General features: G+C 45.5%; 2 protein-coding genes and 1 pseudogene across 2 annotated transcripts; 2 read left to right on the forward strand and 1 right to left on the reverse strand.

The window, feature by feature from the left end:
* Positions 1-25,452: 25,452 nt before the first annotated feature.
* On the reverse strand, positions 25,453-26,756 carry LOC144806096 (uncharacterized; annotated as a pseudogene).
* Positions 26,757-37,113: 10,357 nt separating this feature from the next.
* On the forward strand, positions 37,114-67,411 carry LOC144806102 (uncharacterized). The gene is made up of 5 exons (XM_078672539.1): positions 37,114-37,322; positions 41,138-41,249; positions 55,682-56,932; positions 57,874-58,146; positions 67,361-67,411. Exons 1-5 carry the CDS (start codon positions 37,114-37,116, stop codon positions 67,409-67,411), a joined length of 1,896 nt encoding a protein of 631 aa, XP_078528665.1.
* LOC144806093 (uncharacterized) lies at positions 44,628-107,316 on the forward strand. The gene is made up of 3 exons (XM_078672529.1): positions 44,628-44,709; positions 86,602-86,666; positions 104,607-107,316. Exon 3 carries the CDS (start codon positions 105,320-105,322, stop codon positions 107,255-107,257), a length of 1,938 nt encoding a protein of 645 aa, XP_078528655.1. The 5' UTR covers positions 44,628-44,709; positions 86,602-86,666; positions 104,607-105,319; the 3' UTR covers positions 107,258-107,316.
* Positions 107,317-144,179: the final 36,863 nt, after the last annotated feature.

Here is a 144,179-nt window from a genome sequence, read left to right on the forward strand (position 1 = left end):
CCTTAAGTCGGGGATTCTGGCATCTGGGTGATACCAGGAATAGGTATAATTGCATTGAGCAATTAAGTAGTGTAACTGAAAGTTAGGGACTTCAAAGCCTCCCCTAGGGTATGGCATGGTCGTGACCTCCCAGCAGACTCTTGGACACCTGCCTTCCAGGCTAGCCGTATAAGGTACATGTTAATCGATTTGAAGAAACGGTTCGGCAGCGTGATAGGAAGATTGTTAAATAGGTATAAGAATTTGGGCAAGACCACCATTTTTATTCAATGCTATTCTCCCCGCTAAGGAAAGTGGAAGGCGAAGCCATCTCTCCACCTGCTGCTCTGAGTTGCTAATCACCGTTTTATAGTTCAACAATAGAAGTTTGTCAGTAAGTAATTGTATGTTGATCCCCAGATATTTGACCGACTCAGAGCACTAGGCAATGGATATTTGCACTCCCAACTGACCGTGTCCGAGATGAGAGGAAATATGACCTATTTATGCCAATTGATACACAGGCCAAAGTAGCCACCAAATCGAATGATCTCTCTGATCAAAGGAGCCAAGTTATTTTGAGGGTCTGTGGAAAAGTAAATTCTGCCATGTTCTGTGTCCCTACGTGTTCCCCATCTTATGTTATGTGTGCATGATTAATATGCATATGTATTCCCCATGTTTGATTAAAGACGCAATTACAGTTGCGTCCATCTCTAGTATGCCAGTTTCCAGTTCTCGTGAAAGCTACGAGTATCAGGCCTATGTAAAGTTACGTTGCCACGTTTCTCAGTGTGCACGTTATTTCATTGAAAAGTCCCCGTTTCTAGGCCTCAAAAGGGCCCGGACACCAGATTCAACTCCTGTCTCCTGAGCCCTCGCTGAGGAGTGATACAGCCCCCACCTGTATTCCTGACCCCTCACTTACTTCCTGCCTCACAGTGCCCGGTTCAGCCTGGCTCTGCCTGCTAGTCTGCCAAGAGTATGTTATGATTCTAGTTATCAGTTCAGCCCTCCTTCTCTGCATTCCTAAACTACTGAATCGCATCAATAGTTTCCGTCATCGTCTAGCCCTTACGTCTCCATGTAAGAGAAATACTGTATTTATGGTCATTTAATATTCTTCAACACGCACTACATGTAGAATAATGCATGCACCAGTCTTAGTGTCTGTTAGCCTTTACCCCGATAACTTTTGGATTCTATCAACATGTTCTCTAGACATCAGATACTAGATAGTGTTTAGGTACATGTCGCCCTGACTCTCCAGACTTCAGTCTCTGCTTCTAGCGCAGAAGTCATAGCCCCCAGCTTCTCCTAGTAACACGTCATTGTCAGTTTGCGCGCACCATTAGGTTAGAGGTCCCGGCTCCTTAGGTAGCCCCCTCCATGTTTCTGCCCCATTTATGACATATTCTGTTACGTTCACATCACATGTCTATGTATACGCCTCCTGTTACACCCACTTTCACCCTTATCTTTCGCGACTGCTATTGACCACACCCACTGCTCCGCCTATTGTATGTATTGTAGTGCAACTGTTTTAGTATATATGCTTGTGTACTGTTATTAAAGTTAGCGCGCGCTCATCCCAGATCCAGCCCCGGCAGCTGCCGGGCTCTGCCATCCTATTCCTGTGCAGGTTGTCCTGTTCCTGTCCTTTATGCTGTATTAAACCTGCAAACTCCTACTACCTCGAATCTTGACTCTTATTTATTGAGCTATCTGTTATTGCTATGTCCAGTCAAACCTAGATCCGGTATTATTTATTTATATACCACGTAATGGCGCCCGAACAGGTACTTGCCCTTTCCCCACGCGCCGGTGAAGCCACGCAAGCCCCCTGATCCTCTGCAGCCGTGACGGAACCATACCGTGCACCGGCAGATATTTCTGCTTCAAGTATCCCTCAGGCCCACGGAGGAGACGGAGGTTGCGGTCCAGCATCCAGACGAGGCGGTGGAGGAACGCGGCGAGTCCCGACCAGAGCCCAAGCCGAGAGTCCAAGGTCCGAGGTATCCGGAGGCCCACCCGTAACAGAAGTCCGAAGTTCGTCCGTCCGGCGTCGAAGCAGTCCAGTCCAGTCCGAGGCCTTCCGTTCTTGCTGCCCGGTGAGTACCGTTGCTGGGGTAGTATCTAGACAGGGTCAATCTAATTGACTCTGGTCCGTGGGTTTGGTGGTACACAGACCCAAAACGAAGTGTCCACTCCGGTGGATGCGGGTCCTGACGTGTCTCTTTATGAGACCGGTAAGTTTCGTACTGTTTTAGCAGTGCATCTAGTTTCTGTTCTAGTCAGTTCTGTTCTCGAGAAGATTCATGTATTCTGTTTTCAGTATTCCAGGTAGTATTCTGTTCGACCTGTTATTTTATATGTTCTTCATGTATTTTTAATGTCGTGGTATGAAAGTGGTGTAATTATCGTGCTCATTGTGTATTGTATTGTGTCTAGATTACAGTCCAGTCATGCCTTTGTTTTCCAAACTACAGCAGTTAAAAACTAGAAAAGGTCTGTTAGAAGAAGCAGTTCCTGTCCCGCCTAGGGACAGTCCAGGTCATTTTATGTATCAGAAGCATGGCATAAGTGCCATATTATATCTAGATTTATGGGTGGAGTACACCAAACAGTTAGAAGAAAAGTACAGATGGCCCGTATCGGGTACATGGGATGCCGAGTGCATCATGCGAGTAGAAGAAGCATTATGGAAAAAGAAAGCCAGACAGTCACAGAAAGATGCCATCGAGTTATGGCGCAAAGAATCTCATAAAAGAACCGAAAAAGAAATCAGAAAGTCAGAATTAAGTAGAGAATCCTTAGAACGAGCCCAAGAAAGGGAATTAATCGAGATAGGTGAACGAGTTAAAACCGAACAGTCAGACAGACAGAGGAATGCCCTCATTAAGGGTATGTATCCTCTTCTTGCCGAGGGCTTGCCAAAAGCGACCCCGGAGGCATCCAGTAATTTTCCGCCACCATTAGTTCCGACCAAGCTACATCACAAACCGACCGCAGCTGATATTTTCATCTCGTCCTACTTGGACGACACAGTCCCAGAATATGCAAATCCTGTTCCGTCAGTCCCTGTAAATCATGCAATTCCTGCTCCTCCAGACACCGGAGTACCTGCCACGGTACCCCCGGTCCAGCCCATAGTACAACTTCCCGCCACATCAGCCACTCTGCCAGCACGAAGAATATCAGTCGACGATTCTAGTCTAGGGGCTGCAGGAGGAGGTCCTCCTGGTACCCCGCCACCACACCAACGTGTAACGTTAGTCGAGTTACATGAACGTGCGTTACAGCGTACGCCCAAATATAAGTCCGTTGCAGATATCCGACGAGCTCTTACTGAATGCCGCTATGATCCAGTTGCAGGTGATGATAGTACAGTTATATATTCCATCGTGTAAGACGGGTGACCGGGTATTTGGACACCCTACCGAATATGAAAGAAGATCTAGACAGAATATATCGTTTCATCCGTACAGGGGATGATCCAGAAAGTATTGGCGAAGCCATGTCTCAAAGGAAAGCTGAGATCCAGCTCATGATATTAAAGTTTCTGATTAATTGTTTAATAAGGGAACAAGATTATCCGTCCAAAGATCCGGCCGAAATGAGAATCCTGACAAGGTGGAGTGATAATATAGCCGAGGGTAAGCACAGAACTATCAGTAGTATAGAGAGTATGTACAAGAGAATTCGTAAGGAAATAATAAAGTTACACGAACAACGTAAAGCAGCACAAGTAAGCGAGAAAGAGAATGACTCTTCTACTGAAGAGGTAGACGACGAGAATCCCGCCAGAATAGCGTATGTAGGAAAATCTAGATTTCCAGACCGCCATTTACGCCTAGAACACAAGTCAGTTTTTCATCACCCAGCACCAGAACAAGGTTCTCTAGAACAAGTATTTCAAGCTACCGATCACATTCTGAAATCACGAATCGGTTATAGTGAGTTAAGTACTATGCATGAACAAGAACTAGCCCGATCAGCAGTCCGATGGATTACTGATTCTACCACTTTTCCAGACGAAATAGTGGCACAAATGTTTCTGAAACTGCCCCCAGCCGAGCAGCGACTGGTGGGTATGTATATGATCCAGCACCTCATTACTCTGTATGAGGGTCAACATTCTGATCCAGGTCCGTTACATGATGTCCTGAACGAGTTACTCCAGTATAGATGGAAAGGTTTAGGTACCGATTTAATTAGTGTCATTCTAGAACAGCGCCACAAATATAGAACGTTCCTGAAACCGCATTTTGTTCATGTCTCACCTCCAGAAAGTAAACCGTTTTACATAGATAGACAGAATCCGTTACGAGAAGTACACCCAGTCAGGACAGCAGATGGTGAAATGCAACGAGTATTTGTTTACACTCCGATTACAAAGATGGAACTCTTAGAGATGAAGAAATTAATTCCCTGTCATGACAAAGATCCAGCAGGGTTCCACCGAGAATTAAAAGACATGCTCCGTATGGGAGAATACACGTATCCAGATATTATTAAAATGCTAAAGGTCCTGTTGCCCGCAGGGGTATACGAGAAACTCAAGGAAAAAGAATGGGAGGTGGGAGAGAAAAAGATCGATTGGGCAGTTCTAGAAGCTGAAGATAAGATACGAGTACCAGGTACCGGTCTTGGAGAGAAATGTAAAGAATTACCTGAATTGTTAATACAAGTTTTGCCCAGGTTATTAGCCACTAAAAAAGAAGACTGGGATGCAATCTCAGCCTGTAAACAGAAACAAGACGAAGACACTAGTGATTTTTATTCTAGATTTGAGAAATGCTTTATTATAAACAGTGGCTTGAAGACGAGTAGCGAGTCGTACCCTCATCTTTTTGTTACTAAATTAGTCGAGAATTCAAGTCCACAAGTTAAGAATCGAGTTTTGAAAGTCGAAAGTACATGGCAAGCTAGTACCCCGTCCCAGATGTTACAGATGCTCCAGTATCATCAGAATAGAATCAGAGAAGAGCAAGAACACGAGAGAAAACGTATGAAAGACACGAAAATGAAAGTACTAGTTGCACAATCTGTTCCTCAAGACAGTCAGAAGAGGGGTCCGAATCAAGCCAGTCATCCTGCAGCTCCCGTTAAAGGGACCTGCAATTATTGTAAACAGCCAGGTCATTTCATAAACGAGTGTGCAGTTCTGAAACACAATATAGCTACTGGTAAAACTAAAGAAAGACCACGTCCGCCTAGACAAGAACAAGTTTCACAGACTTCTCAGCCACAGAATGCACAACAGACAGTTCCAGCACCGCAGCCTATTGCTGCAACACAGCATGTTACACAGCAGATGTACCAGTATGCACAGTCTGAGTATCCAGAGTATCAGCAGTACTCATGAAACAGCCTAGAGAGGGAGGTAGGCTTGCCTCTCATCGAGATTCCTGTAGATCAAGAAGGTCCCTATGTTCATAGTCAAGTACTAGGGAAAGACAGAAAGTTTCTGATTGATACAGGGGCAAGTAGGACGACCATCAGTCACGCCGAAGTTCCAGGGGCTCCGCTCTCAGGCTCTAGAAATGTTTCCCTTGGATTTTCAGGAAAGCCTATTGTAAACGAGATATCTAAGCCAGTTACTCTAGAAGTAGGTCCATTGTCCCGCACTACTGATCTGTTACTTACGAAGTCATGTCCAGAAAATCTGTTAGGTATTAGGACACTGAAAGAATTAGGTGCAGTTATTTGCTGCTCCCCAGAGGGAATACGTTTGTTTTTACGTGACTTCAAGGGTCACTATGTATTACGAGATTTTGATCCAAGATTGTCTAATGTTCCGCAGCATCTATGGGCGCAAGGTCCAACTGATGTAGGTTATATGCAAATCACACCCCATCGTGTGACTCTCAAACCAGGTATAGTCCTGCCACGAATCAGACAGTATAGATTGCCACCTGAGGCTGTAGCAGCCTTATCCAAAATTATTGACGAGCTCATGGCTCAAGGAGTAGTTGTAGAAACTGACTCCAATGTATGTAATTCTCCGATCATTCCAGTCATGAAACGTACTGATCCAAATGCACCCCCAGTATATCGATTAGTGATTGACCTTCGAGAACTCAATAAATGTATTATTCCCCAGTACCCAGTTGTTCCAGATATTTCTTCCCTATTGACAGCCATTGATTCCGAAGCTACATTTTTCACAGTCATAGACCTCAAAAACGCATTTTTCAGTGTTCCCATTCATCCAGACAGCCAGTACCTTTTCGGATTTTGTTTAAATGGAAGGAGCTATATGTTCACACGAGCTCCTCAAGGTTTCACAGAAAGTCCTAGCATTTACAGTCAAGCACTTAAGAGACAACTAGACAACATTCACATGCCAACAGACACTGCCCTGCTCCAGTATGTCGATGATCTACTGATTACAGCCCGTTCTGAACGTGCTTGCGAGCGAGCATCACTTACAGTCTTGTATTTCCTTGCCGAGATGGGGCACAAGGTGTCCCCTTCAAAGCTTCAATTCTGTGTCCAGCAAGTGATCTACTTAGGCCACTTACTGTCCAAGTGGGGTAGACAGTTGACACCCGACCGTATCCAGTTAATAGCGAGTCTTCCTCAGCCCAAGACCCAGAAGGAGGTACGTGCTTTTATCGGCCTTACTTCTTATTGCAGACAATGGATTCCTCAGTATGCATTTCTAGCTAAGCCACTAATACAGTTAACGACACAGGAGGCAGCCGTATCGACTGTCCTCCCTTGGACATCTGAACATACACTTAGTTTCAATGAGTTGAAGAAAGCCTTATGCCAAGCTCCAGTTCTAGCTACACCGAACTACAGTAAGCCTTTTACACTTTTCGTCACAGAACGTGATGGTACAGCATTATCTGTTCTTACACAAGATCAAGCAGGACAGTACAAGCCCTGTGCTTATTTTTCGAGCACATTAGATCCTGTAGCCCAGGCTCTGCCTGCGTGCCTCAAGTCAGTTGCAGCCACAGCACTAGCTATCAGACAAAGTGATTCCATAGTATTAGGACATTCCTTGACAGTACAAGTTCCACACTCACTCTGTGGAAGTTCTTTTAAATCGAACACAGACTCAGCACTTGACAATTGCACGTTTAACAGGTTATGAACTGACACTGTTCCAGCCACACATAGAAATCAGACGCTGCAACGTTCTAAATCCTGCTACACTATTACCGTCAGTTAATTCGAATCCTGCCACACATGACTGTGTGGAAGTAGTTAACACCATGACAAAGCCAAGACAAGATCTGACAGATATTCCATTACCAGATCCCGACCTGACACTTTATGTGGATGGTTCATGTATGAGAACAAGTACAGGAGAACTAGTAGCCGCGTATGCAGTGACTACTGACACTGAAGTTATAGAAACACACCGTATTGACACCCTGTCTGCTCAAGCAGCAGAGCTAGTTGCTCTGACACAAGCCTGCATACACGCCAAGAACCTGAAAGTTAATGTTTACACAGATTCACGCTACGCATTCGGAGTTGTACACGACTTTGGAGTGCTCTGGCAGGAGAGAGGTTTCATTACTTCTCATGGAACCAAGATTCAGCATGGTCTCCTTATTCAAGCTCTGTTAGATGCCATACATTTACCGACATCTATTGCTATCATGAAGTGCAAAGCACATACGAAAGTTACTGACATTATTTCTCAAGGTAATGATCTAGCAGATCGCACAGCCAAGCTTACAGCACAGACTCCAGACATTTCAGTTAATCCGACACAGACTCCAGCTCCGACTACCTGTATGATAGTTAAGGACCCTACTCAAGATGTCATAGATATCCAGTTACATGCTACTCCCGATGAAATCAAGAAATGGTCCGAACAAGGAGGGGTCCAGACAGATCAGGGATGGGTAACGAAGGGTAAAGCCACATGGTTTCTCCCCGACTCTATGGTTCAAGTCATTATCAATACCGCACATAGTCCAGCCCATTTAGGAGAAAAAGCTATGTTAGACAGTATCCAGAACATTTGGTTCAACAAGCATTTACGAGCTGCAGCCAAGCAGAAAGTCCGTACCTGTATGATATGTTGCCAGTTTAATCCAGGTAAAAGTGTCCCGGTGGAACAAGGTGGATTCCAGCCCCCTGACCACCCTTTTGAAGTCCTCCAGATGGATTATATTCAGATGGAGCGATGTCGAGGTTTCAAGTATGTCCTTGTAGTTGTATGCGCTTTGTCCAGGTGGACAGAGGCATATCCAGTTCCAGATTACACAGCCGCGACCACTGCCAAGCAGTTGGTTCGTGAATTCTTCCCCCGTTACGGACTCCCTAGGGTCGTATATTCTGATAACGGCCAGCCATTTTCATCTGAATTGATGAAACACGTTTCCCTGTTGTTAGGATACCAGTGGAAGTTCAATTGTGTACGCCATCCAGAAGCAGCCGGTCTAGTAGAGAGACATAACCAGACCCTAAAAATCCGTATCGCCAAAGTTTGTAAAGAGAAAGGTGTGGACTGGCTAGTAGCTCTGCCAGTCGCTCTGTTTTATATGCGCATGGTCGCACATTCCAGATCAGGTCTGTCCCCGTACGAGGTCGTATTCGGCCGCCCCCCTAATATGTGGGGTACACCTAGACCCCGAAGTATTACCGATGTTTCAAGTAATATGCTGACAGATCACCTAGCTTCCTTGATGTCTGCCCTACACTCTTGTCGTTCACAGGTTGCCGCCGCATTTCCAGACAATACCGAGGTGGCACCGCATGAAATCGTTCCCGGAAATCTGGTTCTTGTAAGGAACTTTGATCGTTCAAGTCCGCTGGAGCCTCGCTGGAAGGAGCCAAAACAGGTCCTCCTGGCCACCCGTACTGCCGTCAAGCTGGAAGGCAGGAAGGGCTGGGTCCACCTGTCTCACGTGAAAAAGTTTTATGGACTAAAGACTGTTTCCAAGAACATTTCCGAGGATTTTAAGGATTGCCAAAGTACTATTCTTAAGGACTGTCCCGCAAAAGACAATGATACAAATCCCTCCCTGTTAGAGAAAACTCTGCGACAGGAGTATAAGCTAAAATTAAGGTCTAGTAAAATAAGTCAGCCACTTTGATTGTCTAAGTCCTCCCCTAGGTGAATCGGTTAGACCGGTTTCTGACATGTATAAAATAGACCCCCATAGTGAGAGAGTTAGTCAAAACTCAATCCGATGTATCGTTTTTCTAAGTTTCATATTGTTTTTCAGCCTCATGATTACCTGCACAGGTTATGCATTTTATTTGTGTTTTCCAGTTTCTCATGTAAATAAGTCTTCTATTGTTACAGTAGAGCACACGTTTAGTGATCTGCCTCCTCATGAACTATCTTATCGTCTTGCTATGCGTAATAATTCCTTTATCCGCATGTTACATTATTCACACCAGACCAGCAATGCCACTAATTGTTGGGTGTGTGGTCGACTCCCCCCTTTCCAGACACCGAAGGGAGTTCTGCCACTGTTTCCTTATCCATTTTCACATAATGGTTCGTGTGGAGCATGGTCCACGTTAACGTCATCCTCAACAGATATGTCTTTTCTTAACAGTACATGTTTTCCAGACAAGCAAGGTCTTCCCCACAGAACAGGGTTAGATCTAGAAAATGAAGTTTATAATTTAGGTAATTATTCTTCGAATTTCATGGTCCTGAATGTTCAGTCTGATACTACTCCAGACTTCCCTGCTATGTCAGTATTACCAGTCAAAGGCGAATTATGTGTCCAAAAGAATGGTTCCGTACATGTAGGACATAGTGATTGTACTACTATTGTCAAGTATAGTGACAGTGGGAAATCGATTTTCAAAGCTTCACGTCATTCTTATTTTGTTTGTGGTCAGACCGCATATGTTCGTCTGCCCCTCGATTGGGAGGGAACCTGTTACATTGCCTTCCTTCTGCCACCAGTTTTTCTAGCCCCACCTGACTATCATAGGAATTCCCACCTAGTACATACTAGACACAAGAGAGACCTCCCGATTGTCGATTATACTGAAACTGCTCTAGAACAATACATAGATATCAATAAAGGTGTCTTCCCCTACTTAGGTACTGTCGTGAACAGTAAACTGATACGTAGATTAACCAGAACACTTGAAGCAGTAGTGATTGAGACTACCTCCGCTCTAGGTAACTTAACCGAAGAGCAATCTTTTATGAGAATTGTCGTGCTCCAGAATCGTCTCGTCCTTGACGTCATACTGACCGATAGGGGCGGGGCATGTAGAGTCATCGGATCTAGTTGCTGCATTTTCATTCCTAATAACGCGCCGTCTGTTTATTCAGCTATAACCAGACTCCATAAAATTGCCCATCTGTTACACCAAAATCCAGGCACCTGGACATGGTCCGGTTGGTTCTGGAATATAATTTCCGCCTGGGGATGGAAAGTGTTGTCCTTTCTAGGTATTGCAGTAGCGATCATATTCAGTTGCTGCCTCTGTATACAATGTGGCCCTGCGATTTGCGGCATTTGTGCTACCTCTTGTATTCCTAGTCCCGAGTCCCGTTCTAAATCCAGTTCCAAGACAATTCGAGACGAGCAAATGATACTGTATGAAATGATAGATGGTATCATGAATATTGATGTCTCCTGATGGAAACGTAGTGACAAGGAGGGAATGTGGAAAAGTAAATTCTGCCATGTTCTGTGTCCCTACGTGTTCCCCATCTTATGTTATGTGTGCATGATTAATATGCATATGTATTCCCCATGTTTGATTAAAGACGCAATTACAGTTGCGTCCATCTCTAGTATGCCAGTTTCCAGTTCTCGTGAAAGCTACGAGTATCAGGCCTATGTAAAGTTACGTTGCCACGTTTCTCAGTGTGCACGTTATTTCATTGAAAAGTCCCCGTTTCTAGGCCTTAAAAGGGCCCGGACACCAGATTCAACTCCTGTCTCCTGAGCCCTCGCTGAGGAGTGATACAGCCCCCACCTGTATTCCTGACCCTTCACTTACTTCCTGCCTCACAGTGCCCGGTTCAGCCTGGCTCTGCCTGCTAGTCTGCCAAGAGTATGTTATGATTCTAGTTATCAGTTCAGCCCTCCTTCTCTGCATTCCTAAACTACTGAATCGCATCAATAGTTTCCGTCATCGTCTAGCCCTTACGTCTCCATGTAAGAGAAATACTGTATTTATGGTCATTTAATATTCTTCAACACGCACTACATGTAGAATAATGCATGCACCAGTCTTAGTGTCTGTTAGCCTTTACCCCGATAACTTTTGGATTCTATCAACATGTTCTCTAGACATCAGATACTAGATAGTGTTTAGGTACATGTCGCCCTGACTCTCCAGACTTCAATCTCTGCTTCTAGCGCAGAAGTCATAGCCCCCAGCTTCTCCTAGTAACACGTCATTGTCAGTTTGCGCGCACCATTAGGTTAGAGGTCCCGGCTCCTTAGGTAGCCCCCTCCATGTTTCCGCCCCATTTATGACATATTCTGTTACGTTCACATCACATGTCTATGTATACGCCTCCTGTTACACCCACTTTCACCCTTATCTTTCGCGACTGCTATTGACCACACCCACTGCTCCGCCTATTGTATTGTAGTGCAACTGTTTTAGTATATATGCTTGTGTACTGTTATTAAAGTTAGCGCGCGCTCATCCCAGATCCAGCCCCGGCAGCTGCCGGGCTCTGCCATCCTATTCCTGTGCAGGTTGTCCTGTTCCTGTCCTTTATGCTGTATTAAACCTGCAAACTCCTACTACCTCAAATCTTGACTCTTATTTATTGAGCTATCTGTTATTGATATGTCCAGTCAAACCTAGATCCGGTATTATTTATTTATATACCACAGGTCCCTTACATACACTATAACGTCATCTGTGTATAGTGACACCAATAGCGGTCCAGTGTAAACTGGAGCCCCCTGTAAAGGTAGCGTTCCTGGAAATGTCTAACAAGGGAATCCATTGCCAAAATGAAAAGTAATGGAGACTGTGCCTGCCTGAGGAGGTACTCAGAAGGTCCCAAAAGTCATACCAATTGCATTGCAAATGCTTGTTTTTCTTGTAACATCATTAGTTTGAGCACGAAACGCTAATTAGGCGAAATTTCCCTTAGAAAAGTAGTGTGCATAACTACGATTCGTGCCTTCCTACTAACGGACTGATACTCTGCCCCTCGTTCTTAAATGTCTGCTCTTTATCGTTTTCAATGCCACAAAGAGCCCTGCATTTAGGATGAAACTAAAGCAGCATTATGAGGCGCGCACAGGATTGTGGGTATGTAGATTGCTGGTGACGCGATGACCCTTTCTCTCGAGCATCCTGACCTCTAGTGACAAGAAGGGGTGTTGCACCTCCTGCAGGTGCACGTTTACGCAAGGCGCCTCGTTCTGCGTCACATGATCCTGTGATGTCTTCCGATGGAAGCAGCCGGAGCCTCCTCTCCTCACATGAAGCTCACATTTCAACCAATCACGGAGTTTCTTGTACAGAAACCCTCTAAAAATTGGTGCGATTTCCGCTTCTCACGGCCCCTCGGAGTGCGCGTGACCCGCGGAGTGTTTTAACGCAACAATTTGGAGTAAACATTAGATTTCTTCGCGTAACCCCGATACAAAATATCACTTCCTACTAGTAGGGTGACTTTACAGCGGTGACGTGTCAGTCACTCTCATGAATACCTGTGAGTGCACACCTACAGGCGCTCCTTCTCCTATTAAACAGAGGCCTGTGTCGCCTGTACTGATTAATCGGGTGTTTGCCACAGAGGCTGCTGGGTATGCAAATGACTGTGGCTGGCCACACCCCCTCCATTGCCAGCAAGGCTCCTGCAGCAGCCCCATGGAGACTTGTGCTCTGGATCCAGGCTGTGAAGAGTCTCAAAATCCAGCAATAAAGGGAATGTGTGAAGCTAATTTAATAGTGACAAAAAGTGACACTAGAAGTCCCACCAGAAGTAATCCTGCTGAAATACACAAAACAAGCATTGGCATAGCCAATAGGTCTTGCCTTTGGGAACTAATAAGTGTTACGGCAGAGATATTGAGGGGCATATTATCAAGGGATTTATCTCTGTTTTTTTGGCTTTAAAAGCCAAGAAAGCGGAGATAAAATGTTCTCCCTATTACCTAGCTGTCGCTAACACCAGTTAGCGACAGCTAGTAGGAGATAGCGACCATCTTGGGCCCCGCTTTGCATGTCAGAGAAATTTATCACTAATGACATGCAAAGTGTGCGTGCCAAGATGTTAGCGACTGGAAACAGTCGCTAACATCGCTATCTCCTATTAGCAAGTTTTGGAGATATTTGCGCTAAGCGTGAATATCTCCAAAAGCTAACACCTGCCCTGAGCAGTTCTTAGCCATGTTATCCAATGGGAGGTGGATAACATGGCTAAGAGAATTGCTTGGTAATGCATGAATATCGCTGACTTTTCAGCAATATTCATGCATTTCCGCCGATTTTTATCGCTTAGGAGATAAACCTTGATAATATCAAGGCTCCTAAGCGATAAAAGTCGTCGCTACATGGCAAAAAAATGATTGCCGCTAAGCCAACATAGCGATAATTATCGCTAGTTGTTGGTAATATGCCCCTGAGTTTGTGTTTGTTTTTAAGCTGTGTTGTGCAGAAGTCTGCAGTAGGCTGAAATTTTATAATAAAGAAGTGTGAGAAGCATTTTTGTTAGTTTAGTTATGATACAAAATGACGATGATAAAAACTATTAATTAGAAGTAATGATTTGTGGGTTTTTTCATGTTTGAATGCTGTCAACTTGTATCTGCCTGTTCTAATCGTTGCTTTTTATGGTGTTTATTGTTAAAGGGGTGGGTATAAATAACAGGAGAGTGAAGGTTAGTTAGTTAGCTAGTGAGAGTGATAGATTTAGTGAGTTAATTAGTGAGAGAGTTAGTTAGTGAGAGTGAGAGAGTTAGCGAGTGACTTAGTGAGAGAGAGTTATTGAGTTAGTGAGAGAGAGTGAGATTTAGTTAGTGAGAGTGAGAGAGTTAGCGAGTGAGTTATTGAGAGTTATGATCACCAATTATAAGTGAAGTTGAAATGTCAGAATTTCATTGCTCCGGTTTACTCCACCCAGGAGTAAAGAAACAAACAACAAATCTGGATTGGACCTAACAAGCCTTGGCAACAGCACCCACGCAAGATGACGACATGACGTGATTGGCTTCGGTTCAGACCAGCAAGATCTGAGGAACTCACCCTTCGGAGGGGAGTCAGGGCACATCTGGGGCAACCAGGGAAGCCGTAGGCACAAAGTAGATTCCTTCAGGGGGACCCACTAGCCAACGGACTAGGGATCATAAAGGCACCTTAAGCGGAAATGCTGAAAGCGGGCCCACGGAACATTCGTAGAGTGTAGGCCCACAATCTTCGAGATAAAAGGTGCTCAGGGCTTGGACTACAAGTAGCCCAATGCACAACTTAAGGAAAGCTCGGGAAGTAGATGTATTAGCAAATGTGCAGGATGTCCAGGAGTTCCGGTCCCATGTCTCTTGTGATAGCTACAGGTCTCAGCTTTGCTGGGGACTCGTGTCAGCCTCGGCAATGTCTGGAAGTCTGTGTCCTGTGTCGCAGATTCTTCGGGATCCGTGAGGAGTCTTGAAAATGCAGACTGGCAAGATGCTTCTTTGGTGACTGTTTCAACAGGGGAGTCACTCCTTGACCCCAAGGGAGATTTCTTCCATCTTCCAGTCGATATGGAATGTCGAAGGTCAAAGATTTATGTTTCAGAGTTTCGTCCAGGGTAATCTAAAGTCTCAGTGACTGGGTTCCTATACTTATACTAAGTTTAGGGGTTGGACTAACTCTGGGGTCCCACCCATGGGATGACCCTGGGAGGGGGTGGTTATACCCCTTCCCCTTTGTCCAGTTTCACGCCAGAGCTGGGGCTGAGTGCCCCAGCAACCGGTTTGAACTGGGAAATGCATGGGCCACCTTGTGTGCCCCAGGCAGTGTCTGAAAAGCATTCACTGAATGCAACCCACCCAACCTCAATACACTAAAGCCTGTCTGGGGAGGTGCAGGCACCTCCCTAGACAGGAAACCTATTGTTCAAGCCTCCCCTGCCGGAGTTTCATCCAGCAGCAGGAGGTCAGACTCGTGTCTGTGGCAGCAGGATCCATTTTGTGACGCTGAGGCTCTTTTGAACATTTACCGGGTATACCAGTGTGTACATGTCTTTTCCCTCTAGAAGGGTGGAATTCTACCCCTGACGCCAGAACTGGTGGGGGTTGGAGTAGGATTCCAAAGTGTTTGACACCAAACACAACATGTTTTGATGCAGCCAAACCAAAGTTAGCATTTACTGCGAGGTTATAATGCACTTAAGAGTATATAGTATGGCTGTATCATAGAACAGCTATAAGGAAGGGTTTCCGAAAGCTGCAGAGGGGCTCAGCTCATGCTAGGGCACCCTCTCACACAAAACCAAGCACTCTGCCTTCAGGATTTTCGAGGCCCACCATAGGAGTGGCTTATAGGTGTATATGTGTGCAATAAATCCTTTGGATTTGACCCCCGTGAGTGCAGTCTTCTGTTTGTGTGATTTTCATATATATACATATATAAGTTAAAAGTTCCAAACTATCAGCCAGGTCCGCAATCACCGGAACACCAACACAGCAAAGAACACGAAGACCCAGAAATCAGGTGAGTTTGTTAATTTAATACCACCTTCGCCAGGATAACGTTTCGGCCTGCACAGAGGCCTTGGTCACATGACGCCATGGAGAGCGGGGCAAAATTTAAAGTGCAAGTGCAAACATTTTAAGACATTTGATTGGACAGCAGCGTGAAAAAGAAAACAACATAGAAGACATACTTGTCATGGCACTTATTGGGATAATCCCAATAAACGAACACATCATTCCAAAAAATATATATATATAACATGCCTAGTAAATTATATCCGAATTGACTTTCATAATCAACAAATGTGTAATTTGAAAAATCATTCCATAATATTTACAAGATGAATGCAAGTAAAAAGTCTGCGGATATAATATTGATATAGGTATACTATATCTAAGTAAGGGGTGCTTACACCACCTTACCCAGGCTGCAAGTGCAGACCTGTGGTGCCATTATTAAAGGCTTCCCAGGGGTGGCATAACACATGCTTCAGCCCCTGGTAGGCCTCTGGGGTACCTATACCCTTGGTACCTAAGGTATCTATACTAGGGACTCATAAGGGTAACCAAGTAACCAATCTGGAGTGTACCTAAAACGTGTAACCAATTTAGAGAGAGAACAGCTAGGCAAACTATCAACCACCACGTATTACAAACCCACGGCAAGAAATTCACTACTGGCCTTTGAAAGTTTCCACCCACGACCACTAAGGGAGGACCTGCCCTATGGCCAATTTCTACGCATAAGGCGCAATTGCAGCAATAAGGAGGACTACAACACACAGGCCACAGACCCTTCCCACGACTACAACAACGAGGCTATCCAAGAAGGATCATCGACAGGACCAAGAAACAGGCAAAAAAACAAAATAGAGATGCCCTCCTGGAAACACCGACCCATCAAGAAACAATAACACCATTGACCTGTGTCACTACGTACAACCCTATCTCCAATTCAGTGGGTAAAATCATCAAGAAAAACTGGAGAATCATCAACACGGGCAAACGAGACTGGGACCTGCCCCTCTTTGCCTACAAAAAATCGAACAGCCTACGGGATCGACTCATCTCTACACGGCCTAGAACCACGGAAACCACCCCCAACCCTATACTACATTTAGTATGGAACCTCCCCAAAGTCACAGGTCACTACCCCTGTGGCGATTGCAGCATTTGCCATCTCACGACACAGTTCTTCGATCCTGCTGACACGGGGAAACATCATTAAGGCTATTTCCTGCATTTTGGCTTCAGGTTCAGTGGGTGGAGGGAAGATCTATTTAATTTCGTCATTGTTTTAAAAATACCCTGAATAACCGTGAACACCTACCTGACTTATTATACACTCTTGCACCCCGGTCCACCGCAGCCCTGTGGCTGATTGTTGTGGAGGGCATAGACAAGAGCAAAGACTGGAACCACTCACTTCCGGGAGCGCGCCATTTTGGTCGGCGCTCTAGTTGCTGCACGCCACATTTTCCTATTTAAAGCTTAGAGATGGCGCGGGCATACTGTTTGTGCAGTTCTCCGATCCTGCTGACATGGGGAAACATCGTTAAGGCTATTTCCTGCATTTTGGCTTCAGGTTCAGTGGGTGGAGGGAAGATCTATTTTATTTTGTCATTGTTTTAAAAATAGCGTGAATAATTCTGAACACCTACCTGACTTATTACACACTCTTGCGCCCCTGTCCACCACAGCCCTGTGGCTGATTGATGTGGAGGGCATAGACAAGAGCAAAGACCGGAACCACTCACTTCCGGGAGCGTGACATTTTGGTCGGTGCTCTAGTTGATAGACCCCCCTACCAACTATTTAAATCCAATATGGCGCGGAAGCGCCGGCGGCGTGCCAAAGGCGCCCCAAAGGCAAGCCCGTCTGCGCCCGTCCGCGCCAGTAGGTCGCCTCTCGCCAGAAACGCTGGCCAAAATCTGCCAGGTAGCTGTCTTTACTCCAGAGAGGTTTTATTAAATCTGCGTCCTCCATCTCACCATTGTAGCATTCCCCCACTTCATCCCCTGAGTGGCCCGTTATGCTGTCCGTGTGGCACTTTTGTACTTTCTAAACCTATGCCTTTATCTGTTTCTGCTGTCATACTCCCTCAACATCGGCTAAATATACTACAGTTAAATGTAAGGTCATTAGCTAAACACCATGCGGAAATATCTGACCGTATCATCGATGAAACTCCTGATTTTTTCTTTCTGACTGAGACTTGGCGGAGTGATGATATGACGGCCACAGCGAATCTGGCGCTACCCCCTGAATACTCGATTTCTTTGGTGAATAGAGCGACTAGGGGAGGTGGTATCGCTGTGATCACCAGGTCTAGCTACTCCTGTCTTTTTGATAAAGTTAATATGGAGCGAGGTGAATGTGCTCACTTTAGTATCTCTGTGAGCACTCATTTTACCCTTTCCGGTCTATTAATATATAGGCCTCCCGGACCTGCCTCCGGTTTTAACAATGCTCTCTTAGAGCCAGTTGGAGCATTTGCCGTGGAATCGGCTAATTTTAGCATTTTTGGTGATCTTAACCTCCACTTTGATCTGGACCAGGATCAGACTATTCGCACTATGCTTGCCGATTTAGCCGCTTTTCAGCTCCATCAAATATTTTAAAGCCCTACTCATAAAGGAGGTCATCTGTTAGACCCCATATTTACAAACATTGAGATGGCCACTGTGATTACCCCTACTCCTATGGCCTGGTCCGACCATCTCCTAGTTGAAATGACCATTCCCACACCTGCATCTTCACACAACAATACTCAACGTTCGGTATTTAAAAGACTGTGGCGCAAGTTTCGACTTGAAGATTTCCAAGCACTCTTAGGAACGGACCCTTTAGGCCCTTTTAGTAATTGTCGAGACAGGATATGATTAATTCTGTGCCTGGATCACCCGGGCACTTGACACTCTTATACCGGCAACCTGGATTAAGGGTCGCACACAGGATTCTAACCCCTGGTATAGTGACACCTGACTTCCCTGAAGAAGACATGCAAAAGGTATGAGCGCAAGTGGAGGAAAATCTATGCTCCCGAAAAAAAGCTTACTATCTAGTCGAACTTAAAACATATCATAGAGCTGTATGCAGGGCTCGAGCGGAGTACTATGCTTCTGAGATTAAGTTGAGCTCCAACCCCCGCTAAAGTCATCTTCAAAATTCTCAAAGATCTCAGTGCCCAAAAATCTCCAGCGCCTATTCCCACGTCAGAATCCCAATGTGAAGAATTGGCGTCCTTCTTCGTGGAGAAAATACGGGCTATTTATCAATCTTTTCCTTCCATGACTATGCCCGGTCCATCTCCTTTCATTAGACCAGCCTTAGCCTCTAATCTGACGGCTATTCCTGAGATTTCCCGGGACGAATTTAGCACATTGACTGTGAAAATTAAGTTGGGCTCTCCGGCTGATCCACTCAAACCTGCTCAGTTCAGAGAATCCTCTCTGCCCTGTATGGCCCCGCTACACCAGCTGATTAATGCCTCTTTCTCATCCGCCATTGTTCCGGTGAAATGGAAACAGGCGTGGGTCTCTCCCATCCTTAAAAAACCTAATTTAGACCCTATGAAGCCTGAAAATTTCAGGCCTATCTCTCTTCTTCCTGGATAGCGAAGGTGGCAGAATCACATGTTAATTCTATACTTACCAACGTTCTGAGCTCCAATAACATTCTGGATGAAACACAACATGGTTTCCGCGCTGGTCATAGTACCGAGACCGCTCTCTTGGCCATGACGGAACACTTGTGATCTATCCTTGACCATGGTCAAATGGCGGCACTGATCCTGTTAGATCTCAGTGCCGCCTTTGACACTGTTTCCAAGATTCTGCTCCACCGGCTTGAGGAGGCAGGGATCACTGATATGGCCCTTGCCTGGTTCAGATCTTTTCTGACCGAGAGGTCATTTCGTGTTTCCACCCCTCCTTTCCTATCTCAGGCACATCCTATTGAGCAGGGCGTCCCTCAAGGCTCGGCATTGAGCCCCATATTATTTAATCTTTATGTTCAGCCGCTAGCTGCTGTCGCCAAATAATGGGACCTCGCCATCGTCCTATATGCTGACGACACACAGCTAGTGGTTGCCCTAATGGAAGGATCGGCCCCAAATGTCTCCGGGTTTAAAAGCGGCCTGACTGCCGTGGCAGACTGGATGACATCTAACTGTCTGCAACTAAATGCAAATAAGACAGAGGATTCTACTGGTTGGAAAAAACGTAGACCTATGGGGTGATCACTGGTGGCCCAATGCTCTGGGTAAAGCCCCAGAACCCAAAACAGAAGTCAAAAACTTGGGGGTCTGGCTGGATTCCTCCCTTAATTTTTGCTTGCAGACCAAAAAAGAGTCGCTGCTACATGCTTTGGCATTCTACAAGGTCTAAGACCTATTTTAAAGTTCTTTGACTCATTTACAAGGCAGCTGATAGTCAAGTTCACGGTTCTTTCCCGATTGGACTACGCCTGTTCCCTGCTGCTGGGAGCCAATTGAGCAGAGATCTCTCGGATACAGCGCACACAAAATGCGGCTGCTAGAGCCTTAGTAGGCCTTCCCCGATTCTGCTCCATCTCTGATACCATCCGGAGGCTTCATTGGCTCCCTATGGCTCAGCGAATTCAGTTTATGACTCTATGCCTGTCTTTCAAAATCTTAAAACTTGCGACTCCTAAAATGCTCTTCAACCTTTTGACCCCGTATGTTCCAACTTGCGTATTACGCTCTGCAGGTCAACATCTGGTCAGGGTATCCCGGATTAAGCGCTGCCGAGCGGGAGGACGCTCCTTCCGCTACTTAGCAGCAAAATTGTGGAACTCATTACCAGCCCACATACGAGAACGGGAAGGCCTGTTGGACTTCAGAAAGGCAATCAAAACCCATCTCTTTCCCCTAAACTAAGCTTTTCTGGAATTATGCCCTGCTGAATCTCATCGGAGTCAGTTATCTATCTGCTACAAAGCGCCGGGACGCCCCTTTGCTGGGGCAGCTGAGCACTACATAAGCTATTTTAACATAACATACCAAAACCCTCAGTCTGGAAACGGGTAAAACATGGCACCAACGCAAGCACACGAACTGCAATTCTACCAACCTAGTGTAGTTGATTGAGTCCCCATGCCAGCTCCGATACATGGGGATGACCACGAGAAAAGTACGCACCGGAATCACTGAAAACAGAAGTACGGTTCGGTGCAAGAAGACTATCAGCAAACTCACAGAGCACTTCTTAAGGCCACCAATGACCTTAGATGGACAGTCATCGAGCAGACCCCTGTCCACTCTACAGACAACGAGAAGCACCTACTGTCCAAAGAACAACGCTGGATCTACAGATTGTCAACCCACACGGAGGGTTTGAATGATAATATTCCGTGGAACAGCCTCAGTAGATAAGGCGTCCCCCCTGTCAATACCTGACACATCACACTCTCCCAGTGCCATCTCACCAACAGCGCCCTTGCTGGGCCTGGAATGCCCCTGCCCTGCCACATGTTCCAATGCCAAACGTCCACAGTGAGACGTACTGGATCTAACACCTAGGTTGTGACCAACTCACTCACAGTTCCTTCTTAGAATGCGCTAACCCAACACTCTGTGAGACAACACTAGATCTCGCCCAAAGATGCCCCCCGAACCTTACTCCACCGACAGGGCACTGAGCCTCCACGGCCCGACTTACTACACCGTGCCAGGGTATACACCCATACGGGACCATCACGACCCCGCAATGTCCCTTCCAAGGAGAGAGCGTGAAACACCACAGGTGTAATCCCCCCGCGCATCCCCATGAGCCCCCACACAGTGGATTCATCACCTCCCTTCATGGGAGAACCAATATGCATCAATATCACTGCATACTAGCGCCCGTTACCATCTTTGTCCCGCCTAGCTGCTGCAATATGCATAAATAGAGAGGGCGTCCCTCCATTACAGTGCACAAATGGAGCGCGACTGCCCCAATATGGATTAGCACTCTCCTACATGACTGCACACTTGCACGTGCATATAAACGATCTAGGCTTTTGTAATCCTGCCTAGCAGCGCCAATGAGAAAAATTTGAAAAAGCGCTACATACACCAGCATGCACACCTTTCTTCTATTTTTCTTCTATTTCCTCTACTGCGGGTCTTTCTTCTCAAGAAGTGGAGAAGTGAGGCTCACTGGTTAGAAGCGGCATACCCTGAAGCAGAGGTCGGCCCAGGACCAGGGTTCAATTCCCGACGCGGCAGGGTCTTGGGTCAATGTCCGCGGACTCGATAATTCTCGCCTAGGTGCCTACGCTAACCATGGGTCCCACTCTGCAGCTTGCTTAATCTCCACAACGGCCCTAGCAGCGCCGGCGATGCCTGGCTTCACCTTGTGGGTGCCCTCTCACAGGGAAAGCCAGGACGGGTTCCCCAGCAGTATACAGCGCCAGGACGCCCCGAGTGATGGGGTAACAGTGCGCTTTACAAGTATACATACATACATACATTTCCTCTACAACAGGCACCTCCTCAAGACAACAGGAAGCTGAACACGCCCGCTACAAGTGCCCAGGCCAGAACATCTGACACTGCTAACAAGCAACACCTGGCACTTTCTCCTGGTATTTAAGCGCTCTCCACACTGAAGCTCATTTCTCACGGAGCCTCTGCCCGGACAACAGGTTCATTGCGGGCCCAGCGACATCGCGCAGTAAGTACCTGAGCTCGACTTTGTTAACGGTACAGCCACCATTCATGCCAAGCCCTCGAGAAAGTATGGAGAAGGGAACCAACAATGGACAACATGACCACCCTCAAGCTCGCCACCCGGAAACACCACCAACTGATCCGCGCCACCAAGAAAAATGCATACAAGGACCGGTTGGACAACAACGCACACAACTGCAAGGAACTCTTCAACATCGTGAAAGAGCTCTCCAACCCCAACGCCGGAAACAACGACATCACCCCGTCGCAAGACCTCTGCAACTCCCTCGCCTCCTACTTCCACAACAAGATCGCGGACATACACAACAGCTTCAGCATCCAACCGACGCACGCCACGACCGCAGCAACGCCACCCACCACCACCCTCTGCGCCTGGACTCCGATCAGCACCGAAGACACCATCCGCACAATGAACTCCGTCCACTCCGGATCTCCGACCGACCCCTGCCCCCACCACGTCTTCAACAAGGCCGACGCTGTTATCGCACCCCACCTGCGGGACATTATCAACACCTCCTTCGACACCGCCACCTTCCCGGAGAGCTGGAAGCACGCAGAACTCAGCGCTCTACTCAAGAAACCTACAGCGGACCCCACCAAACTCAAGAATTACCTTCCCATCTCGCTCCTCCCGTTCCCAGCCAAAGTCATCGAAAAGACCGTCAATAAACAGCTGGCCGCCTTCCTCGAGACGAATGGATCCCTCGACCCCTCACAGTCTGGCTTCCGAGCCAACCACAGCACCGAGACCGCCCTCATCACTGCCACCGATGACATCCGAGCCCTGATGGACAACGGAGAAACAGCGGCCCTCATCCTCCTAGACCTCTCCGCGGCATTCAACACTGTCTGCCACCGCACCCTAGTGCAGCGCCTCGGCAACATCGGAATCCAGGAGAAGGCGCTGGAATGGATCACCTCCTTCCTCGACGGAAGAACACAGAGAGTCCGCCTACCACCGTACAAGTCAGAGGCCACCGAAGTCATCTGCGGCGTCCCTCAAGGATCCTCGTTGAGTCCCACCCTCTTCAACGTCTACATGAGCCCCCTCGCAGCCATCGCACGCCAACACAACCTCAACATAATCTCCTACGCCAACGACACCCAGCTGATCCTCTCCCTGACCAACGACCCCGCCGCCGCCAGAGCCAACCTGCACGAAGGGATGAGAGATGTAGCCGAGTGGATGACGACCAGCCGCCTGAAACTGAACTCAGACAAGACGGAGGTCCTCATCCTGGGCTCCTTGCCCTCCGCCTGGGACAACTCCTGGTGGCCCCCCGCCCTGGGCTCCGCACCCAAACCGACGGACCACGCTCGCAACCTGGGCTTCATCCTGGACTCTTCCCTCTCCATGACCAGACAAGTCAACGCCGTCTACTCGTCATGCTTCAACATCCTGCGCATGCTACGGAAGATCTTCCGATGGATCCCCACCGAGACCAGGAAGACTGTCACCCAGGCCCTCGTCACCAGCTGACTGGACTACGGCAACGCCCTCTACGCCGGAACCACCGCCAAGCTCCAGAAGAGACTCCAGCGGATCCAGAACGCTTCAGCCAGACTCATCCTCGACATCCCACGAACCAGCCACATCTCTGGACATCTGAGAGACCTACACTGGCTCCCCGTCAACAAAAGAATCACCTTCCGGCTCCTCACCCACGCACACAAAGCCCTACACGACCAAGGCCCGAGCTACCTCAACAACCGAGTCAACTTCTACGCTCCCAAGCGCCACCTCAGATCCACCAGCCACGCCCTCGCCGCCGTCCCACGCATCCGAAGAGCGACAACAGGAGGAAGGTCCTTCTCCTACCTGGCCGCCAAGACCTGGAACTCCCTCCCGACCGACCTGCGCCTGACCCAAGACCACCTCTCCTTCAGGAAGAAGCTCAAGACCTGGCTGTTCGAGCAGTAACGGCACCCCCCTCCTAGCGCCTTGAGACCCTACGGGTGAGTAGTGCGCTCTATAAATGTCTTGATTGATTGATTGATTGATGCTGCCCCCGGCCGTGTTTGTGTGTGCATCCTTTTACCGTTACCTTGTTGGGTCCAGACTACCCCCCTCCCCAACAGCCTTTTTCCTTTTCTTCCCCCAATTTATAATGCTCATGGTCCTGGCCCCCGGCTGAGCTCCATGCTGAGTTGTTCGCTAAAATCTGGTGTAAGCAACTCCCCTTTTAATGTTTTATTCCTTCACCACTGTTTACTTTGGTTACGGTACTTAGGATTAATTTCACATACATTAACGCATATTGTGAGATCGGCCACACTTTCACTACCCGCCACTGACGCCAACACAACCGCCTTGTCTGTGGTCACCTCTAGGCACCCAGCGCGGCCTCACTGAATGCTTTTAGCCTGCTACAAGGAGCCTTTACTTAAATGTTATGTCTGTTTTCTTTACCCCCACAGGTACAACTCGAGAGGAAACACCTCTTGCACATATAAGCACCATAGTGTGTGTGTTACACACAGGGCACTGACAAACTCATACAAACCCCTGTAATACCCTACACATATAAGGTCCTGAAGAAAGCCAGTAGAAGAAAATGCCTGGCTGAAACTAGTTGATCGCACAGGACGTCGGAGGCCTGAAGCCCACCGTGCACGTCCAAAAGCCTTTGTTTTTATTGACTGCCTGGGGCCCACCATTAAAACAGTCTTTGGGACCCCTAGGACAGCATTTTAAACCTCACTCAGAGAACACTCACAGCACCCTCACAAACAAAAAAAACCCGCTCCGCAGTAACCTGGCGTCGAATCGGGTGGCGATGATGAAGCATGCCACCAACTAGGTTGGTGGGTGAGGGCCTTCATAAAACGGTTTTCCACATACAAACACTTTAAATCAGAGCTAGTTCTAATGGATTACTACAGTCAGATTTCCAATTATTAAAACAGAAACCTCATGTATTCAAGATAAAATAACAATTATTTAAAAAAAAAATATTTTTTTGCAAAGACTTTTATTAAGTACTTAAAAGTTTGCGATACATAGTTTTCAAGGAAGTGGTACCTCCCCCTTAGGGAAGGCAGTCCACTTTAACTTTTTAATCAATGTATTTAAACATTTTACGAGTCGTCAGTTTGAGGTTCAAGAATGTCTGCAGATAGCGTTTGCAGTTTTTAATGGGGCCACTTTAAAGAGTCTAGTGGGGTAGGGAGGTGTTACAGTTCTTCCCCTTCCTCACTTTTCTGCTTGTCCGTGGCTGCATAGTCTCTAAGCAGGCTGAGCACCATCCTGCGGCGCCCTTCTCGGTTCACCACCTCTCCATTGGTCACCAGGCGGGTCCTGGCGAACAGGAGAATGTCTTTAATACAGCAAAGGAGCCTCCAGCACCCCTGGATAGCTTCCTCTGTGTGTGTCCCTGGAAACAGCCCGTACATCATGGACTGTTCAGTAATGTTCTCGTAGGGGATGAGGGCTAGCAGTTCTTGGCGTAAGACAGCCCGTAGTCTCTGGGCAAAGGGGCAGGCCCAGAAGAGATGGTGTGCAGATTCCTCTGCGGGGCATCCCCTTGGACAGTTACTGTGCGGGCACAGGCCTCTGCTGTGCATGAAGGACCTTACTGGCAGGCCCCCCTTCACAGACATCCATGCTATGTCCTTGTGTCTGTTGGTCAGACTTGGGGAGGATACATTCCCCCACACGTGCGCTGCCGTTGCTGGGGCAGGTCGCATACTGGTTCGGTGGTGTCCCTGGTCCTGATCAGTTTGCGGATTGTCCTGGGCTTCCAAAGGCAAGGAGTGACACAGTTCAGCCCAAATTCACCCACAAACTTTTCCACCTCCCTGTAGTACCATGGAAGGTCCCAGTTGAAAGTTACTGCATTTTCCCTCTTATCCCATCCCAGCCGTCTCCACACCGGGAGGAGGAAAAAGCGGAAGACTTTGTAGGCAGAGTGGTCCTTGTTCATATTTAACAGAGTTATTCGGATGCAGCCACACACAAAGAAAGCCCTGAGGATTGTTGGGATGTCGGGGACTGCCTTCCCCCCTTTGCGGTGCTCCTTGTGCATGACCGACCGTTTCACCCTGTCCATCTTTGAGTGCCAGACGAAGTGGAACACCATGCTGTTTATGGCCTGTGCTACGTTGGCCAGGAGTGGCCAGGCCTGTGTCACATGTTGCAGCACGGGCAGGGCGTCGTTCCTGAGCACCAGAGCCTTCCCCTTAATGCTCAGGTTTCTCAGGCTCCAGAGACCCAGTTTCTGCTTCACCTTGGCCAGGTGTTCGTTCCAGCTCTTCGCTGCTGCCCCATGTCCTCCAAACCAGACGCCGAGGATCTTCATCAGTCCTGCCTCGATGGGGAAGGGGAGAGGCTCGTTGCAGAGGTCCCATCGCCCGAAGAGTTTGGCCTGCGACTTGTCCACGTTGATTCACGCCCCTGATGCCTTTCCGAAGTCTGTGCACGCCTCCAGCAGGGATTTGGCTGATTCTCCATCCGCGCAGAAGAGGGTGACATCGTCCATGTACAGCGAACACTTGACCTCCTTCTTCGCATCGACGGGTGTCTGGATCCCTCTGATGTTTTAGTTCTTCCTGATGTACTCGGCAAGAAGTTCTATAACCGAAACAAACAGAGGTGGGGAGAGCGGGCAGCCTTGTCTTACCCCGGACCTGATAGGAAAGGGGTCTGTTTTACAACCATTTACAATGACTGAACTGAAGATGTCTTTATACATTACTTTAACGTAACCGCAGAAGCGCTCCCCCAGCCCAAACCCGGGCAGAACCCTCTCCATGAACTCATGGGAGACGCGGTTGAATGCCTTCTCCTGATCTAGACAGACCAGTGCAGCCCGGATCTTGCGGTCCGTGATGTACTGGATCGTGTCCCTTATCAGTGCCAGGCTATTTGCGCCCCTGCGCCCCGGGACCCCACAGGTCTGGTCTGGGTGTACTAACTCTCCCATGGCGCCCTTCAGTCTGTTCACTAGTGTCTTTGCAAGGATCTTGTAGTCTACATTCAGGAGAGAGATGGGACACCAGTTCTTTAGGTCACATCTCTCCCCCTTATGTTTATACAAGAGAGCAATCATTCCTTCCCTCAGAGTGCGGGACATGATTCCCTCCCTCTCCATCTCCTCATACACCTGCAGGAGATCCGGTCCCACTAGGTCCCACAGTGAAGCATAGAACTCGACTAGGAGACCGTCACTACCCGGTGTCTTTCCTGGCTTGAAGGATTTCACTGCAAGGTGCAGCTCGTCCAAAGTCAGGGGGGCATTAAGGGCTTCTATCACTGTTGGGGAAACTTTTCTGCCTGGTCTCCCTCTGACCTCTTCTCTGAGACGTGAACCGCAGAGTCAATCCACTACAATATGACTTAGAATGGTCACTTGACGGCGCAATCACGATAAAAATATACCTTCCTACTAATAGGGTGATTTTACACCGGTGATGTGTCAGTCACTCTCATGAATGCCTCTGTCTGCACACCTACAGGCGCTTCTTCTCCTATTAAACAGAGGCCTGTGTCACCTGTAGTGATGAATCGGGTGTTTGCCGCAGAGGCTTCTGGGTATGCAAATGACGGTGCCTGGGCATGCCCCCTCCAGTGGCAGCAAGGCTCCTGCAGCAAGCAGCCCCATGGTGACTTGTGCTCTGGATCCAGGGGGTGAAGAGTCTCAAAATCCAGTAATAATCACACAGGCAACATTTCAGGACAGGGAGGGGGAGATTTAAAATAGAAAATCAGGAGAATAAAAATCCCCATTGACTTCTGTTGTAGAAAAGGCAATTTCAGGCAAGAGAGGGATAAAATAAAGGCATTTGTAGCTTGAAAAAACGGTAGCCTCCCACCTGAATCGGGTCTATTGGCATGTATGAATAATGACTAAAGGCTCCGTGGGGTTAGGGTACTTCCACAATATACTCGTTTGCATACGTGCCAACAGGCCCGATTCACACAGGACAGTCCCGACTTTTGAAGCCAAAAAGGCAGTCTCCGCCTGACATGGCAGCGTCTTCAATGCAAGTCAATGGGGAAATGCATCTACCCTTCCAAGTACCACGCATCAGGAGTGAGACTAACACATTTTACTGCTGGTGTCCGCATCAATAGACTAAAATGCATTAGTCATGCAATTATAGCGCTCGGGGAACACTGCAGGAGCCGTGCTCGAGGAACTCAGCTGCGCAGCCCTGAGCGATCGCACTGGTATGCGCTGTGCTAGTAGAGCATGCTTTCTCACTTGTTGTAATGTTTACACACTGCAGTGCCTCCTAATGAAGGAACTCCGGGGCCCTGTAGAGAATCAATCAATCAATCGATCAGAGGGCAGGTGTCTCTGTCAGTAAATATTCCAGACATGGATCCTGGAGGCAGCACCTTGTCTGTTGTTCGTTCCCGGCACCGCACCCGCCACACTGTGACCTCGCACGGGCTGATTAACCAGAGTCAGACACCTCCAGGCAGCAGCTTTATTTTAAGTTGCAGCAACAGCACATTAAACCCAGAAATCACCGGCCTTCACCCGCGCCCAAATGAAGTCTACCTGCTGTGGGTTTCAGATTGCTATGAGCAAAATTTTAATAAATTCAGTGTAGTTATGAGTGACATTTCAACGGCTATGAGTGACAATTACTCAAAAGCAAAATCAAGCAATGAAGACGAGGGAATCGTATAAATATCAGAAGTTACACCCATTTGAGCAACAAGAAACTCTAAAAAGATCTTTAAACTGCTGCTAAGCAGCAGAAATGGAAGGTCATTATTCATACATGCCAATAGAACCTATTCAGGCGGGAGAGTACCGATTTTTCAAGCCAAAAATGCCTTTATTTTAGCTGTCTCCTGCCTGAAATTGAATTTTCTACAACAGAAGTCAATGGGGGATTCTCATTCTCCTGATTTTCTATTTTAAATCTCCCCCTCCCTGTCCTGAAATGTTGGCCTGTGTGATTATTACTGGATTTTGAGACTCTTCACAGCCTGGATCCAGAGCACAAGTCACCATGGGGCTGTCACTGGAGGGGGCGTGGCCAGCCACTGACATTTGCATACCCAGAAGCCTCTGCGGCAAACACCCGATTCATCAGTACAGCCGACACAGGCGTTTGTTTAATAATAGAAGGAGTATCTGTAGCTGTGCACACAGAGGCATTCATGAGAATGACTGGCACGTCACTGGTGTAAAGTCACCCTACCAGTAGGAAGTTACATTTTCATGGTGATTGCGCGGACAGCACACCTCTCCATCTTTCAAATATATTCTTTGCTCCTTGGTTCAGCCCCCCCACTCTCCAGGGGGAGGGGGACAGTGGCCGGACCGGGGGTCTCAGTGGAGGCCTCCCCCGGGAAGCAGAGCCCGGGCACCAATAAAGGATTGGCTGGAGATAAGGAAGGAGAAAGAGCGGGCCCACCAGAGAATGGGCTGGGCGAGGTGAGGTGGGGAGAGGAGTGGGCTTGGGGGGTTATAATATGGGGGGTGTAGGAGAGACTGAGTGGGAGAAGGGCACTGGGCAGCGGGGGAGGGGCTGTGTGGCGGTGGCTGGGAGTACGGAGAGCGAGGCGCAAGGAGAGGGATAGATGGTGCAATGTAAGTAAATGTTAAGAGCGGGCGGGGGGCAGGCCTGGGCTATTCTGGGGGTTGGTTTCTGGGTGGACAAATGCAAGGCTCATTGCGGCTGGAATGGGGTGCTGTTCAAGGGGCTCGTGCCGCGCGCGGGCAAGGACATCGCAGTGTTTCCAAATAATGGTGACAAAGGCATCGCGCACAGAGATGGTCGAATAGGCGTCTTGTGGGACAGTGGCGTGCGTCGGAATGGGGCAGGGTTGCCATGGTGCTCAGGCAATAATAATAACAGCAGAGGGGGTGAGGCCGAGCGCATGAGAGTAGGTGTGAAGTCTGGGAGAGGCGGGCCTCGAGACTTGTGCGCAGGGAGTGGCGCTCGGTAAAGGGTGCCTGCTTGTAAAGTGTTCGGGGCGCAGGGGAGGTTCGTGGATGCGTGGTTGGGGTCCGGAGCACGAGGGTGGGTTGGCAGGACAGTGGGGAGGGGTGTTCGGTGGAGGGGCAGGTGAGGGCTTGTGGGCAGAACTGCCGACACGGGGTGAGGTCGTTGGGTGCCGCGCAGACAGTGGCCTTCAACAATAAGGGAAGAAAATAAATAACGGCAAGGAGGGCTCGATGTCAGGGGGGCCAGGAGTAAGGGTGTGCTCTGCCACAGTGCGGGTGGGTACGGTTGCGCCTGGGGCCGTGATTCAAGGACAAGAAAGGGGTGGGTGGGGATGCAGGCCAGGTGGGGTAAATGTAAATGCCGGTTGGGCATGCGAGACATGGAGGGTGTCAGGTTTACTGGAGGTGTGCGTGTTGAGAGGTACTCATTTGTAGGCGGGGGCAGCTCTCGAATAAGTGGGGGCTCTGTTTTGGAAGGGAGGGCTCGGGAGGTGACAAGAGGTGGATGGGCGCCGGGCGGGCGGCGGTGGGGTCCCGGACTGCGGGGGTCAAGGGAAGTAATGCTGGGGGGCGGGTTGGAAAGACGGATCGGTAGACGTAAGTCAGGGGGGAAGGTCTACGTCTAGACGTTAAGTGCGGTTTAAAGGGATCAGGATGGTCTTGGTTGCGGTTACACGGGGAGGGAACATCATTCGAGTAGGAGGGCGATGTCAACTCTTAAATATAATAACCGGAAGGTAGATAAGGAAGGTGCGGAGTGACTATGGGATGCGCAAGAACGTACATGCTGGGATATCGAAAAGGGGCGCTAAGCGGATAGCCATGGAGGAGGCATAATGGGGGTCGGATTGCGGGGTAAAGGAGGGATGAATGGGGTTGGGGGGAGGGGGCCGTCCAGGAGAAAGAATGTAGAGAGATAGGGTTATGGGCGCGGGCGAGAGACGTACAGTTAGGTGCCATTCGGAGAATAGGCCTCCGATGCAAAGGGAGCGGAATTAAGAAGAGCTACACATGTGTAGCATCAGCATGTCGTTTGCTTGGCACTCGTGGCGGATAGGCACTAAAGGTATACTGCAGGAATTAGGCATAGATTGTGTAGCACGGAACTTGGTGGCCTTTGGAGGGTCCTAGCTGTAATGTGTCGGGTCAAGGCCCAGACACGTGGTGAAATAAGATAATTAATGGACACGGACACTGGCAAGCTGTTAGCCAGAAAGACCCCAAGCGGTCTTCCACCTTGTTTATTTATACCCCGGTGCAAACCCGCCCCGGGGGATGCGTGGATGCGTGCGTGTGTGTGCAACAGTGTATGGGAGAGCCCGTGTGGCTCTCTACACTAGCGGAGTGAACGAGAAAAAGTTTCACTTTGCCATGAAGGGATAACGATATGAAATTCAGGTGGGTTTGGGCTTGGGGGGGTTTGGGGGAGGGTGCAAAAGGAACAGGGGGCGGGGGAACGGTAAGGGCGCCACAAGGTGGGGGCGGGATGGGGCTCCAACGCAGGCAGACAGGGAAGACACAGCGTAGAGGGTTAGTGACAGGAGGGAGGGAATCAGCAAAGGAAAGGAATTTGTAAGATGAGGAGAGCAGGGGGGCCCGCCGATGGTAAGGGCTGGCGAATTGGGGGGGGGGAGGGGCAGAGCCTGCTCCACTAGGCATGGCAGGGAGCGGCAGATAAGGGGGGTGGGGGAGGAGAGGGTGAAGGGTGCAGGGAGCTTGGAGAAGTGGCGGCCAGGAGTAATCGAATAAGGAGGCAAAGGTCAGCACAACAGGGATACGTATGGCTACAGAATAAGTCGAGAGAGTGAAGGTCCCAGTCCTGGCATCGGCGGGGAAGAGCGCGATGAGCGAAAGTTAAAATCCGAAGCATTGTTTCCAGGAAGAGTGTGTGGGGGCATTTAGGACAATGGCACGAGCAATGTGCCCACGGGGGCGGGGGAACATAGATCGGCAGTTAACCCCTTCAACTCTGAGTTACGCCTCTCGTACGCTCATGACGAGCTGAGCTCGTCATGAACCGCGGGTTTTAGAAAAACTCAGCGCACGGCGGTAAAACGCTTAGCGCGCATGAGGTTAAAGTGAGCATAATAGTGGATAGAGAAGGGAGGGAAGCAAGGCACACCGCTGGCGGCCTCAACGCTTCATTGCTCTACTAGGGTCTCGTTCCGACACAAGCGAGGACTGGGGCCCAGGTGGTGTAATGTCTAAAGGATCCTTCAGAGTTGGCAGTATAGGAAAGGTCGGTACGGAGGGCGTGTGCACCCTATGTGTAACGTGGATGTGCTGGTGAAATACAACGCGACTGTGCAAATTGAACGAAACTCCTTACGAATTAATAAACTATCTAAGACCGTTCACTCTATACCCTTCACATGTCGGATGGTGTTCAACGCGTGCTGCTGGACACAACTGATACACTGGCTGCCGATAGTATTTTGTGTTTACTTTTGGATACATTATTGCTGTAGATCCTCAGTAACATTTGTTATGGTGTCTTAAGAGTTGATGTTCGGGTTTGAATGCTCTTTGTAGCATTAGATACAGTTCATGCATTTCAATTTAAAAATGGTATTCACCATGGGATCCAAAAGTTAATAATGGGGTTATGTTATCTAGTTATATAAATGCCAAACTTCAGCAGATGTTACATTTTATGTTTCTGGGCTGTGATGTTAGAAAGGTGATTCAGTCACTGGGGGTCACCGACGTCAGCGAGTCCCTGTCTGTGAAACACACTCAGACCCCAGGGGGCCCCAGGGGCTGGTCTGAAAGTTCAGGGGCTGGTCCTTGTAATAGGATCCGTTTAAAGGCCGAAGTTGACTAGAGGGATGTCCCCTCTGACCCATCAGAGCTCTTACATGCTGTGGGTGTCACAAATATGATAATAGGAGGAGACTGGGTTGAAATGCTGAGCCGTTGTCATACCTTTGCCCCTCGACCACCATCGTCTCAACGTCAGTCCCACCTCCTCTATAAAAGAGGCCTGGCAGGAATGCAGTCTGAGGGGTCAGAGGGAAATCAGAGGTTACAGGGCCATAGTTGTATCAAGGAGGGGTGTTTGCCTCCAAGCCCTGGGGCCTCCGTACTCTGGGCCCCCAAATTAGGGACCAGGCCCCCCTTTAACACCTGACTCAGAATAACAAGACAAGGCAGCCGAAAGCTGACATGTATGAAAGGAACACAGGAGGGTATTAAACTGCACCCTGACCCCATTAGTGTACACTTTTACATGTATGAAAGGAACACAGGAGGACATGAAACTGCACCCTGACCCTATTAGTGCACACTGTTACATGTATGAAAGGAACACAGGAGGATATTAAACTGCACCCTGACCCCATTAGTGCACACTTTTACATGTATGAAAGGAACACAGGAGGACATTAAACTGCACCCTGACCCCATCAATGCACACTTTTACATGTATGAAAGGAACACAGGAGGACATTAAACTGCACCCTGACCCCATCAGTGCACACTTTTACATGTATGAAAGGAACACAGGAGGATATTAAACTGCACCCTGACCCCATCAGTGCACACTTTTACATGTATGAAAGGAACACAGGAGGATATTAAACTGCACCCTGACCCCATCAGTGCACACTTTTACATGTATGATAGGAACACAGGAGGACATTAAACTGCACCCTGACCCCATCAGTGCACACTTTTACATGTATGAAAGGAACACAGGAGGGCATGAAATTGCACCCTGACCCCATCAGTGTACACTTTTACATGTATGAAAGGAACACAGGAGGACATTAAACTGCACCCTGACCCCATCAGTGCACACTTTTACATGTATGAAAGGAACACAGGAGGATATTAAACTGCACCCTGACCCCATCAGTGCACACTTTTACATGTATGAAAGGAACACAGGAGGATATGAAACTGCACCCTGACCCTATCAGTGCACACTTTTACATGTATGAAAGGAACACAGGAGGGTATTAAACCGCACCCTGACCCCATTAGTGCACATTGTTACATGTATGAAAGGAACACAGGAGGATATGAAACTGCACCCTGACCCTATTAGTGCACACTTTTACATGTATGAAAGGAACACAAGAGGGCATGAAACTGCACCCTGACCCTATTAGTGCACACTTTTACATGTATGAAAGGAACACAGGAGGATATTAAACTGCACCCTGACCCTATCAGTGCACACTTTTACAAGTATGAAAGGAGCACAGGAGGACATTAAACTGCACCCTGACCCCATTAGTGCACACTTTTACATGTATGAAAGGAACACAGGATGATATTAAACTGCACCCTGACCCCATCAGTGCACACTTTTACATGTATGAAAGGAACACAGGAGGATATGAAACTGCACCCTGACCCTATTAGTGCACGCTTTTACATGTATGAAAGGAACACAGGAGGATATTAAACTGCACCCTGACCCCATCAGTGCACACTTTTACATGTATGAAAGGAACACAGAGGATATGAAACTGCACCCTGACCCCATCAGTGCACACTTTTACATGTATGAAAGGAACACAAGAGTATATTAAACTGCACCCTGACCCCATCAGTGCACACTTTTACATGTATGAAAGGAACACAGGAGGATATGAAACTGCACCCTGACCCCATCAGTGCACACTTTTACATGTATGAAAGGAACACAGGAGGATATTAAACTGCACCCTGACCCCATCAGTGCACACTTTTACATGTATGAAATGAACACAGGAGGATATGAAACTGCACCCTGACCCTATTAGTGCACACTTTTACATGTATGAAAGGAACACAGGAGGACATGAAACTGCACCCTGACCCTATTAGTGCACACTTTTACATGTATGAAAGGAACACAGGAGGATATGAAACTGCACCCTGACCCTATTAGTGCACACTTTTACATGTATGAAAGGAACACAGGAGAACATTAAACTGCACCCTGACCCCATTAGTGCACCCTTTTACATGTATGAAAGGAACACAGGAGGATATGAAACTGCACCCTGACCCCATTAGTGCACACTGTTACATGTATGAAAGGAACACAGGAGGATATGAAACTGCACCCTGCCCCCATCAGTGCACACTTTTACATGTATGAAAGGAACATAGGAGGACATTAAACTGCACCCTGACCCCATTAGTGCACACTTTTACATGTATGAAAGGAACACAGGAGGATATGAAACTGCACCCTGACCCCATCAGTGCACACTTTTACATGTATGAAAGGAACACAGGAGGATATTAAACTGCACCCTGACCCCATCAGTGCACACTTTTACATGTATGAAATGAACACAGGAGGATATGAAACTGCACCCTGACCCTATTAGTGCACACTTTTACATGTATGAAAGGAACACAGGAGGACATGAAACTGCACCCTGACCCTATTAGTGCACACTTTTACATGTATGAAAGGAACACAGGAGGATATGAAACTGCACCCTGACCCTATTAGTGCACACTTTTACATGTATGAAAGGAACACAGGAGAACATTAAACTGCACCCTGACCCCATTAGTGCACCCTTTTACATGTATGAAAGGAACACAGGAGGATATGAAACTGCACCCTGACCCCATTAGTGCACACTTTTACATGTATGAAAGGAACACAGGAGGATATGACACTGCACCCTGACCCCATCAGTGCACACTTTTACATGTATGAAAGGAACACGGGAGGATATGAAACTGCACCCTGACCCCATTAGTGCACACTTTTACATGTATGAAAGGAACACAGGAGGATATGACACTGCACCCTGACCCCATCAGTGCACACTTTTACATGTATGAAAGGAACACAGGAGGATATGACACTGCACCCTGACCCCATCAGTGCACACTTTTACACCCGGTGTAAATATGGGTGCATAGTTTGATGCATAACTTGTTTACATTGGGCATGAATAAATATGGAAACATTTGCATGTATGAGTGTTTCATCTGCCTCCCCAGGCTGCAGTCGGATTCTACCTATTTTAAAAGTGTTCTCCATTCGATTCTTTTAAATTGAAATGATGTCAAAAAGGAAGAACACAACAGAGAATGCTACAAATGGGGGTTTATTGTTTTTAACATCAGAAATTCAAGTCACGGTGGGGTGGGGGCTAATACTGCACAGAAATAGGAAAATGCAAACAGGGCTGTTTGGGGGATCGGGGTGGATATGCGTGAGATGCGGACACACGCCTCGGTTTCACCGCGGGGCCATTATCACTCATCAAGGTAGGCAAAGATGCTCGCGGAGACTGTCACTGGAGGGGTCGGGGCCAGCCACAGTCATTTGCATACCCAGAAGCCTCTGCGGCAAACAACCAATTCATCACTGCAGATGACACAGGCGTTTGTTTAATAGTTTAAGGAGCGCCTGTAGTTGTGCACACACTGGTATTCATTAGGGGTGACTGACACGTCACCGGTGTAAAGTCGCCCTACTAGTAGTAAGTGATATTTTTTATCTCTATTGCGCGAATACATCATAAAGTCATTCACGAGTTGAAATAAATTTTTATTTCTGAACATTTCGCGGGTCACGCGCACTCTGAGGGGCCGTGAGAAGCGGAATCGCTCCAATTTTTGGAGGGTTTCTGTACGAGAAACTCCGTGATTGGTTGAAATAAGAGTTTACTGGGGCGGTCGGGCCTTTTCTGCTGCCGAGGAGAGAAGGCTCCCGCAGGCTCCACCGGGAGGCGTCACAGGGTCACATGACGCAGAACGAGGCGCCGAGCGTGAACGCGCAAAGTAGCTGGAGCTGCAACGCTCCCTCCTGTCGCAAGAGGTCGGGATGCTCCGGAGGAACCTTCAGCGCGTCACCATTAATCTGCATACCCACAATCCTGTGCGCGCCTCATAATGCTGCTTAACTTTCGGAGAGGAGGAAGGAGCGGAAGCTGGAAGGCGGCAGGGGCTGTGGAACCTTTCTGACATGAAGCTGGATGAGCGGTGCGTGATGTTCTACGCCATGAGCAGCTCTCCCGCGGACAACGCTGGCTCCCTCTACAAGAAAAGTGAAAGAAACTCTGCCTGCTACAAGCGCTGGCTCGCCTTTAAGGGCAGTGTGTTACTTTACTTTGATGACAAGGAAAGCAAAGATCCTGCGGGTGACACAGTCTTGGAGGGCTGCCCCGTTGAGCGGTGCGAGGCTACTGGAGAGTCCGCCTTTGCGACCGCGGCCCTACGTCCAGGCAGCTCACAGCCAGGCTGTCATGGAGGCCTGGGTTAACCCCTTCTGTGCGGCCGCGGAACGAGACGAACCCCAGCCGTCATCCGCACACGAGCGCCGTGGAGCGTGACGGCTGGGGTTCGTCACCAGCATGGAAGGGGTCAAGGCAATCTCCCGGGCTAACTTGGACTAACAGCTGGAGGAGTTGCAGCAAACCCTTACTACAGGCTTGTCACTCCATGGCACCAAGGAGAAAGATAAACTAGCTTGGCCCGGGTGCTGAAGGGTGTGCGTATGAGGAAGACATGGCAGCGCCCTGCAAATGACAGCGCTGCCCTTGTACCTGCAGCAACACCACACATGGATGCCTAGGACTGCCTCAAGCCGCTGCCTGGCTTCCTCTTTGCAGCAGCCTGGCACAGCTGCTCTCCAGCAAACAGTATTCCAATCTCTGCTCATTCTATTACAGGACCGGAGGCTTCGGATTATGCTTCTATTTCTTATATTTGCTACTCACAGTAGCCAATGAAAAACGTTTTCTATGTAAATAAAACTACATTTCCAATGATGCTTGTACATACATCACATCCTGTATAGCCCAATAAGAGCTGTTGTACCCTGTGTCTCCTCCTCTTTCTTTGCTGCTCACGCAGACAGTTAAGTGCTCTGAACATAAAGTTATGATTGTAATTGATAGTTGAATTATCTTGATGATGTGTCGATTATGTTTGCGCTTATATCGCGCTATGTTGCATACTGGTGTTTGGTATGTGTATTGGCTGTCTAGGAGCCATTATGTTTTTCCTTGTAAAATGCTTTGCTTTCTCGATTGGCGCTTGCTGGCGCCATTGTTTTCAGGCTATTGTCGGCTTCGGAAGCTTCCGCCGGGAGCGGTGTGATTTCGTGGGGGAACTCCCACTGAAGCATTGTATGTGGTTACCTGGGAACCCCTCCGGCACGTTTTCACTTTCTCGATTGCCGCTGGTGATTGAGAGGGTTCCCGCTGGGAGCGCCGTAAGGACGATGTGCTCCCTCCCGGGGCAGAGTTGAGGCTTACACCGACGGCCCGTTCGGGTTTCATTTCGTTTCACTCCCCTCTGCCTCTGAGTGCCGCGCTGCGTTTATGGGCCATTTAGAACTTTAGTGTGCGAGCGCCGCCATGTATTATTATTAACAGCGGTTTTTTCGGCAGTGTACATTCAGCGCGGGTGGTCTAATCAGGCGTAGTCCCGCTGACCTCACAACCGCGCTGCACTCGGTAGCCTTCCCCCATTGACAGAGTCCACAGACCCTCTCAGACTCACGTGCCTATTGGTTTGCACTGAGTCCATGTGGCCTAAGGGCAAGCATTTTGACTATTATCCAAGAGGTTCAGGGTTCGATTCCAGGTTCTTCAGGTTGTGTTTTTCACAATTACAAAATTATTTTTAAATTACAATTAAGATTGGTATTAATCGGATGAATGTTTTCGGTGGTTGTACTGTAATGGTTTGTGTGCATGTGCTAGCGCTATTGGTTTCACCCACCAGAGTCCACAATGCGATCTCCCGCGGGAGTGGAATTGTCACGCAGAGGATATCTGCGACATGCCTGTTGGACCTGCGTTTGATTTTCATGACAAGGCCTGGCTTGGCCGCACACTGAATCGAACGCTCCTTCAAGAGCTGCGATACTGCGCTGGCGTCACAACGCTACGAAATGAGTCACGGTGGTTTGTGTATAGGTTTTTTGGCTCAGAGATTTGGTGTTTCCATGATTATGACTGCTGACTTAACAATATTTCTGTCACTTCCTTAGGGTTGTTCTGATCATTGCGCGGTCTCGCGCATTCTCCGCCAAAGGCTTTCCCTAGTAGCCGAGAGCGGTTATGGAGTCGTAAAGCTCCGGTGTGCGTAACCCACTTGAGCTTCATTTGGGCGATTTGGCCTACGCACGTCGCACGCGTCCCCTGGTTGTTTCGAGGTCACATTGCCTCGTGCTTTACATGAGCAGATGTCCTGGTAGCCTCCAGGCGATAACAATAGGCTGGCCCTCGGAGTGCGCACACGCTCCTTGTATTTTTTGATGACTCCGACGCCCACTGGGCTGATATAATGACTACAGCTTTGCTGAGGAGCCGTTTACATTATTCTTTTCTCTGTTTTAGTGTGCACAGGGTTGGCTCCCCCTCTACTCCTCCATTGTGCGGTGCTTTGCACTACTATATATTGAATACGGATATCCCTTGAAGGTGATTGGTGGGATGTATATTGGAGGATGACAACTAATTGATCGGAGCGCATGAGTCTCCTGAACTAATTATGTTGACAATCAGGTTCTCCAAGTTCTTGTGTGGTCAACAGGGCCCCAGGTTTGACATTCCCTGACTCAGGGTTACAGGGCTTGATTGACGCCCGTCATTGTTCTTCTGCCACAAATCCTTGAACATGATTTTGTTTTATTCTATTTTATTTTATTTTAATTTTATTTTTATTCTTATTTTATTTTGTATTTCCTTCGGCGTGCGACGGGACCTAGACTAGAAAGGGATTATTTAGACTAGACAGGCTGCAAATCAATATCCTAGTCGTAGTCATCCACAATCGACAATAGGCGTCGGTAGGACGCCTCTCGCGCCAGCTCTTCCCAGAGTCGCAAATCCTTCAAGGTTGGGCATTCGGTCATCCGTTCCAGGTAGGCCTTTTGTGACAGATCTCTCTGGGACAGATTTGTTATTAGTTGCATCTATAATGGGTAGACTTATATTGCTGGCATATGTTCCCATCATGTTCTGCAGTTTCTTCCATATGGCGTTCAGGAGAGCATCTAGTGGTCTCCTCCTTCCCTTCATTGGCAGTTGTTTCGATGGCGGTTCTGATGGTTGATGCTGGGTATGTTATCCCAAGCTCTCAGCCCTCTAGGTCTCCACGAGTACCACGTCATTTGACTTTTCGAGTTAGTGGTATATATACGTAGGGATAGATCTATCTTAACACAGTCACAGGCCTTAGCCTTCACACTTCCAGACATCGGATTAGGATGTGCTGGACAAGTCAGGTTATATCCTTCATACAATTGTGGCTCTTAGATTAGGTTTCCAGGTTTATCTGATTCCTACGCAACTCAGTTGTTGTACGACCCAAACTACAGTGCTAGAAATATATTTCCGATGGTATCAGTGCAAGAGTTCCATGGGGTGAGTGCCAAAGTGGCGGTGCGTTGGGCACCGTCAAATAAACAGTTTTTTCGATCTTTCTGTTATTCGGGTTCTTTATCGTGCAGGCCTCTTGAGGTTTACTAATCAGCATGCGCAATATCTCGACTGCGGGAACTATCAGCGGGTATAGGCATATAGGGCACCTTCTTAGTGGACTTGTTCCAGGATTCAGGCCATTCTGCCAAAATTCTCAGATTTAGGTTACTGCGGAATTCCTCCCATAGCATACAGGACAGTAAAGGACTGGAACCTTGGGTACCTTCAGATGGCTGGGGGTGGCTTCTCTTCCGAGAGACAGTCAGTAATTGTAAGCCCTTCGAGTTCTTCCTCACAGATCCTTTTGGGGCAGGAGTGATTTGTCAGTTACAGTCGTTATAGTTGGACGTCTGTTCCATCTGAAAAGAATGTAGGTCTGATCCCACGAAAGTCGAGGGAAAGGATTTTGTTTCCTCCGATTCAGAGTATTCCGGCGACTGGGGTTGCAATTTTCGCGCATGGAGGTCTCCATTTTGTATTCCAATGCTCCTTGGTTCGGCGGCGGCCGGCTCGGTCCCCTGCCTTTCCTTACAATTTTCCTTTTTTCGAATGCAGCGATACTCATGTAGAGCGAGGCAAAGGTTTCATGATTCACCAGGGAGCTACGGCTCGCAGGTTACTCGTTGCCTTTAGTAAGCACGGGTCTGGGTTTGCACATGGCAATGTGGTAAGTACAGTTTTTCCCAAGGTGGTATGTATTCCAGCTTTGCCCAGTACCTACAATGCTTTCCACGTTTTCTAACGCACTGAGGGCGTCCATTTCGTATTTCTGGGTCCTTCCACTCACGCAATATGGTTAGACAATGGAGGGTCACTTTTTTGGTATGTACACCATGTGGCAGTTTTGTGAGGACTGATTTCTCTAGTTTGTGAATTATTTACCAATAATGTACAGGGTATTCTGTAGCTTTCACCTTTTAGCGGCCATTTTGCCAGTTTTTCTAAGGTTCTCTCTCGGCCCAGGGCAAGTTGCTGCACTTGCGTCGGGTCCTTTTTTTTTTTTTTTTTTTAGTTCCTTTTTGGTGGGGGAAAAATCCCAGCCCGGAATAATTCTAGTGATTTTTCTTTTGATTAATAGACACATAATAGTATGTCGACCGGACATTAAATATGGTCAGGCTGTGTTACGAGGCATTACACCTCTAGATGTTCCTACGGCGAGGCAAGCCGCGTTTTACAGGTACAGTATCTACTCTAAGAAGTTTGCTCTGTAAACTATGTCTGGAATGCATGTGGACAGTGCTTGGTCACACGAATTCGAAATAATGCATTTTTTGGGTGTTTTCTTCCCATTCCTTAAGGATTACAACAGTGATTCTCGGATCTACTATCTGAGGTTTTCACGTATAATTGTTCATATTACTGTTGATGATTATTGACATTTCATATGTGGGTCCGAGGCTATTATAGCCGATGGTTGAGGGCATTTTTTGCCGGAATGGGTGTTCAGAATCAATGGTGATACGCAGTCTGTTCAAGAACCATACATATCATTCGTCTTTTGATGATTCTCATTGTTTAACAAGTTTCAATTCTAATGATTGATTTTCTCAGAATGTATTTAAACAGTATATTATGTACCGGTGGGAGATTTAAGACTGTAGTTGTGTGGATAAGCGTTGAACTAGCATAATCCGAAGCCTCCGGTCCTGTAATAGAATCAAAAATTAGCTAGCATTCGCGCCAAGAATTTTCAATTCTATTAAGGACACGGAGGCGAGGATTATCCCACCCGGTTTATTACAGTATTGTAATAATTACCCACCCGCATGTACTTGATACTCTGTATCAGCAGAAGTTACGGGTTTTCCTGTCTCATTCCTTTCAGCTTCGAGTAACGAAGAAGGAGCAGGTGTTCTTCTGGCTTACAAGACGTAAACTTTCCAGCTTGAAGAGGGTTCTTCCAGCTTCGAGTAAAAAAGGAAGGAGCAGGTGTTCTTCTGGCTTAAAAGACATAATCTTTCCAGTTTGAAGATGGTTCTTCCATGTTGAAAGATGTTTATTGGGACTCATATTCTGTGGATTGGACTGGATTTATTAATGTGTGGACTATATAAGTTCGAGCAAAGAAAGAGGAGGAGACACAGGGTACAGCAGCTCTTACTGGGCTATACAGGATGTGATGTATGTACAAGCATCATGGGAAATGTAGTTTTATTTGCATACAAAACGTTTTTCATTGGCTGCTGTGAGTAGCAAATATAAGAAAGAGAAGCATAATCCTCGCCTCCGTGTCCTTAATAGAATTGAAAATTCTTGGCGCGAATGCTAGCTAATTTTTGATTCCTACAAGCAAAAACCCGATTCCTCGTGTGTTTCAGCTGACAGGGCTCGGTATTGTGTAAAGTGCTGATTCTTCCAACAAAGTAGCGATGCAGGGGCTCTGGAAGGGGTGAAAAACTAACAAAGCGTCATTAACAAGGGAATCGTCTTTTAAAGACCTGCGAAGTACTGGGGGGGGGGAGCTGTTTCAACCCAGGCTGCCACAGAGGGGTGGGGGGTGCATGTACTGCCAACAACCTGCCAGACCAGTGCCCAATACTTGCATCACCCTCTCTGCCTGCCATTATGCTTAATGTTTCTAAAAGGTAAGAAAAAAACGTGCGTTTCAAATGTCCGATCCTGCAGCAGCCACTTCCAATCTCCTGAAATGTTGGCATGTATGGTGTTAAACTCGAGGTTGGAGGTTGTTTTCCTTCATTTGTTCCCCTGTGAAAGGGATCCAAAAGAGAAAGAAACACTTTTGCTGGAATTTTCGTCTAGTTCTCTAATTGGAGCTTTGTTTCATTCTGTTTGGATCCGAGCTCTTCTTGGGGGGGGGGGGGCTCTGCCTCGTTTCCTGGGGGGCGAGGGGGGCTCTGCCTCGTTTCCTGGGGGGGTTCTGCCTGGGGGGGGGGCTCTGCCTCGTTTCCTGGGGGGCTCTGCCTCGTTTCCTGGGGGGGGGGGCTCTGCCTGGGGGGGGGGGCTCTGCCTCGTTTCCTGGGGGGCGAGGGGGGCTTTACATGAGGCCCGGTCACTTCACACCCGGTCACCTTCACTTGTTCCAGACCCGGGCGATGGAGTGATTCGCCCAGGGTCACAGGTCTGAGCCGACGCCGGGACTCGACCCAAAGACGGCAGCTCGGGCCGCTACGCCACATCGTCTTTGGTTTGTGTCTCTCACGTGAAGTGCAGGGTGTGGATTTCTGGCGAGAAAGTCTATTTACCTTTTGAGTGTTTTATGCTCATTTAAGTGAAAATACTCGGTTTTATCGTCCGGCGACCAGGACAGTCTGCGTATGTGCGGAGGGGCGGTGTCCAGCCACTTCCGGTCTTTCAGCAGTCTGCGCATGTGCGGAGGAGCGGTGTCCACCCACTTCCGGCTTCTTAGCAGTCTGCGCATGTGCGGAGGAGCGGTGTCCAGTCACTTCCGGTGTCTCGGCAGTCTGCGCATGTGTCGTGTTCGACCGACCTGGGCGACGTTCATTGTGAGAAGGAGGACGTCAGGATCAGCAACAGCAGAGTCAGCAGCAGCGGATCCCGCTTCACTTCTGGTCAATTCTCGTGCACGGCCCAATCAAGGTGAAACTCGTTTTCCGGGTCAAGGGCTACAGAGTCAGCATAAACAGCACGTGCTGATACCTTCCGACTTCTTTACGGGTCGGCTGACTGCAGAGGCAGGAGGACCCTCCCAGGGTGTCTGTGCAGCTAGCTTCAGCTCCAGCCGCACCTCAGACTCCAAACCTGCCCCCCCTCAGGCCCCAAACCTGCCCCCCCCTCAGACTCCAAACCTGCCCCCCTCGGACCCCAGATCTGCCCCTGCCCCCCCCCTCAAACCCCAAACCTGCCCCCCAGACTCCAAACCTGCCCCCCCTCAGACTCCAAACCTGCCCCCCATCAGACCCCAAACCTGCCCCCCCTCAGACTCCAAACCTGCCCCCCTCGGACCCCAGATCTGCCCCTGCCCCCCCCTCAAACCCCAAACCTGCCCCCCTCAGACTCCAAACCTGCCCCCCCTCAGACTCCAAATCTGCCCCCCACCCCCCTTCCAGAGAGCCTACTATATAAAACATCTGTGCATACTGTGCTTCTTTTTACTGCTCTCTGGGGAATCCTGCATGTTACTTTGCCTTTCACTGCTCACAAAGGTATTTAACGCTTAATCTTTAAATTTGCGCACACTGCATGACTTTCAATACTGTATGAGAAATCTATGTGAACTGGACTACGTATTACTACACTCTGAGACATCTTTGCACACTGGACTGCTTTTTACTGCACTACAAGCAGCATTCACAAAGCAAATATGGATGAATTCTACACTGCTGTTTTAATACGCTATGAGAACTCTCTTCACCCTGCTCTGCACTATGAGAAAACCTTTTCTTATACACTATTAGAAATGTGTGCCCACTGTATTGCTTTTTACAACACTATGTGAAATCTGTGCACATTGTACGTGTTTTTACTTAACCAGAAGAAATATGTGCACATTGCATTGCTTTTCATGGCACTGCAAGGGATATTTACAGCGTAAAGAGGTAATCTGTGCACAGGGTACTGCTTTTACCACACTATAAGAAATCTCTGTGCAATGTACTGCTTTTTACCACACAATGAGAAATCTTTGCACACTGTACTACTTTTACTACACTATGAGGACTATGTTCACAATGGACTGCTTTGTACTGCACTACAGGGGGGCATGCACAGTGAAAATGTGTACACTGCACTGTTGTTTACTGCACTAGGAGAGATGCATTATCACTGCACTGCTTTATACTGCACTGTGAGAAATCTTTGCCACCACACTTCTTCACCTGCACATTTGAGGGAAATTTAAATTCTCATTGTTGCTGATTTATTTTATACCATGAGAGGTTGGACTCGCACACCCATCGACGCACAGGCCGCGCCTGGGTGTGTCTGGCCAGAAAGAGACACTTCCGCCTTCTACTCTGACAAGGAGAGTGTCCACTTCTCCTGCTTTGCCGTGGTCAGCAGCCCCTCCTTTCTTCCTCTTCTTCCCTCTCTCTGTCTCGCTCTTCCTCACTTGCTGAATGAAAGCGTGACTTCATGACATGGCTCTTACCCTCTCTTTTCCTTCATTTGTTCCCCTGTGAAAGATATCCAAAAGAGAAAGAAACACTTTTGCTGGAATTGTAGTCTTGTTCTCAATTTTTTCTATTCCAAAGTGCAGCCTTGGGATGAAGAGAAAACAAACATTTACAATGCAATGGTCTCGGCATTATTAAAGGTAGAGCTATTGGCATTGTTCATGACATTTTTTTTCATTTTTAAAAAAAAAACATAAATAAATGGTATTGTCATTTACAATGGCAATAGGTGAGCATTAGAGAGTAGTAGAGAGTATTCGCGGACACAGAGCCACACACACAGAAAGCCACACACACACACAGCCCCCTCACAGAGCCCCACCCCCCCCACACTCACAGAGCCCCCCCCACACACACAGAGCCCCCCCCCACACACACAGAGCCCCCCCCACACACACAGAGCCCCCAAACCACACACACACAGAAACCCCCTCCCACACACACACACAGAGCCAGACACACACACACACAGAGCCCACCACACACACAGAGCCCCCCACACACACAGAGCCCCCAACCACACACACACACACATAACCCCCCCCACACACACACACACAGCCCACTACACACACACACACACAGCCCACTACACACACACACAGAGCCCCCCCACACACACACAGAGCCCACACACACAGAGCCCCCCCCACACACACACACACAGAGCCCCCCACGCACACACAGAGCCCGACACACACACAGAGCCACACACACAGAGCCCCCCAACACACACACACAGCCCCCCCGCACACCCCCACAGAGAACTCCCCCCACACACACACAGAGCCCCCCCACACACACAGAGCCCCCCACACACACAGAGCCCCCCCTCACACACAGAGCCCCCCAACACACACACACAGAGCCCCCCCCCCCACACACACAGAGCCCCCCACACACACAGAGCCCCCCCTCACACACAGAGCCCCCCAACACACACACACAGAGCCCCCCCCCACACACACACAGAGCCCCCCTCACAGCCCCACACACACAGCGCCCCACACACACAAATGAAGGATTAGAAGTAAAAATATATTTTAAAAAAACAGTGCAGTGGCACACATGGAGGGTGAGTTTAAAAAAAAACAAAATCGTGAAGCACACATTAACGGGTCGCATGCAAGACTGTTTCTATGAGGTACAAATAGAGCACTGTGTCAGAAGTCAAGATGCTACTCTTCTGAGCTAGAAGGTGTCTCTAACTACAGCATGTGCTCAGACAGACTGAGCCAAAAAGACATCTCTATATGGGTGGTCTTCAAGTTTTTTATGCTTTGTCAATAGAGGGCAGGACCAGATTAGCATATTGTGCATTTGTTATCTCATATCAAAGGCATCTGCTCAACAGTGTGACTGTGTAAAGATAATGGCATGTTTTATCTGGGCTAGGAATACAAACCAACCAAAGGTGTCAGGTTAGAAGAAAAATATTTGTTTAAACTAAATATGCTTGTGTTTAGCTTTTCCACTTCTTTCTTAATAAAATAAATGACCCCTGCTCAACTGGAAGTTAATTTGTGTTTAAGGCATCTGACTCTGGCTTCAAAATCTGCCAATACTTTGATTTTAAATAATGGATGCCTATTATCCAAGCAGGCTTGCGAGTCCTAGAAAAATTAGAACTCTTTAATATAGTCAAGTCAAGTCAAGTCAAAGGATTTATACAGCGCACTACATACCCAGAGGGTCTCAAGGCGCTTAAGGAGGGGTGGGGAGTTACTTGTCAAATATCCACGTTTTAAGTTGCTTTCTGAATGCTAGGTGGTTCTGGGTAAGGCGAAGGTAAGTGGGAAGTGCGTTCCAGGTTTTAGCTGCAAGGTAGGAGAAGGATCTACCTCCCATGGTGGTCTTGTTGATGCGAGGTACAGTGGCAAGGGCTTGGTTGGAAGATCGAAGCTGGCGGGAGGGGGTGTAGAAGGACAGTCGTGTGTTGAGGCATTCTGGTCCGATTTCGTAGAGTGCTTTGTGTGCGTGGGTTAGGAGCCGGAAAGTGATCCTCTTATTGACGGGAAGCCAGTGGAGGTTTTTCAGGTGACCAGAGATATGTTCTTTACGCGGGATGTCTAATATGAGCCTGGCTGAGGCGTTTTGGATTCGTTGAAGTTTTTTCTGGAGTTTAGTGGTAGTCCCGGCGTAGAGGGTGTTTCCATAGTCCAGTCGGCTCGTGACCAGAGCGTGGGTGACCGTTTTCCTAGTTTCGGTGGGGATCCAACGAAATGTTTTTTTGAGCATGCGAAGAATGTTGAAGCAGGATGAGGAGACGGCGTTGACTTGTCTGTTCATTGAAAGTGAGGAATCCAGGATGACGCCCAGGTTCCGTGCGTGGTCTGTCGGGATGGGTGCTTTTCCAAGGGCTTCTGGCCACCAGGAGTCGTCCCATGCGGAGGGGGAGGTGCCTAAGATGAGGACTTCTGTTTTATCAGAGTTCAGTTTCAGACGGCTGTGTTTCATCCATTCGGCTACTTCTTTCATTCCTTCGTGTAGGTTAGTTTTGGCGGTGCTAGGGTCATTGGTGAGTGATAGGATCAGTTGAGTGTCATCCGCGTAGGAGATGATGTTGAGGTTGTGTTGACGGGCGATGGCCGCGAGGGGGCTCATGTATACGTTGAAAAGGATGAACTAAACACGGACCTCAGCACATTCATGAAACTGATAAGACATATAGCCATTCTGGAGGACACCAACAACCAAAAGTGGCATGTAAGGGGGCCACAAACAACAGCTCAGTCAACTTTAAAGATTGCTAGTTTTTTAAATTATTTTATAAATAGGGATCTGATTCTTTGTTATTATGAGACGATGTTGAGCTTTACGTTTTTGCCTTCTGGGGTGAAGATGTCGACAACGAAAGTACAGTTAGATAATTTGAATACCCCATTATAAAAATAAGCAGAACTGAGTGGGGGTGTTGTAACGTAAGGTCTAAATAACATCCCTACAGGCATATATGCCCAGTGAAATATTATTTCACTACACCAAATTAACTTTACTTCCTAAAGTTTTCCTATTCAGTGCTCATTTAGCAGCACTGTCAACGTACAGCGAGATCTTTCTTAAATAGGCCAGGGGAAAGGGATGATGGATTAATGAACGGACCAGCCCTGCTAGAACATAGACACCATGCTACCGAAATCGCGACATTTCCTTACAGAAACGCCAGCCTCGGCTCCCCAGGCCGTGTGTTCCGCATTAAGATACTATCAGCGGTTATAAACTGCTTCAGTCAGCAAGCCAGACTACAGTCACCATTTCTGCTGAAAGGGGGGGGGTTACCTTTGCCCTGGGTCGCCGGCTCCTACTCTGCGGCAGACGCCTATCTCCGAAGCAGTTACACATTAAGCCGAGCGGCGGTGCTACAGCCAGGCCTCGCTCCCCCGCCTGGTCACCCTGCCCGGGCCGGCCCATAATGGCTGCCCTGGGCCTGGAGGCTGCGTGGCTGTCGCGGCGTTTCCATGGCAACCGGGCCCTAATTCAAAAAATGTGTGCTGCGCAGTCTGTATTCGATCCATCAATCTCGGCGTCACTGGAGAGCGCGAGATATCTGGGAAATAAACTGCGCGCGCATGACACAGCCCCCTCTCATCCTGACAGGAGGAGCGGTTCAACAACCCCTCAGTACGCTGCACGAGCCTCTGCAGGAGGCTGATGTGGCGTAAAACAATGCATCATTGCAGCTCTAATGACACATAACAACCTCCTGGCCTGCAGGCTGGCGAGGCAGCTCAGCGGGTCAATGCACCCACTTAAAAGAGGTCTGCGCAACCGGCATGTGAAAAATTAGAGGCCCAAGGGCCGACTCGCTCTTTCATTATTTTTAATGTAGATAAAACAAGTAAACGTCCGATCAATTTTACTGCTCGAGGGTTTGATTTTGGACTTGCCTTACAAAACTGGGAAAAGTGCGTCTATATTTATGATCGCTATTCATTGGGCGAACATTTTTGTTTTGCTATCTGAAGCCATTTGACAACCAAACCGAGTAAGGCTACTGCGCTTCAGAGCGCTGTGGAGGCAGGGTCAGAGACGAGGACCAAAAAAACAAAGAAATGAGTTAAATAACACCAACCATGTTTCTCCAAGGCGAGGAAAAAATGCCTCGGAGAAAGCACGGTCATTTTCCGATTTGGGGGGGTGGTTTTCTTTCTCTACTCTTCCCATTGGCTGGAAGGTAAAATTCCAGCCAATGGGAAGAGGAGAGAAAGAAAACAAGAAAGAAGCTTAAAAAACGCCCCCTAATCCATAAAAGACGGGGCTTGAACCGAGTGACTCCCCTCTCCTCCAATGGCTGGCCTCCGTTTAGGAAGCCAGCAATGGAGAAGAGGGGCGGGTTCAAGCCCCTTAACTAAGAAACATTAAATCTCAGAGCTCCGCCCACACTGCTACGCAGTGCTACGCAGTGCGACGCAGTCCTCGGCCTAAAAAGGTTAAAAATAAGAAAAATAACAAAGTAAAGCAAAAAAGAGGGGTCGCAAAGTGGCCAGATTGGTTTTATTCACACCTAAACACATTAGCGCCACTTCACAGAGTTTGCCAGTGAAACAGTACTTTCGTTTTCTCGTCTTTCTGTTGGTGCGTGGAGTGGAAAACGTTCAATGCAATCCTTATCGGCTGTTTTCCTTATTTTTGTTTATAAAATGTGTACCGCAGCTCTGTGTTCAGGGATGTGGTCTTTTTAAATCATACTGCTTACGTTTTATAAGGATATAAGCAATGGACATTGAACGGGTCCCTTCCAGGCCCTGTAGTCATGTCCATTGCTTTTCAGGCAACGCACTCTTTGATTTCTAAATAGCGAGTGTAAAAGTGTTGAGGTAACCATGTTGTTCCTGTTTATATTTCACATGCGTTACCTAATCTTGCATTCCCTATAAGTGTTTGATTTTCTAGGATGTTATTACTTGTTTTTCTTTCAGGCAGCATATTACTCTTGTCTGTTGCATAATTTGAAATGTGTCGCATCCAGGTGTTTATAGCGGGGCACAATTGGGTTGTAGCTGAAGGCACTGCAAGTTTTTCTCAGTGGGGCAGTGTGGTGTTCAGTGGGGGTGAGAGTTTGGCTCTATGGCCAAAGATGCCGAATTTGGAACTGGGGAACCAGGTTCAGCTTTCATTACCAGACCACCAGGCCATTCTCCTGAGGGAGCATATTCCCATGCTAGACCTTAGGAGGCCCAGCTGGACCTTCGAAGCCCTGGTGTCTTGGCACTGTTGCGTGTTTATCTAGGTTCCTGATCGATACTGTGACCTTATGCCCCTATTCGGCTATAAATCCATTTATTCCCTATATTGGCATAACCGTTCAAGTGCGATTTTCTGAAAAGTCATCTCTGGCCTCACACGAACAGAGCCACATTCCAGCATAGTTCCCTCTGCCACTTCCTTTGCGACCAATTAGTGCAATGACAGAGCAGCAGTCACTATCTGATATTCCTAGATAACACTCCGAGTTCTTCAACAAGATAAAAACTTAGCAAACCTGGAAATCCCCGCTTGCTATGTTTTGATTAGTAATGGAACTCTAATGAGCAACTGATAACTATCACTTCCTAGTGACATCTTTAATTGACGTCTTATGTCCAGCAAACTTGCGTCAAACCCGGCACCTGTCAGGTATAAATATTACCAACGTTGCCTTAAGCAATCCCCGACTGTGAGCTGTTGTGAGCTGCGAGCTACTGATGCTGGCTGCCTGCATGACCCTGTGTTGGTAAATCTAGCACTCTGTCGCTGCAGCCTGCTATCCTGTGGTGGTGAAGCTGCTGATACCATTATCGCCGCTAAAGCGCGACCTATGGTGCAGTACGCTTAAGGAGCTGAACAGACGTCCCTCTGCGAAGACATCCAGCAGATTCCAGCTGCCCGCGGACGCTGTCCCCCCTCCTTCCTCGACGCGCTGAAGAAGCCGCTGCCTTTCTCGTGCAGAGAAATCCAGTCCCGGCGCTTCCGGTTTACCCTCGCGGGTGACTGGGATATCGAGAGAGACCCCTGAAGGAGATACCAATCCTCCATCATTCTATTCAGAGGTATGGTGTTGACTAAACCCTTAGACGAGAATTCTTGAAACAAACCTTGGCAAAACCAACTTAACTTAAAGCTACTTACTTACTCCCCCTTTTCACGTGTTAGGCTTAGGTCAGGCACACTGGGGTAGGCTTAGTTAGAAGCACCAGTTGAGTATGTTAGCCTAATGTATATATGACTGTATATATGTTTTATTACTTTTAAACCATTGTATGGCTAAGAAACCATATCAATGCTTTTACAGTTCTATTTCGCAATACTTATCCTACTGTACGTACTTTTTATAATAACAATTATTGCAATTGTGGCAATACATTTCTCTTGTACGAGAAGAAAGACTGTTCAATAAATGTTAACCCTTTATTGATACACGCCCGTCTCTCTATTCTCTACATCTCGTGAAAGTAAACTGCACTAGACTGACTGAGTGAAATACATGTCTATTGTTTCACACGACCCTAGAGATCGACTCTTGATCTGAGGAGCAAAGTTGTCATGTTGCACGGTTGTTGGAAAACTGAATCCCTTCTTGTCTGTGCCAAGGAAGCTGATCACTTCCTATGCAGAGAAGAAAGTTTCCAGTGACCTCTGAGCTAGTTGGTAACACAACCCAATTAAGTTTAGCATAGTCAGTGGAGGCCTGGAATATAAGCAGTTCCACGTCAATACTACTGTTTATGTTATTCCAATGCGCAGGGCCTAGTGGGAAACTAGGAACTACACTACATGGCGCCCAACGTTTGGTAAGGCGATAAACTAACGCAAGGCAGTTAGAGTAACTCAGTCGTGCATATTTCACACCCCTTTCTCCCGTAAATACTCCAATAGACGTCTGGAGTGGGTGAAAGGTTAAAATCCGCCCGACCTTAGTAGGAAGAGATTCCTATGTAAAGCTCTGGTTTATTCAACGTTGAAGGATACAGTGTTCCAAAATATTGTGAACCTAATCTTTGTCTCCTTGGAGACCTACTCTGCAAAACCTGCATTTATACAATGTCAGTAGAAAATAACGGAACCACTGGGGGCGCAGCAGATGCGACTCAGCAAGGTCCCGAACACACAGACCCGGATGCTATTATCATCCCGGTCCACAAAAGAAGATCTATAACTTTAAAACTTATAGAGAACGGACTGACACCTCAAGGTGGTACAGTAGTCTTCGTGATAGAGGCTCACGAGTATCGGCAGACAGAGGTATTCTATTCATGGATAAACTTTCCAGCGGTAAACGCTAGAACAAAAGAGTTTCACTATTACAAAATAGAGAAACCTCCGGAAGAGTACGCTCCTTTCGAGGAGATTGAAATTCCACTTAAATTTCAAGAGCACCTGCTCTGGTTTAATGGCGCCCTAAAACACAATGATCACATTACGAGGCTCGGTCCACTAGGTAGACCAGGAGCCACGTGGCCGGTTCTAGCCAGCTACACACCACATCCGGACATTGTAAAAATGTCTAGAGAAGAGCTGTTAGCACAGCTCAAAACACTAATTAAAATACATAGGCAATTAGTCCAATATGTAATGCGGACTGCAACAGTCCAACCAGCTGTTAATACACCACAGCTGACCCCTCATCAGGGGAACACAAATAAAATTACACCACAGAACATACAGTCATGTCTTGGTAAAACACCCGTAAAACGGGAACAAATTCCTTTCTGGTTAGCACAGAAAATCACTCAAATAGAGGCAGTATTTCCTGATACTACCCCTATTGAGAAACACAGAATCTTGACCATCTGCCTTCCTATGGGAATCGCACCACACGTGGAGGACTGTGACACTTGGGGTACAGTCTTTGCTTCCATTTACACAAAAACACACGGTGTTCCGTCTATGGCGGTAATACCAGAAGTGCTAAAACAGATTCAAAATGAATTCGGTCCAGAGCCCGCTTTAAATCTAGGTATGAAATTACTGAAAGACTTCAAGCAGGTCTCGGCTATATTATTAGCCAACATTAGGGGAGAAGCAGCATCTGTGGCGATTCGCCAGAAGTTGAAGGAAACAGATATAAAAGATCCTGTTGAGCTAGCAAAAATCATAGAAAAATGCTATGAAGAATTAGGTAGAGACAGCTTGGGTGGGAAACCGGTAAAGCCCCAACTGCTCGAAAATCCTGAAAAATTATTTATTAAAAATAATTTAAACACTCCTAAAAAGAGCTGGGATGGAAATAAACAATCCACTCCCAAGGAAAAGGTTTTCCAGTCCAGAGGAAGGTCTCCTCGACGGAGGGAAAGAACTCCGACTCGAGAACGCCAGTCTCCCCAGCGGGAGCCCTCTGAGAAAAGATATATCCTTAGAAATAGGGATAATCTGAAAAAACCTGATAGATATCAAAGTATTGATACACGTCCCTCTCGATCTCTTCCACAGAATTCGGAAAGAAGAGGACGGTCAGACCCAGGAGAGCACACCAAGTCCAAAGACAAGGAACCTGCTCAAAATAAGAAATCTCAATTTCCTAAAAAGAAGGTAGCCAGTATTGGAGTAATCAACCATGCCGAGAATACTGAGGACACAGTTGAAAAACGGGGAGTGGGCATTGACAATGTTGGACAGTGCAGCAGAGATCAGTATAGCGCGCAAGATCTTGATGAGTCATCTGGAGACAGTGGACGCGAATGAATACATTCAGGTTGAAACTGCCGACGCCAGACTTAGCGAGCCCCATAAAATATACGAAATAACATTGCGTATAGAGGGTGATAAGACTAGGAAAATTAAGGGTCTATTTTGGGATAAGCTCTCAAAAGGCTATGATATTCTGTTAGCTGAAAAAGATTGGCCCCCAGAGTTTGTCAGGGAGTGCCCTCGTGGCGAAGAAGTGATTATGCCTGCCTTCTTGAATCACATTCCGATTCATAAAAAATATACATATGCAAGGAAATGGGCAGTGGCCCAGGCACCTGCGTTATATAAAAATCATGTAGGATGGGATGAGGATTCACCTCCTCACAAAATCCAATTAAAAAGTGAACCAACTGCCCAACGGCAGTATCCCATAAAGCAAGAAGCTAAAAAACAAGTCAGGGAGATCTTAGATCAACTTGAGTACCAGGGGGTGATTGAAACATGCACCTCTCAAATGAACAATCCTTTGTTTCCTGTCTCCAAGCCAGACAATTCATATCGTCTAGTTTTGGACTACAGACATCTTAATACATGTTGCAAAACCTTTGCAGTACAAAACTCGCATAGTGCAGCCCTAATGAATTATATAGTTAGGAAAAAATATAAAACGACATTAGACATTTCTAATGGTTTCTTTTGTCAAAACATTGCACCAGAAAGCAGATATTTGACCGCTTTCTCCGCATTTGGGTCACAGAAAAAATTCTGTCGACTCCCACAGGGGTTCAAGAACAGCCCAGGACTATTCTCAGCTAGGGTAACAGAGTTACTACAAATCTATGATGATGAAGCATTATCTTACGTAGATGATATTTATCTCACAGACGACGACTTGGATACTCACTTGAAAAGAGTGAACACCATCATACTTGGGTTCGCAGCAGAGGGTTACAAATTCAACTTTAAAAAGTCTCGAATTGCCCATCTGACAGTACTATTTTTAGGGTACGAATTATCAAGTGAAGGGAAAAGCCTAGCGGACAACTTCTTAGAGAAGTGCGCTGTACTCCAAGCTCCAAAAACGCTGAAGAATTTACAATCCATTCTAGGTTTTCTGAATTTCGGAAGAACTTACATCCTAAATTACGCAGAGAGGGTTAAACCTCTCTACGAACTAATAAAACCTGATTTTAAACAAATCAATTGGACTCAAAAACACACAGAAATTTTGAGATCACTGCAAACAGACATGTTAGCAAAAACAAAATTAGATACACGTGACAACACACGTGATCTTGTAATCCGAGTCATCCCAGGAAGATGCGGATTCACATACCTAACCTCTAATGAGGGAGAAAAGGTACCAATAGCTTACAAATCACATTTGTACACAAAGGCTGAAATAAAATTCAGTTCAACGGAGAAAATTCTAACTGCGGTTCAGACTGCTGTAGCGAAAGAAAGGCCCCTAGCACAAGGTAAACGAATAATAATCGTAACTCCTATACCGGCTTTAGAAGCGGTAACTAAAGCAAGCATTCCTAATGCTAAAGCTTTGCATCCGAGATGGATTCAATGGGTTAATTCTCTTGCTGCAACAGACGTAGTTTACGAATTTGATCCTAACTTAAAAACACAGGAATTTTTACAATATGAATATGAATGTCCTCTGCCAATTGAAATCCTGCCTTTTGAAGAATACGGAAGTATTATATATACTGACGGATCAGCACAACCCGCAGTTGGGGGTAAGCAAGCTTACAGTGCTGCGTGCGCGATTGTAAAAGGTCGCTGGCAGAATGGAAAATTCAGACCACTGGTCACTAAAACACAATCTCTAGGAGATTGCTCGGCTCAACGAGCTGAATTAGTAGCATTTAAGATGGCGCTAGAAAATACCGATCGCGAATTCCCCACACTAATAGTGTGCGATTCTTTCTATTGCGTACAATCTTATAATGAATACTTGCAGAATTGGGTGGAAAATGGTTTCAAAGATGCAAAAGGTGGCACAATAAAGCATAAAATGCTTTGGGAACAGGTAGTTCTTTTACAAAAAGAACTACAAAAGACTCACGTGATACATACACTGAGTCATCAACGTGATGGCGTTCACGTTGCAGGGAATTCATTGGCTGATGAAGCCGCGAAGGCAGCTGTGCAAACGGCTTCCGTAGCTGCGATAACTCGGTCACAAACAAAAATAGACAGCGATATTCTACAAGCTGTCAGTACGTCAGTAAAAAATGATAAGAAAACACTCCCAAAAGGCTTTCCTAAAAAGTACTTGTACTTAACGGATACAAATAATGTTCCTTTTGCTCGAATCCCTGGAGTGGGGGATAGAGTAATTCCAAACAGGGAACACAGACTAGGACTAATCAAAGCGGCACACGAAGGGCTTGCTTCTGCACACGCTGGCGTTTCCGCAACAATATCACTATTAAAACAGAGATATTGGTGGCCTCGCCTGAGAATACAAACTAAAAAGTATGTATTGGAATGCGACATATGCCAAAGGATAAAAGTATCAACAGTGAAACGACCAGTGCAGACACCCCTTCTCATCTCGGATAAACCATTTGCATGCGTTTACCTGGACCACTGTGGTCCCCTAGAAAGGGACGGCAACTATAGATATATCATGGTAGCAGTGGATTCCTGTACGAGGTTCATATGGATGTGGCCCCAGCGCTCGGCTGACGCTAGAACGGTTATAAAAGATTTGCGAGTCTTTATCGGCACATACGCAATTACCACGTTCCATTCTGACCAGGGTCCTGCTTTCAGCTCTCGAGCCTATAAGGAGGCCATGGCCAGCATGGGAATTGGGTTGCGGTATTCTTGTGCGTCGCACCCCGAAGGGAATAGTGTGGTAGAAAGAAAAAACCGTGACATAAAGCAATCTATAACAGCGAAGGTATTAGGTTCAGGCGCTGGGTGGGTCAAACATTTAATAAGTGTCCAGACTAGTCTTAACAACATGCCAAGAAATTCTCTAAAAGGTTTCAGCCCATACGAACTATTGTTCGGAATTAGAATGCGAGTTCAGGACCTCGATAGTCAAATGTCAGTGGTACAAGAAGAAACAACGCACTTTGATGTAAAGGATCGTTTGGCTGTTTTACAGGAACTGAATGAAACAAGAAAATCATTAAGCAACATAAAGTTAAAGCAACAGCCAAGTACCACTGACGAGGCACCACCCGCAACAGCCCCAGCAAGGCCTGTCTGGATTCCAAAGATTGGGGATCTAGTCAGAGAAAAGATCGCGGTGAAGAAGGAATTTGGGCCTTCTTACAGAAAAGCAGTACCTGTCTTGGCAGTCACCGGAACAAGATCAGTTGTGCTACCGCCCCTTGCTGGTAAAAAGGAGAACAGAATCGTGTCCATCGATCTGGTAAAACCACAAGCATGTGGCCTATAATCAACAGTAGGCCCAGTGGACTCCCAAGAAACAACAGAATACCCAAACTTGCAACAATCCAAGAGGTTCAAACTGAAAGACGCATCACATTCGATCAGCCTGCAGTGCACAATGAAGGACTATGCAATAATGCCATGGAACTCGTGCCTCTTGAAACACAGATTGAAACAGTTCGTCAAGAAACAACACCAGTCTACAATGATGTGGCATCAGAAAGTGCTACCGAGAGACAGATTGAAAGAACAATCCCATCAATTGACAGAACTGCCTCTGGTTATTTCATCAACTTCGACAACTTCTCTGAAGATCAAAACGAGCCCGAAGTGATGCCTGAAACAAAAAAGTCTTTTAAAGAAAAAGCAACGGAACTCTTTCATCAACTGAAGGAAATCTACCTTATTTCCCCTTGGCTAGAGTTCTGGTTCGGTCTAGGTGTATTTTTCCTCCTGCTTTGGCTCATCATGGTACTGTGTTTGGGAAAATTCATTGAGGGAAAGTATATTACAATGGACACAGCAAGTCAGAACATCAACCTAGTCCTGGAACCACACAGATCATCCCACGTGAAGAAAAGAGAACTGTCAACAGTAAATGTCACAGCAATTCCAATACCTGGTGGGGTAGTATGGGAGAAAACAGACTATGAGATCTATGGTCTGGTCGAAATCCTGAAGTATCCTCATCAACTAAAGGTTTCCTTAAGTGACTTTGTAACACCTAGTACATTCTCTGATGATTGGGACTTTAACAGTATTAATGGCATGATGTCTGATTTAGTAATGTCAGCTAGATTCACAGATCATGATTATTTACAAGGTTCATCTAGTTATGAGCAGTTATTCTGTTACACCCACTATGGGGATCATTACTTGCATAAATCTGCACAGCCTAGAAATGTTTTTATGTATAATCAATGGGAACATTGTTCTACACCACCTAAAAGCAGTTCTAAAGCATTTTTTGAGAAATTCAAATACTTCTCAGGGTTTAACACCAGTGATGCAGAAACGTTTTATTATAAACTGTTAGATAAAACAGGAATGAAAACAATGCTGACAAATTCTAAATTGATATATTCAGAAGCATTTTATGACAAAAATGATGACATTTGGTTTTGATTATTGGAAAAATAATATTGAAACGAAAACAATTTGGGGTACAAAAGATTGGCAGGTGCAAGGCATTGAAGCACTATTTAGAACCTGCATGATACCAGAACAAATGTTATTTTTAAATGACACAATACACCAAACATCTTGCCTTTGCCTAGCTAAGATAAAAGACCTTAGAACACCGTCTATACCAAAGCCAATACCTGAGAATGCAACCACAGATATTGAGTTAGACGTGTCACAAATTTTACATTTCAACAGAACAAATCCTGATTGGAAAAAGTGGTTAATCTGGCCTACAGACACAAATAGCTGTCAAGATAGATTCCTGAACAAAACACAGGGTTTAAAAATGACCAGATTAGACTCAAGATATTCCCAGAGACAACATCCAGGAATAATAACAACATACAGTGTAGGGAAGCTCTGCCTTGAATGGCTAAAATCATCCACACTGGCTGAAATTAAGCAACACTTGTCTTTACTAAAAGATGGTGCTGATTTGCGTGATTTCATTCTTGGACCACGCAAACAGCGTCAAAAGCGTTTCATAGCGACCAGCATCTACGCTGCTTACAACGAGGCTTGGAAAGTAAAGCAAATTGAAACTGCTGAGAAAATACGAGAAATTGATCGTATTAATTTGGAGAAATCACTTTCTGTGGTAGACAATGGGTTAATGACTCTGTCTTCCAGAATATATTCGTTGGACAATATTGTATCCTCTGCCTTTGATGTGATAGACAGAGATTTGCTTATGTTACAACATGGCCAGTCTCAATTACGCTCTATTATAGAATTAGGCTGGACGCTGCAAAATCTTCGTTCAGGCTATGTGCCTTGGCGTTTAATCAACACAACGTCATTATTTTCCAGTTTTAACCTTACTGATAAACAGATCAGTTTGGCACAGAAAGGAGCAGACTATACAATCCTGAGCATCGAAAAACTCGAGAGATTACCATTGACAATGTCAGAGAGTCCTGTCATTGAATGGATAATACACGGAATTATCACTATTCCGATAACAACTTTCCGATTTAAAAAGTGCCTTGAATACATACCTGCTGGCCAATATGAACAATTGGGTAAAGGATTTGTAAAATCTGAATGGAAATTACCATACACTCATTCTTGCTATAGTGACAGCGACAAAAATGTATTTCTTAGTGGTGAGAACTGTAAACATTCACTAAGCGGTATACTTTTGTGTCAGGGTATTAATTTACACGGAGCATGTGATGGAAATTCAAACAACCTTTCATGCCACCAGCTAGTCACACCTGCAACTCAGATAGAGCCCTTCTTTATGCAACTCGCAAACGGGAGTTACATTCTTAGAACGGATCACAGATGTTGTGGCCTGACGCCAGGGAAAAGTTATCTAGTACAAGTAACGTCCATGGTCAAATGTTGTATGCAAGCATTGTTCCCGAGTGGGCCTCCAGACATAGTGACTCCCATCTGGCCTCGTCTGAATCTCTATTCTATACGAATTGATACATTAAGCAAAATGAAATCTGTACTTTTACAGACAACAGTGCCTATAACGTCATCTAAAGAGACGTATGATCTTCTAGTCGCAAGGACGGCTACTGAGGTTCATGACTTTTTATCAACAAATTGCCCCGTGCATTTCGTAGAAATGTTCAGCCAACTCCTTAACATGTCTAGTGCAACAAGCATCCCAGGCATATTTAAGACAGTCTTTACGGGACTGCTAACACCCTTCCAGGCAATTTTGGGAATCTTTCCTAATTTTGTGCACTCCATTTTTGGCGGCATACCATTATTTTTGGGACTCGTCGCAGGGATTCTATTTTTAACCCTCCTGCTACGTTATGGCAAGCCTCGGCTCAGACATAGCTCCCATGGGAATGGAAGAGACAATCCTAGCAATGCGCTACCGGGACAGGATAACTAACGTCCTTGGATTGGCCAGGCTGAGAGATCTAAACATGACCTGGTTCCTTTCATTCAGACCGATATGGCAAAATTGCATTTTACCTGTGCTACGGTGTATGCTTTGCGGCGATGAATGCGTGTTGGACATCTGTCTTTCACTTCCATCAGCAGTACCAATGGACGTCGATACTTTGCTCAGTCCAATAACGGCTCACGCATTGTGTTGTCCCCAGCGGCTACCAATCCTGATGACGGCATTCGTGGAGACTCCTGTACTACAGCCAAGTGGTAACAGTGGAGCGAGTGACAAAAGCAACATCATCCAGGTACAACGTTCTGTGAGCATTGCTGGTCCTGCCTTCGATGACAGCAATCATTCTCACACCTGCCAAGTTACAGCGCTATCTAATTTGGTTGAACTATCACCTGAATTTGATGACCAATTCTTTGAGAGCCTGTCTGATACGATGTTCTCACCCGTAGAGAAACAATAACTTTTAGAAGTTTTCCGACACACAGTGTTCCCATGAACTCTGAATTCGGCCTTCAGTTTTGATCAACAAAAACTGCCAAGAGCTTTGGAAATCTATTTTTTCCCGTTCAAGCAATAATTCTTTGAATTGGACAATTTTTTTAATATTGACCCTTTTTTGGCACGAACAAATCTTTGCTTAACGTAAAAACTATTCTTAGAGAACAGAAGCTTCACACTTCTATTTCTAAACACATCTAGAGACATAACTACATAACACCAGCCTCTAGCACACATGTTATTACAATGCATTTTTATGTGATGATTTATCTCGCTTTTCTTCTGTCAGAGATACTTCATGTGTAATTCTTTATGCATAATCGTTCATTGATTTCATATGCAATAATTTTTTGAATGATTTCTATGCTTTAAAAAACGTACAGTACCTAAAATCCATGTATTACAAGTACGCCTATTTCGAATGCATTTATGTATTTTGGGGTGGGCAATGTTACACATGCATCTAATTGCTTAGTTTTAGTAATTTTGATGGACATTAACCCGTGGAGTGGGTGTTGCGTGTTTATCTAGGTTCCTGATCGATACTGTGACCTTATGCCCCTATTCGGCTATAAATCCATTTATTCCCTATATTGGCATAACCGTTCAAGTGCGATTTTCTGAAAAGTCATCTCTGGCCTCACACGAACAGAGCCACATTCCAGCATAGTTCCCTCTGCCACTTCCTTTGCGACCAATTAGTGCAATGACAGAGCAGCAGTCACTATCTGATATTCCTAGATAACACTCCGAGTTCTTCAACAAGATAAAAACTTAGCAAACCTGGAAATCCCCGCTTGCTATGTTTTGATTAGTAATGGAACTCTAATGAGCAACTGATAACTATCACTTCCTAGTGACATCTTTAATTGACGTCTTATGTCCAGCAAACTTGCGTCAAACCCGGCACCTGTCAGGTATAAATATTACCAACGTTGCCTTAAGCAATCCCCGACTGTGAGCTGTTGTGAGCTGCGAGCTACTGATGCTGGCTGCCTGCATGACCCTGTGTTGGTAAATCTAGCACTCTGTCGCTGCAGCCTGCTATCCTGTGGTGGTGAAGCTGCTGATACCATTATCGCCGCTAAAGCGCGACCTATGGTGCAGTACGCTTAAGGAGCTGAACAGACGTCCCTCTGCGAAGACATCCAGCAGATTCCAGCTGCCCGCGGACGCTGTCCCCCCTCCTTCCTCGACGCGCTGAAGAAGCCGCTGCCTTTCTCGTGCAGAGAAATCCAGTCCCGGCGCTTCCGGTTTACCCTCGCGGGTGACTGGGATATCGAGAGAGACCCCTGAAGGAGATACCAATCCTCCATCATTCTATTCAGAGGTATGGTGTTGACTAAACCCTTAGACGAGAATTCTTGAAACAAACCTTGGCAAAACCAACTTAACTTAAAGCTACTTACTTACTCCCCCTTTTCACGTGTTAGGCTTAGGTCAGGCACACTGGGGTAGGCTTAGTTAGAAGCACCAGTTGAGTATGTTAGCCTAATGTATATATGACTGTATATATGTTTTATTACTTTTAAACCATTGTATGGCTAAGAAACCATATCAATGCTTTTACAGTTCTATTTCGCAATACTTATCCTACTGTACGTACTTTTTATAATAACAATTATTGCAATTGTGGCAATACATTTCTCTTGTACGAGAAGAAAGACTGTTCAATAAATGTTAACCCTTTATTGATACACGCCCGTCTCTCTATTCTCTACATCTCGTGAAAGTAAACTGCACTAGACTGACTGAGTGAAATACATGTCTATTGTTTCACACGACCCTAGAGATCGACTCTTGATCTGAGGAGCAAAGTTGTCATGTTGCACGGTTGTTGGAAAACTGAATCCCTTCTTGTCTGTGCCAAGGAAGCTGATCACTTCCTATGCAGAGAAGAAAGTTTCCAGTGACCTCTGAGCTAGTTGGTAACACAACCCAATTAAGTTTAGCATAGTCAGTGGAGGCCTGGAATATAAGCAGTTCCACGTCGATACTACTGTTTATGTTATTCCAATGCGCAGGGCCTAGTGGGAAACTAGGAACTACACTACAGCACCAGCAGGTGGACCCTATCAGTGGCAGGTGTGGGTTAACCATAAAGGTTACCACAATCCATACTGAAGTTCACCTCCAGTTTTGCAGGCAGGCCTACGAAGTAGCACACCCTATAGCGACAGTAACTTTGGCACTGAGGTCAAAGGACCCTTGACGCCAGTACACCTCACCCATTGGTGCCTCCATGGGCCTTGTTTCAGCAGTAGTAGTGCAACACGTCAAAATGGACATTGCAGGATTTGCTCCAACACCAAACTAAGTTCGCAAACTTCACGGTCCATCTGCTGGGTACATCAAACGCTCTCTTTTCTACTTACCAAAAATGCAATTTACCTATGCCTCTATGTACATGATTGTGACATTTAATGTAACTCAAAGAGAAAACCACACTGTTAGTTAACTCAGACAATTGATTTATGTCAATTATTTTTCAAACTCAGAAATTGTCAATAATTTGCGACAAGAGAAAAATACATAGTCAACTTTACATTGAAAACACAAAGCAAGAATTTTGCAAGGGAAAAAGCGTAATAAACAACGTGTAAATCATAATTGTAATTGTGTGCATTATAGTGAACATATCACCAAAAAATACATACACATTGTGAGCAGTGATTATAAAATTGTGTCAAAACAGTAAACAACAGACTTTCATAAGTTGCAATGAGATAATGAGCAAATGTTGGGGGTACGTCTTAATCAATGCCTGCCCAACCTCCTGTAACACTGTTTGTAGTAAGATTCACAGTTGTGTGGATACAGGAAAAGAACCCAATGTTAATTAGGACATGCCAGTGATTTTTGGCCAAAACAATGATACTACATGCCAACGCGTTTCGAATACCAATGGTTGAATCATCGGATTCTCATCAGGGCGTGGAGTTTATCCGTTGGTACTGTTTGGGGGAAAAAGGACAAGGGATTGATTTTTAAAAAAAATGAACTGTACAAATACAAAAAGGAGCTTTTTCCATGTAAATGCATCATCTGATGCAGCATACCTTATGCGACCAAATAATTAGGGTCGATTGGTTCTTTTTAGGAAATAGTCATCATATGCCAAGGGAGTCGACCTGCAATGTAGTGACATTGGCGTAGTAAGTATGTGTAAAATTCAGTACAGGCAGGCACTAAACCGTGTATACATTTATGAAAATTACCTCTGTTTCTGGAGCAGCCGCTCCGAGGTCGAGGCCGGGGGGACTAGTTCTCGGTTCAATAATGTTCCTTAAAAAATCTACAAACACAAGGGATTGTGTATTAGCGAGGAAAAGTGGTGTTTCTTGTGCCCCAGGAAAATGACAAAATTGGTGGATCTCTACCTTGTCTCCAAACATTTGGAAGGCGAAATGTATCATCACCGTGTTTCTGGAAAAAAACGGGACAGCGGGGAGCTGATCAATGCCCTGTCTAAAATTATGCACAACACAGAAAACAATGCGGTTATGCGCCGTGCGGCGTCTTACCGTGAAATGCGACCCTCAGTACATCGGGTCACCCGTCTGCTTGAAGGGAAATTTTCAATTCAAAAAATGAATAAATCCTGTGAGAAGGGAGGGGAACCAAGCGGAATTAGTGCCCGGTTACACCGTGAAGAGCGCGCATATGTGTGCGCTAGTTGCAAAGTGGGTCTCACCTCAGATTGATGGATGACAGCTTTGTATATTTCAAGTTTGGAATGGACACAACAGCTCGCCGCCGCGAGTAGAAAGAACTAAGTTGTATCTGTTGGTCACATGATGTCAGGAGCCAACCAGAGCGTCGGGCCATCTCGCTAGGGATTGTGGGAGATGTAGTTTGTGGGGACATGAGTTAAAACATGATGAAAGGAGCCAACCAGAGCGTCGGACCATCTCGCTAGGGATTGTGGGAGATGTAGTTTATAGGGACATTGGTTAGAACAGATGAAAGAGAAGCCAATTATATTCTGGTGACTTCACTGAGTACATTTAGCCCGTTGTTAACAGTATTAAATTTCATGATGAGATAGGCCTCCCTGCGAAGTAGTGCCGCCTCAATGTCCTGTACATACTGTTTGGGGTCCGCCCATGCGAGGACCGTCCACTTAAAATCATTTTCAACATGGTTATGACTTGTAAAGTGTTCAACCATGGGTGCAGAGGACACTTTTTTCTTTATTCGGGATCGATGTTGTGTGATGCGTGAATTGACAGGTTGACAAGTTTTGCCTATGTACACTTTGTCACAGGGACACACCACGGCATAGATGACATTTTTTGTACGACAATTGGTAAACATCTCATGCTTCCATGTGACCCCATCATGGTCAAATCTGTTACCTTCCAAGGTAGAGGAACACGATACACAATTGCCACACTTGTGATGCCCGCTTATAGGTTTTAAGTTCCATTGCGAAATCAAGTCGCTTTTGGGTTTCGGAATGTAGCTGTCTGCCCTAATCAATTGTTGACCAATGCTTTTATTTTTGCGCATGGCAAAAATGGGCTTTTGTAAGGGACTTGGTAAATCTTCCAATAGATGCCAATTTTTCAAAATAATGCGTTTAAACTGATTTGTGTGTGATCCATAAGTTGTGACACACACCAGTTCATTTGGTGCATTTTTGTCTTTTTTCTCCAGGAGATTCTCCCTGGCGGTGCATCTGGCACGTTTCTTAGAATGGTTAAGAAGTTTCTTTGGGTAGCCCCTTGTTGCCATTTCTGCGCAAAAGTTTGAGGCATGTTGATCAAAGTCCGAAATTTCACTGCAATTCCTTCTTATTCTTAGCAGTTGCCCAAAAGGGAGATTTTCCTTCAGGCACTGTGGGTGCGAGCTTTTAAAGTGAAGGATGGTATTCCTGTCTGTAAGTTTCTTGTGTAGGGTCGTTGTGAGGATATTATCGCGGACGCCTACAGTGATGTCCAAAAAAGTCATTTTACTTGTACTGGATTCTATGGAGAAACTAATGTCTCTGTGCCTGGAGTTAAGCCAATTGTAGAACTGGTCTAGTTCCGTCTGGCTCCCCTGCCACAGGAGCCAGACGTCATCAATGTATCTAAGCCATTGGGTTATATGGCCAACAAATGGATTGTTCTCAAATATGTATCTTTGTTCATATTGTGCCATATAGAGTACCGCCATCTCAGGTGCGTATGGACAGCCCATAGCGATGCCTTTAACTTGAATGAAGAACACATTCTCAATATTAAAGTAGTTGGTGCGTAACGTGATTTCAGCCAATGAAAGGATGAAAGAGGTGGGGACCCGGTGCGGTCTTTCCCGTTGTTCAAGGTATATTTCCAAGACCTGCAAAGCCTCATCCTGAGGGATTTGGGTGTAAAGTGAGGTGACGTCTAGGGTCACCATCAGCTGAGTAGTTTGATTGAATGATTGTCCCTCTATCTTGTTAATGAAATCAGTTGTATCTCTGAGATATGACTTGACCTGCGGTAGAAAGGGTTTGAGGAAAAAATCAATATATTTTGAGACCGGTTCAAGTGCAGAATCGCACCCCGACACGATTGGTCGGCCAGGCGGTGTTTTGTCATTTTTGTGAATTTTTGGTAAAAAATACAGGACAGGTGTCCTTGGTGCTTTTTTGTTCAAAAATTCAAATTCCTTAGGGCCTAGGAATCCCTCATCAAGTCCTGTCTTGGTGATGCTTGCGATCTTGCTTTGTATGGCATGCACAGGGTCCTCCTTAATTGGTCTGTACCAATCAGGATTGTTAACATGCATTGTTCCTACCTCCAGATACATGGTGCGGGGCCATATTACGACTGCCCCACCCTTGTCTGCTTGTTTTATTAAAATAGACGTATCTGATTTGAGGTTCTGAATGGCAGATGTTAACCCTTTAGACATGTTTTTGTGGACAAAATATTTTTGTTTCTCAAGTTTTGAGAGGGAGGAGAGGACGGCTTGTTCAAAGGCCATGACCTGTTTAGGAATATTTTGGGTCGGAGTGAATCTGGATTTAACTCTAAGCCCTGTGGTTTCTGAATGGGACGTCATTTCGGCATCCGCGAAAAACACCTTCAACCTAATCTTACGACAAAAATCTAATGCCTCTAATTTCAGTTGGGTGAAGTCGGTTCTTTTATTGGGGACAAACTTGAGGCCAAGGGATAAAAGTTTAACTTCATCCTGGGTAAGTTGTTTATCGGAAAGATTGACTATGGCTGATTTCTCTAGCTCTTGTAGGTTTTGTTGCGTGTGCGCATCTCCCATGGTTGTTTGAAGCGGACCCGTGACTGTCCGCCTCTGCCTAAAAAAGGAGATGATACAGCAGCCCCTCGTCTTTTAGAATTATCTTGTCGAGACTCAGATGACGAGTCAGACGATGTTGTATCTGAGAAAGTGAGGAACCTATTCCTGGATCTGCCTTGGAATGATGTTAAAGCCCCTCTTGATTCACCTGACGTGTAGAAATCCTCTTTCAAGAATGGATAAACTTGTTCCAATTTGAAGGATTTAGAATCCCTTTCAAATTGTGCTACTTTGGCGTTAAGTGTGTTATCCTTGAAAAGTTGAATTTCTTTTTCAATCTTATCTAGAAGATTCTTGGCTTCAGTTACCGTTTGATTGTCAGATATGGTCTTAATTAACTCCTCAATTTCTTTCTCTTCTTGGCTACAGATACGTTGGGCTGTCTGTATAGTGTGGACCATGAGGTCCCTGCTGCATTTAGTATTGATTTGACTAAAACCTTTTTTATAATCTGCGTCCTCGGTGAAAATCACCGCGATGTTCTTCACCTGGAGTCCCCAAGGGATAGTCCCAGCTTTGAGGTGTTTGAGTAGAAAGTGGCCGTGTAATTCGGTTCGTATGGGTTTTTTTTGAAGACGAGTCAATTTGTCTGCCTCATTTTGTTGTTTGGCTGAGGTACTCAATGTTATGTTAGAAAAAGGGGATGATTCAATGAGACTCGCAATGTGGCTCTCCGTAAAGGACAGCGTGTCTTTCTCTGCCATAGTATACAGGAGACGTATCCCCTGCAGTGAAATGACTCAATTGTTGATAAGGATGACGCGTAGTGTCAATCCCTACCCACTCGGGTAAAAACCCGCGCTGATAATGCAACAAGAAGGGGGGGTTTGGCCCAGTAGGGAAGAGGGTAGGTAGGGCCTGTAAATACCAAAAATGCAATTTACCTATGCCTCTATGTACATGATTGTGACATTTAATGTAACTCAAAGAGAAAACCACACTGTTAGTTAACTCAGACAATTGATTTATGTCAATTATTTTTCGAACTCAGAAATTGTCAATAATTTGCGACAAGAGAAAAATACATAGTCAACTTTACATTGAAAACACAAAGCAAGAATTTTGCAAGGGAAAAAGCGTAATAAACAACGTGTAAATCATAATTGTAATTGTGTGCATTATAGTGAACATATCACCAAAAAATACATACACATTGTGAGCAGTGATTATAAAATTGTGTCAAAACAGTAAACAACAGACTTTCATAAGTTGCAATGAGATAATGAGCAAATGTTGGGGGTACGTCTTAATCAATGCCTGCCCAACCTCCTGTAACACTGTTTGTAGTAAGATTCACAGTTGTGTGGATACAGGAAAAGAACCCAATGTTAATTAGGACATGCCAGTGATTTTTGGCCAAAACAATGATACTACATGCCAACGCGTTTCGAATACCAATGGTTGAATCATCGGATTCTCATCAGGGCGTGGAGTTTATCCGTTGGTACTGTTTGGGGGAAAAAGGACAAGGGATTGATTTTTAAAAAAATGAACTGTACAAATACAAAAAGGAGTTTTTTCCATGTAAATGCATCATCTGATGCAGCATACCTTATGCGACCAAATAATTAGGGTCGATTGGTTCTTTTTAGGAAATAGTCATCATATGCCAAGGGAGTCGACCTGCAATGTAGTGACATTGGCGTAGTAAGTATGTGTAAAATTCAGTACAGGCAGGCACTAAACCGTGTATACATTTATGAAAATTACCTCTGTTTCTGGAGCAGCCGCTCCGAGGTTGAGGCCGGGGGGACTAGTTCTCGGTTCAATAATGTTCCTTAAAAAATCTACAAACACAAGGGATTGTGTATTAGCGAGGAAAAGTGGTGTTTCTTGTGCCCCAGGAAAATGACAAAATTGGTGGATCTCTACCTTGTCTCCAAACATTTGGAAGGCGAAATGTATCATCACCGTGTTTCTGGAAAAAAACGGGACAGCGGGGAGCTGATCAATGCCCTGTCTAAAATTATTTCACGGTAAGACGCCGCACGGCGCATAACCGCATTGTTTTCTCTGTTGTGCATAATTTTAGACAGGGCATTGATCAGCTCCCCGCTGTCCCGTTTTTTTCCAGAAACACGGTGATGATACATTTCGCCTTCCAAATGTTTGGAGACAAGGTAGAGATCCACCAATTTTGTCATTTTCCTGGGGCACAAGAAACACCACTTTTCCTCGCTAATACACAATCCCTTGTGTTTGTAGATTTTTTAAGGAACATTATTGAACCGAGAACTAGTCCCCCCGGCCTCGACCTCGGAGCGGCTGCTCCAGAAACAGAGGTAATTTTCATAAATGTATACACGGTTTAGTGCCTGCCTGTACTGAATTTTACACATACTTACTACGCCAATGTCACTACATTGCAGGTCGACTCCCTTGGCATATGATGACTATTTCCTAAAAAAGAACCAATCGACCCTAATTATTTGGTCGCATAAGGTATGCTGCATCAGATGATGCATTTACATGGAAAAAGCTCCTTTTTGTATTTGTACAGTTCATTTTTTTAAAAATCAATCCCTTGTCCTTTTTCCCCCAAACAGTACCAACGGATAAACTCCACGCCCTGATGAGAATCCGATGATTCAACCATTGGTATTCGAAACGCGTTGGCATGTAGTATCATTGTTTTGGCCAAAAATCACTGGCATGTCCTAATTAACATTGGGTTCTTTTCCTGTATCCACACAACTGTGAATCTTACTACAAACAGTGTTACAGGAGGTTGGGCAGGCATTGATTAAGACGTACCCCCAACATTTGCTCATTATCTCATTGCAACTTATGAAAGTCTGTTGTTTACTGTTTTGACACAATTTTATAATCACTGCTCACAATGTGTATGTATTTTTTGGTGATATGTTCACTATAATGCACACAATTACAATTATGATTTACACGTTGTTTATTACGCTTTTTCCCTTGCAAAATTCTTGCTTTGTGTTTTCAATGTAAAGTTGACTATGTATTTTTCTCTTGTCGCAAATTATTGACAATTTCTGAGTTCGAAAAATAATTGACATAAATCAATTGTCTGAGTTAACTAACAGTGTGGTTTTCTCTTTGAGTTACATTAAATGTCACAATCATGTACATAGAGGCATAAGTAAATTGCATTTTTGGTATTTACAGGCCCTACCTACCCTCTTCCCTACTGGGCCAAACCCCCCCTTCTTGTTGCATTATCAGCGCGGGTTTTTACCCGAGTGGGTAGGGATTGACACTACGCGTCATCCTTATCAACAATTGATTCATTTCACTGCAGGGGATACGTCTCCTGTATACTATGGCAGAGAAAGACACGCTGTCCTTTACGGAGAGCCACATTGCGAGTCTCATTGAATCATCCCCTTTTTCTAACATAACATTGAGTACCTCAGCCAAACAACAAAATGAGGCAGACAAATTGACTCGTCTTCAAAAAAAACACATACGAACCGAATTACACGGCCACTTTCTACTCAAACACCTCAAAGCTGGGACTATCCCTTGGGGACTCCAGGTGAAGAACATCGCGGTGATTTTCACCGAGGACGCAGATTATAAAAAAGGTTTTAGTCAAATCAATACTAAATGCAGCAGGGACCTCATGGTCCACACTATACAGACAGCCCAACGTATCTGTAGCCAAGAAGAGAAAGAAATTGAGGAGTTAATTAAGACCATATCTGACAATCAAACGGTAACTGAAGCCAAGAATCTTCTAGATAAGATTGAAAAAGAAATTCAACTTTTCAAGGATAACACACTTAACGCCAAAGTAGCACAATTTGAAAGGGATTCTAAATCCTTCAAATTGGAACAAGTTTATCCATTCTTGAAAGAGGATTTCTACACGTCAGGTGAATCAAGAGGGGCTTTAACATCATTCCAAGGCAGATCCAGGAATAGGTTCCTCACTTTCTCAGATACAACATCGTCTGACTCGTCATCTGAGTCTCGACAAGATAATTCTAAAAGACGAGGGGCTGCTGTATCATCTCCTTTTTTAGGCAGAGGCGGACAGTCACGGGTCCGCTTCAAACAACCATGGGAGATGCACACACGCAACAAAACCTACAAGAGCTAGAGAAATCAGCCATAGTCAATCTTTCCGATAAACAGCTTACCCAGGATGAAGTTAAACTTTTATCCCTTGGCCTCAAGTTTGTCCCCAATAAAAGAACCGACTTCACCCAACTGAAATTAGAGGCATTAGATTTTTGTCGTAAGATTAGGTTGAAGGTGTTTTTCGCGGATGCCGAAATGACGTCCCATTCAGAAACCACAGGGCTTAGAGTTAAATCCAGATTCACTCCGACCCAAAATATTCCTAAACAGGTCATGGCCTTTGAACAAGCCGTCCTCTCCTCCCTCTCAAAACTTGAGAAACAAAAAAATTTGGTCCACAAAAACATGTCTAAAGGGTTAACATCTGCCATTCAGAACCTCAAATCAGATACGTCTATTTTAATAAAACAAGCAGACAAGGGTGGGGCAGTCGTAATATGGCCCCGCACCATGTATCTGGAGGTAGGAACAATGCATGTTAACAATCCTGATTGGTACAGACCAATTAAGGAGGACCCTGTGCATGCCATACAAAGCAAGATCGCAAGCATCACCAAGACAGGACTTGATGAGGGATTCCTAGGCCCTAAGGAATTTGAATTTTTGAACAAAAAAGCACCAAGGACACCTGTCCTGTATTTTTTACCAAAAATTCACAAAAATGACAAAACACCGCCTGGCCGACCAATCGTGTCGGGGTGCGATTCTGCACTTGAACCGGTCTCAAAATATATAGATTTTTTCCTCAAACCCTTTCTACCGCAGGTCAAGTCATATCTCAGAGATACAACTGATTTCATTAACAAGATAGAGGGACAATCATTCAATCAAACTACTCAGCTGATGGTGACCCTAGACGTCACCTCACTTTACACCCAAATCCCTCAGGATGAGGCTTTGCAGGTCTTGGAAATATACCTTGAACAACGGGAAAGACCGCACCGGGTCCCCACCTCTTTCATCCTTTCATTGGCTGAAATCACGTTACGCACCAACTACTTTAAATTTGAGAATGAGTTCTTCATTCAAGTTAAAGGCATCGCTATGGGCTGTCCATATGCACCTGACATGGCGGTACTCTATATGGCACAATATGAACAAAGATTCATGAGAACAATCCATTTGTTGGCCATATAACCCAATGGCTTAGATACATTGATGACGTCTGGCTCCTGTGGCAGGGGAGCCAGACGGAACTAGACCAGTTCTACAATTGGCTTAACTCCAGGCACAGAGACATTAGTTTCTCCATAGAATCCAGTACAAGTAAAATGACTTTTTTGGACATCACTGTAGGCGTCCGCGATAATATCCTCACAACGACCCTACACAAGAAACTTACAGACAGGAATACCATCCTTCACTTTAAAAGCTCGCACCCACAGTGCCTGAAGGAAAATCTCCCTTTTGGGCAACTGCTAAGAATAAGAAGGAATTGCAGTGAAATTTCGGACTTTGATCAACATGCCTCAAACTTTTGCGCAGAAATGGCAACAAGGGGCTACCCAAAGAAACTTCTTAACCATTCTAAGAAACGTGCCAGATGCACCGCCAGGGAGAATCTCCTGGAGAAAAAAGACAAAAATGCACCAAATGAACTGGTGTGTGTCACAACTTATGGATCACACACAAATCAGTTTAAACGCATTATTTTGAAAAATTGGCATCTATTGGAAGATTTACCAAGTCCCTTACAAAAGCCCATTTTTGCCATGCGCAAAAATAAAAGCATTGGTCAACAATTGATTAGGGCAGACAGCTACATTCCGAAACCCAAAAGCGACTTGATTTCGCAATGGAACTTAAAACCTATAAGTGGGCATCACAAGTGTGGCAATTGTGTATCGTGTTCCTCTACCTTGGAAGGTAACAGATTTGACCATGATGGGGTCACATGGAAGCATGAGATGTTTACCAATTGTCGTACAAAAAATGTCATCTATGCCGTGGTGTGTCCCTGTGACAAAGTGTACATAGGCAAAACTTGTCAACCTGTCAATTCACGCATCACACAACATCGATCCCGAATAAAGAAAAAAGTGTCCTCTGCACCCATGGTTGAACACTTTACAAGTCATAACCATGTTGAAAATGATTTTAAGTGGACGGTCCTCGCATGGGCGGACCCCAAACAGTATGTACAGGACATTGAGGCGGCACTACTTCGCAAGGAGGCCTATCTCATCATGAAATGTAATACTGTTAACAACGGGCTAAATGTACTCAGTGAAGTCACCAGAATATAATTGGCTTCTCTTTCATCTGTTCTAACCAATGTCCCTATAAACTACATCTCCCACAATCCCTAGCGAGATGGTCCGACGCTCTGGTTGGCTCCTTTCATCATGTTTTAACTCATGTCCCCACAAACTACATCTCCCACAATCCCTAGCGAGATGGCCCGACGCTCTGGTTGGCTCCTGACATCATGTGACCAACAGATACAACTTAGTTCTTTCTACTCGCGGCGGCGAGCTGTTGTGTCCATTCCAAACTTGAAATATACAAAGCTGTCATCCATCAATCTGAGGTGAGACCCACTTTGCAACTAGCGCACACATATGCGCGCTCTTCACGGTGTAACCGGGCACTAATTCCGCTTGGTTCCCCTCCCTTCTCACAGGATTTATTCATTTTTTGAATTGAAAATTTCCCTTCAAGCAGACGGGTGACCCGATGTACTGAGGGTCGCATTTCACGGTAAGACGGCGCACGGCGCATAACCGCATTGTTTTCTCTGTTGTGCATAATTTTAGACAGGGCATTGATCAGCTCCCCGCTGTCCCGTTTTTTTCCAGAAACACGGTGATGATACATTTCGCCTTCCAAATGTTTGGAGACAAGGTAGAGATCCACCAATTTTGTCATTTTCCTGGGGCACAAGAAACACCACTTTTCCTCGCTAATACACAATCCCTTGTGTTTGTAGATTTTTTAAGGAACATTATTGAACCGAGAACTAGTCCCCCCGGCCTCGACCTCGGAGCGGCTGCTCCAGAAACAGAGGTAATTTTCATAAATGTATACACGGTTTAGTGCCTGCCTGTACTGAATTTTACACATACTTACTACGCCAATGTCACTACATTGCAGGTCGACTCCCTTGGCATATGATGACTATTTCCTAAAAAGAACCAATCGAACCTAATTATTTGGTCGCATAAGGTATGCTGCATCAGATGATGCATTTACATGGAAAAAGCTCCTTTTTGTATTTGTACAGTTCATTTTAAAAAAAATCAATCCCTTGTCCTTTTTCCCCCCAAACAGTACCAACGGATAAACTCCACGCCCTGATGAGAATCCGATGATTCAACCATTGGTATTCGAAACGCGTTGGCATGTAGTATCATTGTTTTGGCCAAAAATCACTGGCATGTCCTAATTAACATTGGGTTCTTTTCCTGTATCCACACAACTGTGAATCTTACTACAAACAGTGTTACAGGAGGTTGGGCAGGCATTGATTAAGACGTAACCCCAACATTTGCTCATTATCTCATTGCAACTTATGAAAGTCTGTTGTTTACTGTTTTGACACAATTTTATAATCACTGCTCACAATGTGTATGTATTTTTTGGTGATATGTTCACTATAATGCACACAATTACAATTATGATTTACACGTTGTTTATTACGCTTTTTCCCTTGCAAAATTCTTGCTTTGTGTTTTCAATGTAAAGTTGACTATGTATTTTTCTCTTGTTGCAAATTATTGACAATTTCTGAGTTCGAAAAATAATTGACATAAATCAATTGTCTGAGTTAACTAACAGTGTGGTTTTCTCTTTGAGTTACATTAAATGTCACAATCATGTACATAGAGGCATAGGTAAATTGCATTTTTGGTATTTACAGGCCCTACCTACCCTCTTCCCTACTGGGCCAAACCCCCCCTTCTTGTCGCTCTTTTCTACTTAGGCATATCTGTCTACTTGGGTAACATAGCTTAAAAACATTGCCAAAGTCAATAGCTCTGGCTAATCACTTATAAGGTCCCAAAGGTTTATTTTCAAGGTTTTATATAGCGCTAGCTCCACCGAGGGTATCAGAGCGCTTTACATTTGCAAGATTATAAACAAGAAAGCAACAATTGTTATGAGTGAAACAAATTATACAAGGTGGTCTGACAGAGCAAAAAGAAAAATTTAGAGTTCGTAGTGAGATGAGTGAGTAGAAGGTAAACAAAAACCAATTAAAAGAACAAGAATGTCTTCATTGATACCAATTTTACTGTATACCAAGGAGGGCTCGGCAGACTTGGTAGGGTGTGAGAGAATATAGGAAAGCGAACAGTGGAGGGATTGAGAAAAGAATGGGTTGGTAAGGGAGGAGAGAGGGGTGTCAGGAGGGGGGTGTGTGAGTGCGAGAGGTAGGCGGAGTTGCCTGAGGAGGGAGGAGGGAAAGTAGTCAGAAAGGAGAGCAGGGAATTAATTTCCCCAATATTTAGTGAGAAAGTGTATTTTAAGGTCTCTTTTGAAGCTGGTGAGACCTATTGGCTATGCCAGTACCTGTTAATACATGTAGGTTACCCCTAAGGTAGGCCCTAGTCTCGCTAACCTGTATGTTCACAAATTTGAGCAGGCCCACATACTCGCAGACACCAACCCCCATCTTCGGTGTCTGCCAGTGTGGAAGAGGTATATAGACGAAATCCTGGTAGTGTGGCGGGGTGCTGTTGAGGAGCTCCACCAATTCCATCTATGGTTGAATGGTAGGAATCGTTTTCTCAACTTTACCATAGAATTCGACAAACATCAACTGCCTTTCCTAGACTTACTGATCTCTTCATCTGGAGGGGGATTACAATCAGAGTTGTACCGAAAGCCAATGTGTTACATCCTGCATTATACATCTTACCTTTTATTACTTCCCCTTTAATGGCATGAGACCTTGTTCATGGTGTTCTGGTTCTCAGAACTTTCCTGGTGATACATTCTGCATCCTTGAGTCAGTTGTACTTGGACTTTGAAGCTGATTACATGATGCTGTGCTGCTGAATAAAGCTCCTTGAATTTAAACCTGCTTCCTGCATTCCTACACAATGGCAAGGAACTCCCTATTAAATTATGAAAGTTTCCATCCGAAAGCCCTTAGGGATAACTTGCCCTTTGGGCAATTCCTCCGTATTCAGAGGAATTGCTTCACGAAATCTGCATTCAAAGAACACTCAAAAGTACTTGAAAAAAATGTGGTGGTCAAGAAATATCCGAGACGCCTGATTCGACATGCTAAGAAAAGGGCCTCCAATAATAACAGGGAGAGCCTTTTGGAGTTGACACCCCCAAAACCTAAACAAGAAAGAATCGCGTGTGTTAAAAAATCGTAAAGAAACACTGGAAGATTCTAAATACGGGCACTGTTATGTTGACACTTCCTTTGTTTGCTTTTAAAAGAGGACAGAATTTGAAGGATCAGCTTGTACACACCAGACCCAAAACAACTATCCCACGAGCAGTTGGTACTTTGTGGGATATGCCTGCCGGCATGGGACATCATCCCTGTGGCCACTGTGCGGCGTGTCCACAAACAACTAGGACACACACTATCGACATAGGCACTGACCGACCATGGCAACTCAGAAGATTCACAAATTGTAACAGCTCTAATCTTATTTATTTAATTACATGTCCCTGCAAAATGAACTATTTAGGGATGACAACGAGGAAAATTAAGGTACGAATCTCTGAGCACAAAAGTTCCATTAGATGCAGCAGACAAGCGACGAAACTGACTAATCATTTCTTAGAAGTGGGACATCAACCCTCGGATCTGTTTTGGACAGTACTTGACCAACCGTGGATTCCATCAGCAGTCACTGACATTCCCAAATTTCTTTTCAAACGGGAACAAAAATGGGTCTTTAGACTTAAGACAGACAAATCAGGGTTAAATGAAGAAATTCCCTGGATGTCACTCTGAGAACCCATGTCACTGTTTACATCCTAACCTGGTGTTTAACCTAACGTGTCTGCTTGACTCAGATTATATTTCGTGTGGGCCAATTCTTTAGATCGATTGATTTTTATAAGGTATAGGCTAGTTTCAGCAGGATACTATGCCCTGCATAAGAGCATGGAATAGCACACCTTGATAAATCATAAAAGCCCCTTTGGTAGACGGCAACAATTTAGGTGCCAGCCTTTTTTTCAAATGGGGAATATAACTTCCAGGGACCGTGATCGCCAGTTCTGTTATGATTGCGACCCTCAGATAGGATTATGTAACACTATGATATTTGTTATTCTTTAATAAAATTGCTGAAAGTGACTCTTTTCGTTGGTACCTTTCCTGGGTCTCAGCTAAGTAAAACGGGAACTACATTTCCCGAGTACCGCAAAGCGTCATGACGCCAAGCACACGCACGCGGCTGACGCCCAACGCGGAAGCAAGAAACAATATAGCGACCGCCGGTACACCGTGGCGGCACCTCCCCACGAAACAGATCCAGAGGGACGACCGGTGTACCGACGGAGAGGTAAGAGGCTCCCGCGTACTAAGGGGCACAGCTGCGCATTTGTAATTAATCAAGCATACTCCCTTGAGATAATCTTTAATGGGGAGGACACTGACGATTCCTTTGGCTGTTTCGTCACCCGAGTGTAATTAGAGACATCGATTCATGTGTCACATTTAAATCAGTGACACAGCGAGTGAAACCAGCGATTCTTTACTATCAAACGCTGGGGTTCGCAAACGTAAAAACATGATTTAAATTGTGAGAGAGTACAGCGCTGGATGGGGCGTGCGAGGGACCGGTGACATGTGGAGTGTGAGGGATACTTTCCCCATATTTAAAGCGAAACCTTTCTATTTTTACTGCAGAGTGGTGCACCCACTACCTGAGCTGGTGCCAGGTGAGGTGGGGTTGTTCCTTCCCAGCAAATGGGTGAGTGAAAAACAAACATATATGACAAATTGTTATTGTCCACGATAGGCTGGTCTTTTATAACCAGCATGTTGTCTATTGAGATGAAAACATCACAATCAATGCACGTTAGGAAAATCACTGACTGTGCTTTATTTTGGTCTTTTTTTATGTATCCATACATCTCCCCTGCTGAACATCTGGATTTAAAGTTGGGAAGACGAATGCATATCGCACTTATCAGGTGATATCCTTTACCTTTTAACATATAGCGGTAGCACTAATGGTCCTGAGGAAGCAGCAGGAGACCGAGTGGCTCCAGTGACTGCAGAAACATGTCGACCTAACATTCTTGTCGGTAGTCATTTGCTATACTACTACTTGCACTGTTTTTATTGATTTGGGAGTGAAAGGGTGCATATTAAAAGTTTTTTCCCCTATCACTATCCAATTTTAGAGCTTTTCTCTTTGTTTTTCTTTTTTCACTTCAACACTTTTTAGCACTGCTATTCAGTTCCCCACTAGGCACACCCTGTTCACATCTGAGTTAGTGTGTCTGGTACACCCTAGACCTGGTCATCAAAATCTGCTGGTCTGTTGTGGTCTACCAGTTCTCCAAACGAGTAAGAGATCCCAGATGATGAAGGGCGGTCTCGATGGTGGACTGATGGGAACTCGCTCACATTGACGGCTCTTCCTTGTTTTTCAACACTCTGGTTGTTTTTTCTGTTGGATACATAATTTAGTTGGCCTTTTGACTCACTGCTATTCTTTGTTGGTTTCATTATCATTTAGGGGGCTTAGCAGTTAGGGTCGTTAAAAATTCCCCTGGGACCTCCTTTGGTGTTCTAAGGCCCTGGATAGCCCCAAGAGCAGGGTGCAGTATTAAAAAAGTTGGGCATGTACTTTTAGGTTTTACGTGTCCTGGTAGTGAAAAGCTCTTGCATTTGTTTTTTACTACAGCGCAGCCTGTCATCCCAAAGGATAACATTGGAGTTGCCTTGTTACATTTTAGAAGTGTAATTTCCTAATGGTAAGAGATATTTGGTTCAAGTTTGGTGTCTCTGGAATCCTGAATTAAAATCCTAACTCATGTTGATGTCGAATTTTAAATTACAATTCTGAAAATGCCACTTATAGAAAGTTACCTTACAAAATAATGGGGTTGCCCCATGTCCATCAGAACCTGGTTATTTAATTATATTGGCTACAGTGTGTTCAGTTGGGTGTTGCAATTGCTTTGTGTGAAAAGTTAGTTCTAGAATATGTCACCAATGTATGCAGATCTATATGTGGCCTGGAAAATTAAGGAAACAAAATGCACAACGCAGATAGAGTGTGACCCTATCTGGGATGTGGAAATATTTTACAAATCTAGTTGTCCAAGGGACAATAAGCTACACAAATCTACTAGCACTGCACATAAATCAATTTGCCTGGCCTACTTCATAAATCAATTATACGGTCTTCCAAAAAAATGTACCTCTTATGTGTAGTGCAGACTATGACAATATTGACTTTACACAGTGAAGCTTTCGCTTGAGGAAAAAAATTCTATAAAATGACATGGTGTCCACTGTACTGGAAAATCAGTATCATATATATATACAGTATACATTTTGCATAAGGTATTGCAAAGCAATAAAATACAGTAACAAGCATTTCAGACCCAAGCTGGGATTTACAAAACTTCTGTGATCCAGCCGTAAGTCAGAAATGGACATAAATGTTTGAGTGTATCTCAAGTACAGCTCTGTTTTCTCCGGCAATGTGAAGGTTAGCTTTTCTAATAGATCAGGCAAGAGCAGGGGTGTGAGGAATCCTTTCTTAGGAGACAGTTCTGAAGATTTCATTTCAACTTACAGCAAAGTATCATCTCACAAGGTGTAAAGGATTCTCATTTCAATGACTGTGACATTGCAACACATAATGGCCATATAGAAAACTCATTGGTGTACCCCAGCTTGACCTCACTGTGAGGCAAGCGGCGGGGTAGACAGGTTTATGACTGAGGTATTGCAGTCTTACCAGCAGTCCCAAACAAAACTTACAGTGATACTTGGTGATGAGTTTATAGGATCGTCAACGAACAAGACCTCATTTTTTTTTACAGAGGCACAAAAAGGGCGATAAAACTACCCAAAGGAGAGTGCTACGTGAGAGTCGTGGAGGGCTTGATTAGATCCCAGAGCCATTTCCATTGCCTGTGCTAGCGAGGCACAACTGATATGAGAACAAGCCGTGTAGCAATGCTCAAATATGAAATGGCAATACTCGTGATTAGCTGGTATCAGGGCTAAGGAAGGGAAACTCTTATCAATCTTGTCTGTTCCAGCAGGCTTTTGTTGTTCCTTGGTACAAACTGTAAGGAATTCTGTGTATGGAAATGTGTTTATATGCTTATGATACACCGCTGGATGAATCCTGCGTTATCAGTATGAACAAGGTATCAGAAAAGAAGGCAGTGCCAACTAAACGGTTGTGGTTGGAGCCGCGAGGTTTCACCGCTAATACTTACCACAGAGCTGTGATAGAATTAGACTTCGGCAGCAGCTTAACCACAATGGGCCATATGCATGAACACATTTTCCCATAGACACAGAATGGGCAAAACCCTTTGATGCATCTGGCCCAATGATTCCATCTTGAGAGGCCAGTATTTGTCATAATAGTCGTCCTTCAGTGAGGGATGTCTGCTTTGTAAGAAAATACAGATCACTGCCCAGAGTGTGTCCTGAACCATACATGTCAGACAAAAACCAAAGATTCCTCGCCATCAGAACATCAAATGTTTACCTATTACGGTTTAGAGTATGGTTTGGCCCAATTACTGCTCACTTATGGTGCAGAGGAGGAGAGGCCTGTACATGGGTGCAGAGGAGTTGAGGCCTGTCCATGGGTAGAAGAGGACGTGAGGCCTATCCTGAGGGCAGAGGAGGTGACCCTGTCTAGGGGGTGCAGAGGTGGTGAGGCCTGTCCTGGGGTGCAGAGGAGGAGAGGCCTGTCCAGGGGTGCAGAGGATGTGAGGTCTGTCCTGAGGGGTGCAGAGGAGATGCCTCTCCAGCGGGAGCAGAGGAGGTGAGGCCTGTCCTGGGGTGCAGAGGAGGTGAGGCATATCCATGGGGTGCAGAGGTTTGGCCTGTCCAGGGGGTCCAAAGTTGTCGAGGCCTGTCCAGGGGTGCAGAGGAGGTGAGGCCTGTCCTGGGGAGAAGAGGAGGTGAGCATTTCCAGGGGGAGAAGAGGAGGTGAGCCTGTCCAATGGGGTGCAGAGGAGGTGAGTCCTGTCCTAGGGGGTGCAGATGAGGTGAGGCCTGTCCAGGGGGTGCAGGGGAGGCCTGTTGTCAAGGATTGTGTTTACTCACAGTGCCGACACTCCCAGGAGCAGAACAATGAGATTTTTCAAATTCCACCACTGGTTTTCCCACAGCCACCAACTGAAGAGTTAACTAGTGGCCGTGCGAACCCAGCTGGGAGAAAGGGGTATGGGACAGAGAAGAGACTACCTGACCTTCTTGCTCTTCCACTCTACTTCTTCCTTTCTGCTGTACTCCATTTTATGCCGTTCTTACTCCCTCTCTATCTTCAAGCATGAGTGGAAATCGCTGTACCAGAAAAGCACACCATTACTAATTTGATTTCTGGACTGTGTACCCCCCTGGACTTCTTCTGGCACTTTGATTCATACTAACTGGGTCACTCTCATGGACTTCTTTAATTTTGTCCTGCCCGCCATTTTTCTGCTGTTCTCGGCCGCTTTTCTCTGGACCCTGACCGGCCATCTTGTCCATTCCCTCGTCCTTTAACCCTTTGTCCCTCGTTTCCTCTTTGACGATCCTCTGATTTGCCTTTTCTCCATTCCCTTGTATCCCTCCCACCCTCCCTTGGTGCTGTGACTACGTCCCCCCTCCTTAATGGATTTCTGCTCTCCTGGTTTTTTGGGTCTAGACCTGAGAAAATCTACTATTTGTATATTTATGTATATAGAGATAACTCTAACCTCTAGTATATGTAGTAGACCTGTACACTCTACCATTCCTATGCGACTCTTTGAGTAAATCCATTCGTATCCCTTCCCTATGTATATAGAGATAACTCTAATCACTAGTATGTGCAGTAGACCTTGAGTGACTTGCAACTTGTACGTTTGCAGTTTTTTCTGTGTTTATCTCTTCCGTGTGTGACTCTACATCTTGCACATTTGCAATTTTTTTCTGTGTGTATCTTTTACGTACCTCATGTGACTGTATGTTTCTGTAAAATTAAAATATGTCTTACATATTGAAGAATGAGTGGATGTATAAGTGTCTGGATGAAGGATTTAGTAGATGCATGACTGACTGTATGAGTGAGTGTTTAAATGTGTCTCACTGAGTGCATGGGTTAGTGACTAAACTGTCTTAATTTGTGCATCATTATGTCTGTTGTTCTGTAAACTGTTGCATGTGTTGATAAGTAGCTATATGAGTAACTATATGGGTTATTGATTGGTTGCCCAAGTATTTGTATGGGAGACTGAGTGTGTGTGTGGGTGGCTGGGAGGTGTATGACTCTGTGCATAGATGTGTGAGCAGTTGATTCACTAGATGTATGGTTTCAAAAGTGCATGTGGAAACAGCTGTATGGGCGGTTGACTGTGTGCATGAGTGTATTGGTGAGTGAATGGATATCTCAGTGCTACATGTCAAAGTAAGTACATATGTAAAACACAGTACATGTGAGAGTTGACATATATAAATAACTGTGCATAAGAGCCAGTGAATGTGTGAGTGGCTGTATGGATCATTGTGAACTTGTATCAGGGATTGTATAAGAGAGTAAATATGTGTTAGTATATGTTTGAATAAGTAAAGTTTGTATAACTGTATAGTTGAGGAAATGGAGGTGTGATTGATTCTTTGCATGACTGACTAGGTGTGTGAGTAACTCCATGGATGAGTGACAGTCTGTGAGTGTCTGTTTACACTGATTGTATCTAAGGTTATATTAGAGTCTGAAGAGGTTCATCGTATTATCACATGAATGATATCATCAGTGATGTGATCAGTAATGTCAAATGAGATGTCATCAGTGATGTCATCAGTGATGTCATTTGAGATGTCATCAGTGATGTCATTTGAGATGTCATCAGTGATGTCATTTGAGATGTCATCAGTGATGTCATCAGTGATGTCACTGACCATGTCATGAATGATGTAATATGTGACATCATCAGCAGTGGATTGCGGGTGCGCGATATATAGTTAGTGCAACTAACTATATATGGAATTTCAATGGTTTTGTGTGAGTAAAATAAAGTTTTGTAAATGCAAATTCCTAACTATATATGGTCTATAACCTATGGTTTTTTCAGTGAATTTTCAAGGTTTTGTAAATGCTAATTCCTAACTATATATGGTCTATAACCTATGGTTTTTTCAGTGAATTTTCAAGGTTTTGTAAATGCTAATTCCTAACTATATATGGTCTATAGCCTATGGTTTTTTCAGTGAATATATATATATACATACATATATAAACATATATCATCTGTATATCTATATAAATACAAACATAAATGCATGCATACATATACTTATATGCATACAGATGCATGTTATTTACATGAAAGTTGAAAAAACACTAATAAAAGCAAAGCTAAAAAGCCACCTCATTACAAACAGAATGGCTTTAACTTAAACGAGGGCGAGATCTATTGCATTTTCAATGCTTGTTTACTTTGGTTCCATCAAGAAGGCATTCAGATGTGTCACACATTTGCCATAAATTCTGAATATTAGCACTCTAGTTGCACATTAGATCACTGTAGTAAAGCTACTGCTCACCAGGGACGTCTGCTGCTGGTATTCAAAGTGCATGTTTCAGTCTGCATGTCAGAATTTTTTTAATGAAATAGAAGAGGATTTGAGAAGTCACTCAAAATGATCCCTAATTTTTCTTTCTGAAGCACTAATCATACTTTCTATGGCAAAATTAACCCCCTCATGTTGTTCCTTTTTAAATTGAGTGTTTTCAGACTTACCACTTCATTCCAATCAAGATGGCTTCTGGTGTGCCATACTTTTGTCATAAGTAAGACTGTTAGCGCTCTAGTTGTTCTTTAGAACACTCTGGGACATTCTGTCATTGGGCTATACTTGGGGTACATCTGGGTGATATTTGGGCTACATTTAGGCTCTTTTGTCTCTGGTGGCCATCTTGGGAGACTGTATGTCAGAATGTTTTAATGAAATTGAAGAGGGTTTGAGAAGTCACTCAAAATGTGCCCTAATTTTTCTTTCTGCAGCACTAATCATAATTCATATGGCAAAATATACCCCCTCATGTTGTTTCTTTTTAAATTAAATGTTTTAAGAGTTACCACTTTATTCCAATCAAGATGGCTTCAGGTGTGCCATACCTTTGTAATAAGTAGGACTGTTAACGCTCTAGTTGTTCTTTAGAACACTCTGGGACATTCTGTCATTGGGCTATACTTGGGCTACATCTGGGTGATATTTGGGCTACATTTGGGCTCTTTTGTCTCTGGTGGCCATTTTGGGAGACTGCATGTCAGAATGTTTTAATGAAATAGAAGAGGATTTGAGAAGTCACTCAAAATGTGCCCTAATTTTTCTTTTTGCAGCACTAATCATAATTTCTATGGCAAAATGAACCCCCTCATGTTGTTCCTTTTTAAATTAAATGTTTTAAGAGTTACCAGTATATTCCAATCAAGATGGCTTCAGGTGTGCCATACCTTTGTAATAAGTAGGACTGTTAGCGCTCTAGTTGTTCTTTGGAACACTCTGGGAACCTGCAATAGAACACAAAGGAATCAACTGACAGTCTCTGTCCTTGTTGGATGTACATGTTTTACTGAGAATGTCAGACTTCATTTTCACATGACTGAGAAAGATAATGTGAATTTACAGAAAATATGCTTTCAGTTTAGCTTATAGATCCCCTTCCAAACCACTGTGGGAAAATCATGAGATATTAGTTTTCTTTCCAACAATTTTCATGATATCACAGCAGAAGGTTTTTTCACATGGTAAAATCACCTTAGAACCCACCACAATTCCTAAAACGAGTATGGTACCATCAACAAATGATTTATAATGTAACTAAAGTCCTAAAACCCTCTATTAACTACCATGCTTTTTAATGAGGTGCTATCATGTATATTGGTCCCAAGATGGCTGCCAACACTTCTTGGATGAAGTGCTGACAGCCAATCAGATCAGATGTGTGGTTAGGCTCCGCCCAGATATATATCTTTTTTTGAACCTAAATTACTCAAAATCCACTGGAGCACATATATTGAGACCTAGCAAAGGCACATCGGGCTAACAGTCCCTACAATTTTGCCAAGTTTCGTGCAAATCCATTCAGCCGTTCGAGCTAAAAGTGAGGCCAACCGCCCTATGGAAATTAACATGGGAAAAATGCGTTTTGGGACCCCCCTTTTTTCTCGGCCCCCCCTTGATGAAACCCCCCCAAATTGTCAGGGGCTGCTCAGAAACAAAATGTTCCATTTTCCTGAAAATTTCAGCCAATCCCGTCCACAAACGCCAAAGTTATTAGACATAGAATTTTCAAAAATCCCATAGAGAAAAAATCCTAACTATATATACCTACTGGCGACCGCCAGTAGGTAATATATATATATATATATATATATATATATATATGTGCTTACCCAGAGTGCCTATGGCATTTGCTCCTCTTCTATTCTTTAACCCCTCCCATGCTCGTGATGGAACCGTTCCGTCACGAGCCTCGGGTGGGCTGTGCTGGTGACGGATCGGTTCCGTCACGGCCCGCTCGCCGCGCCTCCACTGACGTTCTAAAGAGCGGGCGGGCCGTGATGGAACCGTTCCGTCACAAGCACAGCTCACCCAAGGGCCGTGACGGAGCGGTTCCGTCACGAGTACGGGAGCGCCGCGCGGCCCCGCCTCCCCCTTAGCGCTGCGGCGGAATAGCCGCCGCAGCGAAGGGGCTAATATAAGTACTTTATTCTTTGGTAACCTGCATTATAAACAACATTTTAGCACCCTTTAACTCTGTGAGTTAATTTATTCTTTTTCACTCATTCGTTCATTCACTCTCTGCCTTACTTTCTTATCTGAATTCTTCTTACTTCTCCCTTAGGAACCTTCTGGAGCCTCCGCTGTCAACCAAGCATCGAAGAAATCAGGAACTGAAGTATTCAATGGGTAAGTATTAATTCTTCTCTTTATATTTCTTTTTTCCTATTTACTTTAAATTGGTATTTATCTCTAGTTCTAAATTACCGAACTAACTAACCGACGCACTCAAATCTGCGCCTAAGCCTGGCATAAAACTGCACTATTTCTATCTAACTAGACTACAGAAAGAACATGACTAATCTCTGAAAATCCGTTGGTGAAGTGCCTCGGTTCTAAAATAAACCGGCGCACTTCACAGCTAGTCTAGACCTCACGCCCGTGTCCAGGAGCGCAGGACTAGGCCGGCAACTTGCACCGCTGTCCTCCCTGTTGGTAGTACAGGGGAGAATGCCTGGTTCCGCGTTATAATCACCCGCGACCTTTTGCGAGCAGGTGATCCTTGCAATGCCGGTTCAATGGCAGATACTGCGGAACAAAGAAGAGCTTTGATTCCTTTTTCCTGCACCCTGACACCTGTCCAGGGGGTGCAGAGGAGTTGAGGCCTGTACTGTGCTGAGGAGGTGAGGCCTGTCCTGGGCCGGAGGTGCAGTGGAGTTGAGGCCTGCTCTGGGCCGGGGGTGCAGTCGGGGTGCAGCCTATCCTGGAGGGGTGCAGAGGAGGTGAGGCCTGTCCAGGGGAGTACAAAGGAGTTGAGGCCTGTTCTGGGTTGGTGTACAGTGCAGGTGAGTCCTCTCCCGGGGTGTGGAGGTGTGAGGCCTGTCCAAGCGGGTGCAGAGGAGGTGAGGCCTGTCCAAGCGGGTGCAGAGGAGTTGAGGCCGGTCCAGGGGTGCAGAGGAGTTGAGGCCTGTCCTTGGGGGTGCAGAGGAGATGAGGTGTGTGAAGGGGGCGCGGAGGAGGGGAGGCCTGTCCAAGGGGTGGAGAGGAGGTGAGGCCTGTCCAGGGTGTGCAGAGGAGTTGAGGCCTGTCCAGGGGGTGAAGATGAAGTGATGCCTGTCCAGGGGGTGCAGAGGAAGTGATGCCTGTCAAGGGGGTGCAGAGGAGGTGAGGCCTGTCCAAGGGGGTGCAGAGGAGGTGAGGCCTGTCCAGGGTGTGCAGAGGAGTTGGGGCCTGTCCTAGGAGTGCAGAGGAAGTGAGGCCTGTCCATGGGGGTGCAGAGGAGGTGAGGTGTGTGCAGGGGGTGCAGAGGTGGTGAGGCCTGTCCAGGGGTGCAAATGAGGTGAGGCCTGTCCATGGGTTACAGTGGAGGTGAGGCCTGTCCAGGGTGTGCAGAGGAGTTGAGGCCTGTCCATGGGGGTGCAGGGGAAGTGGGGCCTGTCCAGGGGTGAAGATGAAGTGATGCCTGTCCAGGGGGTGCAGATGAGGTGACGACTGTCCAGATGGTGTGCAGAGAAAGTGGGGCCTGTCCTGAGAGGTGCAGAGGAAGTGAGGCCTTCCAGTGGGCAGAGGAGGTGAAGCATGTCCAGGGTGTACAGAGTAGGTAAAGCCTGTCTGGGGGGTGGGGGGGTGCAGAAGAGGTGAGGCCTGTCTTGTCCTGGTGGGGGTGATGCAAAGGAGGTGAGGCTTATCCAGGGGTTACATTGGAGGTGAGGCCTGTCCAGGGGTTACAGTGGAGGTGAGTCCTGTCCAAGGGATTCAGAGCAGGTGAGGCTTGTCCAGGGGGTGAAGATGAAGTGAGGCCTGTCCAGGGGTTGCAGAGGAGACGGACCCTGTCCAGGGATGCAGAGGAGCTGAGGCCTGTCCAGGGGAATGCAGAGGAGGTGAAGCCTGTCCTGCGCGGGTAGGAGGAGAGGTCTGTCTTGTCCTAGTGGGGTGATGCAAAGGAGGTGATTCCTGTCCTGTGCTGTTATGAAACCTGCCATGTTGGGTTAGGAGGAGAGGCCTGTCCTGGCTTGTCCTCTGGGTAGGAGGAGTGTGGAATGCCTCAGCCGCTGCTCTCACCGCCCAGAGATACTCCTTTTCACACATATAATTTTATTTTAAGAGCTCATAATCCGAGTTTTTGAAAAGTACCCTGAGTTATTATTTAGCCCCAGATGGCTCCTGACAAAGGCACACATCTCCATCAAGTATAGAGTTTATTTTTTAAACCACTGTCTTTAGTGAAGTAACGGATACTACAACCCCCGAATGCACTTATGTATTATATGAAAGTACAGGCATGAATATTCGGGGGATCACTCTACAGAAATATTTGGTACCTCTCTGGGCATCGTGGCAGAGAAGAATAGAACAGTTAATGTGCAAGGACTTTCATTCTCAACCTCTTTCTGCAGATTGTGAGTCCAGTGAGATCAGAGATAACGTGGATCTCTCTCAAGGAGATGTCACACAGTTTTATCTGTTTCAGGGAGAAATACAATGAAAAACTGGGGGTGCAAGTCCAGCGCCCCAGGCTCTGGTGTCCTTGGATCACTGTGCTGGCCCGTGCCTGGTCCTGCAAGAGAGGATGGACCGGGTGTTTAGTCTGACCTCACAAAGGGAGCGAGAGCTGGCTCAGTATCCTGGTCCACCAGGCCCCCGGCTCAGCATCCTGGTCCTCAACATACTTCGGCTCATGTCCTGGTCATCACAAAGCTCTGGCTCACGTCCTGGTCCACCAGGCCCCAGCTCACGTCCTGGTCCTCACAAGACCCTGGCTCACATCCTGGTCCTCACAAGACCCTGGCTCATGGCCTGGTCCACCAGGCGCCGACTAACGTCCTGGTCCTCACAAGGTGCTGGCTCACGTCCTGGCCCCCACCAGGCCCCAGCTCACGTCCTGGCCCTCACTAGACTCCGGCTCACATCCTGGTCTATAACAAGCCCTGCCCACATGCTAGTGCTCACTAGACTCCGGCTCACCTCCTGGTCCCAACCAGGCCAAGTCAGAGTGGGAGATCAACTGGTTTTTGGCCACAATGCCACCTCAAACAGGAAGCAGACATTTGCAAATCAGCTTTAGACTCCTTCCAATAGGAGCATTCCAGCCTGAAGAGCCAATCAGATCCTTTCTGAACCGGAACAGAAGCAACCCAAGACTGGTTTTAGCCTATCTGGGCCTCGACTGTAGGGTGCAACTTTATTCCAGAGGTGTAGCGAGCACGGGACCCACATCTGGGCCCTAACTGTAGGGTGCAGCTTGATTCCAGCGGTGCAGCGTGCTTGGGACCACGTCTGAGCCCTGACTGTAGGGTGTTGCTTGATTCCAGCGGTGCAGCGAGCAAGGGACCCGCATCTGGGCCCTGACTCTAGGGTGCAGCTTGATTTCAGCGCTGCAGCGAGCACGGTACCCACATCTATGCACACCTGTCGTATTTAGGAATAAGGGAAATGATGGGTGGAATGTTTGAGTTCATCGCAGGCTCTGGTAATTACTCTGGGACACATCCCTGTCCAGCCTTCTTGTTCTTGCTGTCCGTCGCACCTCAACGTGCAGCCATTCATAGTGTTTCACCCAACATTACTTCCAGATGTCTGCTCCAGTGGTCACAGCAGTTCTAACTCTAAGGATCGGCCTGTCTCTCTTCTCCTGATGTTCACCAAAGTAACTGAGGCCAGGGTGAACAAGCAGCTCACCAAATACCTTGAGTCCCACCCACTTCTGCACAAAGTCCATCCAGGGCCCCCACAGAGCTCTCTGCAGAGACCGTGCTGGCTAAAGCCACGTGGGATATTAGAGACATTATGTAAGGGGGTGGGGAGGTGGGGGCTCTGATCTGATTAGATCTGGCTGCAGCCTTTGACACCATCCCCCACTCCACTTTACTACAGAGATTGGGGATGGTTGGTCTTAGGGTAAAGTGCCTGAATGGTTATTATCCTTTTTGAAAGATCTGACCCAAGGGTGGCATCAGCTAACTTCAGCCCCTCAGACGATCACCACAGGAGCCCCCCAGGGACTTGTTTTGAGCCACAATCTTTTCAATCTTTACATGGCCCACTTGGCCAGCCTGATCAAGTCATTCGACATCACCTCTACTCGAATATACACAAAGCATTAGATTAGAATTAAATACAGATAAAAGGCCCAGTAATTTCAGGAGCTGCCGCCAGGAAGTTGATGATTGGATGAGCTCAAATTCCTGACGCTGAACATTGAAAAAAACGGTAATAGTGGTATTTGGGTCTGGAGCCTCGCGGCACAAGGGTGGCGGCCGGTGTCGTTGGGATCTCTGTCCACCCATTCCATCGGGTCATTAACCTGGGAGTTTGGGTGGATTCCCATCTGTCCTTAAAAGGATACTTTAAAATCACCTGCTCTACAGGCTTCTGACTGCTGAAAGTTATCAGAAAAACACTTCCGTTCATCCCTGCTTCATCTAGGAAGGACCTGGCTCTGATTCTATCGAGAAGGAATTTCTACATCTCTTTATACGTATCGCCTTCGTAGATTGCAGCTGCTACAAAAACAGCAGCTGGGTTGGTTCTGTGGATAAAAAAATCAACGTTGATCTCCATCAAACTGGTCAAATTGCACCGGCTTCCTGTCCTGAAACGATGTCAATTTAAAGCACTTTATGTCATAAACACTCTACAATCAGGGGTTCATTCTTATTTGTCCTTTCATTTTCCCTGGCATCAGCTTGCCAAGTGGTGAGATCCCACCATGCTTTTCTGAGTAAAGTCTCGTAAGTTTAGCAAAATCAGAATAGATGGCTGCTCTCTGCCTGTGGTGACTGCAGGTACCTGGAATGGAATGCCGTCCCACCTGCCCTGTGCACCCAAGAAAACATGAGTTCTTTCAGGAAATAAATCAAAACCTTTCTGCTTGTGTTCAGGGGCTGTGGGATTTTGATACTTATGTGCTCATATTAGCGCCAGGACACTTCTTTCCTGAACTAGCTGTGCAGCGCTATATAAATTGGCTCTCATATCCCGTCATAAGCCATCGCTCTCTGGGCCACAGATTGTTGCCGCTATAGACGCCCTAGGAGGAGGAAAGGCACCGGGATCTGAAGGTCTGGTGTCGAGTTTTACAAACAAATACCAGCTGCATACCTGCTGGAGGTGTATGCTGAGGCATTGAAGGGCGGTGTGTCGCTGGCGTCTATAAGTGATGCAGTCATATCGGTGCCCCCTAAGCCTGGAAAGACCCTGTAAGTGTACCTCTTATCGCCCTCTGCCACTGCGTAACAGTGATAATAAATTCCTGCCTGAGGTGATGTGACTCGGCTATCCCTCCTACTAGAGAATATAGTCTCTACTGTACAGTCGGGATTTGTCCCACATAAATCCACAGCAGTTCATCTACGGACTGTGAGAAAGTGAGTTTCTGTTGCAGTACCCCCCCCCCCCCACTTTTTACCTGATACCTGATGCACTTTTCCTTGGTGTGCTCTGGGTCCCTGCCAATCAGGTGCCCAGGGCCTGTGTTCCTTCTCTAAAAACTGTACTAAAGCCTAAACCCAATTGGCATCCCTGGCCACATGTCAGCCCCATGTAAATGGTACCCTAGGTACCCAGGGCATTGTGACCAGAGAATACCCCTAAGGGCTGCAGCACTTATTGTGCCACCCTTAGGGGCCATGTACCCTGACACACACACACACACACACACTTCCTTTGCAGGCTGAGTGTCCTGGTGAAAAACTAAACAAAGAGTCGACATGGCACACATCCCTGTGTGCCATGCCCACACACCCACTGCCCTGGCATACATCAGCCACCCCTCTAGCTGGGTACCCTATGCCAATGGTGTGGGCACATGTACATGAGCCCTGTGCCCCTACAGTACCCAGAGCCATTCCTGTGCACTGTAAGTGTAGTGATGCCATTAAGAGTATATGGTGCTGGGAGATTGTCATTACAAACTCCACAGCACCATGGTGGCTACACTGAAGACTGACAAGTTTGATATCAAACTTCTCAGCACATTAAACCCACACTGAAGCCAGTGTGGGATTTAATGTCAAATCCGTGGGGCCTGACAGCCCTTGCAGAGTATGCGCAACTTCATGCCCAGTGGTTACTTAAGTCTGTCATATGCATGTTTTCATGGACTCAACAATGCATTGCACTGTATTTTTTTAAACCAATATAACAAATTTAATCCCAAAATGCACTACAGAGGGCATCTTAGAGATGCCCCCTGAAACCTCACCTACAATCCACGTCTATAAGTGATGCAGTCATATCGGTGCCCCCTAAGCCTGGAAAGACCCTGTAAGTGTACCTCTTATCGCCCTCTGCCACTGCGTAACAGTGATAATAAATTCCTGCCTGAGGTGATGTGACTCGGCTATCCCTCCTACTAGAGAAAATAGTCTCCCCGGTACAGTCGGGATTTGTCCCACATAAATCCACAGCGGTTCATCTACGGACGGTATTCGCAGTGCTGCATCGGGTAAACCCAGACATGAAGTCAGCTGATGCCGATAAGGCCTTTGACTCCCTGGAGTAGCCTTTTATGATGGAGATGTTTAGGCGGCTTGGTATGTCAGGGAGTTTGAGATCTCGTATGAAGCTGCTGGACACACAGCCTGTGGCCTGCGTTTACGTAAATGGGCTCAACTCCGATGCCGTTCAGATCGCCTAGGAGTTTGAGATCTCGTATGAAACTGCTGGACACACAGCCTGTGGCCTGCATTTACGTAAATGGGCTCAACTCCGATGCCGTTCAGATCGCCTGGAAGTTTGAGATCTCGTATGAAGCTGCTGGACACACAGCCTGTGGCCTGCATTTACGTAAATGGGCTCAACTCCGATGCCGTTCAGATCACCTGGGAGTTTGAGATCTCGTATGAAGCTGCTGGACACACAGCCTGTGGCCTGCATTTACGTAAATGGGCTCAACTCCGATGCCGTTCAGATCGCCTGGGAGTTTGAGATCTCGTATGAAGCTGCTGGACACACAGCCTGTGGCCTGCGTTTACGTAAATGGGCTCAACTCCGATGCCGTTCAGATCGCCTGGGAGTTTGAGATCTATGAAGCTGCTGGACACACAGCCTGTGGCCTGCATTTACGTAAATGGGCTCAACTCCAATGCCGTTCAGATCGCCTGGGAGTTTGAGATCTCGCATGAAGCTGCTGGACACACAGCCTGTGGCCTGCGTTTACGTAACTGGGCTCAACTCCGATGCCGTTCAGATCGCCTGGGAGTTTGAGATCTTGTATGAAGCTGCTGGACACACAGCCTGTGGCCTGCGTTTATGTAAATGGGCTCAACTCCGATGCCGTTCAGATCGCCTGGGAGTTTGAGATCTCGTATGAAGCTGCTGGACACACAGCCTGTGGCCTGCGTTTACATAAATGGGCTCAACTCCAATGCCGTTCAGATCGCCTGGGAGTTTGAGATCTCGTATGAAGCTGCTGGACACACAGCCTGTGGCATGCGTTTACGTAAATGGGCTCAACTCCGATGCCGTTCAGATCGCCTGGGAGTTTGAGATCTCCTATGAAGCTGCTGGACACACAGCCTGTGGCCTGCATTTACGTAAATTGGGCTCAACTCCGATGCCGTTCAGATCGCCTGGGAGTTTGAGATCTTGTATGAAGCTGCTGGACACACAGCCTGTGGCCTGCGTTTACGTAAATGGGCTCAACTCCGATGCCCTTCAGATCGCCTGGGAGTTTGAGATCTCGTATGAAGCTGCTGGACACACAGCCTGTGGCCTGCATTTACGTAAATGGGCTCAACTCCGACGCCGTTCAGATCGCCTGGGAGTTTGAGATCTCGTATGAAGCTGCTGGACACACAGCCTGTGGCCTGCATTTACGTAAATGGGCTCAACTCCGATGCCGTTCAGATCACCTGGGAGTTTGAGATCTCGTATGAAGCTGCTGGACACACAGCCTGTGGCCTGCGTTTACGTAAATGGGCTCAACTCCGATGCGGTTCAGATCGCCTGGGAGTTTGAGATCTCGTATGAAGCTGCTGGACACACAGCCTGTGGCCTGCATTTACGTAAATGGGCTCAACTCCGATGCCGTTCAGATCACCTGGGAGTTTGAGATCTCGTATGAAGCTGCTGGACACACAGCCTGTGGCCTGCATTTACGTAAATGGGCTCAACTCCGATGCCATTCAGATCGCCTGGGAGTTTGAGATCTCGTATGAAGCTGCTGGACACACAGCCTGTGGCCTGCATTTGCGTAAATGGGCTCAACTCCGATGCCATTCAGATCGCCTGGGAGTTTGAGATCATGTATGAAGCTGCTGGACACACAGCCTGTGGCCTGCATTACGTAAATGGGCTCAACTCCGATGCCGTTCAGATCGCCTGGGGCACTGGGCTTAGTGTTATAATTTCTGATGTCTTCGTCTCAAACTGGAGGGTCGCAAATTTGAATCCTGGTTGGTGCACTATGAATAGTGACTTGTATATTTTTACTGTGCTGCCACCACACAGGCAAACTGACCCAGGAGTTACAAGTTAGCCATGGTGGCTACGGGCCATTGCTTACATTGATGGCCCCACCCAGGTCTCTGGCCCTCTGGACAGCTATCTAAACAGAGGACATGCCTTTTGAGAAGCTGGTAACCCCAGTGCTTCTTCGAACAGTTCTTTTATCGTGGCGCTCCATTTTAAGTGACCAACTCTCACCCCAATGGCCTCCTCAAATGGTGCGATGTTTGGGTGACATTCGTTCCGCGAAGTCCTGAAGCGTTCATAAAGCACAAGCCCGAAACCCATCAGCCTATATCTTCCAGGATCAAGACCTAACGAGAAGAACAAACGCAGAATTCAAATGTTTTGATAGGCCAATGTCATAGTCACAGTTTAATGCACTGTAGTCGTTCACCGTATTAGCAGGTCTTTTGTAATTAGGCGCTCCTACCTGGAGACGGTGGGTATGTGGTCACTATTAGTAAGGGGTTATTGTCCGCCATTGTGGATACACTGTCTACCTTGATACTTCGGCTTTTCCTCAACCTTTGTGTTGTTATAAAAGTACCAGTAACCTTTATAAGGCAAGTTGGTAAGCTTTATAATGTTGTCTATCAGTTGTCGCTTTATCCCCTTCTTGTAAAATATTGAAATAAGTACACGTACGTTGTGAGAATAGCTATTGTTGCTGCTGCTTTCTTTTATTGCAGCACAGCAATGCCTCTATTATAAATCGAACATTGATTATTCGAATAGTATTGATTTAATTCCAGAGTGACTTTTACACCATTAAGGCAATAAATAATACATTGACCTCATAATTGTGTTGAATCAGTTTATCCTGTTAGAGTCCTGTCTTTCACACTAGATCCCACCAGCTATTACATGCTCACCTGCATCAGATTCTTCTAGTGCCTGGCATGTGTTATTGCATTGTTTGCATTAGATTCTCTTAGTGCTTGGCCTGTGTTATTGCATTGTCTGCATCAGATTCTGATCGTGCCTGGTCCATGCTATTGCATTGTTTCCCTCAGATTCTCCTTGTGCCTGGCCCGTGTTATTGCATTGTTTGCATCAGATTCTTCCAGTGCCTGGAATGTGTTATTGCATTGTTTGCATCAATCCTAGTGCCTGGCCTGTGTTATTGTATTGTTTGTCCCAGATTCTCTTAGTGCCTGGCCTGTCTTATTGCATTGTTTGTGTGAGATTCTTCTAGTGCCTGGCCTGTGTTATTGCATTGTTTACATCAGATTCTCCTAGTGTCTGGCCCGTGTTATTGCATTGTTTGCGTCAGATTCTCCCAACGCCTGGCCAGTGTTATTGCGTTGTTTACATCAGATTTTCCTTGTGCCTGGCCTGTGTTATTGCATTGTTTACATCAGATTTTCCTTGTGCCTGGCCAGTGTTATTGCATTGTTTACATCAGATTCTCCTAGTGTCTGGCCCGTGTTATTGCATTGTTTGCGTCAGATTCTCCCAACGCCTGGCCTGTGTTATTGCATTGTTTACATCAGATTTTCCTTGTGCCAGGCCTGTGTTATTGCATTGTTTACATAAAGATTTTCCTTGTGCCTGGACTGTGTTATTGCATTGTTTGCATCAGATTCACCTAGTGCCTGGCCAGTGTTATTGCATTGTTTGCATCAGATTCTCCTCGAGCCTGGCCTGTGTTATTGCATTGTTTGCATCAGATTCTCCTCGAGCCTGGCCTGTGTTATTGCATTGTTTACATCAGATTTTCCCAACGCCTGGCCTGTGTTATTGCATTGTTTACATCAGATTTTCCTTGGGCATGGCCTGTGTTATTGCATTGTTTACATCAGATTTTCCTTGTGCCTGGACTGTGTTATTGCAGTGTTTGTGTCAGATTCACCTAGTGCCTGGACTGTGTTATTGCATTGTTTGAATCAGATTCTCCTCAAGCCTGGCCTGTGTTATTGCATTGTTTACATCAGATTTTCCCAACACCTGTCCTGTTATTGCATTGTTTACATCAGATTTTCCTTGTGCCTGGCCGGTGTTATTGCATTGTTTACATCAGATTTTCCTTGTGTCTGGACTGTGTTATTGCAGTGTTTGTGTCAGATTCACCTAGTGCCTGGCCAGTGTTATTGCATTGTTTGCATCAGATTCACATAGTGCCTGACCTGTGTTATTGCATTGTTTGCATCAGATTCTCCTTGCGCCTGGCCTGTGTTATTGCATTGTTTACATCAGATTTTCCTTGTGCCTGGCCTGTGTTATTGCATTGTTTACATCAGATTTTTCCTGTGCCTGGCCTGTGTTATTGCATTGTTTGCATCAGATTCTCCTCGTGCCTGGCCTGTGTTATTGCATTGTTTGCATCAGATTCACATAGTGCCTGACCTGTGTTATTGCATTGTTTGCATCAGATTCTTCTCTAGCCTGGCCTGTGTTATTGCATGTTTGCATCAGAATCTCCTAGTGCCTGGTCTGTGTTAATGCATGTTTGCATCAGAATCTCCTAGTGCCTGGCCTGTGTTAATGCATTGTTTGTGTGAGATTCTCCTAGTGCCTGGCCTGTGTTATTGCATTGTTTGCGTATGATGCTCCTCGTGCCTGGCCTGTGTTATTAGCATTGTTTGCGTCAGATTCTCCCAACGCCTGGCCTGTGTTATTGCATTGTTTAAATCAGATTCTCCTCGTGCCTGCCCTGTGTTATTGTATTGTTTGCATCAGATTTTCCTCATGCCTGGCCTGTGTTATTGCATTGTTTACATCAGATTCTCCATGTGCCTGGACTGTGTTGTTGCATTGTTTGCATCAGATTCACCTAGTGCCTGTCCAGTGCTATTGCACTGTTTGCATCAGATTCTCCTCAAGCTTGGCCTGTGTTATTGCATTGTTTACATCAGATTTTCCCAACACCTGGCCTGTTATGGCATTGTTTACATCAGATTCTCCTCGTGCCTGGCCTGTGTTATTAGCATTGTTTGCGTCAGATTCTCCCAACGCCTGGCCTGTGTTTTTGCATTGTTTACATTAGATTCTCCTTGTGCCTGGCCTGTGTTAATGCATTGTTTACATCAGATTCTCATAGTGTCTGGCCCGTGTTATTGCATTGTTTTCGTCAGATTCTCCCAACGCCTGACCAGTGTTATTGCATTGTTTACATGCAATTTTCCTTGTGCCTGGCCTGTGTTATTGCATTGTTTGCGTCAGATTCTCCTCGTGCCTGGCCTGTGTTATTAGCATTGTTTGCGTCAGATTCGCCCAACGCATGGCCTGTGTTTTTGCATTGTTTTCATCAGATTCTCCTTCCTGCCTGGCCTGTGTTTTTGCATTGTTTACATCAGATTCTCCTCGTGCCTGGCCTGTGTTATTGCATTGTTAGCGTCTGATTCTCCCAACGCCTGGCCTGTGTTATTGCATTGTTTACATCAGATTTTCCTTGTGCCAGGCTTGTGTTATTGCATTGTTTACATAAAGATTTTCCTTGTGCCTGGACTGTGTTATTGCATTGTTTGCATCAGATTCACCTAGTGCCTGGCCTGTGTTATTGCATTGATTGCATCAGATTCTCCTCTAGCCTGGCCTGTGTTATTGCATTGTTTGCATCAGATTCTCCTCGAGCCTGGCCTGTGTTATTGCATTGTTTACATCAGAATTTCCCAACGCCTGGCCTGTGTTATTGCATTGTTTACATCAGATTTTCCTTGTGCCTGGACTGTGTTATTTCAGTGTTTGTGTAAGATTCACCTAGTGCCTGGACTGTGTTATTGCAATGTCTGCATCAGATTCTCCTCAAGCCTGGCCTGTGTTATTGCATTGTTTACATCAGATTTTCCCAACACCTGGCCTGTTATTGCATTGTTTACATCAGATTTTCCTTGTGCCTGTCAGGTGTTATTGCATTGTTTACATCAGATTTTCCTTGTGCCTGGACTGTGTTATTGCATTGTGTACATCAGATTCACCTAGTGCCTGGCCAGGGTTATTGCATTGTTTGCATCAGATTCACATAGTTCCTGACCTGTGTTATTGCAGTGTTTGCATCAGATTCTCCTCGCGCCTGGCCTGTGTTATTGCATTGTTTACATCAGATTTTCCTGTGTTATTGCATTGTTTACGTCAGATTTTCCTTGTGCCTGGACTGTGTTATTGCAGTGTTTGTGTCAGATTCACCTAGTGCCTGGACTGTGTTATTGCATTGTTTGCATCAGATTCTCCTCAAGCCTGGCCTGTGTTATTGCATTGTTTACATCAGATTTTCCTTGTGCCTGGCCGGTGGTATTGCATTGTTTACATCAGATTTTCCTTGTGCATGGCCTGTGTTATTGCAGTGTTTGCATCAGATTCACCTAGTGCCTGACCTGTGTTATTGCATTGTTTGCATCAGATTCTTCTCTAGCCTGGTCTGTGTTATTGCCTGTTTGCATCAGAATCTCCTTGTGCCTGGCCTGTGTTAATTCATGTTTGCATCAGAATCTCCTAGTGCCTGACCTGTGTTAATGCATTGTTTGCATTAGATTCTCCTCGTGCCTGACCCGTGTTATTGCATTGTTTGCGTCAGATTCTCCCAACGCCTGGCCTGTGTTATTGTATTGTTTACATCAGATTTTCCTCATGCCTGGCTTGTGTTATTGCATTGTTTACATCAGATTCTTCATGTGCCTGGACTGAGTTATTGCATTGTTTGCATCAGATTCACCTAGTGCCTGTCCAGTGTTATTGCAGTGTTTGCATCAGATTCTCCTCCAGCCTGGCCTGTGTTACTGCATTGTTTACATCAGATTTTCCCAACACCTGGCCTGGCATTGCATTGTTTACATCAGATTTTCCTTGTGCCTGGGCTGTGTTATTGCATTGTTTACATCAGATTTTCCTTGTGCCTGGACTGTGTTATTGCAGTGTTTGTGTCAGATTTACCTAGTGCCTGGCCAGTGTTATTGCATTGTTTGCATCAGATTCACCTAGTGCCTGGCCTTTGGTATTGCATTGTTTGCATCATATTCTCCTCGAGCCTGGCCTGTGTTATTGCATTGTTTACATCAGATTTTACTTGTGCCTGGCCAGTGTTATTGCATTGTTTCCATCAGATTCACCTAGTGTCTGACCTGTGTTATTACATTGTTTTCATCAGATTCTCCTCAAGCCTGGCCTGTGTTATTGCATTGTTTGAATCACATTCACATAGTGCCTGACCCGTGTTAATGCATTGTTTGCATCAGATTCTCCTCGTGCCTGGCCTGTGTTATTGCATGGTTTGTGTGAGATTCTCCTAGTGCCTGGCCTGTGTTATTGCATTGTTTACATCAGATTCTCCTAGTGTCTGGCCCGTGTTATTGCATTGTTTGCATCAGATTCTCCCAACGCCTGTCCTGTGTGATTGCATTGTTTACATCAGATTTTCCTTGTGCCTGGCCTGTATTATTGCATTGTTTACATCGGATTTTCTTTGTACCTGGACTGTGTTATTGCATTGTTTGCATCAGATGCACCTAGTGCCTTACCTGTGTTATTACATTGTTTACATCAGATTTTCCCAACGCTTGGCCTATGTTATTGCATTGTTTACATCAGATTTTCCTTGTTCCTGGCCTGTGTTATTACATTGTTTGCGTCACGTTTTTCTAGTACCTGGTCTGTTATTGCATTATGTGCGCTGCTTTTGGTATGTTATTATTCTAATAGTTGCAGCTTTTCTAACAAACATGGTACCTTTTATCCCAATCAAGTGCATCTGACTGCAAACACACTGCACTCTCCCTGCATTAGCAATCTACTTCCTATTAATGTAGCAACAGTCAGCCCAGCATGTCTGCCAGAGATGTTGTAGGGTCAGAAACAGTACATAGGTCAGTGGTGAGTAAGATTTTAAATGAAGAAGCTGCTGTGATAGACGGCAAAACATCCATGTCGAAACATCAGCAGTAGGACAATGGTACATGGAACGATAATAGTAGATTTATTTACACTTCTGTGCAGTGCGTGTCACTAATGTTCTTTTCTTCCACTCTCATGAGATGGTTTTACAAAGCAACTCTGAGCTCACTGAGTGTGGAGCTTCCACGAATCCCAGAGACAGGCCGTTCCAAAGACGGTAACAGAGAAGGGTGAAAGATCTGAGTCTTGATCCTGGCAGATGGACGGGTGATCTCTGATGGGGTGTAGTTGGTCTTTGTGTTGCCACGGTTTTTCAGAGGGTGTAAGAAAATGTCAGCAATTTGTGGAGGGCCTTCTTTTAGGGGAGAACCACCGAGCTTCATGCAATACAGACTTGAGGGTTTGTGTCTGCGCAGGATGAGTTGCAATCTTATAGCAAAATGGAGGACCTTGTCCAAACGGGATTGATGTTACCAAGGATTAACATCTTCAGTTATGACATATAGTGAAAGTCCATTTACCTCGAGTTGCTTGAAAAGCTTTCTGCCCTCTGCTGGTGCAGGCTGGATGTTTAGTCTCTAGTTGGCATTTGCCAGGGGATGTTCAAATACAGTGGTAGAATTAAACCTTGGAGCAGCACTTGTAGTCTTGACTCTTGGAGTCTTGTAGTGTGTGCTGGCTGCGGTAGAACTGTCTTAATGTTTCATGGAGCTCAGAAAACCCAGACTCTCCGTCCTCTCAGAGCACGAGCTCTGTGGCTTGACCAGTTGAACTGCAATAAAGAAGATGACCTAGACCAGTACTACCTCTCCCGACCTTTGAACTGATCATTGAGGAAAGAAGCCCTTGTCTGGAAAGCAGATCCACACAAGGTGCAGCTGACAGAAGACCCTGCCTGGAAGGAAGATCTGCACAAAACTCAGCTGACAGAAGTCCTGCCTGGCAGGAAGATCTGCACAGGGCACCGCTGACAGAAGTACAGCCTGGAAGGAAGATCTGCATGAGGCATGGCTGACAGAATTCCTGCCTGAAAGGAAGATCTGCACAAGGCCCAGCTGACCGAAGCCCCTTCCTGGAAGAAAGATCTGCACAAGGCACAGCTGACAGAAGCCCCTGCCTGGAAGGAAGATCTGCATGACAAGGCACAGCTGACCGAAGCCTCTGCCTGGAATGAAGATCTGCACAAGGCTCAGCTGACAGAAGTCCTGACTGGAAGGAAGAACTGCACAAGGCACAGCTGACGGAGGTCCTGCCTGGAAGGAAGATCTGCACAGGACGCAGCTGATGGAAGGTCTGCCTGGCGGTGACCTCAACGCAGTGTGAGACCCACAAACCACAAGATCCTTCAAGCCCAGCTAGCCACAGTGGACGCAATGTACACCAAATTCCTGATTTATATTTCAGCGGATGGTTTATTTCATCACAAATTTGACAGGTATCCTGCCTGCCCCATTAAAAATGCATTACATCCTGTGGCAATTATAATAAGGCAGGCAGGATATCTGTCACATTTTGATAATGCCTTGGCTTCGTTTGCAGAGTTTACCCCGCGGAACTCCATGAAGTGTCAGGGAAACTCCGCCGCACTCTGCAGACTTCCGCTAGTGGCAGAGTTTAAGTTGCACTGCTCGTACTGATTTTTAGTGCCAGGAGTTTAACCCCCACTGTAAAATCAGCACGAACAGCACTACGCGTCGTGCCAGAGGGCATTGCTGCTTTCTGCCGCTCTAATTGATATTCTAATCGAGTGGCAGCTTCATCAACAAGAATGGCAGATTTTAACACTCGAGTGGTCGCGACCTGCCTTGACCTCCCGCAATGAGAAATCTCACCAGGAGGAGGTCTAGCGTGCTATATTTTCTCACAAGCGCTCGTCACCTTACCGTTGGCGAACCGCTTGAGAAAATAACTCTGTTCTACATGGAGCTTTTTGGACCAGGAGTGGGCAAAACTTTGCGAGCTCCGCCGGCAGAGCGGAATTCTTTACCCACCCCTAGTTTTGAGGCAATAATCTGTTGGACAAACTCCTAACTAGGCCCTTTGTCTGCAATAAGTGTTGTAGAAGAAGTGAGATCCATGGCCTTGTGAGTATGAGGCAGTTATCTGACTTCTGATGAACCCCACAGAGTGAGTGTGCAGCCAGAGGGCAGTAGGGGGGCCGAAGGACATGAAATTAGATAAACTTGAATATGAGAAATATGGAAAGGTAGAAATGCTGCATCACCTGTGGATAACTGACACCTCCTCCCGCTCTTCCAAATGCCCATCCGGTCACAAATGGCATCCTGGGCCCCAAAAGGACAACGTCATGCCAGATGCCATGTAATGTTGGAAAAGGGGGGAAAAGAGTAATAGGCACACATCTGCTGCGGGGATATGTCAGGTAAATTATTGGTTGTGATGGATTCTCTTTAAGTACTAAATGACTGATCAAGTTGAATATTAAAATATATGAATCAACGTTTGTTTACCTTATCAGCGCTTATAATGTAAAGGGTGGGGCTTACAGTGAACCCCTCGTTCTGTTTTACACAAAAGCCCCGGAAGGAGCTGCATCTTACAGAACTTTATCTACTTTAGGAAGAACTAAAGACTTGCTTTTTAAAGTTATCTTTCTGGGCCAGAACCGTGCACTGTAAGCGGCACTAGTTTCAGGGAGATGGAGAGATGTTATGGTGATAGGAAACTCCCCTCAACTCACAATAATATTCAATCTTCCAGGTTAGAAGAAACCAGAAATGCTTGAACCAAGGGAGCTGTTGAAAGTGTCAAAGGTGACTTATGAACAGCGAGTAAAGACAGGAGTTGATATTTGAGATGATCTTAAGTGAATCGGAAAGAATGAGAAAAAGTGTGTAAATGGAGTTATTTTTGTTGTATACTTCGTAAAGAGTTACTGGAAATTTTACAGCCCAGCCTGATCCATCTCTTTCTCTAAACTCTAATGTTCTTTAAATGAAATCTTGACCATAAGCGTCTATCTTAAGCTATACCTCAAGCACTTGGGTGCTCCGTGAGTGCCTTTACTTTGCAAAGTTACTCTGTAAACACTGGTAAATCACCTCCTTTTCAGACATTAATAAGATGTCACCTGATCAACAGAACTTTTAGTTAAATATCTGTGTATGATGAAATATTCCTTGCTAAGTTTCGAAAGCGATAAAGAAGGGGGAGATTTACTAAGATTTTGCACTGTGTTTGCGTCACAAAAGAGGCACAAAATTGCGCAAAATCTTTTCTCCTAATTTACTTTCCAGCGCTAAACTTGTTTAAGACTGGAAATAACGTTAAAGTAATGTGACACTGCGCATACCTTTGTTTCGCATTACTTTGTGCCATGGGGCATGCCAAGGGTGGTGCATGGGCGTTCCCGTGCAACCACAAAACTAGGTGCAAGGAAGGAGAAATGCTTTCCTTTCTCCTTCCTTTTCTGACTTTGCATGTGTGCTGCACTGTGCAACACGTATGCAAAAGGGTAAAAGCTTTCCCTCGTGTTGAGGCATAGTAATTTGTACAGTAAGGGTGTCCTTCCTTTACAAAACCCATGCTGGACTCACAGACACACACACCCTAGTGCTCTGGTGCTAAAGTGTGTGCATGGCGCAGGCCCTCTGTAATCAGTGCCGGCGCAAGGGAAAGGAAAGGAGAGAGCCATATCTCTGAAAATATGGTGCTCTCCTGTTCCCTTCCTGTCGCACCACGCAACGTAGCCTCGCGGGGGAGGGCTGCGCTGCATTGTGTGGAGATTTGGTAAATCTCCCCTGAAATGTCTGTTACAACCAGTTAAACATTGTGTATTCTCATTCCATTATGTTTCAATTTAGTAATTTAAAATATCTTTACATCCAACAGAAACAAGCCTTGAATGTATGAAATGACCATCAATAATGAAGTGAATGCTGTAAATCTTCAATAATAGCAGAAATATTGAGCTACAGTATTCAGGAAAACATCAGCGCAGTCGGCGACAGAGGAACCTGCACACATACTGACAGATCCCGAATCAAGCATCAAGGGCAGTTCAGTGATTGTAAGAGTCTGAGCTGTGCACCTCCACGCTACAAGACGAAGAAATGACCTTAGTAAAATTAAGGCAACAACAATAACAAACTGCCTCCTGTATGAACAAGTGTCCAACACCAGCTTTGATCATGGGATCGGTATGATGTGATTACCACAGTGCTCTGTTTTATAAAATGATGACAAGCCATCATTCCGTGCTCTAGGTGAATTGTAAACTCTTTCTGGCCAAACCACAGTAACCAGAGAAGAGCACAACAGAGTGGAGCCAGACAACTGACGGGTAAAGGAAAGAGGAGTTCTTATATCTACAATACGACAGACTGTCCCGATTTGCACCGGCCAGAAGGAAGATACATCTTTACCCGCAAGAGTGCATTGCCATAATCCAATCTAAAGGCACAATCGCCTACAAAGACAGCTTCTATTAGGAGTGTGGCAAATATTTGGTGGCTATCGCATTTTATTGTTAAAACAGAAATCAAACGTGCAAATTATTGCACACATATAAAGTGTGTGAGAAAAACACAAGTGCTTTATCAGCCATGTCGGCCCATCAGGAAATGCAGTCCTGTGATGTAGACAAATATATACCCGACCCACAGACACTAACCAAGAAAGAAGAATCCTACACATACAGCAAGAGCTTTAGTTTGTCATCACTACGCAAGCTTCATCAGCAAACCTACACAGGAGAAAAAACATTCAAGTGCAGTGAATGTGTAAAGAGCTTTGGTCAGTTATCAACCCTACAGATACATCAGCGTACACACACGGGGGAAAAGCCATATCATTGCAGTGAATGTGCAAAGTGCTTTAGTCAATTATCAAACCTCCAACAACATCAGCGAATACACACAGGGAAAAAACCATTCAAGTGCAGTGAATGTGCAAAGTGCTTTAGTCAATTATCAAACCTCCAACAACATCAGCGAATAGACACAGGGGAAAAACCATTCAAGTGCAGTGAAGGTGCAAAGTGCTTTAGTAAGTTATCAAAACTCCAAAAACATCAGCGAATACACACAGGGGAAAAACCATTCAAGTGCAGTGTATGTGCAAAGTGCTTTAGTCAGTTATCACACCTTCAAAGCCATCAGCGAACACACACAGGGGAAAAACCATTCAAGTGCAGTGAATGTGACAATAGTTTTTGCAGCTCTTCAGCATTGAGGTATCATCTGCGAACACACACAGTAGAAAAACCATTCAAGTGCAGTGAGTGTGCAAAGAGCTTCAGTCGGTTATCAGACTTAAAACATCATCAGCAAACACACACGGGGGAAAAAACCTATCATTGTAGTGAATGTGACCGTAGTTTTCGCGACTCTTCAGCATTAAGGTGTCATCAGCGAACACACACAGGGGAAAAACCATTCAAGTGCAATGAATGTGGGAAGAGCTTTAGTCAGATATCAGACCGAAAACGTCATCAGCGAACACACACGGGGGAAAAACCATTCAAGTGCAGTGAATGTGACAATAGTTTTTGCAGCTCTTCAGCATTAAGGTATCATCTGCGAACACACACAGTAGAAAAACCATTCAAGTGCAGTGAGTGTGCACAAAGCTTCAGTCGGTTATCAGACTTAAAACGTCATCAGCAAACACACACGGGGGAAAAACCCTATCATTGTAGTGAATGTGACCGTAGTTTTCGCGACTCTTCAGCATTAAGGTATCATCAGCGAACACACACAGGGGAAAAACCATTCAAGTGCAATGAATGTGGGAAGAGCTTTAGTCAGATATCAGACCGAAAACGTCATCAGCGAACACACACGGGGGAAAAACCTTATTATTGTAGTGAATGTGACAGTAGTTTTCGCGACTCTTCAGCATTAAGGTATCATCATCGAACACACACAGGGGAAAAACCATTCAAGTGCAATGAATGTGGGAAGAGCTTTAGTCAGATATCAGACCGAAAACGTCATCAGCGAACACACACGGGGGAAAAACCCTATCATTGTAGTGAATGTGACCGTAGTTTTCGCGACTCTTCAACATTAAGGTATCATCAGCGAACACACACAGGGGAAAAACCATTCAAGTGCAATGAATGTGGGAAGAGCTTTAGTCATATATCAGGCCGAAAACGTCATCAGCGAACACACACGGGGGAAAAACCTTATTATTGTAGTGAATGTGACAGTAGTTTTCGCGACTCTTCAACATTAAGGTATCATCTGGGAACACACACAGGGAAAAAACCATTCAAGTGCAGTGAATGTGCAAAGTGCTTTAGTCACTTATCAAACCTCCAAAAACATCAACGAATACACACAGGGGAAAAACCATTCAAGTGCAATGAATGTGCAAAGTGCTTTGGTCAGTTATCAACCCTACAGATACATCAGCGTACACACACGGGGGAAAAGCCATATCATTGCAGTGAATGTGCAAAGTGCTTTAGTCAATTATCAAACCTCCAACAACATCAGCGAATACACACAGGGGAAAAACCATTCAAGTGCAGTTAATGTGCAAAGTGCTTTAGTCAATTATCAAACCTCCAACAACATCAGCGAATAGACTAAGCATGGGCGGATTTTGCGTATTGGCAATCCGCGGATCTGCGTATTTGCGTATTTGCGGATTGCGACAATACGCAAAATCCGCGGATCCCAGCGTATTTTTTTTTTGCGTGTTCGCACGGGTTTCTGCAAGTTCGCGAGGGTTTTATTGTACAAAACGCTCGCGAACGTGCAGAAACCCGTGCGAACACAATGTGGCTACTCATGGCCAAACGGACGGGCTTCCATGCGAGTGGGCATGCCTCTTGTGTGTATAAAAGGTCAGAGGCCGATCAGATGAAGATGCAGAGACTCCTGCTCACAGGGACAGCACAGGGATTGTGCTCGTGAAAGTCAAGGATGCAAAGGCCTCTCTATCCAGCATCAAAGCGGACTTTCGACGGTGCAAACCCACCTCAATAAATAAACGGAGGCCTGAAAGTTAGGCAAAGAACAGAAATAAAACAAAGCCCCTGAAACGTCTAGCTAGCAGTCAACATATCAATGGGTCAGAAGGATTTTAAGCTCGGTCTTGAAAGTTGCAAGACAGCACTCTCGATTGTTTCTGGGCTGATGAGTGAGTCACTGCATTTGAGCTTCAACAAGTTCCAGGGACCATGTGTGCACTGTTTCCGATGGCGCCAGCAAGCTGCCAGCGCCGTTGAAAAATAGTTACAAAGTTAGCTGCACCTGCTCTGTGCAAGCTAACTTTGTAACTATTTTACAACGGCGCTGGAAGCTTGCTGGCGCCATTACATGAGTGGGTGGGGGGAAGGGTGGGGGGAATCCGTTACATCCGCGGATTTTGTCGGATTTTTGGGAAAATACGTAAAATACACGGATTGCGTATTCACGAAAAATCCGTGGACGTAACGGATTTGCCGCCCATGCTTAGAATAGACACAGGGGAAAAACCATTCAAGTGCAGTGAAGGTGCAAAGTGCTTTAGTCACTTATCAAACCTCCAACAACATCAGCAAATACACACAGGGGAAAAACCATTCAAGTGCAGTGAATGTGCAAAGTGCTTTAGTCACTTATCAAGCCTCCAACAACATCAGCGAATACACACAGGGGAAAAACCATTCTAGTGCAGTGAATGTGCAAAGTGCTTTAGTCAGTTATCACACCTTCAAAGCCATCAGCGAACACACACAGGGGAAAAACCATTCAAGTGCAGTGAATGTGACAATAGTTTTTGCAGCTCTTCAGCATTAAGGTATCATCTGCAAACACACACAGTAGAAAAACCATTCAAGTGCAGTGAGTGTGCAAAGAGCTTCAGTCGGTTATCAGACTTAAAAAGTCATCAGCAAACACACACAGGGGAAAAACCCTATCATTGTAGTGAATGTGACCGTAGTTTTCGCGCCTCTTCAGCATTAAGGTATCATCAGCGAACACACACGGGAAAAACCATTCAAGTGCAGTGAATGTGCAAAGTGCTTTAGTCACTTATCAAACCTCCAAAAACATCAACGAATACACACAGGGAAAAAACCATTCAAGTGCAATGAATGTGCAAAGTGCTTTAGTCGGTTATCCCACCTTCAAAGACATCAGCGAACACACACAGGGAAAAAAACATTAAAGTGCAGTGAATGTGCAAAGTGCTTTAGTCGGTCATCACACCTTCAAAGTCATAATCGAACACACACAGGAGAAAACCCCCATCATTGTAGTGAATGTGACAGTAGTTTTTGCAGCTCTTCAGCATTAAGGTATCAGCGAACACACACGGGGAAAACCATTCAAGGGCAGTGAATGTGCAAAGTGCTTTAGTCTTATCACACCTTCAAAGACATCAGCGTACATACACAGGGGAAAAACCATTTCAGTGCAGTGAATGTGCAAAGTGCTTAATTCGGTTATCACACCTCCAAAAACATCAACAAACACACAAGGGAAAAAACATTCAAGTGCAGTAAATGTGCAAAGTGTTTTAGTCTGTTATCACACCTTCAACGTCATAATCGAACATACACGGGGGAAAAACCATTCAATTGCAGTGAATGTGCAAAGTGCTTTAGTTGGTTATCACCACTTCAAAGACATCAGCGAACACACACAGGGAAAAAAACATTCAAGTGCAGTGAATGTGCAAAGTGCTTTAGTTGGTTATCACCACTTCAAAGACATCAGCGAACACACACAGGGAAAAAAACATTCAAGTGCAGTGAATTTGCAAAGTGCTTTAGTCGGTTATCACACCTTTCAAAGACATCAGCGAACACACACAGGGGAAAAACCATTCAAGTGCAGTGAATGTGCAAAGTGCCGTAGTTGGTTATCACACCTTCAAAGACATCAGCGAACACACACGGGGAAAAAACATTCAAGTGCAATTAATATGTAAAGATCTTTAGTCAGGTAATCAGACTTAAAAAGTCAGCAGCGAACACACACACGGGGGAAAACCCCTATCATTGTAGTGAATGTTACAGTAGTTTTTGCAGCTCTTCAGCATTAAGGTATCACCAGCGAACACACACAGTAGAAAAACCATTCAAGTGCAGTGAATGTGCAAAGTGCTTTAGTCACTTATCAAGCTTCCAAAAACATCAGCGAATACACACAGGGGGAAAACCATTCAAGTGCAGTGAATGTGCAAAGTGCTTTAGTCGGTTATCACACCTTCAAAGCCATCAGCGAACACACACCGGGGAAAAACCATTCAATTGCAGTGAATGTGACAATAGTTTTTGCAGCTCTTCACCATTAAGGTATCATCTGCGAACACACACAGTAGAAAAACCATTCAAGTGCAGTGAGTGTGCAAAGAGCTTCAGTCGGTTATCAGACTTATAAAGTCATCAGCAAACACACACAGGGGAAAAACCCTATCATTGTAGTGAATGTGACCGTAGTTTTCGCGACTCTTCAGCTTTAAGGTATCATCAGCGAACACACACAGGGAAAAAAACATTCAAGTGCAGTGAATGTGCAAAGTGTTTTAGTCACTCATCAAACCTCCAAAAACATCAGCGAATACACACAGGGGAAAAACCATTCAAGTGCAACGAATGTGGGAAGAGCTTTAGTCAAATATCAGACCGAACACCGTCATCAGCGAGCACACACGGGGGAAAAACCTTATTATTGTAGTGAATGTGACAGTAGTTTTTGCGACTCTTCAACATTAAGGTATCATCAGGGAACGCACACAGGGAAAAAAACATTCAAGTGCAGTGAATGTGCAAAGTGCTTTAGTCACTTATCAAACCTCCAAAAACATCAACGAATACACACAGGGGAAAAACCATTCAAGTGCGGTGAATGTGCAAAGTGCTTTAGTCGGTTATCACACCTTTTAAAGACATCAGCGAACACACACGGGGAAAAACCATTCAAGTGCAATTAATATGTAAAGAGCTTTAGTCAGTTAATCAGACTTAAAAAGTCAGCAGCGAACACACACACGGGGGAAAACCCCTATCATTGTAGTGAATGTTACAGTAGTTTTTGCAGCTCTTCAGCATTAAGGTATCACCAGCGAACACACACAGTAGAAAAACCATTCAAGTGCAGTGAATTTGCAAAGTGCTTTAGTCGGTTATCACACCTTTCAAAGACATCAGCGAACACACACAGGGGAAAAACCATTCAAGTGCAGTGAATGTGCAAAGTGCCTTAGTCGGTTATCACACCTTCAAAGACATCAGCGAACACACACGGGGAAAAAACATTCAAGTGCAATTAATATGTAAAGATCTTTAGTCAGGTAATCAGACTTAAAAAGTCAGCAGCGAACACACACACGGGGGAAAACCCCTATCATTGTAGTGAATGTTACAGTAGTTTTTGCAGCTCTTCAGCATTAAGGTATCACCAGCGAACACACACAGTAGAAAAACCATTCAAGTGCAGTGAATGTGCAAAGTGCTTTAGTCACTTATCAAGCTTCCAAAAACATCAGCGAATACACACAGGGGGAAAACCATTCAAGTGCAGTGAATGTGCAAAGTGCTTTAGTCGGTTATCACACCTTCAAAGCCATCAGCGAACACACACCGGGGAAAAACCATTCAAGTGCAGTGAATGTGACAATAGTTTTTGCAGCTCTTCACCATTAAGGTATCATCTGCGAACACACACAGTAGAAAAACCATTCAAGTGCAGTGAGTGTGCAAAGAGCTTCAGTCGGTTATCAGACTTATAAAGTCATCAGCAAACACACACAGGGGAAAAACCCTATCATTGTAGTGAATGGGACCGTAGTTTTCGCGACTCTTCAGCTTTAAGGTATCATCAGCGAACACACACAGGGAAAAAACCATTCAAGTGCAGTGAATGTGCAAAGTGTTTTAGTCACTCATCAAACCTCCAAAAACATCAGTGAATACACACAGGGGAAAAACCATTCAAGTGCAACGAATGTGGGAAGAGCTTTAGTCAAATATCAGACCGAACACCGTCATCAGCGAGCACACACGGGGGAAAAACCTTATTATTGTAGTGAATGTGACAGTAGTTTTTGCGACTCTTCAACATTAAGGTATCATCAGGGAACGCACACAGGGAAAAAAACATTCAAGTGCAGTGAATGTGCAAAGTGCTTTAGTCACTTATCAAACCTCCAAAAACATCAACGAATACACACAGGGGAAAAACCATTCAAGTGCGGTGAATGTGCAAAGTGCTTTAGTCGGTTATCACACCTTTTAAAGACATCAGCGAACACACACGGGGAAAAACCATTCAAGTGCAATTAATATGTAAAGAGCTTTAGTCAGTTAATCAGACTTAAAAAGTCAGCAGCAAACACACACGGGGGAAAACCCCTATCATTGTAGTGAATGTTACAGTAGTTTTTGCAGCTCTTCAGCATTAAGGTATCACCAGCGAACATACACAGTAGAAAAACAATTCAAGTGCAATGAATGTGGGAAGAGCTTTAGTCTATTATCAGACCTACAAACACATCAGCGAATACACACAGGGAAAAAACTATATGATTGCTGTGAATGTTTGAAGAGCTTTAGTCAGTTATCAACCCTACGAAAACATCAACAAACACACACAGGGGGAAAGCCACTCAAGTGCAATGAATGTGTCAACAATTAGAGCTACAAAGTCATCAGCGAACACACAGGAGGAAAACATAGAAGGGCACTAAAAAGTGAGAAGTGATTTTGTCAATTTTTGATCCCACACAGTCCTCAGTGAATACACTCCTTCATTTAACTCACATGGAAATAATCCTAGAGCTGCAGAGATACCGGAAAGAACTTAAGAACATCAAAAATAATATTGACCCTTGTAAATGTAAATGTAATTTGTACCTGTAAAGTGCACCAGTACCCCAACTGGGGTGTCCTGGCGCTGTAACGCATACCGCTGTGGAACCCTTCCTGGCTTTTCCCTGTGAAATGTCCACTCCTGGGCACCCCCAAGGTGAAGCCAGGCATCCCAGCGCTGTTGGGGCTGTTGTGGAGATTAAGCAAGCTATTGCCCAAAGTTGCAGAGTGGGACCAATGATTCGAATAGGCACCGAGGCCAGACCTCTGCATCAGGGTCTGCCACTCTAACCATTGAGCCACACTTCTCCACTTCTGACCCTTCTGAGGACATAGAAAAGAGCAAAACAGTGCAGTTATTGTAAGAGGAATGAATTACGGAAAAAGATAACATTTAAATTATGTAGGACATTGAAATACCAGATGATAAAAGACCCAAATAGCAATAAAGAAGAAAACCAGATAACAGTATTTGCAGAATTATAAAAGTGTTTGCTTCCAGTGATTGTTCACTTCCGTACACATAGCAAAGTGACATTATGTACCAGGATACACAGTGGGAGACAAGCACAATGTGGATTAAAAGAAAAGAAACATTGTTGATTTTTATTTGGTGAAGAAGAGATACAAAGAAAAACATTCAATCGCACCTGATCACACTACCTGTAAAAGCAACACTGAACAATACTGGGACTAACTGGTATTTTCAGCTAACTTGTCGGATTAGTGATAAAACCTATAAACTCAAAACACCCAGAGTGGACATGTTGTCAGGGCTCTGGAGATGGAAGCTTCATTGGTAAAATGCATGTATTACTATTAACAAATGCCACTGCAGTATATGTAATGAAATAAAGCGAAGCACAGGTGTTCAAGAAATAACCTATTTTTAGATATAAAAGAGCATATACCTTGTTTTTCAGTAACGTTTGCTGTATCTTTTACACACTGTTATCGGTTGATGGTTCAGCTCGTGCCTCACGCATTATTACTAAGTGCGACCAGTGGCTCCTCTCCGACTTGGCTCTCCCTATTCATTTTGTGACTTGCCAAACTCTACTTTGTATCAGAATTGAGCCATTGTAAGCAGTAGACTCTGTTTGAAGAATGTGGTGAAATAGCGAAATCCCACATCAAAAGCATATATGTGACAGGATAATCAGTTGCACTCCCAGCAATTCATCTTCCACACTTTATTGTCCCTTGTCCTCAAATGTTCTGAAGGATTTGTCGTATGAATGCCAGAAGTGGCAGTGGCATTCATGAAGCTAAAGCTAACAGGAGTGGGAGATAGAGAGGGAGAGAGATAAAGAGAGTGAGAGAGACAAAGAAAGGGGGAAAAAAAAGAACGAATTGGAAGTCAGTCAAGTCAATGAATTTATAGAGCGCTACATACCCAGAGGGTCTCAAGGCGCTTGAGGGGGGGTGGGGAATTACTTCTCGAATATCCAGGTTGTAAGCTGCTTTCTGAATGCTAGGTGTGGCGAAGGTGCATGGAAAGTGAGTTCCAGTTTTTGGCCGCTCGGTAGGAGAATGATCTTCCTCCCATGGTGGTTTTGTTGACGCGGGGAACAGTAGCGAGGGCTTGGTTGGAAGAGCGCAGCTGGCGGGGGGGGGGGGTGGGCGGGGGGGTGTAGAAGGAAAGACGTGAATTGAGGCATTCGGGTCCAAGTTCGTAGAGAGCTTTGTGTGCGTGGGTGAGGAGGCGGAAAGTTATTCTCTTATTGACGGGGAGCCAGTGGAGGTTTTTCAGGTGACCAGAAATGTGTTCTTTACGCGGGATGTCTAATATGAGTCTGGCTGATGCGTTCTGGATGCGTTGGAGTTTTTTCTGAAGTTTTGCGGTGGTACCGGCGTAAAGGGTGTTTCCGTAATCAAGGCGGCTTGTAACCAGTGCGTGGGTGACCGTTTTTCTAGTTTCGGTGGGGATCCAGCGAAATGTTTTTTTGAGCATGCGAAGAATGTTGAAGCAAGATGAGGAGACGGCGTTGACTTGTCTGGTCATCGAGAGTGAGGAATCCAGGATGACGCCTAGGTTCCGTGCGTGATCCGTTGGGATGGGTGCTTTTCCAAGGGCTTCTGGCCACCAAGAGTAGTCCCAGGCGGAGGGGGAGGTACCTAAGAGAAGGACTTCTGTTTTGTCTGAATTCAGTTTCAGACGGCTATGCTTCATCCATTCGGCTACCTCTTTCATTCCTTCATGTAGGTTGGTTTTGGCGATGTTTGGGTCTTTGGTGAGTGAGAGGATCAGTTGAGTGTCATCAGCGTAGGAGATGATGTTGAGGTTGTGTTGGCGTGTGATGGTCGTGAGGGGGCTCATGTATACGTTGAAGAGGGTGGGGCTGAGTGAAGATCCTTGTGGCACGCCGCAGATGACTTCAGTGGCCTCTGACTTGAATGGTGGGAGGCGTACTCTCTGAGTTCTTCCGGCAAGGAAAGAAGTGATCCATTCCAGTGCTTTTCCTTGGATTCCGATGTTTCTAAGTCGTTGTAACAGGGTGTTATGACAGACTGTGTCGAAGGCTGCGGAGAGGTCGAGGAGGATGAGGGCGACTGTGTCTCCATTGTCCAGTAGAGCTCGGATGTCGTCTGTTGCTGCGATGAGTGCGGTCTCAGTACTGTGTTTGGCTCGGAAGCCGGACTGTGAGGAGTCGAGGGATTTGTTGGCTTCGAGGAAGGCGGCGAGCTGGTTGTTGACAGCGTTCTCGATGACTTTGGCCGGGAATGGGAGGAGCGAGATGGGGCGGTAGTTTTTGAGTTCGGTGGGGTCAGCTGTGGGTTTTTTCAGAAAGGCGCTGAGTTCGGTGTGTTTCCAGCTTTCTTGGAAGGTGCCGGATTTAAGGGAGCAGTTGATGACGTCTCGGAGGTGTGGTGCTATGATGGAGTCTGTTTTGTTGAAGATGTGGTGAGGGCAAGGGTCTGAGGGGGATCCTGAATGGATGGAGTTCATCAGGCGAATGGTGTCCTCAGTGGAGATTGGGTTCCAGTCATTAAGGATGTTCAAGGGGGGTGAAGGTACGGCAGAGGGTTTGGTGGGTTGGTCTTCGGGTTGGTTGTTGAAGCTGTTGTGGATGTCTGCGATTTTGTCGTGGAAGAACGAAGCTAGTGAGTCGCAAAGGGTTTGAGAGGGGGTGATGTCGTTGGAGTTGGCAATGGGGTTGGTAAACTCTTTGACGATGTTGAATAGTTCCTTGCTGTTGTGGGCGTTTTTGTCTAGTCTGTCTTTGAATGCGGTTTTCTTGGCAGTCCGGATCAATTGGTGGTGTATGCGGGAGGCGTTTTTGAAGGCGTCCCTGGTGTTGGTGTTTGGGTCTTTTTTCCAGGTCTTCTCAAGGGAGCGACAGAGTTTCTTGGATTTCTTAAGATCATCGTTGAACTAGGGGGCGTTTTTGCTGCCTAGTTTGATTTGACGTTTTTTCAAAGGTGCTAGGTTGTCGGCAGTGTCGGTTAGCCATTGTGTGAGGTTGATGGCTGCTTGGTTGGGGTTCGATGAGTGGGCAGGGGGGTTTTGAAGAAGCGATGTGGAGACCTGGTCGATGGTGATTTTGTTCCAATTTCTTTGCAGAGTAGGTTGAGGATGGTTGTGGGATGTGGTCTTTTTGTAGACAAAGTGAACGCAGCTGTGGTCCGTCCATTGGAGAACTGCGGTGTGACTGAAGGAAATATGTTTGCTGGAGGTGAGGATAGGGTCGAGAGTGTGTCCTGCGCGGTGTGTGGGGGTATTAACAAGTTGTTTGAGTCCTAGGTTGGCGAGATTGTCCAGAAGGGTGGTGGTGTTGTTGCTCTTTTCCAGGTGAAAATTGAGGTCTCCCAATAGGATGTAGTCCTCGGAGGAGAGGGCGTGTTGGGTGATAAAGTCAGTGAGTAAGTAAGTAAAATATCTTTATTCGATTGTTTACATATAACAATCATAAAAGTACATTTCAAAGACATTTGACACACAATAAAATTTATACGAGAAAATGTTTGTTACCACATAAACACGAGCACAAGCGAAATTACAAATTTGTGATTTAAAAGCAATAAAAATACAATATTAATTTAAAAAGATTCATATCAGTAGCAAAATTAATTAACCTTCCATGCTTTTCCTATGTTTAAATGCAAGTTTTAAAAAACTACATAAAAACAGGGTACAGTCGCTATTTAGCATTTGAAGGTAATAAAGTGCTGGTCTGAATTGTGCAAAATGGAGCCGTTGTAGTAAAGGTTTTAAAAACAAGTTACGAGGGACTGTATAATATGAGCAGAAAAATAAAAAGTGTGCCAGGTCTTGTGGAGACTTATTGTCGCAGCCACAAGCTGGCAACACTTGTCCTCTATGTGCCCCACTTGGTACAGCTAGCAAAAGATGGAACATATCAAATCGGAACCTTGTCAGCAAAAAGCGTTCGTAACCCGACAAAGGCCAGACTAAATAAGGTTCTATTTGAAGGCTCGTTTTTGTGAGAGCGTGCAATCTCACACTATTTTTCTCATACTCTCTCTCCTCCCTTGCCAAGTACCTAGTTGCCATAAAAGTGTTCTTCACATAAATTACATCAGATTTAGTTATTTTCTCAGGGGCTAGAAAAAGATCCGGCCGGCCTAATTCAGAGAGACATCTTCTGACATATTTTATCCACTGGATCTTATACTTCCCTTCCCACTCTAATGCCTCTTGCAGGATGTTTCTAGTGAGGGGTATATCTAGATTTAGCCAGCTATTTAGCCAGCATAGCAAGGGATTTACAGCTATCCTGTCACTTAAATAGGACATACCTAGTTCCGCGTGAACAGAGAAGTTTGCCGTACCCCTGGGGAGCCTTAAAACTTGCTTTAAAAAATTATTTTCAGTGACCTCAAGGGCATCTAGGGGTTCGGATCCCCATATTTCACTCCCATAGCACGCAACTGCAATGCTTTTGGCTTGATATAACTTCAAAACAGCGGCCACTGGGCTATTACCCATTTTCTTTGCAAAATCCATTATAGCTGCGTTTACACGCACTACCTCGCCCTTTTTCTTTTGTATTGCAGGTGCCCAAGTTAATTTATGGTCAAAAAGGACACCAAGATACGAAAAGGTCCTGGTTGTCGGTATTTTTTCGCCATTTACAGAATGGGGGTAACTTTTTTTTGGACCTGAGCCAGTCATCATAATAAAAGATTTCGAATTGTTAATGCTCAGGCCACAGGAGTTCATAAATGCGAAAAAAGAATCTAGCAGAGTTTGAAGGCCAATCGCCGTTCTGGAGATTAGGACGGCGTCGTCCGCATATAGCAAGACGGGCACGCCCTTCCTCCCTATGTATGGGTAATCTGTACCAGTTTTTAATAGATGTTCCTCCAGTTCATTGATGTAAAGATTAAAAAGAAACGGGGCTAAGATGCACCCTTGTCTAACCCCCCGGTTTATCCTAAAGTCCCTGGTTACTTTCATATCTTGTGTAAAGCGGACATTTGCTCTAGTGTCCGAGTGGAGATCCGCTAAAAAGTTAATGAGGTTTTGCTCCACACCCATTTTTTGCAAGACCTCCCAGAGCCTACCTCTATCAACGCAATCGAAGGCGGATGATAAATCCATAAAGGCCATGTAGATGGACCCTTTTCTTGCCATGGTGTATTTGCCATTTATTAAGTACAGGTTCAGACATTGAGCTATCGTGGAGTGACCTGGTCTGAACCCGTATTGGATTGGCGACAGAATGTTTTTTTCAGTGATGTCTTCAGTGAATTGTGCATGGGGTCCTGGTGGCCTGTATAGGAGTGTGCCTCTGAGTGTGGTCTTGGGGTCGGTGTGGATCTGGAAGTGAAGGTGTTCGGCGCTAGAGAGGTTGTCGTCTGAGCTGGTTGAGATGCGGATGGAGTTCTTACGGACGATGGCGATGCCTCCTCCTGTTTGTTTGGGGCGATCTTTTCGGATGATCTTGTAGCCTTCCGGGATGGCTATGGTGATGTCTGGGGCCGAAGAGGCGTTCATCCATGTTTCTGTTAGGAAGGCGACGTCTGGAGAGATGGTGTCTAGTAGATTCCAAAGGTTGATGGCGTGGCTGTGGACCGATCGGGTGTTCAGTAGGAAGCATTTAAGGTGGTTGGCGTCAGATCTATGTTTGGTGTTAGTGGATGCGGAATTGGTTTTTGTGCCGTCAAACTTGCAGGAGATGCATGTGAAGGGTCCATGGGTGTGTCCAGGTGAGGCTTGGGCGCAGTTGGGGAGTCGGCCAGGATTAAGTGCTAGGAGGGTGGCTGAGTCGTATGTAATGCGGGTGGGCTGGGCATTGCGTGGACCAGGGGGTCTGGCGCTCGGCGCGGTCCAGGCGCAGACGGGCGTAGACGGGCTTACCTTTGGCGCACCTTCGGCGCGGCCGTAGCGCGTGGACGCTGCGCGTTGGGACATCTGCTTTAAATGGATAGTGGAGGGGGCGGAGCGTGGGAGGGTCAGCTGGGAGGAGTTAGCCGGGAGGGTAGGCGGGGCAAGGGAGTAGACAACAACCTGGATACAAAATGGAGTTAGAAAGTGAAACTTGGGCAGCCTTTGGTCAGTGCAAAGCTAAATAACAATAGTGCACACAATTGAGGCAGCAGAAAAAGATGCAGATTATAAAAGGCGGCAGTCACACGAAGTATTACCAAAATGCTAGCTTAGTGTGAGGTACGGCGCTATGAGTCAACAAAGCGCTATGTGAATTTGCTAATCCTGTCGTGCGCGATGTTTAACAATGCAAAATTACTTGGGCGCTGTGATTAAATGTCGAGCGCGATGTTAACAGTGCTATTCCAATGGAGTCCGATGTTATTAGTTCCTTATAAATGACGCGCGATATTTAAAGGGCTAAATTACACGAGCGCGAAGTCGGAAGCAGCTATTTAAACAAGCGCGTTGACACAGATGCAAGTGCGAGCAAGCGTGCTGCTACGATACCAGCCAGATGATTTTGCAGCAGAATTCTTTGCCAGGGAGCGTGGGGGGGAGCGACCGTCTCGGATGAGATCCAGGTGGTCACGGTACGTTATTTGTACTCATCTAAAAATAGAAGAAGCAGCCAAATACATGCCAATGTGTGACATCACCAGGGAAATGGGCTGAACACCTGTGAATTTAATGTTTATTTTTAATACCTATAGACCCATGTCATGCCAATAAACAGGGCACAAGTAAGGAAAATAGTGAAGGAGCCCATTATCATATGCAAATCACAGTGACGTCACATGTAGTGACATCACAAGAAGTGATGTCAGGCCCTTATAATAATTTTCACGTGAAAGGTTGACGGCCTGTTTTAAAAACATGAAACAAAATAATGTAAAAATAAGTTTTTGGTTTCAGTTTTTATACATCATGTGTTTTGCCCACTATTAGTTTGTAACTAAACTCGAAAAATGACTGAAAGTGTAAATATTTTTAAACAGATATGTGGAACTTGGAAATTACATTTTTAAACAGTTTTCAGCAAATAAATGAAATGTGCTTTTAATTTGCGTTTGTTTCCTGACGTTATTCTTTACACAGCCCCTAAGCCCCAAAGTGTTTCACATTTACAATGTATTAAGCAATAGAAGGACTAATTGTGTCAAGTTCTCTGTTCCTCTCTTGCGCCACTCACACAAACAAACACTCAGAGGCCTGTGTCTGCAGTGCTGGGGCACAAAGTAACAATTACCAGTTGCAGGCTAAGGAGCTATGTGGAACTGAGTCCTGTTTCTAGATAATAGTCGGGGGACCCCTTCAAACTGTGGCTACCCCCGACTTGTGCCGTGCTGATAAAGCAATAGTGAATTTGAGTAATTTATGATGAATTGAAATGAGAGAAAGAGAAGAAGAGAGCGACGTGCAGGATATATTAAAGAAAATGAAAAAAGAGACACAAGACTTTACCCTGTTCTGTGTACTAGCACTTTACGTACAATCATTTCCTGCCTGCACAGAGATAACGGACCTCATACCTGCCAGAGGGAATCCTGAGACACCGGCACTGCTGCTTGCAGCGCTGCTCCACCGCTGCCTGTCATCCCCCCGCCGCAGCCTCACTCCAACAGCGCTGCCGCAGTGTGGGGGAGACAGAGAAAAAACCACAACTCCCAGAGGCCTCCGCGACCGGAAGTCGCGTCGAGGCGAAGCGCGCCAGGAGGCGCTATAAATCGGCACTCACCTGCTGAGGAGCGGGTGCTCGTACAATCATTTCCTGCCTGCACAGAGATAACGGACCTCATACCTGCCAGAGGGAATCCTGAGACACCGGCACTGCTGCCTGCGGCGCTGCTCCACCGCTGCCTGTCATCCCCCCGCCGCAGCCTCACTCCAACAGCGCTGCCGCAGTGTGGGGGAGACAGAGAAAAAACCACAACTCCCAGAGGCCTCCGCAACCGGAAGTCGCGTCGAGGCGGAGCGCGCCAGGAGGCGCTATAAATCGGCACTTACCTGCTGAGGAGCGGGTGCTCGTACAATCATTTCCTGCCTGCACAGAGATAACGGACCTCATACCTGCCAGAGGGAATCCTGAGACACCGGCACTGCTGCCTGCGGCGCTGCTCCACCGCTGCCTGTCATCCCCCTGCCGCAGCCTCACTCCAACAGCGCTGCCGCAGTGTGGGGGAGACAGAGAAAAAACCACAACTCCCAGAGGCATCTGCAACCGGAAGTCGCGTCGAGGCGGAGCGCGCCAGGAGGCGCTATAAATCGGCACTCACCTCCCGCGTCGCGGGAGCGCGCGGGATCGTGCCGGGCTAAGCCCGGGCAAAGGGCGGGCCCTCTGTGGCCCTCAGAGGCCTGAAGCGGCCGGGACGGGCCACCCCCTTAACATCTCCTTATAAGACATCCTGTCATAAGGTAATCTGCTTACTAGACATACGGTACATAGTTATATATCTATAATTCAAGGATGTCCAAAGTTAAGAAAACTCCGATGGCAACGAGATCCACAACAAGATCAAATTCTGTGAGCACACCGCGACCTATCATAACTGCCATAGACCTCATGTAACAAAAAACTATTAATGTAGTGGCGGATGCCATCCAGGACACAGAGCGACAACTTTCCTTGACCCCAGATTTGTGTTTTCCAAACCTGTCATTGCACACTACTGATAACATAAATCAATTGGATGCCACAATTAATTCCCAGGAATCTTTATTAATGCAGTCATTCACAGAACTTCCAGGGTCGCATATGAAGGGCAATACCTCGAAATCCCTGTTTACACGCCCTGCAGGGAATACAATGGAGAGTAGTCCTCTGGTGTCAACTAGCCTTGATAACATCATAAGCTGCCTGCACACATCGTCCTTAGAACTAGATGTTCAATTAGTGGAGGATCAAATACCTGACACTCAACTGACCCCGGTAATAACTCAAGATCCAATAAGTAAAACTCAGCATCATAAGAAAAAACGAAAAACAAAACATTTGTCGAGAAAAACTCATTGTTCAATAGTTAAACCGAAACAATCAATCAAAGATATGTGGCAAAAATCTAGACAGGTGAAACCTTCTACAGTAACCACAACTGGGATTTCTTTGACATCCAACCAAGCCTCGGATACACTCCGATATGAGAAGAATAATACTGAAAGTATTTTGGTTGAAGATCAGACGAGGCAAATAGATCAAATATCGATAATGAAAATATCCCTCCTGAGTGAAATAGAATCTATGGTTAAATCTCTCCTACAGCCTATTAGTAATCGAGTTATCAACATAGAGAAGGCTTTAGGCAAATTTGAGAGAGCACAAAATGAAGTATCCACTAACATTCTCAAAATGCTTAACACGCGTATTTCTAATTCTACTTTCGTCCCAGCAAGCAAAACTCTTAAAGTTACTAACACTAAAATCATGAAAACCACTAAAGAAGCTACAAAAGGTACTGTTACACAGACATCATCTCAGCGACAGGGATCTCCAGCCACATCTAACTCAGTAATAACTACACAAGTAGTGTCCAATCCATCGCAGGCAATAGCCTTACCTGTGATTAATATACAACCTATACAGGAACGTGATGAAACCGATGACAGTGAATGGGCTGCTGAGGGTTCTCCATCAGAATCAGCTACAGCAAAAGTGGAATCAATGAGGCACCCTACATCATTAACGCCGAATATTCCCATCAAGACAACAGGGACAAATCAGCCTAAACCGATGATAGTAAAAAGACCTATCCACATAAACCTTCCACCTGAATCTAACGCACATACAATTGTCATGATTGGGGTTCCCAAACTGGCAGAAAACAGTGGGGAGACTTATGTGGAACTAAAAAATAAGGTTATGCAATGGTTAACAACACACAGGCCACTTCCCTCTCATATAAACGGGACTATATCCCAAGTGAAGAGAGTAGATTGGGTGGGCTCTCGATTTAAATCAACAGAGGGTGATTGTATTGTAGTTAATTTTAAAGACAGAGGAGTGACGAAATTTATCATTAACTGGAGGAGTCCGTCAACGAATAGCCTGATTCGTACTATGGGTTTAAGCTACTTTTACCCCCATAACACAAACGGGCAAAGTAAAAATTTCCAACTAAACTATGACCATGAGGGGTCTTTGGAGCCCCAAGCCCATCTTCAATCATGGGCACCCCCTCTCGCCCCTAGTCAGAGGATGACCTTAGATTTTGAACATCGAAGACATGCACAACCATGGGAAGGTAGACTAATTAATCATCCACCTCCAATAGCGTACGAGAGAATGGGACCCATATAATACACGCATAAACGAGATCATGCATATCCCTATCTATTTCAAAATCAATATGAGGTTCCGACATCAAATAGATATGATGCCTTGTATTCCTATGACTATTTGGATGAGGTGGATTGACTGACATCCGTCTCGCCCCCTAGTAATTTACTTGACTTGTCAAACTGCATGGAACGAGTTAATATCATAAGCACTGTGTAGTAAAGAACCACTACATTTAAGGGTTTCCAAGTACAACTTTATTCAGTCATAGGTAACAGGTGCTTCCAGCTTGGCGGCAGTAGCTCACTTCAACATTCTAACCCACACTCCAGGATGTGGGGTGGGTCATACCAAGGGGTCGGGTGAAGGAGGGGTGGACAGGGAGATGGAGACGCGGGGAGCAAGATTACAACACACCTCCCTCCCATAGAAAAGCGGAGAGAGGATGAACAGGGAGAAGGGGCGCAAGGAAGGCTGGGAAGGGGAAAAATATGAGTAAGGTCCCAAAACACGATACGTATCAATGTGGTAGGGGTCCCTGCTCTCATATGCAAATGCAGGGATGTGGTAAGACTATATGAAACATTAATCAGGAAATAGGAAGCGTTAACAGGTTGCAATTCTTATATTAATCAACTGTAACTGTAAGGGAATCTAAAACGGTTGCGAGGTTGCATTTCCAGCGATAAACAACCGTGATAAGTCTGGTGCCTATAAAAGTTCAGGACAGGAGAGAAGAGGCTATGTGGTTACTTTGTCAAACATTAAGCAACTGAAGCAGTCTGGAACCAACAGGGAGTGCCACACATGACAATAGAAGAAGATGAACCATGTGTGCGTTACGTAACATTACGGGCCTCCTCATGTTGGTGAAATAAGGCATAACAACCTTTTCCCATTCAGCTCTCCCATGTCCCAGCTACTACTCCGTCTATTTCTCCCTGGGATTCCGAACTAACTGCTGGAATCCCATCTCTTACCAGAAGATTTAGCATGGCTGTACTATCCTTTTCTCTGGGTGGTAGCTTATGCCAGGACGCACCCCTGAGGTTACCACTGATGACACCAACTTCCATTTCCATGTACTTATCAATACCGGGACGGGGCCTCCTTCTGCTCCCCTTTCCTTGGTCATGACTATAGTTGCCATTTTTGTCGCATTTAGTTTTAGGCGCCCCCCCGATCATTTGCATGAGTATCTTCAAGCTTGAATGTGTCCTGCTGTTCCCTCTTGGGTTTGCCATGCACGAAATCCTGCGTGTCTACTGAGACCTTGCACTTCGGCTTCTTCCACATACCTTATAATGGGCACCATTATCATAGGGTGGACCATATTTCCCCAACCAAACCTTTAATGGGAAATCTTTTCGTACTTTCTACATTTCCGTACTCTCACTTTCCAACTTGTCACTATTGTTCATTTGGAAAGGTTTTCCTTTTTTCTCACTCTTGGATTCAATCAAACTATACTCCATTTCTCCTTCCTGTTCACATTTGTCTTCATACTCCTCCATCGCCTTAGACCAGGACCTGTCCAGTGTGGCTCTTTGCCACGTTTCCTTACAATCAAATTGATTACTCATACTTTTTATCTTTTGCCGCTCATTGGCTGTTGTACTTATGCATGCTCCCTTACTATCGAATGCTTCTTTTCTTCCAACTCTACCTTTACTGCCTTCTCTCTCCTGTTTCTTGCGTACTTCTCTTTCATCCACCCAACCTTGGACAGTCTCTCGTTTTCTCTTTAGTTTGTCCTTATCTATTTCCTTTACACTCACATCGTTTGTTGCTACTCCTTTCAAAACTACAGAACCCCTTGTATGCGGCTCCCGAGCCTTCTGTGCTTTACTCTTAGTTCTCTGCATGCTTCTGATCCGTGCCTGCATACTCATGTTTTCTTTTCTTCTACCTTTACGTGAAACTCTCCATTTCTTTTGATCCTTTTCCCCTTGCATGGTGAGTCCACATTCCGTCGTATGTATAGTACACCAAGTATTGTTTCTCTTGTGCATTGACTCCATAACTTCGTACCCTTTTACACCGATGTCCTTCCCTGTATATGTTTTTAGGGACGTATTAGCCTCTTTAAATTTTTTTACATATTTTTTAGTTGCTTCTCTATTCCCTATACGCTTGCTTGCCGTACTGTGCCGTGATCCTGAGTCTGAGATCATATCTGTCTTTACTCCACCTTGGAAGATGGTGCCCACTGGGTTTATTCTATTAGCATTATCTTCCTCTTTGCTCACTTTTCTTTCCTTGATCTCGTCTTTCCTTTGTTCCTTTTTTAACGAGACTTGTTTTTTGTATTCATCCACCACATTCAAAATGTCCTCATAAAAATCTCTGTCTGACCCTTCCGTCAATATTTTTTCCCTTTCGTGGTACCTTTTCTTTCCTCCAGTTCCTAAACTGTGGAGCCATTTTTCTGCCTTTTTCTCAAGTAGCAGAAATACTTTCTCTTCCTCAAATACAGTTATGTACTTCTCAACATTTTCCTTCCGCACACCCCATTCTGCGGTGATCTTCATATTCTGGCCCCACTCCATGTCATACGCGCAGCTATAAACTAGAGATTCACGTGAAGATGTAATCACAGCCTGCAGATAGATAAATGGCAGTACGAGTGCACTTTGTAGGATTCGCTTGCGCCCCAAGCTGGTTAAACGAAATGCGCAGTCTGTTGCTACTAAGATTCTTTCTTTTAAAGGTCACGTCACCTTCTGCGCTTACAATTACTCTACAGAGTATCTCTGAAATCACTGAATATGCCTTGCTCCCTTCGTCTGTGGATCTGTGACTCTCATTAATTCACAAACAATAATGGACCGAGAAAAATCTCTCTCCAGAGTGCTGCCCCCACTCTGTATTAACTCCGTCACAAGGATTCCTTGCACTCTCTGCCCCTCTGAGGGTTTCCTCGATCTGCAACAACTTGCTGCTGCGATGCAGTTTTCTTACACTGAACCCTGAGATTTACCACACTCCTGACATATCCACACAACAGCTCCAAGCGCCGCCTCAGTTCCGAAACTTCCTCACACTGCTTCACCGCGCTGACGCGGTTTCATTTACCACGCTCCCTCCGTTCTTTTGGAGTCTCCACACGTCGCTTCCCAATACTCTGCCTCAGTACTGATATTTCCTTACGCTGCTTCTACGAGCTGTTTCAGTTTAGTTTACTACATAGAACTCTGAGGTTTTTCTTTGCAATCTCCACACGCAGCTTCAAATCGCTGCCTCAGTGCCTGTAACCTCAGAGGTTCACCATTTTTCTGATCCTCTAAGACGTTTCAAATCCTCTTAAGACACTACTTCAGTGAATTTATTTATTTATTTACCACGTTATGACTCACTGCCTAGATCGGTTTCAGCGGTTTTGTGTTTACCATGTTCCCCGCACCACTCTTCACATTTTTTTCCACAGGCTCACTATAATTGAGAGTTATCAAAATTGGGTCCCCTTCAGTTAATCTTCCTGACCTTTGTCTAAACAAAACTCCCGAATACTGGTAAATTATTACTCACTCGACTCAGACCATTCGTCGAGTTTGGAGAGTCCCGCTTCACGATGCTGCCACTCTCTCTTACCTCGAGCGCCAGACACGCCGCCTCAGTTCAGTTTCTTGTGCAGAGACAGAAGCGGCTCTTTTCCCCGCTCCACTCCTTTCTCCTCACGCAGTGTCATGCGCTCCCCTCATAGACTGGTGAGAATCCCTCATAATCCTTCATGGGTAATGTTTTCCTGCACCCAAAACAATTTAACGGGAACACTATACGTAGCCTGAGTAAGCCTTAACCTTCCTTCCTTTTCATCAATATTCATACAGGAAAATAATGTTGACCGCGAAGTCCTCTTTCTTTTTCCACGGTTGAAGCACTGGAACTTCCCGTCGACAACTCTGCAGTTACTTGGAGCAAGACCCGCTACGTCTTCTCCCTCATGAGTTTCGACTGTCTCTCACGTCCCGCTTGCCAGTCCACAAAAACTTTGGAGGGGACTTGAAACACTCACCCTCGGCTTCTTCTCCTGCTGAGATAACCGATCACTGCCACGGGCGGAACAGCTCTCACACCGTCACGCTGTGCTCACTCCGCCGACGCTGCCTGCAGCCGTCTCACTTCACTGAAACCTTCAATTACCGCTGGACTCACACAAAGATGCCAGCTGGAGGATCCACCAACTCCTGTCAAACTTGACACGGAAGAACGAAATTCCTCTGTTTCACACGGCACGAGCTCACCTTCATCGAGACCACACACCTTGCTTCAGATGTGCGTACTTCACGTTTTACAACCTCGATGAGTTCAGCTTTCATCAATACATCCGCTGTTCCTGTGATCTTCCTTCTTTCACTGGGTAAGCCTTCATTTCAAATGGTAATATCCGCTCAAGCATCAAGTTGCTCCAGGGGGAAACCTTACGCTGACCCTGGCTCAGATACCCTGCTCAGCCTTGGCTCCCGGACGGTAACCAGTCTGGGTGAAGCCTGCCCCCTTCAGTCACCGGGAAGGCTTAGTCAAAGAGCGCTGCTACAGTCGAAATCCGTTTTCGACCACTCAGACATCGCAGACAAAGTATGCCTGCACAGCGCTGCCCCCAGCAGTCCCGCTTCCAACCAACAGCAACCGAGCCTCCTCACTTGCTCTCCTCCAGAGTCGGCTTTCACTGTTGTGGGAAATCCGTGTTCCGCTGCCTGACCATTAATTCACCTTCACTTCACAACCAGCTGTTTCTACTCTTGTTGCGCTGGTTACCACTATGCCGCTTCCTCCTCCACGGAATGCTCCCAGGGAGCTCTGGTTACCAGATCCACAGACATAAGTCAGACCTCAGTCAGTCAGTCAGAGCGTTTCTCTGCTCAACACGGTACCCTCACACCCTCACCGAGGCTTCACACCCGACTTCCTTTCCTTTACTTAGTCGAGAGATATCACGTCCCCCCACGGGAACACCTCGATGACACAGCCTGGGTTACCAGTAAGCTCCACACGGTACCCTTTCACCTTCAACGAGGCTTCACATCCGACTCCCTTTTCCTCACTTAGTCGGGAAATTTCACGTCCCGCCACGGGAACACCTCGATGACTCAGCCTGGGTTACCGGTTTGTCTGTTGTCCTGTGATCCGCAAATCCACTGGTGAGTACTTCATCAATATTCAAAATTCCGCACAAGCATCAACTTTTCCAGGGAGGAAAGCACCCAACTGACCCTGGCTCAGCTCCTCGCCCTCGTCGCCAAGAAATGTAGTAAAGAACCACTACATTTAAGGGTTTCCAAGTACAACTTTATTCAGTCATAGGTAACAGGTGCTTCCAGCTTGGCGGCAGTAGCTCACTTCAACATTCTAACCCACACTCCAGGATGTGGGGTGGGTCATACCAAGGGGTCGGGTGAAGGAGGGGTGGACAGGGAGATGGAGACGCGGGGAGCAAGATTACAACACACTGATAATCTAATAAGCACTTTTGACCTTGCAAGAGTGGGACCGGTCATTAATTCAATAGAGCCTGTAACACCCTCCCTTGAGAATCTCCCCCCACAAGTAGCACCTACTCTTTTCACTCTTGAATTAGGTAGCTCTTCTCCTACTATAGCTCTTAACCCGTTACACAGTATTAGCAACCAACCAGCAGCTGCAACGAGCCGACCTACTCAAAATCCACACCTATCTCCTAACACGACTTATGAGCCACTGAAAGATCACGATGTATTTAACACTATAAAAATTCTCTCGTGGAACATCGCAGGATTGGCCGCAAAAGTAAAAGACCAGACGTGGATGAAATTTATTAGGAAATTTGCTATACTGTGTTTCCAGGAAACATGGCTTACAGATAATAGTGTCTCCATTGAGGGGTTTCAGAGCTTCTTTGTCCCGGCAATTCCATCGCCTAGTGGCAGATCAAAGGGGGGTCTGGCAACATTTATCAGCCTTTCCCTCATTCTCAAGGTTAACACCAAGAAACTGGAAAACAGGAACATCCAGGTCTTGGAGCTAAGGAAGGGTAAAAAAGCACTAACCGTAGTTAACTTTTATAATTCAGTAACACCATCAGGAGAGTGCAACATCATCAAGCTCCACAACTATTTGCGAGATGAATTAGCAAAATTGCCACGGAATAAGATAATCATCGGTGATTTCAACGCACATATCTGTGGAAATCCGACTGAGACAACCTTGGACTCCTTGGGATGTGGGAATAAGTCGGGACTTCATTTTGCTCATTGCCCGCGAGGTACTAATGTCAATAAGCTAATAGATGACCTGAATCTGAGCATCGCTATGTCCCTGAAAGATGACTCCTTCATCTATGAAGTACCAACTTATAAAGGCTCTGAGCACGGCTCTTTCATAGACCATATTCTTCTTTCTGTTGACTTGGTAAACTTAGTTTCAAATTTTAATATACATGAAAGCATTTTTAGCGACCACAACCCAATCACAATTGAACTAGGAGAGGGTCTTTTTGAACTACGGAAAAACCGTAGAGATATGGGTACTTCAAAGTTGATCAACGGAAATCGTCGTTTGAAATGGTCCATGATAAACAGTGACACCTTGTATAAGTCTGTAAAAGCAAGTTGCAATCTGGAACTGAATATTTGTGCCTCTGAGTCTACCCCACCTGAAACTATTCTATCTGCTTTTGCTACTATCCTTCAAAGGATTGACAAACTGCTATCTGTTCCAATAAAAGGTCCAAATGTTTGCCAGCCTAGATGGTTTGACCACGCTTGTTCAGCAGCTAATCGAAATTTGAAAATGGCTCTCAAGAAAAAGCCAAGGGATACCGCTTACATCAAAATCTTGCGATTCTAATATAAATCAACCTTGGCATCCCGCAAAAAGAATATAAAAGCGAATATTTGGGAGTCTTTGCTCGATCCCTCAATCTTGAGAAATAGCTCTAAGTTTTGGAACATAATCAATAAACCGCTGTTTGATGACCCTAATGCTGTCAGTATTGGAACCAACATACCTGAGAATGAGTGGGTTTCTCATTTTAGTATAATTTTCAAGAGCGATGATCCGGTGACGATACAAGAAATTAAATTTCCAGAGGAAGCATCCCTGCAATTCACAGTCAAAGAAGTTGAAAAGGGGATCCGTGATTTAACCAGTAATAAGGCCCCGGGCCCAGACGGCCTTCCCCCGGATCTATACAAATCAAACATCTCATTTTGGGCCCCAATTCTTACTGCGGTTGTCAATGCTGCTGTTGCAATCGGGAGTCCAAAATCCTGGGTGGTTTCAACTATAGTACCCGTTTACAAGAAGGGTGACAGAAGTAACGCAGCATGTTACAGGCCCATCTCCCTGATAAACTCAGTTGCCAACGTAGTGGAAGGAATAATTTTAAATAGGCTGACCACGTGGGCTAAAAATAACAATGTAATGTCACCCGTTCAATACGGGTTCAGGCCAGGGCACTCAACAATAACTCAATGCCTGAATCTATACCTAATCTCTGGCAAGTATACCCTGGCCAGAAATGGATCTTTATATATGGCCTTTATGGACCTTTCATCGGCCTTTGATTGTGTTGATAGAAATAAGCTCTGGGACGTTTTACTCAAAATGGGGGTTGAGAAGAACTTGATTAACTTTTTAGCTGATCTTCATAGTGGCACGCGAGCAAATGTTCGCTATACCAAAGACTTGAAAGTTACTAGAGACTTTAAGATAAATCAGGGGGTTAGGCAGGGCTGTATTTTAGCGCCATTTCTTTTTAATTTATATATTAATGGACTCGAGGAGCATCTTTTAAAAACAAAAACTGACTACCCATACATAGGGAGAAAGGGCGTACCTGTTCTGCTTTATGCAGACGACGCCGTCCTATCTCCAGGACTGCACTGGGCCTTCAAATATTTCTTGACTCTTTCTTCCAATTTATGAAATCACAGGGCCTAAGCATTAATAATACTAAATCATTTGTTATGAAGTTAGGATCTGGTTCAAAAAAGTCTTATCCCTTCTCTGTTAATGGGGAAAAAATACCAATAACAAAGACTTTTTCATACCTAGGTGTGCTGTTTGATCATAAACTCACATGGGGTCCTGCAGTAAGGAAGAAAAAGGGAGAAACAGCAAGGACTAATGCTGCAATAGCTGACTTTGCACGTAAAATCGGAAACACACCAGTGGTTGCTTTGATGAAATTGTACCAAGCTAAAAGCATATCTGTAGCCTGTTACGGGAGTGAAATTTGGGGTTTTGTCCCTGCGGGCGACCTGGTAACAACTGAAAACAACTTCCTAAAACAGGTATTATGTCTACCTAAAGGCACAGCCAATTTCTCCATTCACGAGGAATTGGGTATGCCTTACTTGGGGGACAAGATTGCTGTAAACCCCTTGTTGTGCTGGTTAAACTGCTGGACGAATGATGACATACCTTTTACCAAAAATATCCTTCTTGAAGCACTAACCTGGGAAGGAAAACTTAAGATACCCTGGTTAAAATACATCAAAAACTGTCTTCATGAACTGGGTCGTTTGGAACTTTTCCTAGCACCGCAGCAAGTATCTAAACACGATGTTACTTATGTAAAGGACACCTTTCTGTTGAATCGACAGCTTGCTAGGGAAGAGTCAGAGCTTAAAAAAGGTAGTGTGAGGAGGCATATTTTAACAAAATCGTGTATGCTAATTGAACCCTACCTATCCTGGTCCATCTCTAGACATGAACGCTTCTTGTTGTCTAGGTTTCGCTTTGACTTATTTCACTTGTTGCTAGCTGTGCCTAGTGGGGCCCATAGGGGACAAGTGTTGCCAGCTTGCGGCTGCGACAGTAAGTCTCCGCAAGACCTGGCTCACTTTTTATTTATATGCTCCTACTATATGATACCTCGAAAACTGTTTTTAAAACCCCTTTTTAAACAATTGAATTATGTACAAATAAGGCCAGCACTGCTTTATCTCCAAATGCTACATTGTGAAAGCACTTTGTTTCTATGTAACTTTCTAAAAACAGCCCTGAAATTTAGAAAAAGCTCTTTGAATCATCCGTCCCCTGGAAATATGTTTTAGATAAACAGTATATTTATATTTGTTTTAGAGACTATATGATCTTGTGCGCTTTCTCGCTCCTGATGAAATGTTTTTATAGTGTCATGTATGTATATGTTTTTTACTGTACTTTTATGACTGTAATGCATACAGTCGAATAAAGGAATTTTGAATTGAATTGAGTAATTTATGATGAATTGAAATGAGAGAAAGAGAAGAACAGAGCAAGGTGCAGGATATATTAAAGAAAATGAAAAAAAGAGACACAAGACTTTACCCTGTTCTGTGTACTAGCACTTTACGTAAACAAGTTGTGCTGTGCGTTGTGAACAGGCTGTCACCCCCTTTGTATGTAAATGAGCTTCTGTGACCAGACACCCCAGGCTCCCATCTCTTCTAGCGCGGATGATAATGTGAGCACTGTAAGGTAATCACAAACTAGGGCTAAATTGAGAAACAATTGGCTTCCAGGTCACACAGCTGTTGTTATGTAGTTCTTTATTAATTGTTTTTCATTTACTTTAATTTGCAGCATTCCTCCAGGTTACTTTTTCTCAGTATTACACTTCAGGTCGCTCATTTGTAGGCATGGGTTTTGTCCTCCCACTGGTCTAGGACGGGCCTTCTCAATGTAGAAGGCACTGTAATAGGAATAATAAATCAGACATATATGAAATTGTATGTAAACAAATGTGTGCCTTTCAGTTATCAGGCACCACCAGACTCACATCTACACATGTAATTGAGTACCAGACTAATGTGACTCCTCCCTGCATGAATATGTGCCATCAATATTCGGGCTGATGGTTCCACTGGTGCGCACAGCAAATACAGTTTCTGGGATTGCGCATTGGCCTAAATTTTAATTGCTGAAGTTTCACGCAGTTTCGCTGATACGCACAGCGTATAAGGCTTGTGGATATTGCGCACTGTAAGCAGATCACTGAAGTTCACCCTTAAGTAGTAACTAAGTCAAAACATAGCACGTACATCATACAAAATGTCACTGCCCCTCCCTTCTTGTTGACATCTCCAGCAGTTCCTTCTCTCTCGTGGCTGAAGTGAAGAAGGTTTTCACACATTATGCTCGTGTCTGTGGCACTTCCTTCAGCGCAGAGAGGAAAGCCTCATTATTAATGCATTGTGTGGGCTCTGAGGGACAAGAATTCTTTGAACACCTTCCTGAACTCTCTGATAGTGACTCTGCCATTCTTAATGAATACGAAATCTGCTTCAAAAAGTTGGACTTGCACCACTTCCCCAAAGTGAGTACTGTCCTTGAACGATATCACTTTGGGAGAAGGATGCAAAGGCAGGATGAGTCGGTCAAACAGTACATGACTACCTTGCGCAAATTGGCTTCCACGTGCAATTTTGGTGCAGCTTAGAGGAGCGGTTAAGATATCAGTTCATGTTGGGATGCACCCTCGACAAAACGAGAGACGCCCGGTGGCAAGAAGAAAAGCCATTGCTTCAAGAAGTGCTGACCATAGCCAAAAGTCACTAGCATTCAAGAGCGTGTGTTGATATTATACGCACAGACATTTCAGGTGAAAAAAGGAGTACATTGATGTCAAGGTGCTGGTGGATAGATTCGTTGAACCCAAATTGAGCACCACTTCAAAGCCCTTTAACACAAAGAATTTTCAGGTGAAGTGCTTCAGGTGTGGCAACCCTGGCCATATGGCCAACTTTAAAGACCGCCCAGGCTGGAAGGCCATGTGAAAAACTTGTGCGAGAAAAGGTCACGTCTCAAAAAGCTGCAGAAAGGGTAACAAGCATAAAAAAGTCATGGAAGTTGAATATTATGAAGAAGAATTGGAAGGAATCAATATTCTCCCATTCACAGGGAATGCTAGTGATGGCCCTCAGGAGCTAGTTTTGATCAATGATGCTCCAATGAGCATGCTGTTCGACTCTGGGGCCAAGATAACTCTAGTCCCAAAAACATTTTATGAGCGTAATTTGCTGGGCGAAGTCACCCTGTTGAAGCCAGACATTAGACCAATAGGTGACTATTGAGTTGCTGGGTTATTTCTGGGGCACAATTGACTTCAAAGGGAGAGCCATGCCTGTTAAAACCTATGTCTTGATGAAAGGGGATTCGCTCATAAGTTGGTTCCATCAGCATGATCTACATATCTGCCTTGATCACGATGAGATCTGTCTGCGTAAAAGAATTACTACCAGTTGGGGTTGTTAGTAATGCTAATCGAAACTGGATCAAGGAATTCCCTGAGGTCTTTGCTGGTGAGCTGGGTGTGTCTCAAAAGCTATGTACATCGGATAAAGGTCAAATCTAATGCTGTTCCAAAAACTGCTAAGGTTAGGAATGCACCTCTGTTAGCAATGGAGTGCATGAAAGTTGAATTAGACAATCTCTTAGCCAAGTGCATCATTCAAGAAGTTGAAGCAACGGAGTGGGTCCCTCCTGTTATTATGGCCCGCAAGCCAATGGGGAAGCCAGGCTCTGTGTCGGCTCGAGGGAGCTCAACAAAGCAGTTATTGTTGATCATTACCCTTTACCCAACATAACTAAAATGCTGGATTCTCTTGAGGGGGCAAGGCATTTTTCATCCTTGGACTTGACCTCCGCCTATCACCAGGCCGGGCTTCAATCAATCAATCAATCATAGCATTTGTAAAGTGCAGTACATACCTGTGAGGGTCTCAAGGCGCTAGAGGGGGTGTGCTGCTACTGTTCGAAGAGCCATGTCTTGAGGAGTCTTCCGAAGTTTAGAAGGTCTTCGGTCTGCCGTAGGCGGATGGGGAGGGTGTTCCACATCTTGGCGGCGAGTTCGGAGAATGATCTGCCATCGGCGGTAATTCTTCAAATGCAGGGGACAGTGGTGAGGGCGTGGTCTGCGGAGCGGAGCTGGTGGGCGGGATTTTAAAGGCTGAGTCGTCTGTTGAGGTACGCTGGTTCGGTGCCGTGGAGGCCTTGTGTGAGTGGGTGAGGAGCTTGAAGGTTAAAAGTGGGAATGGTTTTTAGATGTCAATCTTGAAATGGGCGCACTGCCTGTATGGAAGCACTAATGTGCAGTAGTTTGTGGTGCAACTGGGTGAGTGGAAAACCATGTAACCACCCAATGGTGATGCCAGCGAGCTGACAGGACCTAACAATTACTACAAAGACGTACCCTATGCACACACTATAAATTTCTGTAGACGTAGGTCAATGTATACATTCTTCATAGTTGTAAAAACATGCAGAGAAACAGTTGGAGTGAACAATAATAGGAAATGAATATAATGACAAGGGAGAATCCTTGTGTCCTCTTTTAATTTTCAAGGCTTAACAACAGCCAGCCGACACGCGTTTCATCGCATCACGCGAATCTTCAGGGCTGGAAATAACACAGAAAAAACTTGTTGTGGACAGTATACATATACAGTAAGATGGAATACAACTTGAGTATACCGTGACCGGCGGTGAAGACAAGTATCTAGCAATTTTGTAACGTGACTGCGTCGAGGATCCTGAGATGGTATGTGGAAGACATCTTATTGTGCGATGCACAAGAAGGGAAGATTTCAAAACCCGTGATCATGCTGAACTATCAACGTCTTGAATCATATTTCTAGCTTTACGTTACCATAACAGCAACTTGTGCTAAAAAAAGGTATCATGCAAGTGTGCACACCCGCAAAGATGCAGTGGGCATGTGTGCAGTAATCAGTGAGTCTGTGGTGAAATCATTCTTATGTGACACTTGGCACTCTTATTCGTGACCTAAGTGACATGCGTGAATATCGTAGTCAGTGAAACGCTACAGTGCAATCCAACACATACCTCTAGGTAGCTGTGTTTGAGCAAATAGGTCTGTATAAATGTAAGAGAAGAAGAAAACGACAAGATAGAAGGAAAAGGGAAAAAAAGAGAAAAGGGGAGGGGAAGAAAGATATGGACGAAGTCATTAGCTGAGGGTTGGTATAAACTCTGCTATAAGAATAAGATGTATGTAGTTTGAAACACAGGGCCTGACGAGACTATTTCTCAGCAAGGCACAGTAGGTAAAGTTGAAGCTCACCGCTCTGCCGGTGATACTTCCGACCCGGTGGGGCCCCAGATCATCTGATGCTCCAATTTCGAATATAGAAAGTGGACTAGAGCAAAGTAGATTACGAATATGGAAATTAGGAAAAAATTCTAAATAAATTAAAGTCATGCTGATCTCTCTCGGGGGATTGATCTGGGTAATTACCACCCAATAAAGATAGAAGAACTTGATTTTATTTATGCTTGTAGTCTATAAGCGTGAGTATATTTAAGGGGGTCAGCTTAAAATTCATGGATATTCCTGCATTGCGTGGCATGCTAGTATTTTAAAAATCTATTATGTCAGAGAAAAGTGAACTGGTATGGGGCCATATCTGGGAAGAGATTCTTAATAGTTCTGAACTTCCTTTGACATAGTAATTTAACTAAATGGGTAAAGAAAACAAATCCAAAGTATTTATATGGACAGTACTACCCTCTGAATCCTCTGCATGCACAGTGCTCATGATAGATTTTTAAAATACTGGATATGAATTGACTTTGTTTACACAGCATATTACTACTTTGAACCCAGCCACGTTACTACCTCTCCCGTTGGAAGAAAAGGACAATTACGTCCATGATTGTTTGTTTCAGACTGAGGAGGAAACAAAGGGATGGGTAGACCTGACTGACGTTCCCTTATCTGAATCCCAAGGGGAACTGTATGTTGATAGCTCGTGCTTCAAGCTGCCAGATGGTACCACTACTGCAGCCTATGCAATCGCGACACTGCATTCCGTAGTTGAGACATCCTGCATCCCACACCAATCGGCCCAAGCTGCAGAATTAGTTGCGCTTTTAAGGGCTTGTGAGCTGAGTGAGGAACTCGCTGTTAATGTTTATACAGACAGCCAGTACGCCTTTGGGGTAGCCCGTAACTTTGGGCGCCTCTGGGCGGAGAGAGGTTTCCTAACATTGCATGGACAGTGGATACAGAATACCCCATTGATACAAAGATTGCTGTCCGCTTTGGCGCTCCCTGATAAGTTAGCAATAATAAAGTGTAGTGCTTACAAACCCATTGCAGATGATGTGGGGAAGGGCAATGCGTTTGCGGACCAAGTTGCCAAGGATACAGCAAGATCAAAAATGACTCAGGTAATTGTAGCTGGTCCTGCTAGGTTGGTTCCGGATAATGGCATGTTTGAGGATACACTGGACAATGTCAGAGAAATTCAAGGCGGGCCTACTGTAGAAAAATTGGCAGGAGGAGAGGAGAGGACAGGCCGATTTGACGAAAATGAGCGTTGGATTGATCTGTCAGGAAAGCAGCAATGGTTACTTCATATGCGCTTCCTGTTGTTACAATGGCCCATGGTCCAGCACATATTAACAGTAACGGAATATGTAAATTGTCAGACCCTATAAGGCAAAATGATAATATTAGCAAGGTAGCTCAGCACCTAGTGAAGACTTGTATTATTTGTTTGAAGCACAATTCATGAAAAGGCATTCCTACGCTCACTGGTAACTTTGCCCCACCTTCCTTCCCATTTGAGGACCTTCAAATAGATTATATTGAAATGGAACGAGTCAATAATTTGAAGTACGTGTTAGTGGTGGTCTGCGCAATCAGTAAATGGATCGAGGCCTACCTCACTAAAGAGAATACAACTGTGGCGAAGGCCCATTCAAAGGGATACTTCCCGCGCTACGGATTGCCCCGCGTGATCTGGAGTGATAGCGGAAGTCACTTTAATGCTAAAGTGATTGAATTGGAGTGCAAAGGTTTACAGATTACACAGAAGTTTCATGCAGCGAACCACCCCCAGGCAGCAAGCCTGGTTAAAAAGTGCAATGGTACTCTCAAACTGAAACTGGCAAAGATTCAAGAAAGTACAAGATTGCGATGGCCAGATGCGCTTCCCCTAGCCCTGTTATCTACTAGAGCAACTGCATATTCACGAGTAGGATTGTAGCCCTATTGAGGTTCTGTGACAATTGTAAGTGGTGTTTTCGACTCGCACAAATATGGTCGAGTCTGGTATCTATGAACCGCAAATGACGAGTTTGGTGGGTGTGCGCGTTTTCGCTACACTGTCCTGAACCGTTCGTTTGTTTTGTGGGTTTCTACATCTGAGCCCACGGGTTCCATCTTAGATACGGCATCCATTTTGTTTCTTGCCCTCAAGTAGCCAGCGAACGGACACTGTCCGCTTCGCGACCCTGGGATTCCCAAACTCTTGCGGAAGACACGTTTCCTTTGAAGGTGTCTTTATGATAAGGGAAATGGCACTGTAAGGCAGATGGCCCCGCTCGAGGCTCATCTTGCCGTGCCACTCTATTGTCTCAGTTGTGCATTTCATTAAGCACACCCCTTTGATGCCTGTAACGGATCACTGAAATAATATCGAGGGAAAGAATATCGACCATCAAAAATATCGTTGAGAAAATATCGACAGTCAAAATATCGAGTTTCTATCTACAAACAGGTAAATACAAAAATATCGAGTTAAAAATATCGTTAACAAAAATATAGTTGTAAAAAATATCGTATTTACTAAAAACAGTGTTAAATTAAATAAATATTAATAATTAATTACTAAAATATACTTAAAATTACTTAAATTAACTTATAATAATTAAATAATTAATGAAAGTTAAATAAATATTTTTTTATTTCATATTTATTAAAACATATATATAGTAACAAAATATAATAAAATAATACCCAAAAACTGAAAACTGACCCTGAACCCTACAAATACCCCTTTACCCAAAAACCCAAAACTGACCCTGAACCCTAAAAATACCCCTTTACCCAAAAACTGAAAACTGACCCTAAACGCTAAAAATACCCCTTTACCCAAAAACTGAAAACTGACCCTGAACCCTAAAAATACCCCTTTACCCAAAAACTGAAAACTGACCCTGAACCCTAAAAATACCCCTTTACCCAAAAACTGAAAACTGACCCTAAACCCTAAAAATACCCCTTTACCCAAAAACTGAAAACTGACCCTGAACCCTAAACATACCCCTTTACCCAAAAACTGAAAACTGACCCTGAACCCTAAAAATACCCCTTTACCCAAAAACTGAAAACTGACCCTAAACCCTAAAAATACCCCTTTACCCAAAAACTGAAAACTGACCCTGAACCCTAAAAATACCCCTTTACCCAAAAACTGAAAACTGACCCTGAACCCTAAAAATACCCCTTTACCCAAAAACTGAAAACTGACCCTAAACCCTAAAAATACCCCTTTACCCAAAAACTGAAAACTGACCCTGAACCCTAAACATACCCCTTTACCCAAAAACTGAAAACTGACCCTGAACCCTAAAAATACCCCTTTACCCAAAAACCCCAAACTGACCCTGAACCCTAAAAATACCCCTTTACCCAAAAACCTCAAACTGACCCTGAACCCTAAAAATAAAAACCAATTTTTTAACTATCTATATTATATACTTACATATTTTCACTTTCTATATTATTTACAGTCGATATTACTTCACTTACCTTAAAAACGATATTTTGACTGTCGATATTCTGTCCTGTCGATATTTTGTCCAAACGATATTTAAAACTCGATATTCTGTCCAAACGATATTTTGGAGTCGATATTATGTCTGTGCACCGCCTGTAACTCGTGTTTCCAGATACCACCCCTTTTACACCCTTTCCGATCTGCTCTCTGTCTTCGTTTTCCTCTACACCTGTTTCTGTCCCTTCCCCGATTCATTTATTACTGATTGGAATGTACTAATGGTGGGAAGGTATACTTTTACAGTTGGGAACTGCCAAATGTTACAGTAATCATGTTCCGGGCTCTGAATATTTGAAAGCGACCCCTTTGAATTATACGATGGGAACCAAGTCGTAAACCTTTGTGTACCATGTTGTCCTATGCTTGAAAACTGTATAAAAGGAGCGACCCACTTGTGGCAAATTGAAGCAGTCCTCCGTGAACTTACAGCCGATGTACTTCTCGTGACTTCTGTGTTCCCTGCAGTAATAAACCTCGAATCTTTGACGCCGAAGGAAGTGTCCCGTGTCTCTGTCATTTGTACGCCAGAACAGGTTACTCACGAAGGTTTTAGGTGTTATCCCTGGCACCGCTGGGTCTTAGAAAACCCGGTCCTTCAGTTGGCGCCCGACACGTGGGGCGACATCAGCGGTACCGGTCCAAGCCCGACAATCGTGAGGAACTTCGTGTGAAATCTCCGAGGGAAGGTGCACCCCGCTTCATCGATCCTGTTGTCGAAATAAGTGGCCCGACGACTTTTCCCGCGAAGATTCCCGCCTCCTGACGGCTGCGACGGACTGATGCCCTGACTGTTGACCTGTTTTGGTGCCTGGCGTAGACCTTTTTACAGCGAGACGATTGACGGGCCTTCCTGGTGACGCAATTGATCTTTGAGTTAAGTATTTGTGGGTCGCTCCCAGAGTCCTTAGTCGTTGTTAGCGCTTTATTGGCGCTTTGTTGTTGCATGGTTCCATTGCATTTGTGGTTCTTAGTATGTTGTTCTTTGTTGTATTATTTGACGTCTGCAGTCGCCAAAAACCGAGGGTTTTTCTCTTGTAGGGATATTGTTGTCCTGTAACCCTTGAAGTTTGTGAAACTCGGTTAGTGTGCACGATGCCTAACTGTAGTACTTTGTTCAGTTGCTTCAGAAGTTGTGGTACGGATTCCCGATTGGAGAACTCGTGCCCGATACCTCCGATTGGAACTCCAATGAGCTGTACAGCCGACACGGCTTAGGTCCTATTACATTCAATGCGTGTTGGGTTCGGTATACTAAAAAAGACGGTGTCCTTAGTTGGCCACCTCATGGTAGTTTTGAGACTCCGATTTTAGATAACCTTGAAGCTAAATTGTTCAAAAGGAAAGCAAGGCCAGCCATGTTTGATTCCTTTCGGTTGTGGCGTAAAGAAGCCAAGCAGAAAGAAATCAAGCAGCTTAAATGCAATAAGAGAGAAGGTATTGTTACTACGGTAAGAAACGCAGAGCAGTTTCAGCGAGATAAAGAGGAGAAAGAAAAGGAAGTTTTCGATAGATTACAGCGTATGAATATAGATAAATGTTACCCCGTTTTACCGACGGGTACGGATAAGAAGAAGGAAGTTACAGAAGACCCTTTAATGTCCTATCTCTTGAAGTCACCACCTCCGTATGCACAGGGTACCGTAGTTCCTGTGGTTCCCCCTGCTCCTGCTCCTCCAATTGTTCCTGTTCCTGTTCCCCAACCTATTCTTGTTCCTCCAATTGTTCCTGTTTCTCTACCTGCTCCTGTCCCCACTGCTCCTCCGCCTGTACTCCCTCATACTCCTGTTCTCGCTACTCCTACTGTTCTGGTTACTTCTGCTGTTCCCTCTGTTTCTGATACTTCTCTTGTCACCCCTTTGCTTTACCCTAATACCCCATCTACTGGACGTCGTGTCCCTTCTGTTGCTGCTAACATTTTTAATTCTCTTGGACCGATTCTCGAGTCAGCTGGTTCTGATGGTCCCCAAAGGCGAAGTCAGCTTCCCGGTAGCAGGGAACGTGACTGCCTATATAATATGGCGATGACTTGGATGAAATATCCTCTTAGAAATTCACCACGTGTGGTACTTGACACATTCTCTCAATTTAATGAACCGACACAAAGGTTTGTATTTGAGGAAATGTGCAAGGTTTTGCGTGACCAAATATCGGTCGATGCGTCTGATGATACATTGACTACTCTAACTAATCTTCAGCTTCAGTTTGCGAGCGGAATGATAGTGGGAAGCAATGTTCGACGTGCTGTCGAGCAGTTGCTATCTCTCCGTCCTTGTATAATGCCTCGAGCATTGTTCTTAGAAGACATTGAGGGATCATCAATAGCGCCTGGTCAGTACCCTATGAGAGAAGTTCCTCCAGTGTATATGCCAGGTAACCCTGGTGCTCAACCTCCGATCCTACCACATTTCCAGAGAGTGTGGATACATCTTCCATGGAAACGGTCAGAAGTTTTGCAGGTAAAACAGTCTTTGCCCGACCCTAGGAAAAATCCTGCAGGGTACTATAAAGAATCATCGCAGCTAGTGGATGCTACGATAATGAACCTTGCCGACATCGACATGTTGTTTGGCAATGTCGTACCGCAACCAGTATGGGCAAAGATTCGTCAGCAAGATCATGCAGCAGAATTAGGCGGTGACTGGCGTGCGCTTACCGCTGCGGATGCCTTACAAACTGGTGGGGCTAAACCCGAACAGCTAATTGCTAATCTCCCTCAGAGAATAATCACCCTTATGAAAACGCTTATGCCAGCTATGAAGGTAAATTGGGACAAGTTGTCCGCTTGCAAGCAAAAGAAGGATGAGAGTGTCTCCGATTTCTTTACGAGATTTGAGGAGGCATTCATTGATAATAGTGGTCAGGATATGGGCACTGAAGGAGGTCAGAGGTTGTTTGTAGACAAGTTTGTATCGAATTTGTTGCCGGACTTAAGCAACAAATTAAGAAATTCAGAAAGTGCTTGGGCTGTTTCCACTTCTGCTCAGATATTGGCCACGGCCCAATATTATGAGAATAGAGAGAAAGAAGAAACTTATCGTGCTGACAAAAAGACGAAAGAGCTTAAAACGAAAGTGTTGTTGCAACAAGCGTATCCTCCACGTTCGAATCAGAATGATTCGCAACAACGGAATCGATCGCAGTCTCAGCCGAATAGATCGCAAACGCAAAATGACTCCTCTTCAGAGAGACCTATGTTGGGGTACAATCAGTGTGCATATTGTAGACAAGAGGGTCATTTGAAATTCGATTGTCCAGTTTTGCGTGATCGAAATAGTGGTAACTCATCTAGAGGAGGTCGTAGTGGTCCTCAACAAGTATCACGTGGTAGAGGTCGTGGTGTTCAAAATGATCGTTCTAATAATTCTTCCGATTCGAATAATTGTTTCGATCAGCGTGGATCATCGCAAGGCAGATCCGCTCAGTACAATGTAGACGATTATTACGTCGATGAGAACATTGACTACGGTAGTTACTAGGACAGCCATAGACAAGGAGAGGGAGTAGTATCAGTTCGGGTTGATCAGAGAGGGCCTTACGTCGCAGTTGCCACCTCGGGCGTCGTTGAGCCTTTTCTGTTGGACACTGGTGCAGCAAAAAGTTCCATCATGCATTCGAAACTCCCTGGCGCACCTTTGTCTGGCTTAACCAATGTTTCCGTTGGATTCTCTGGCGCCCCCGTTAGCAATCCAGTCTCACGCCCTTTGCCCCTTGCAATTGGGCCCCGTGAGCTAAAAGCTCCTTTGATTTTGACCACTGGTTGTGGTGAAAATCTCTTGGGCCTGGATTTTGTGGAAAAGTAAATTTTGCCATGTTCTGTGTCCCTACGCCTCATCCATCATATGTTATGTGTGCATGATCAATATGCATATGTTATTCCCCATTTCTGATTAAAGACGCAATTACAGTTGTGTCCACTTCTAGTATGTTAGTTTCCAGTCCTCGTGAATACTACGAATATCAGGCCCATGTAAGTAATGTTGCCACGTTTCTCAGTGTGCACGTTATTCAATTATAAAGTCCCCGTTTCCAGGCCTCAAAAGGGCCCGGACCACAGATTCAGCTCCTGTCTCCTGAAAGCCTCGCTGAGGAGCGATACAGCCCCCACCTGTATCCTCGACCCTTCACTTATTTCCTGTCTCGCAGTGCCCGGTGTACCCCGGCTCTGCCTCTGAGTCTGCCAAAAGTATGTTATAGTTCCTGCTATCAGTTCAGTCCTCCTCTTCTGCATTCCTAAACTACTGAACTGTATCAATAGTTTCCGTCATTGTCTAGCCTTCTCGTCTCCATGTTAGAAAAATACTGTATTTAATAGTCATTTAATATTCTTCACGCACTACATGTGGAATAATGCATGGTCCAGTCTTAGAGTCAGGTTAGCCTCTCCCCTCATGACTTCTAGTTTATATCAACATGTTCCCTAAACATTAGATAC

The sequence above is a fragment of the Lissotriton helveticus genome (assembly GCF_964261635.1).
Source record: "Lissotriton helveticus chromosome 1_1 unlocalized genomic scaffold, aLisHel1.1 SUPER_1_unloc_45, whole genome shotgun sequence".
In the NCBI taxonomy this organism is placed as follows: domain Eukaryota; kingdom Metazoa; phylum Chordata; class Amphibia; order Caudata; family Salamandridae; genus Lissotriton; species Lissotriton helveticus.

Bases quoted from the DNA above. Each gene is read 5' to 3' on its own strand.
- LOC144806102 (XM_078672539.1), top strand. From the start codon at position 37,114: ATGAAGCTGGATGAGCGGTGCGTGATGTTCTACGCCATGAGCAGCTCT. The intron at 56,933-57,873 runs GTAGCAGTGGAT...CTTGAAACACAG, and splicing joins GCAACTATAGATATATCATG to ATTGAAACAGTTCGTCAAGA. The intron at 58,147-67,360 runs GTATTTTTCCTC...CTCTAATTTCAG, and splicing joins AGTTCTGGTTCGGTCTAGGT to TTGGGTGAAGTCGGTTCTTT.
- LOC144806093 (XM_078672529.1), top strand. From the start codon at position 105,320: ATGTCGGCCCATCAGGAAATGCAGTCCTGTGATGTAGACAAATATATA.